At 43.2% G+C, this 143,460-nt stretch overlaps 9 protein-coding genes across 14 annotated transcripts; 5 read left to right on the forward strand and 4 right to left on the reverse strand.

The window, feature by feature from the left end:
- Positions 1 to 2,228: 2,228 nt before the first annotated feature.
- Positions 2,229 to 3,458, forward strand: LOC106606397 (5-hydroxytryptamine receptor 3A). The gene is made up of 3 exons (XM_014202563.2): positions 2,229 to 2,342; positions 2,655 to 2,865; positions 3,093 to 3,458. Exons 1-3 carry the CDS (start codon positions 2,229 to 2,231, stop codon positions 3,344 to 3,346), a joined length of 579 nt encoding a protein of 192 aa, XP_014058038.2. The 3' UTR covers positions 3,347 to 3,458.
- A 10,714-nt stretch (positions 3,459 to 14,172) lies between these two features.
- On the forward strand, positions 14,173 to 24,103 carry LOC106606390 (zinc-activated ligand-gated ion channel). The gene is made up of 10 exons (XM_014202552.2): positions 14,173 to 14,315; positions 14,420 to 14,491; positions 15,577 to 15,812; positions 17,569 to 17,613; positions 17,704 to 17,810; positions 18,013 to 18,182; positions 21,750 to 21,871; positions 22,318 to 22,528; positions 22,756 to 22,905; positions 23,328 to 24,103. Exons 1-10 carry the CDS (start codon positions 14,192 to 14,194, stop codon positions 23,567 to 23,569), a joined length of 1,479 nt encoding a protein of 492 aa, XP_014058027.2. The 5' UTR covers positions 14,173 to 14,191; the 3' UTR covers positions 23,570 to 24,103.
- On the reverse strand, positions 23,704 to 45,301 carry LOC106606389 (exocyst complex component 7). 2 transcript variants are annotated; one of them, XM_014202549.2, is made up of 19 exons: positions 45,218 to 45,301; positions 44,796 to 44,861; positions 44,266 to 44,450; positions 41,414 to 41,519; positions 40,516 to 40,723; positions 39,249 to 39,794; positions 38,741 to 38,887; positions 36,721 to 36,863; positions 35,989 to 36,141; positions 33,608 to 33,706; positions 33,283 to 33,342; positions 32,877 to 33,012; positions 32,675 to 32,758; positions 30,911 to 31,031; positions 28,748 to 28,843; positions 27,435 to 27,498; positions 27,244 to 27,285; positions 24,715 to 24,848; positions 23,704 to 24,056 (listed from the first exon to the last, which is right to left on the reverse strand). In XM_014202549.2, exons 1-19 carry the CDS (start codon positions 45,275 to 45,277, stop codon positions 23,954 to 23,956), a joined length of 2,553 nt encoding a protein of 850 aa, XP_014058024.2. In that variant the 5' UTR covers positions 45,278 to 45,301; the 3' UTR covers positions 23,704 to 23,953. The 2 variants fall into 2 exon arrangements, with proteins under 2 accessions (XP_014058024.2, XP_045575768.1); XM_045719812.1 differs by lacking the exon at positions 28,748 to 28,843.
- Positions 45,302 to 45,540: 239 nt separating this feature from the next.
- On the reverse strand, positions 45,541 to 50,066 carry LOC106606391 (Golgi apparatus membrane protein TVP23 homolog B). Of its 2 annotated transcripts, XM_014202554.2 has the most exons (8): positions 49,818 to 50,066; positions 49,570 to 49,690; positions 49,068 to 49,153; positions 48,759 to 48,903; positions 48,424 to 48,513; positions 46,458 to 46,583; positions 46,135 to 46,263; positions 45,541 to 45,914 (listed from the first exon to the last, which is right to left on the reverse strand). In XM_014202554.2, the coding sequence occupies exons 2-8, from the start codon at positions 49,579 to 49,581 to the stop codon at positions 45,891 to 45,893; spliced, it is 612 nt and encodes a 203-aa protein (XP_014058029.2). In that variant the 5' UTR covers positions 49,582 to 49,690; positions 49,818 to 50,066; the 3' UTR covers positions 45,541 to 45,890. The 2 variants fall into 2 exon arrangements, with proteins under 2 accessions (XP_014058029.2, XP_014058028.2); XM_014202553.2 differs by having other exon boundaries at positions 49,570 to 50,028.
- A 775-nt stretch (positions 50,067 to 50,841) lies between these two features.
- On the forward strand, positions 50,842 to 52,630 carry LOC106606392 (protein amnionless-like). Its single transcript, XM_014202555.2, has one exon. It carries the CDS (start codon positions 50,889 to 50,891, stop codon positions 52,323 to 52,325), a length of 1,437 nt encoding a protein of 478 aa, XP_014058030.1. The 5' UTR covers positions 50,842 to 50,888; the 3' UTR covers positions 52,326 to 52,630.
- LOC106606393 (tripartite motif-containing protein 16) lies at positions 52,393 to 60,842 on the reverse strand. 2 transcript variants are annotated; one of them, XM_045719815.1, is made up of 7 exons: positions 60,097 to 60,842; positions 58,507 to 60,033; positions 56,745 to 56,840; positions 56,205 to 56,438; positions 54,626 to 54,797; positions 54,229 to 54,318; positions 52,393 to 53,968 (listed from the first exon to the last, which is right to left on the reverse strand). In XM_045719815.1, the coding sequence occupies exons 1-7, from the start codon at positions 60,205 to 60,207 to the stop codon at positions 53,343 to 53,345; spliced, it is 2,856 nt and encodes a 951-aa protein (XP_045575771.1). In that variant the 5' UTR covers positions 60,208 to 60,842; the 3' UTR covers positions 52,393 to 53,342. The 2 variants fall into 2 exon arrangements, with proteins under 2 accessions (XP_045575771.1, XP_014058031.2); XM_014202556.2 differs by having other exon boundaries at positions 58,507 to 60,839.
- Positions 60,843 to 66,437: 5,595 nt separating this feature from the next.
- On the reverse strand, positions 66,438 to 89,751 carry LOC106606395 (Usher syndrome type-1G protein homolog). Of its 2 annotated transcripts, none has more exons than XM_014202560.2 (3): positions 89,407 to 89,751; positions 70,870 to 71,323; positions 66,438 to 67,977 (listed from the first exon to the last, which is right to left on the reverse strand). In XM_014202560.2, exons 1-3 carry the CDS (start codon positions 89,568 to 89,570, stop codon positions 67,144 to 67,146), a joined length of 1,452 nt encoding a protein of 483 aa, XP_014058035.1. In that variant the 5' UTR covers positions 89,571 to 89,751; the 3' UTR covers positions 66,438 to 67,143. The 2 variants fall into 2 exon arrangements, with proteins under 2 accessions (XP_014058035.1, XP_045575772.1); XM_045719816.1 differs by lacking the exon at positions 89,407 to 89,751 and adding an exon at positions 86,271 to 86,352.
- Positions 89,752 to 90,706: 955 nt separating this feature from the next.
- Positions 90,707 to 97,146, forward strand: LOC106606394 (proton channel OTOP2). Of its 2 annotated transcripts, XM_014202559.2 has the most exons (7): positions 90,707 to 90,771; positions 93,699 to 94,105; positions 94,455 to 94,591; positions 94,716 to 94,774; positions 95,022 to 95,149; positions 95,418 to 96,289; positions 96,715 to 97,146. In XM_014202559.2, exons 2-7 carry the CDS (start codon positions 93,703 to 93,705, stop codon positions 96,883 to 96,885), a joined length of 1,770 nt encoding a protein of 589 aa, XP_014058034.1. In that variant the 5' UTR covers positions 90,707 to 90,771; positions 93,699 to 93,702; the 3' UTR covers positions 96,886 to 97,146. The 2 variants fall into 2 exon arrangements, with proteins under 2 accessions (XP_014058034.1, XP_014058032.1); XM_014202557.2 differs by lacking the exon at positions 90,707 to 90,771 and having other exon boundaries at positions 91,631 to 94,105.
- Positions 97,147 to 130,814: 33,668 nt separating this feature from the next.
- Positions 130,815 to 137,525, forward strand: LOC123743392 (proton channel OTOP2-like). Its single transcript, XM_045719817.1, has 6 exons — positions 130,815 to 131,427; positions 132,363 to 132,499; positions 132,625 to 132,683; positions 132,908 to 133,035; positions 133,331 to 134,202; positions 134,934 to 137,525. Exons 1-6 carry the CDS (start codon positions 130,971 to 130,973, stop codon positions 135,102 to 135,104), a joined length of 1,824 nt encoding a protein of 607 aa, XP_045575773.1. The 5' UTR covers positions 130,815 to 130,970; the 3' UTR covers positions 135,105 to 137,525.
- Positions 137,526 to 143,460: the final 5,935 nt, after the last annotated feature.

Below are 143,460 nucleotides of genomic sequence, written 5' to 3' on the forward strand. Positions count from 1 at the left end.
AAAACAATAACACATATAATGATTAAAAGACAAGACAAAATTATAAACCACCATAAATACATTCATTTATATTGACATCCTAAAAAAGTGGCACTATTCACTGCCCTTCTCCCTAACCTTAAAAATCAACCATATTCATTTCACACTAAAACAATCTATTAATTGCACATCATACCGATCCTTCAAATAAATACACCTGACCAGCAGTAGGGGCCACAAGGGGCAGTGGAGTGGTTTCTCTTACTTAGACAACCTTGTCCAAATGAAACATTTTGCCTGCTTTTCAAAGCAATTTTTACTTTTTATTTGCTTGAGAGAAGGCTATTCCACAGACAAATGCCTGTATGGAAAAACGTGCTCCTCACAGTATTGTTTACTATTGTGATTTTACAAGACATAACACTAGTTCTGGTATTGTAGCTGTGTTGGTTATAGACCATATCAATGTGGTTTTTCATGTAACCTGGGGCACGATCATTTAAGATGTCAAACGTGATTAAGTTTAAGTTGGTCCACTCTGGACTCCAAAGGCAACAAGCCCACCTCCCAGAACTCCTGTACCCCTATGTGGGTCCTAGGGGGGACATTCAGCATATACTTGATAACATTATTTTGCATGACCTGCATTCTCTTTTTCAGCTTTTTTGATAACCCACTATACCAAGCAGAGCAGGCATAAATGACACTGAATCAAATGTTGAGACAAGCAGTTTCTTAACTTTAATGTTAAAATATCTAGTGTTACAATATAAAAATGTCAGTTTGTTTGCTGCTAAAATTCTTTCTAAAATGGCAATCAGGTCTCCAGAAAGGGATTGATCTAGGGACACATCAAGATAAGATATACTTGTTTGAGATTCAACCTCCTTGCCTGCACAGTTTACCATTATCTTATCAGCCCTAAGCAATCTACTAAGCAATGTAGCGTCAATTTGTTGTCAGACAACCAATCTCTAACAAAATGCAATTCCTTACTCAGGGTCTCCTCTATGTAACCTGTATCCTTCCCTGATACCAGTATGGCTGAATCATCAGCATAAAGCAGGAGTTTACACTTAACTGTATCTGGCATATCATTAACGTATATAAGAAATAAGAGAGGCCCTAAAATTGATCCCTGCGGTACTCCACAGGATATTTCTTTGGCCTCTGACAGAACATCACCAACATTACACACTTGTGTTCTGTTGGTCAGATAGGTGGATAAGTCAAGTATCAGTGGAATGAGCTGTTCTAAAGCTAGATTGGAGTTCATAAAGAAGTTTATGCCCCAGAAGGTATCCCTCAAGTTGATTAAAAACTAATCTCTCAACAACTTTGGAAGGTGGTGAGGATTGACACAGGCCCTTTGTTTTACTGCTCTTCTTGTAGAGTGGAACCACCTGGGCTGTTTTGAGATCCTTGGGAAATGTACCACTACTAATAGAAAGGTTTACAGTATGCGTTATCATTTTAGCAGTGACACAAGCACTATCCTTTATGAATCTTGCAGGAAGGTTATCCAGCCCAGTTGCTTTGTTTGTCGTGATTAAGCATAGTAGATTGGAAACTTTGTCCTCTGCTACCATGCACAGCTCAAACAAATCAAATAATTTGCTCATTAGTGGGCTGGACACAGTGAATATAATGGTTCACAAAAATGTTGGATGGGATCAGTCCTTGGATTTTTGCTGTTTTTTCTCGGTTTCCGGAAGAAAAAATATATAATTTGTAAATTATAATACTAACCTTGGACAATCTTTACTGCAAGTTATCTCCCAAATGAAATGCCTGCCATAATTAATCAAACAGCTTCTTAGGGCCATGATTGACAGCTGGTATTTATTGATATTTATGACCTTAGAACTTGATACCAGAGCCACTGTAAGAATGAACCTATCAGTGATGTTGTTTCACCAAAGTGGCTCCCACAGAAATATTAGTTAGGCTACTACCACTGGAGTAGGGTTTAAAATCTTGACTACTTTACTCAAAATCATTTCTCATTTCAAATATTTTTTTTTATGTGATGGTCTTTCCATCCATTTAGGTTTTCCTCATCCTCTCCTGAGAACCAAGATAAAACCGAACCAAGAGCAAAAAATCATGGAATGAACTGAACCAAATATGTTGTGAATCGTTACACCCCTAATGCCTGTTGATATAAAACATTTTTTTTTGTTATAAACTATGGTATGATCTTTGAGTGAGAGAACTAGTATCAAATATCTGCTTTTCCAGGATGTGGCATGTTCCTGAACTTTGGGAAAGTGAGCAAAACTAACGCAAACCGCGGGGACTGGCTAACCGAGGCAGTGGAACTCAACGCTAAAGGAGGCAGAGATGATCGCAACTATCTATGGGTTAGTGAGTGCTCTTGGTGATTTCAGCTGTATTGTTTTTATGAGGGACATGTAAAGACAATTTACTTTTTCTATTTTATAAGGCGAAGCTTGAACAACAATTACACTCAAAAAAGACAATACGCTTGAATCAACATTAGCATAGCTAGATGTACACAACCGATGGTGAAGGATGTGGACTCATGGACATTAGATTTCTGAAAACCTCTGACAAAGTCTGATTTTGAAGTGTAATGCTCTTCCCTTTCAATGTCAAACAAACGTTTAGATGCAAAAACTCTTTCTCTCTTGCCTACCCATCTGTCTTCACAGGTGTCACTGAAAATGCGGTCCGAAAACCCGTTTTTGTCCCTGGTCCTGCCCAGTATACTGATCATTGTGGCTGATGTGGTGAGCTTCACCCTGCCGCTGGGAGGGGGCGAGCGTATCTCATTCAAGGTTACACTGGTTCTCAGCTTCATCATGTTCCTCATCATCCTCAACGACCTACTGCCTGGAGGAGGCCAGTGCAGCCCCATCATCCGTGAGTGTCCTGTTTAAACAGGGTTAAACAGTTACATCACAACAAAACACAACAGCCTAGAGTATCAATAAAACATTACATCATACAAGACATTACATTACTCGATAACTACAAATGTACAATATAAAATCCACCACACCACAACATGACAATGTGTGTGTTTGTGTGTATAGAGTGCATCCATATAACACTCAAAATGTCTCTCTCTCTCTCGTTGTTCTCCATAGGAAAGCACTTCTGTTTCTGTTTGGTCATCCTGGTGTTGAGCACGTTGCAGTCTATGGTGCTCACACGTCTGGCTAAGTGTGGTACTCTCTGGCCCTGCAGCCTCTCCAAGTCCAAAGACTCACTGCTTAAAGACACAGACAATGAAGAGGGTAAACTTTTTCATTCTTCTGTCATCTCAGTTATCCACAGAGCAAAATATATTTTCATGGTTTCCAAAGACATTAACAAAACATCCTTATACAACCATGTATAACCTGACCATGATGTGATAATGACATTATTGTAACCAGTTTCACTGGGTACCCCATAAATTACTTTCATCACCATAAACTAGTCAAGTTGTATTTTGATGCACAACCTTTTAATTCTTACCCTTTAGCTGCAGTTAAAGCATGCAGTTGACGTCTTTCCCAGCATATTTTCTTGTTACCATCATTTGTCTTGCGTGTACGCTGGTCTGGCCAGCTACTACATTTGATCTTTAATCTGTCACTGAAAACTATGTCATGAATGGTTTAAATGAAGGGTGTGCCAAGTACTCGGACAAAACGAATATCGTAACGGATATGGAAACTTCCAAATGCAATAATGATACGAGTCTTTTTTGTAATTACCTGTGATCTGAAAATGTTCAGCTGCCAGCACGCATCTCTCTGTCACAAATAGTGTGAAGCGTTGTAAATAGCCTAACTAAATTGTCTGTAAAGAAACGTGCGGGGTATAGGTTAAGGCTGCTGTCACAATTGGATTAGAACAAGCGCATCTCTCCTCTCTCCCTCCCTCACTTCCTGACTGTCATTCCCCGGCACCAGTCACACATATGCCGGGTTCACGTGCTAATCGATACTAGGAAATTCTGAAAATTCCGACTTCCTAACTTGTTGTAGTTGTACACCACGGGAGGTTGGTGGCACCTTAATTGGTGAGGACAGGCTCATGGTAATGGCTGGAGCAGAATGAATGGAATGGTATCAAATACATGGTTTCCATTCCATTAGCTCTGTTCCGGCCATTATCATGAGCCGTCCTCCTGTCAGCAGCCTCCTGTGTTATACACCTACCTAGAGAAGAACCTTTTAACCACTTTCAGGAACAAGTGTTCTGTCAACAATGCCACTAAATCATGTAGGAACTCTAAACAAGGCACAGCAACCCTGGCTATTGGCGCCGTAAAGACAACATCAGCTGCTATAGAATCACACAGGATCACAGATACATTATCAGTGTGTTTCCGGCCCAGAATGGCGTCAAACTTTAACCATAACATTCAACACCGGCAGACATTTGATACTGGCAGTTTAACAAGTCACCAACAGATATGAGTTTAATATTATTCATCTTAAATTCCACACTAAATCCTGTGCATTTTTAGCTGTCGGGATAGTTTCTTAGCTTTGAACAATGCGTGAATGAGTGAAGGAACATACAGATGCATTGTGAGATGTACTCTGAGTGACAGCGCAGTAATTTGCTATTGAGGTATGTTCTTTAGCTGCATTTAAAGCATCGGTTTTCCGATCACGAATAAACCCGATTACAAGAATCAACTGTGATAAAACGGATACGATTACAAATAGTTTTTACAAAAATGTCTTCATTTTTTATCGCTTTAGTGTTATATTTAAGCAATAAGGCCTGAGGGGATGTGGTATACTGTATTGCCAATATATGATGGCTAAGGGCTGTTCTTAAGCACGACACAACACAGAGTGCCTTGATACAGCCCTTACCCGTGGTATATTGGGCATATACCACAAACCCCAGAGGGGCCTTTTTGCTATTATAAAACTGGTTACCAACAAAATTAGTGCAGTAAAAATGTATGTTTTGTCATACCCGTGGTATACGGTCTGATATACCACGCCTGTCAGCCAATCCGTATTCAGGGCTCGAACCAACTATTTTATAATAACTTATAATTTTTTTCCTCTCTCTTACTTTGTCTAGTATTCAAATCTGATATTACAAATCTGAAAGCCTCAGAGGAAAAGAAGATGAATACAGCCCTCCAGAAGGTGGTGAAGTTTCTCAACAAAATGGCTGCACAAGACCAGACAAAAGTGAGACGCCATCGCTTTGCCAACAAAGTGGACTTGATCTGTTTCTGTATCTATCTCACTGTCCTCATTGTTTACGCAGTCGTCATTTTATATTTCTCCTTTGGTTCTCGATGTGAGATCAACCATTTAGAATTCTGGGAATATTAAATTCTTTATTTGCTTTTAACAAAAAATATTTAAAGAAATGGTGGTCATAAAGAATGATAGAGAAAGCATTTCTATCGTTCCCATTATGGCGTCTGTGAGCGCACGGGCAGTGCCATTGAGGCAATCTCCATTTTGAAGTAGTCCATTTTCTTCTTCTACTATTTCTATGAGTTGGTAAACAAACTGAAAGGGTGCATACTGCTACATGTAGTGTGTACAGCTATAAAGTTAAGGTTGGTGATTTACTGCCACATGCAGTTATGGAATATTTGCTCACAATAATTAATTGGCTGATCCCTACTGATGACCCGAATGGAATCATGTGATCCTTCCTTCAAAATGGTTAATATCCCATGGTGCTGCCAATGCTAATACAGGCTTTTGGAGACTAGAGGTCTCTATCATTCTCTATGGTTTGGTCGTCACAAATTTTGCAAGAACTAGCAAAAAGCTACCTTTTGAGTTTCTGTGTGGAAATAAATGTATTTGTGTATTCTTCACTAGAGCTTTAAATTTCAACATGTTTAAAAATAGATAGTCATATGTGGAATAATGCATTTAGCTATTAGAATTCTAATGAATAAATGTAATGGGGACTGAAGCGCTATAATCCCCCAGAATAGAACCTTAGAACTCTAATGTAATGGGGACTGTAGTGCTATAATCCCCCAGAATAGAACCTTAGAACTCTAATGAATACATGTAAAGTGGACTGTAGCTGTAGTATTAGTAGTGTGGAAACAAATGAACAGTGTGTTATTTCCTATAGAGGCAGTGTGAAGGCCTTATATTATCTCCTAACTAAGCAGGTTCTCAACCTCAGGCTGAGATCTCAAATAGTCTCACGATCATCTCTTCCACCTGCGCTGGGCTGTATTTGTGGTATCTCTCAGGGTGTTTGGAGAAATAAGCATGGTCACATCTGTGTAAAGTACAGGTAGATGACCATAATAAAGGAATATCACTGTACCAGCGTTCTGTATGAAATTCTTACTGCACATCACTATTGAACAGTGCTGAATTTAAAATATACTTGACGTACAGTGCCTTGGAAAAGTATTCATCCCCCTATGTGTTTTTCCTATTTTGTTCCATTACAACCTGTATTTAAATACATTTTTATTTGGATTTCATGTAATGGACATACACAAAATAGTCCAAATTGGTGAAGTTAAATGAACAAAATAACATGTTTCAAAAAATTCAAAAAAATAAAGAACGGAAATGGCTATGAAGCCCCTAAATAAGATCTGGTGCAACCAATTACCTTCAGAAGTCACATAATTAGTTAAATAAAGTCCACCTGTGTGCAATCTAAGTGTCACATGATCTCAGTATATATACACCTGTTCTGAAAGGCCCCAGAGTCTGCAACACCACTAAGCAAGGGGCACCACCAAGCAAGCGGAACCATGAAGACCAAGGAGCTCTCCAAACAGGTCAGGGACAAAGTTCTGGAGAAGTACAGATCAGGGTTGGGTTATAAAAAAATATCTGAAACTTTGAACATCCCAAGGAGCACCATTAAATCCATTATTAAAAAATTGAAAGAATATGACACCACAACAAACCTGCCAAAAGAGGGCCGCCCACCAAAACACACAAACCAGGCAAGGAGGGCATTAATCAGAGAGGCAACAAAGAGACCAAAGATAACCCTGAAGGAGCTGCAAAGCTCCACAGCGGAGATTGGAGTATCTGTCCACAGGACCACTTTAAGCCGTACACTCCACAGAGCTGGGCTTTACGGAAGAGTGGCCAGAAAAAAGCCATTGCTTCAAGAAGAAAATAAGCAAACACGTTTGTTGTTCGCCAAAAGGCATGTGGGAGACTCCCCAAACATATGGAAGAAGGTACTCTGGTCAGATGAGACTAAAACTGAGCTTTTTGGCCATCAAGGAAAACGCTATGTCTGGCGCTAATCCAACACCTCCCATGACCCTGAGAACACCATCCCCAAAGTGAATTATGGTGGTGGCAGCAACATGCTGTGGGGATGTTTTTCATCGGCAGGGACTGAGAAACTGGTCAGAATTGAAGGAATGATGGATGGTGCTAAATACAGGGAAATTCTTGAGGGAAACCTGTTACAGTCTTCCAGAGATTTGAGACTGGGACGGAGGTTCACCTTCCAGCAGGACAATGACCCTAAGCATACTGCTAAAGCAACACTCGAGTGGTTTAAGGGGAAACATTTAAATGTCTTGGAATGGCCTAGTCAAAGGCCAGATCTCAATCCAATTGAGAATCTGTGGTATGACTTAAAGATTGCTGTACACCAGCGGAAGCCATCCAACTTGAAGGAGCTGGAGCAGTTTTGCCTTGGAAGAATGGGCAAAAATCCCAGTGGCTAGATGTGCTAAGCTGATAGCAACATACCCCAAGAGACTTGCAGCTGTAATTGCTGCAAATGGTGGCTCTACAAAGTATTGACTTTGGGGGGAGGGGTGAATAGTTATGCACGCTCAAGTTTTCTGGGTTTTTTGTCATATTTCTTGTTTGTTTCACAATAAAAAATATTTTGATCTTGAAGGTGGTAGGCATGTTGTGTAAATCAAATGATACAAACCCCCCAAAAATCCATTTTAATTCCAGGTTGTGAGGCAACAAAATCAGAAAAATGCCACGGGGGGGTGAATACTTTTGCAAACCACTGTAAATATCGAAACATACATGGTACACCTCAGAGTTTCAGCTACAGTATTTGAAACATATCATTTATCCAACCACTATGGAAGTATTTCTACAACTTCAATTTTAAATGCAATGGGCAAATTGAAAATCAATATCAGGTTTGCAATTCCTTTTCAGTCCGTGGGGTGTACATTTTGTTATTTTGATTTCCTAGTCAAAACGGAGTGAAAAAACTGAAAACGAGAGCCTTACTTACACCCATCGAGCCACTTCCTATGGAAGGATCGATTGGTTTCAGGGAGATGACAAAGACATCTACACGTAAATACATTACATTCCTTACCCAAACAGGCAGTGGTTCGTGAGCAAAGTATTATTATTATTTCGAGGGTAGTTTCAAATGTACAATAAGTTTGACTCTTTGTCTCTCCCTCTCTTTATCTACCCCTCCCTCTCCATATGTGTACCAAGCCGTCATATCTTGTCAGTTCACTAGGGACCTTTGTTTCATGTAAGTGTGTATGTGTATTCTGTGTTATTATTTAGTTAGTAAATAAATAATTAAATCAATTTGTGTAGTAGTGAATAATCAACTTCTTCCGTGGTGCCCCAAATTCCTAATGAGTTGTTACATGATTCATTTAATTGGGTAACAATTAAACACAGTTAGTTGATTCGATAAATAACAGTCATCACATTAATGCAAGTCCCATCACCCCTCATCCTAAATTTTGCTCACTCTTGTTCAACAGCACTTTGATTAAATCGATTTAATGTTTCAATTTGCGTCAAGTGTTGTTTTAATCCACTACATGGCAGTAATGTTCTACCATTGTAACCTAAATAAATTGTCATGACACTGTCTCACTGGGTATTTACTAATGTGAAAGGTTTGCTGCAACTTTGCATGATTATGGCAGTAGAGTGATAAAGATTCATAGCCCAAGGCCCAAACCGACAGGCACAAACAACAAACAGATGACTGGGTGCACTTACACACAAAAGTCTTGGACGATGTAGGCGTGCGGTGTCAAAGCCTGACAAATCTTGTCAATACAATATAGAAAAAGCCAAACAGATCCTCTATCTGCCCCAAAATGTTTTTTGAAGCTCATTAAAGAAGGGTGTGTGGTCAATGGTGAGAGCTTATGGTGAGGCAGGAAAAGCCTGACCCTGGTGCGTGTGTTTGTATGTGTGTTCATTTCTGGACTGATATAATGGATATAAATTCCATTAAAGAAATGCACTAGAAAATAAATATAATCGCTTCAAACCACACATTTCATTATATTATTGCACTTCAGTGGTAGTTGTATTGCTGTTTTAAGGCTCCTATAGTAGACATACTGCCTAGTAGCCAATGTAACTTGTAGAATGTGCAACTCAATGCATTCAATCCTGACTTTTTGTTTTCAGAGCATCTCCACAAACAACAGACAAGGAGCCAGAGATCATCAGACACCTGTGGATAATTGAAGTACCAAAAAAGCCAGTAGATGTCATACTGACAAGAGATTTTTTTTAAGTATAAAGTACAAGTCATATTATATACTGAACAAAAAAAAAAACGCAACATGCAACAATTTGACTGAGTTACAGTTCATATAAGGAAATCTGTCAATTGAAATAAATGCATTAGGCCATAATCTATGGATTTCACATGACTGGGCAGAGGCACAGCCATGGGTGGACCTGGGAGGACATAGGCCCACCCACTTGGGAGCCAGGCCCAGACAATCAGAAAGAGTTTTTCCCCACAAAAGGGCTTTATTACAGACAGAAATACTCCTCAGTTTCATCAGCTGTCAAGGTGGCTGGTCTCAGACGATCCCGCAGGTGAAGAAGCCGGATGTGGAGGTCCTGGGCGGACGTGGTCTGCGGTTGTGAGGCCGGTTGGACATACTGCCAAATTCTCTAAAATGACGTTGGACACGGCTTATGGTAGATAAATTAACATTATATTCTCTGGCAAGAGCTCTGCTGGACATTCCTGCAGTCAGCATGCCAATTGTACGCTCCCTCAAATCTTGAGACATCTGTGGCATTGTGTTGTGTAACAAAACTGCACATTTTAGAGTGGCCTTTTATTGTCCCCAGCACAAGGTGCACCTGTGTAATGATCGTGCTGTTTAATCATCTTCTTGACTTGACACACCTGTCAGGTGGATGGTTTAACTTGGCAAAGGAGAAATGCTCACTAACAGGAAGGTAAACAAATTTGTGCAGAAAATTTGCAAGAAATATGTTTTTTGTGCCTATGGAAAATTTCTGGGATCTTTTATTTCAGCTCACGAAACATGGGACCAACACTTTACATGTAGCATTTAGATTTTTGTTTCGTGTAGCTGTATCTCTACTAGAACATGTGTTAAATGTAGTGGTAGTACAAGGAACCTATACTCTCAAGAAGTGAGAAATACAACCGTAAAATGGCTAAACAGAATCTACAATATGCAATACTATATACATTGCACCAGGGGATGTCTGACTCTTTGCACACTCACTGGACTCTACCCACACACTCACTGCATCACACACTACATACACTCACACACATAACATGCACACAAAGTGATGTACTGCGTACGGTCTGGGGCCAAGCTTCCTGCCATCCAGGACCTCTATACCAGGCAGTGTCAGAGGAAGGCCCTAAAAATTGCCAAAGACTCCAGCCACCGTAGTCATAGACTGTTCTCTCTGCTACCGCACGGCAAGCGGTACCGGAGCGCAAATTCTAGGTCCAAAACGCTCCTTAACGGCTTCTACCCCCAAGCCATAAGACTGCTGAACAGCTAATCAAATGGCTACCCGGACTATTTACATTGACCCCCCCCCATTTTTTTTTACACTGCTGCTACTCACTGTTTATTATCTATGCATAGTAACTTTACCCCATGTATATAGCCTCCTTATTGTTATTTTATTGTTGCCCTTTTATTTTATTTTTTTCTATTGTTAATTTTCTTACTTTTTAACTGCATTGTTGGGTAGGGCATTTCACTGCAAAGTCTACACCTGTTGTATTCGGGCATATGTGACAAATACAATTTGATTGATTGTCTAGAAAACAACTAGAGTAAAGGGTAACCATGGGCTCCCAAGTGGGGCAGCGGTCTAAAGCACTGCATCTCAGTGCAAGAGGCGTCACTACAGTTCCTGGTTCGAATCCAGGCTGTATCACATCTGGCCATGATTGGGAGTCCCATAGGGCGGCAGGGGTAGGCTGTCATTGTAAATAATGATTTGTTCTTAACTGACTTGCCTAGTTAAATAAAACAATTTAAATGAACACGTGCGTTCTGTTTGCTATGTTGCATAACGGTTTGTACCGAACGACACGTTTTCCAATGCTGTTGTACGTTCTTGAACAGACTTTTTGGTATGTTTGCTCCCGTTTGGTGGGTGCGGCAAAATGTGAATTAAAGCAATGAGTGACATATTTAAAGGGCAGTGGCCATGCTGACAGCGTTCCCCAACCCAACCCCTCCCATATACGTTTTTTTACTGATCGTTCAGTACAGCACCGTTTCCATTCAATTGAACGTTCCAGAACGTAAAAACCTACTGACCACAGCCCTGGTTTCCCTGACACAGATTAAGCCTAGTCATAGACAAAAAAGCACTTTCAATAAATCATCTCCATTGAGCTTGATTTTTAGTCTAGGACTCAATCTGTGTACATTAGCAGCAACAGAAATATGACACCGAGTAGGTGTAGGTAGGTACAGAGCCATAGTGGGGCAAACTATTCTCCAACTTGGCACTAAAATTATCATGACATTCATTATTTCGTTTTATTGTGGCCATGGAACATTTGGGTCAGCATAGCACCCACCAAAATTGTAATGTCAAACACCCTACGAGAGCTTTTAAACCCAGTCTCTACGTTCAGCGGTATATACTTTTAACATTAGGATATCCTATGGGAGCAGCAAGAACCTTTTAGCACTGAGAATATGGCTCCATTTCACAACCAGGGGCAAATTAGCGAGATTTACTACATTGAAATTAGGACTGGGATTGGTGTGTTTTACTTCTTTTTTTTTTACTCTTGAGCCAAAAAACGACTGGAAAATGGGCTTTATGCTCACGTTACATTTTCAAACAGCTAACCCCATACAAGTGTGAGTTGTTACCTTTCAGTAGAGGTGGTAGTACATTACTGCCATCTAGTGAAGGAAGAATTGTACAATAGGGGTATTCTATTATTAATGTGTTCCTGGTGATCGGAGCCTTCCACCGTCTGGGCCCCCCACCACTGCTCCTACTCTGAAATACACTACAATTCAGCCATATTTGAGACTTGACCCAGGATTAGGGCCATGCTTTTTGGCAGCTTTTTTCGAAGCGGTAACAACAATAACATAAAACTCAGTAAAAAAATTAAAATGATTAATGGTCCCTTTCCTAAATTAGCCTTGGATGGAGATAGGGATTTGGACTTGTGCTTTTACTTATTTCTCCTTACTGATCAATGATTATAACGGTGATTCTGATACAACCATTAATTCATACTTTGTGCCCCTGGCCTGAGAGGATGGAAGTTCAATATGTAGCTAATGTACTGTAATAGGCTAACGTTAACTAGCGGCACATCGTTGCCCATGAAAGGAAGTTAGGCTAGCGAGCAAGCATTTTAGCCAGGTAGCCTAAGACAACAAAAACGAAAAGCGTTTACTGTATGACAGAGTCATGAAAGACAGGAGTATGGCATTGGCGTTTCTCTACAACCCTAGCTCCCCAACCCTAATTCTAACCTTTACCCTAAACCCCCTAGAAACAGCATTTGATCTCGTGGGGACAACAAAATGTCCCCAGTTGGTCAAATTTTTGTTTGTTTACTATTCATGTATAGTTAGACACGTTCACACACACACACAAACAAATCAGTACTGGACAGCCACATAATTTTACCTCGCTACAGGTAGCTGATTTTGGTAGTTACCTGTATATGTAAGTCGCTCTGGATAAGAGCGTCTGCTAAATGACGTAAATGTAAAATGTAAATATAATTAAGCTACAGAATAAGTAGTACATGATGGTAAAATTAAAATAAAACTGTGTGTGTGTGTATCTGAATAAGTCATCTTTTAAAAGTGGCACATTTGGATGTCTGCCTGTTTATATAAGCCTCAGTTATTGGTAGGACCAGACCGACATAACTCAGGAATAAAATGTGTCTGTTACTAGTAATGGTAATGGATAAAAAGAAAATGCTTCAGCCACTAAAATCAGCGTTGGTCAGGGTGAAAGCCTGTCAACAACTACATAAACACTCTCCTGACTTCTGTTGATAACTTCACCCATGTAAGATATCTGCATGCATTTCTCGACAAATAGTATTTTTCAAAAATATCGTGCTTATTATAAATTCCTCCTGAGGTGTGTAGAGATAAATACATCATGGGCCGGTTTCCCGGACACAGATGAAGCTATTACTGTGGAGAACTTGTGTCTGGGAAACTGCCTCCATGAGTTATCCTGCCATGTTTACAGACTAGAGATGGCATGGTATATCCTCTTCTCTATGGCTCTCAAACACACAGTAATGGAACATTTCTGATGAAACGCAGAACATCAGCACACCATATCATCCATGACCCATCTACTGTGGTCATGGTAGAGGTGCAGTGTACATGTGGACCCCCATAGTACATCTGGTCAACAGAAAAGTCTGTAATAGATTCAGTTGTTCCTGATGCTTTCATCAGAGGAAGGACCACCATGCTAACCCTTCTGATGCTATACATAAACATCAGAGTTACTCTCTAATTTAAACTGTGGGTAGATGCATATGTCGAGACAATTAGTCCACAACCAGCTGTCAAAACAAGCTGCTTTATGAACCACTAGTGAGGAGATAGCAACCTTTCTCCATTACCCAGAGAGAAAACAGCACCAGTGAAACCACAATGCTTTGTCTTTTTTCAAATAAACCAACTCAATCCCTTTTGTATTATTGTCTGTATGAAGTCTGTATGCTCAACAATATGATAACAGCCTACGGTCCTATTGAAGTCCAGTGAAACATAGAGCCAACTATAGGGTTTAGAGGCAGGTGGAGGTGCAGTATATCCGCTTCTGACCAGTCACAGTAATTAGTAATTACCTGTGTGTTGTGGTTGTTGTTTACACAAGATGGTGAAATGAATCCGGGGAGGTTCATTTAAAAACTCATTATTTGGGGATTATAGCCAAGCACATCCTGTACAATATCGAATATCATATTCACATGTAGACAGTTTGTGGGGGTGTGCATGTTCTCGTGGAAGACTTCTGTGACCAAATGTTCCAGAGCAGCCTTTATAAGGGTCATCCCAGGTGTGGCATTGACTAGAGAGGACATGAGAAGGCAAGTAGTGATCACTAAACAGCTAAAAGGTAGGTTTTCAGTCCTTCTTCTAACAGTTTCATTGGAGGAAACTCGTCATCATTTCTACTAAGACTGTGCAACAATGTCCAACTGACCATGTACTTTGTGACAGGAGGATGTGCAGGGATGAGACCCATGGACCACAGCATGCTGAAATGTCTCTTCTCTCTACTCTTGCTAACAGGTAAGACATTGGGCTCCATTTTACTCCTCTTAAACAGGCACAAATTACACTAGAAGAATGTAGTCTTTATCGTTCCTATTAGCAGATTTTAAGTAAACATTGCGAAACAAGCATTTCAAACGGTTATCACAAGCTGAAATATTCAAAACATGTTTTAAACTGCCTCGTCCCATTTTGACGCACTGTTTGGGCTTCGTGCGAAAAATGCAGCACATTGCCTTTCAAACAGATTATCTTACTAAAGTCATGAAAACAATTAAAAATAAAATATTCAAATACATTTCAGTGTATTGAAGCTGTATAACATTTTGCACTAAAAGCTGGCCACGTAGTATGTTGTTTGATCTAAACCTGGTACTCTTATCTCTAGGCTATTATCACTCCACTATAACTGATTTAGAGTACCAGGTTTAGATCACTTTTCACACCTATTGAGTCACTAATATGAAGCCATCAGAAATACTCTAAATGGGGAGATGGGAAACTACATTTGATTCGTATTAACACCCATTGTGTACAATGTCCATGCGTTGTCAATGGCCCGCACAGTGCATTCTGGGTAAATCTGGGACAAGGAGTGCACTCCTTCAATGAGCGAATGGGAGTCAATTGGGCACCAGCTCAAAAACCCAACATGAGCATGAATTACATGAAGGAAAAAAAAGCACATTAGAAATATCTTCAGAGATATTTAACTTGTTTATCTAGTTTTTGATTTGAGACATTACGTACGTTTAAAGAAAAATAAACAGGTTATGAGTCTAGGAACTAACTTTCTACAAGGGATTTCGGGACGATTAGTTTAACCGCGTGACACAGCATCTGACAACGTGAACGCGATTGTCTAATGGGCGGAGCGTTATAGGTTCCTCCATTCACTGACCAATGAGATTCCTATCTCCTCATTTCTTAAAGTATTTCTGCTACCATGAAGCAAGACAACAACCTTATCCGATTGAATTTAGATTACGTGTTTTATTTATTGTACCGTGGTTAAAATATTGGAAGACATCATTGGTTCCTAGAAAAGCACTATATAAATCAAATGTATTATTCTGAAATGATATAACTGTCTCTGGTTCCAGTGTCTGCAGCAGACCCTCCATCCAATGCAGCCATTTTAGCCAGTGAAATGACTCCAGGCAATGCATCCAATACAGCCAGTGCAGGCCAAGCAGCCAATACAGCCACAACATCCTGTACAACACGTCGATGTCTGGCCAGCATGCTGATTGCGAAAGAAGCTCTGAGTCAGCCACAGTCTCCATCATGCATCTCAAAAATCAGTGTGCCGTTAATAGTGTATGAAACTCTGTCTGTCGTAAGTCACTTTCTGTTCCTTTTAATTGAGTTTTGTACAATGTGATGCGTTTCAGAGATGTGCCTACACATGCACACCGTACTTGCTACAAAGTTACAAAAAGCTAAACCAACAACCACACAAACCGAAATTGGATACATTGTAAACGCAGGTACAACGGGGAAATACTTCGCTAGCTAGCATTGATTTGTTTTTGCAGGCATCTTCTTTATGACAGCTATGCTGTCAAATCCTCCCACGTTTCTAGTTTGACCAGCTGTTTTCAGCAACTGGTATTTTTGAATTAGGTTCCCATATTGGCATATTTGCTAGCAACACACTATCTAGCTAGCTTCTAGCCTTGTGTTTGATATGCAATGCAATATCCTCGTAATGAACAGTGTCGAGCGTCCTGACGGGAAGGCAACATTTTTAGCTATGCCAGGCAAAATCAGGCATGATCAGCTCATTGTTATGGATGTATCCAAATTAATGTCAATAGAAAAAAGCTTAAACACAAATGCAGATACTTTGTTATTCTGACTGTGTTAGCCATAGCTTGTTGGCTAACTAGCAAGAAACGGACAAAAAACACGTAAAGTAATTAAGTAAAAATACTTTGAAGTACTACTTAAGTCGGGTTTTTTTTCTATTTTTGAAAACTTCACTACATTCATACAGAAAATAATAATAATACAATATATACTTTTTACTCCATACATTTTCCTTGACACCCAAAAGTACTCTTTATATGTTGAATGCTTAGCAGGACAGGAAAATGGTCCAATTCACTCATCAAAAGAACACATCCCTACTGCCTCTGATCTGGAGGACTCACTAAACACAAATGCTTCGTTTGTAAATTATGTCTTAGTGTTGGAGTGTACCCCTGGCTGCCCATCCATTTTAAAAACAAGACATTGGTGCCATCTGCATTGCTTAATATAAGGAATGTATTTATATATTTATACTTTCACATTTGATACTTAAGTATATTTTAGCAATTACATTTACTTTTGATACTTATTTAGAACCAAATACTTTTAGACTTTTACTCAAGTAGTATTTTACTGGGTGACTTTTACTTGAGTAAAAGTATAGTATACAAGTAAAGTATACCTTAATAGAAAGTTACTCAAGTATGACAATTGAGTACTTTTTCCACCACTGCAAAAACGTCGGCAGCGAGCACAAATAGAACGAACAACTTGGTCGTGTCCATAAATATCTAACTAATCGAACGAACGACTGGGTCTCTAGCAACAAAAAGACGTGAATGTATGAATTATCTTTATAAAAAGGAAAATATATATTTTTTTATTTCTAGCAGTAAATGTGTGCTTTAGTATTTTCTTTGGCAACTGTGGGATAAGCGCCTCAGTTCTGTACATTACCATGGAAAAATAAACTGCAAAGGGACTTGACTCCGCGTTGTCCATTATTTCCAAGGTAATCATCTTCTCTAATATAGTGGCGGTCCGCAAACCAACGTTAAAGGTGCATGCCGCCACCTACTGTGCTGGAGTGTGAGGTCAATCAGTTTACAACATTTCTAAATCATCCTACCTAACTTAGTACTTCTGTGAAAAAAGAGCCCTACTAACTTCTAATAGACCATCCCCAAAATCCCTTCCAAACCCCCCCAACCCCAATGACCCTACACTTCCATCTTTCCCTCTCTTCAACATACTTACAACAATATAACACATGCTCCACTGTTTCTTTCCAAGGTAATGTACAGAACGTTGGCATTTATCCCTTATTATCTTCTAAATAGGACACAAAAGATCTCCGCTTCGAGAGTCAGCTGCAAGTCATGTTGGTAAGTACACATTAAACAAAATCCAGAGACATTCAAGTAAATGTGACATTTTGTAATACCACTCATTATGATTATGATTGTAAACTACAGTCTTGGGAAGACCCTGATTTATCATGGAACACATCAGTCTATCATCATCATATGGTGGTCCTGCCTGTCAGCAAAATCTGGACTCCTGAACTCCATGTGACTAATGGGTGAGTCCACTTACAACAGAATACAATAACCTACCAGTAAGTTATGTTTCATTTATTCTCGATTCCTTCTTGATCTTCTAAAGAGTGAGTAAAACATCTACAGAAATCAAATAGAGATACAGTACTTGGAGTGGCCAAATGTTTAGGTGTGACAGTTCAGTAGATCAATCCTCCGTCTGTTCTCAACTTCTCATGTCTAAAGAGTGCAAACAACGATAAAGCACAGCAACAAGGATTTGCTGGTGCACAGCAACGGGACTATAGAGCACATGGTCATCATGAACACTGTGGTGGGCTGTGAGGTCAATCTGTACAATTACCCCTTCGCTTCAGATTTCTGCCCCATCGCCATCAATGTATGGGCACTTAAAGGTAAGTGCATCATTTCAAGCCTCATTCTGTCTGCTAAACAGCTATTGCGCACTATTACTTACGAAAGATCTTATTAAAAACAAGATGTTACCAAAAACAACTAAAACATATTTTTTAATCTGTATAGCTTACTGCAATTCCGTATATGATGCAATTCAGTTTGTCATCTTTGGAGTTTTATATGCTCCCTGACTGTCTTCCCTACCAATGATGTACAGTGCCTTCAGAAAGTATTCATACCCCTTGACTTATTCCACATTTTGTTGTTACAGCCTGAATTCAAAATGGATTAAATATATTGTTTCTCTCTCACCCATCTACACACAATACCCCATAGTGAGAAAGTCTTTAGAAATGTTTGCATATTTATAAAAAATTAAATACAGAAATCGAATTTACATCATTATTCACACCCCTTTCCTATGACACTACAAATTGAGCTCAGGTGCATCCAACTTCCTTTGATCATCCTTGAGATGTCACTATCCACCTGTTTATGTAAGGTCCCATAGTTGACAGTGCATGTCAGAGCAGAAACTATACCATAAAGTCCTAGGAACTGTCCGTAGATCTCCGGGAATTGTGGTGAGGCATATATCTGGGGAAGGGTATAAAACAATTTCTAGAGTGTTGAAAGTTTCCAAGAGCACAGTGGTCAACATCATTGGGAAATAAAAAAAAATATGGAACTACCCAGACTCTGCCTAGAGCTGGCTGTCAAATCAAACTGAGAAACCGGGCAACAAGGACCTTGGTCAGGGAGGTAACCAAGAACCCAATGACCACTCTGACAGAACTACAGAGTTTCTTGGCTGAGATGGGAGAACCTGCCAGAAGGACAACAGTCTCTACAGCACTTCACCACTCCACCAATCTGGGCTTTATAGGAGAGTGGCCAGACGGAAGCCACTCCTGAGAAAAAGGCGCATGACAGCACGTCTGGAGTTTGAAAAAAGGCACATGAAAGACTCAAGAGCATAAGGCAAAAATATTCTGTGGTCTGATGAGACAAAAATTGAACTCTTTGGCCTGAATGCAAACCACTGTCTGGAGAAACGCCATCCCTACCCTGTTGAGCAGCAGGGATTGAGAGACTGGTAAGGATAGAGAGAACATTGAATGGAGCCAAATACATCCTTAATGAGCACCTGCTTTAGAGTGCAAACAACGTTAGACTGGGGGTGAATACTTACAGCCAAAGCAACGATGGAATGGCTTCAGAACAAGAATGTGAAAGTCCCTGAGTGGCCCAGTCAAAGCCCAGACTTGAATCTCATTGAAAAAAACGTAAATTGCTGTTCATCATCGCTCCCCATCTAACTTGAAAATCTGCAGGGAAAAATGCGAGAAAACCCCCAAAATTCAGATGTGCAACACATTTATTTTTTTGAATAAATCAAGGGGTATATAAAACCCTGGATTGCCAATGCTATGTATTGGCAATTGAGAGGCTTTAAAGCCACTCCCCAGTAGGAGCAGTGCTCCATAGGAATTAATGTAATTCTACAGTATTTAAATTAAATGTTTCAAGGACAAAATGACATGTATTTAAGTATTGTTTTGTTGTTGTGGTGACAGTAACATTAGTGATCTCAAAGTATACTTTAAAACTCCCCTAAAGTCGATGTCCACGACCCCGTGGAAATCTAATTAGCATAATAATCCCCATAATCTGTCAATTTAAGATAGATATGTTTTTCGCATGAAATGCGTTTCAATCCACTGCGCCTGCCGAAGTCGCCCTTCCGCATCTGCGATGAAACATGCCAGAGCTAGGGCAGTGTTTATCAGACCATGAGACATCCCGAAAATCGGTCTTCTCACAAAAATGTCTGTAGCGTTCATATGGTTTGGCCTACAAACTATTAAGATGAGACTCTCAGGAACATGACGGTTCTCTCCGTTTTGCTCTATGACCCCCACAACAGTCACAGGACTGGTCTGAAGTCAGTACAGCCGATATGCCAACTTCTGTCTGTAGCATCCGAACAGTTTGGGCTACACACTATGACCCTTCTATGGAAAGGTGAGTCTCTCAAGAACACCCACAAGCCTAGTTTAAAAGTAAAAAAAAAAATGTATGCAAGAATATATGGAGATAGTATTTAACCCCTTATTTTAGGCACTAAACTGTGTATCCATGTATGAAGCTGTTATTCAATGTGTTTCTATGGAGTCTGTAAAATAATAAAATGTGACAAAAACAAATGTAGACATTAATAAATGCTTCCCAAAAAAATACAATGGTGGGGGGTGCCAAGATGGAGGCACAGTGGTTCAACACAGCGCCCCCCATCAGTCATCTACTGTACAGTATATATACATCATTGTACCTGACACTCCGTCCCTTCCAGGCTTGTGGTAACAGAGGTGTGTTTGGGCCGGTGTAGCATGCTGCAGACCCAATTGGCCTTTTGGGCTGGACACAGTGAATATTAGGGGTGTAATGGTTCAAACATTTTGATTTGGTTAAGTCCTTGATTTTTGGCTCAATTTTCAGGAGGGGAAAAAATTGCCATTATTCCATCCTTTGTAAATGATAATAACGATGGACAATCTTTAATGTAGGCCTAAGTTATCTCCCAATTTAAATAAGGTAAATTAATAAGTTAAGCACGAATAAGAATTATATAAACAACATAACAAATGCAAGCTTTTATGTGTTGTATAGTTCAAGTCAGAGTGAAAGACAGATACTGGGGTAAATGGTTTTAGCAGTATTGCATGATGATAGACATGAGAACTGGGGGTGTTATAAAAGCGCACCCGGTGGAAGACAAACTATGTTCTGAGCGGTATGAAACACGATGAGAGGAGTCAGTGTTTTATTAGTGTGTATGCTGAACGCAAGAACACTCTAGAAATCTTCCATATTCTTATTATTTGATTACTCCTGTAAGCTTTAGCCTAGCCTTAAGGGGGAAGTTCATGATTTTACAACTTTGATGTTAGATGGTTCCTCACCCTGAAAGTAGTCTATGGGCCTGGAGAAACATTAACCCATGGTTCAGTTCTCTCTGAACAACAACTACTAACTTTAGCCACCGCTAACAAAAACAATCAATGGGAGTGATCGGGGCAATTGTCAACATTTCATGGCCAAATCAACTCCATATTTAGTTTGATGTTACTTAATGGTGATTTGGACACAATATTATTTTTTATTGCATTTTGCAAATAATGTGGCACTTCTCTTTGAGACCCCATGCTAACAAACAAAGGATAGGGCTACCAGAATGAATCAAAAAGCTTCTTATGAATAAAAAAGTGAGGTTGTTACACCAAAGTGGCTCTGAGATATGTGTTACAGTAGGCTGCTACCACCACTGAAGTATTATAGATTTCTTTTGATTATTTCAAAAACCAAAAAATTTAGTTTTTTTATTTATGTGATCATTTTTCCATCCTCTTCTGAGAACCAAAATGAAACCAAAACGAGTCATATCAAGAAATGAACCGAACAAAAAATGTAAATCTTTACACCCCTGAAACAACAGATTTTTAGAGTGTGAACCTACGGTATGATCTTTGAATGACTGAACTAGTATCAAATATCTGCCTTTCCAGGATGTGGCATGTTCCTGAACTTTGGGGCTGTGAGCACAACTAGTGCAAACCGTGGGGACTGGCTAACCGAGGACGTGAAACTCGATGCTAAAGGAGGCAGAGATGATCGCAACTATCTATGGGTTAGTGAGTGCTCCGGGTAAATTCAGTAGTTTATGTGGGACATGTAAAGATACTTTACTCTTCCTATTTTTAAGGGCAGAGCTTAAATGTTGTTTACACAGAAAAAATACAATACATTTTTATTTAAGTGTATCTGATGTTTTCATAAGTAGTGTTCTGTTGAGATAAATACACATCCCAGGCTATGTATTGCAACACTGCAAATTTGCAGTGCGTTTCTTTTCCCATTAATTGGGGTTAAGGCATAGTTGGATCTACACAACCGATGGTGAAGGATGTGGACTCATTGACATAAGGCTTTTTTTGATTTCTGAAAACATCTGACAAAGTCTGATTTTGGAATGTAATGCGCTTCCCTTTCAATTTTAAACAAATGCTATACGTTTAGATGCAAGAAATCGAAAAACAAATTATTTCAGTCTGGCCTACCCATCTGTCTTCACAGGTGTCGCTGAAAATGCGGTCCGAAAACCCGTTTTTGTCCCTGGTTCTGCCCAGTATACTGATCATTGTGGCTGATGTGGTGAGCTTCGCCCTGCCGCTGGGAGGGGGCGAGCGTATCTCATTCAAGGTTACACTGGTTCTCAGCTTCATCATGTTCCTCATCATCCTCAACGACCTACTGCCTGGAGGAGGCCAGTGCAGCCCCATCATCCGTGAGTGTCCTGTTTAAACAGGGTTAAACAGTTACATCACAACAAAACACAACAGCCTAGATTATCAATAAAACATTACATCATACAAGACATTACATTACTCGATAACTACAAATGTACAATATAAAATCCACCACACCACAACATGACAATGTGTGTGTTTGTGTGTATAGAGTGCATCCATATAACACTCAAAATGTCTCTCTCTCTCTCATTGTTCTCCATAGGAAAGCACTTCTGTTTCTGTTTGGTCATCCTGGTGTTGAGCACGTTGCAGTCTATGGTGCTCACACGTCTGGCTAAGTGTGGTACTCTCTGGCCCTGCAGCCTCTCCAAGTCCAAAGACTCACTGCTTAAAGACACAGACAATGAAGAGGGTAAACTTTTTCATTCTTCTGTCATCTCAGTTATCCACAGAGCAAAATATATTTTCATGGTTTCCAAAGACATTAACAAAACATCCTTATACAACCATGTATAACCTGACCATGATGTGATAATGACATTATTGTAACCAGTTTCACTGGGTACCCCATAAATTACTTTCATCACCATAAACTAGTCAAGTTGTATTTTGATGCACAACCTTTTAATTCTTACCCTTTCGCTGCAGTTGACGTCTTTCCCAGAAAATGTTCTTGTTACCATCATTTGTCTGGCGTGTACGCTGGTCTGGCCAGCTACTACATTTGATCTTTAATCTGTCATTTTACAAAAAGGTCAATCATTTTTACATCTTTATTTAATCATGTTATATTAATAATAGATTATCCTTTTTTCTCTCATTTACTTTGTCTAGAATCCAAGTCTGATATTAAAGCCTCTGAGGACGAGAACACAGCCCTCCAGAAGGTGGTGAAGTTTCTCAACAAAATGGCTGCACAAGACCAGACAAAAGCTATACACCATCGCTTTGCCAACAAAGTGGACTTGATCTGTTTCTGTATCTATCTCACTGTCCTCATTGTTTACGCAGTCGTCATTTTATATTTCTCCTTTGGTTCTCGATGTGAGATCAACCAATTAGATTTCTGGTCATAAATTCTTTATTCGCTTTTAACAACCATATTTCAATAAATATTGGTGTATTTGGGTCTTCAGAAATTTTGCAAGCACTAACAAAAAGCTATTTTTTTTGAGTCTCTGGATAAAATAAATAGATGTTTATTCTTAAGTAGGGCTTTAACAATATTTATTTAAACATGTTTAGAACTAGCCAGTCATGTGTAATAATACATTTAGCAATTAGGGCTCTAATGAATACATGTAATGGGGACTGTAGTGCTATAATCCCCCAGAATAGAACCTTAGAACTCTAATGAATACATGTAAAGTGGACTGTATTAGTAGTGTGGAAACAAATGAACAGTGTGTTATTTCCTGTGAAGGCCTTATATTATCTCCTAACTAAGCAGGTTCTCAACCTCAGGCTGAGATATCAAATAGTCTCACGATCATCTCCTCCACCTGCGCTGGGCTGTATTTGTGGTATCTCTCAGGGTGTTTGGAGAAATCAGCATGGTCACATCTGTGTAAAGTACAGGTAAATGACCATAATAAAGGAATATCACTGTACCAGCGTTCTGTATGAAATTCTTACTGCACATCACTATTGAACAGTGCTGAATAAAAGAACACGTCTTGTACATAGAGACCAAACATACATGGTACATCCCAGTTTCACCTACACTATTTGAAAAGCATCACTTATTCAACCACCTTATGTGTGCTGAATTCCAAATGGACCCCCTGTTCCCTAGCCACCCTTGCAGATCTAAGAGGATTGGATAGGTAGAGGCAATACGACAACATTTTCACTAGGCCAATCAGAAGGCAAGATTAAGGTATTACCATAATGCTTGTATCCATCCAATTCGCTCAGATCTACAGGAGTGGTTGGAGAGTAGGGGCTAGGAAATAGGGTCTAGTGAATATGGAGTACGAGCTTGAGAATAGGGGCTAGAGAGTAAGAGCAAGGGTATAGTGAGTAAGGGCAAGGGAGTAGGGGCTAGAGAGTAAGAGCTAGGAAATAGTGAGTAAGGGCTAGGGAGTAGGGGATAGTGAATAAGGGCTAGGGAATAGGGGCGAGGGAATAGGGTATAGGGAGTAAGAGCTAGGGAATAGGGGTTGATTCTGAAATTAGCAGCAGTCTCCAGTAATAAGCTCTGTGATATGCCATGACTCCCCTCAGCAGAAAGGCTGTGTAGGCCTTGGACACCATCTCTCTCTGGGCCTGACAGATGGCCTGGCGCTGCTCTCTGTCTGGGATGGCCCACGCCTTCTGAGCCTTATACAGTTCCTCCAGGCCCTCGTTGAAGCTCTGGACAACATAGGTCATAGAAAAAAGATTGTGGACAGCCATGGACTGTCATGTTATCACATACACTGTTATGTAATAGAAAATGCAAACGTTACAATCTTTGGTGTCCATAAATATAGCATGTTACAAATATTATAAATACGAGCCCTAAGCTGACATTCAGATTCAGACACCTTTAATGTCCTCAAAGAGGCAATTAATCTTGCAGCAGTCATAAAATATATAACATCTAAAAATATAAAATAAGCTGATATGTTGGGTTTAAACGTTTGTGATCATTCTATTTGCGAATATGAATAAGGGTTGTGTAGAGATGTCACATGGTACTGATTAGGCCTGGGAATTGCCAGGGACCTCACGATACCATATTATCACGATACTTAGGTGCCAATACGATATGTATTACAATTCTCATGATTCTATATGTATTGCTATTTGATACTGTGATTTTATTGCTATTCGATGTTCCAAACATATTGCTCCCCATATGTCTGCTGCAGAGAGCCATGAGAAAACTAGTTTTGATCAGTCATGGAAATAACAAAAGTGCTGAAAAAAATTGTTTCCCTAATAAATTGGCGCCTTATTTAAAATGAAGATGGAGAACAAGCTATGAAGGAAAAATACTGGAGTTTTGGTGCAGGTACAGCCAACTAGCACAAATATACAGTGGGGGAAAAAAGTATTTGATCTCCTGCTGATTTTGTATGTTTGCCCACTGACAAAGAAATTATCAGTCAAAATTTTTAATGGTAGGTTTATTTGAACAGTGAGAGACAGAATAGCAACAAAAGTATCCATAAAAACGCATGTCAAAAATTGTACAAATTGATTTGCATTTTAATGAGGGAAATAAGTATTTGACCCCCTCTCAATCAGAAAGATTTCTGGCTCCCAGGTGTCTTTTATACAGGTAACGAGCTGAGATTAGGAGCACACTCTTAAAAGGGAGTGCTCCTAACCGCAGCTTGTTACCTGTAAAAAAGACACCTGTCCACAGAAGCAATCAATCAATCAGATTCCAAACTCTCCACCGTGGCCAAGATCAAAGAGCTCTCCAAGGATGTCAGGGACAAGATTGTAGACCTACACAAGGCTGGAATGGGCTACAAGACCATCGCCAAGCAGCTTGGTGAGAAGGTGACAACATTTGGTGCGATTATTCGCAAATGGAAGAAACACAAAAGAACTGTCAATATCCCTCGGCCTGGGGCTCCATGCAAGATCTCACCTCGTGGAGTTGCAATGATCATGAGAACAGTGAGGAATCAGCCCAGAACTACATGGGAGGATCTTGTCAATGATCTCAAGGCAGCTGGGACCATAGTCACCAAGAAAACAATTGGTAACACACTACGCCGTGAAGGACTGAAATCCTGCAGCGCCCGCAAGGTCCCCCTGCTCAAAAATACATATACATGCCCGTCTGAAGTTTGCCAATGAACATCTGAATGATTCAGAGGACAACTGGTGAAAGTGTTGTGGTCAGATGAGACCAAAATGGAGCTCTATGGCATCAACTCAACTCGCCGTGTTTGGAGGAGGAATGCTGCCTATGACCCAAAGAACACCATTCTCCACCGTCAAACATGGAGGTGGAAACATTATGTTTTGGGGGTGTTTTTCTGCTAAGGGGACAGGACAACTTCACCGCATCAAAGGGACGATAGACGGGGCCATATACCGTCAAATCTTGGGTGAGAACCTCCTTCCCTCAGCCAGGGCATTGAAAATGGGTCGTGGATAGGTATTCCAGCATGACAATGACCCAAAACACATGGCCAAGGCAACAAAGGAGTGGCTCAAGAAGAAGCACATTAAGGTCCTGGAGTGGCCTAGCCAGTCTCCAGACCTTAATCCCATAGAAAATCTGTGGCGGGAGCTGAAAGTTCGAGTTGCCAAACGTCAGCCTCAAAACCTTAATGACTTGGAGAAGATCTGCAAAGAGGAGTGGGACAAAATCCCTCCTGAGATGTGTGCAAACCTGGTGGCCAACTACAAGAAACGTCTGACCTCTCTGATTGCCAACAAGGGTTTTGCCACCAAGTACTAAGTCATGTTTTGCAGAGGGGGTCAAATACTTATTTCCCTCATTAAAATGCAAATCATTTTATAACATTTTTGACATGCGTTTTTCTGGATTTTGTTGTTGTTATTCTGTCTCTCACTGTTCAAATAAATCTACCATTCAAATTATAGACTGATCATTTCTTTGTAAGTGGGGCAAACGTACAAAATCAGCAGGGGATCAAATACTCCCCCCCCCCCCACTGTAATATTGCGATATCGTCAAATATAATATCTCAGTATGTATCTGTATCGACCCCCCTCCCCCATCACTAGTACTGAAACAGATCCTTTAGGTACATGGAGGAATCTGGCCTCCTCGTCTTACCTTGAACTTGTCTTTAATCACCTGACAGTCTTTTTCTTTCAACTGAAGCCCGATGGTGATGACATATGAAGAATAGAAAAGGTGTGATTAGGTTTGAATAAAACAACAAGCAAATCCACTTAAGGTAAATAGTGTAATTTGAGAAATATCCTTTTTAATTTAATATACAGTATCAAAACATCTACCCTCACCTTGTCACCTGGCTTAAAGGTGGGCAGATTATTTTCAGTCAGGCACTCGGTCACCTTCAACCAACTGCAACACACAAGCAGCACACATTTACTGCACAGATTAGTAATGTTCAGTAGCATAATCATTCATTGGACTGCCCACAAGTCTGGAACCAACAAGCCTGAACAGCTTATACCCCCCAAGCCATAAGACTGCTAAATAGTTAACCAATAGGTAAAGGACCATCTGCATTGGCCCTTTTTGCATGAACTCTTTTGACTTATAGGATACACTGCTGTTACTGTTTATTCTCTACCTCAATTACATCGTACCCCTGCACATCGATTCGGTACTGGTACCCCGTATATACAGCCAAGTTATCGTTACTCATTGTGGATTTATTCCTTGTGTTATTATTTTCGTATGATTTCTCTCAGCAGTGTTATAAGTAAACAATTCACTGTTCGTCTACACCTGTTGTTTACGAAGCAAGTAACAAATACAATTGTATTTGAGTTGTAGCATAAGATACTTGATTTAATGTAGCATTGTCCCCGTGTGAAGTAATGGTAACGCTTCACTTAAAGCCTGCAGGTATCATGCAGTTATAATGCAGGTATCATGCATTATGATGCAGTTATAATGCAGGTATCATGCATTATGATGCAGTTATAATTCATTATGATGCCGTTATAATGCATTATGATGCAGTTACAATGCATTATGATGCAGTTATAATGCATTATGATGCAGTTATAATGCATTATGATGCAGTTATAATGCATTATGATGCAGTTATAATGCATTATAACACTTGTCATGAGCATGTATGACCACTGTATAATCTATATTATAATATTGTAAACCTAGGCAACAAACATGAGCTGGTAGATTAGTCAACCCACACTGGAGAGGGAGGAATTACATTACATTTCTAAGGGAAAGCAAGTGCCAGGATCTCACAGGAAATATGGGTGTTTTTCAAATATTCCAGAGTTGACAATATTAGCAGCATATCCAGAGACCGAAAAGCTGAACAGATTAATATAATTTTGAGGAGGAAGTTGCATTTAATGATTTACAATGATTCACCGGCTATAAGGGCAGTATGCTAACCGGGTTACCAATCTGTTCCTGTCATCATTCTACTCCTTGTCATGCAAAACATGTTTTATCAATGACAGGGAGTACAAAGAGTGGAATGTTAGCAGAAAAGGCTGTGGATTTCAGGCTAGCAGGAGGCAGCTAGTCTCTTCTAATAATGCATAATGATCAGGACTAATGTTAGATTCCATCACTCCCTTCTTCCTCCTCTGGATTCCTGGTCCCTCACCTGTGCTGGTACGCCCGCTTCTGTTGCTCAATCAGTTCCCCGTACTCAACCTCTGGATCCCTGCCGCTGGTTTTAACCACTTCAAACAGAGATGACCTGCAGGTAGATGTCCCTGTCATAACTAGTCTGCCACCCCTGTGAGCTGTGACAAATTCACTTACAACCCTGAACTAAAGTACATCACTTTGAGTGATCATTATGTTGTGTAGGCCTAGTTAATATCTCAACCTTAGGGATCTCTAATGTCTCAAATAAAGATTTATTATAGACTGTTCTGGAATGCGTTCTGGTAAACTGCATGACCAGGTTCGTATTCATTAGGGCACGCCAAAGAAAAAGTGTTTAAATGTTTTGTCACTGAAAAATAAAATGTCTAATTTCTTAAGTCCAAGTGGTCCCTCCCCTCCCTGTTTGACTGTTTTCTTCCATTTGTTGCCTAATGAACATGACCCTTGTAATGGGAATTTTAATGTTTGTGCTTTTCTTGTTTCTTGTTCTATTCATCTGCTGTACTATAAACCAATTTTTGTGTTCATGCAAGTGGCTGACTGTACAAATCACCTATCAGTAGCTGCAATTTGGCAGTACGCCCAGATCGTGTTTTGAGAACGAACGACCGTGTTTTGAGAACAAACAAAAAATATCTCAGTTTCAAGGTCTCAGCTTAGAGAGAAAGAAGCCTCGTGAGGTATTGGTCGGTCACATGTTATGAAACAGTATTGGTCGGTCACATGTTATGAAACAGTATTGGTCGGTCACATGTTATGAAACAGTATTGGTCGGTCACATGTTATGAAACAGTATTGGTCGGTCACATGTTATGAAACAGTATTGGTCGGTCACATGTTATAAAACAGTATTGGTCGGTCACATGTTATGAAACAGTATTGGTCGGTCACATGTTATGAAACAGTATTGGTCGGTCACATGAATGAAACAGTATTGGTCGGTCACATGTTATAAAACAGTATTGGTCGGTCACATGTTATGAAACAGTATTGGTCGGTCACATGTTATGAAACAGTATTGGTCGGTCACATGAATGAAACAGTATTGGTCGGTCACATGTTATAAAACAGTATTGGTCGGTCACATGTTATGAAACAGTATTGGTCGGTCACATGTTATGAAACAGTATTGGTCGGTCACATGTTATGAAACAGTATTGGTCGGTCACATGTTATGAAACAGTATTGGTCGGTCACATGTTATAAAACAGTATTGGTCGGTCACATGTTATGAAACAGTATTGGTCGGTCACATGTTATGAAACAGTATTGGTCGGTCACATGTTATGAAACAGTATTGGTCGGTCACATGTTATAAAACAGTATTGGTCGGTCACATGTTATGAAACAGTATTGGTCGGTCACATGTTATGAAACAGTATTGGTCGGTCACATGTTATGAAACAGTATTGGTTGGTCACATGTTATGAAACAGTATTGGTCGGTCGCATGTTATGAAACAGTATTGGTCGGTCACATGTTATAAAACAGTATTGGTCGGTCACATGTTATGAAACAGTATTGGTCGGTCACATGTTATGAAACAGTATTGGTCGGTCACATGTTATGAAACAGTATTGGTCGGTCACATGTTATGAAACAGTATTGGTCGGTCACATGTTATGAAACAGTATTGGTCGGTCACATGTTATGAAACAGTATTGGTCGGTCACATGTTATAAAACAGTATTGGTCGGTCACATGTTATGAAACAGTATTGGTCGGTCACATGTTATGAAACAGTATTGGTCGGTCACATGTTATGAAACAGTATTGGTCGGTCACATGTTATGAAACAGTATTGGTCGGTCACATGAATGAAACAAAACGGTAATGATTAATGAATTATGCTAAATCATGCAAATATAACTTGTCTGTGTATAGTCGTATATAAGACAACTGCTGGGACTGCCCCAGCAGAGCTCCTGACAGACGTTCACTATGGTGCATTGAGTTGGTTGGAACCTCTCCAGCGCGCTGACAATAAACAATGGTTCATTTAAGATTGACTTTGAGTGTCCCTGTGTAAGAATTTTTCCACAACACCCTGTTCATTAATGTGCAAGGCACCTAATGCCAGACTCAAGCAACGGTTCATCCACACTGTGTATTACAGCTAACAAACACTTTGGAAATGTACAAAGAGAGGGCCTACTTCTTCATTGACTTGAGGATGTAGTTGTAGTTGTTGAGGAGGAAGATGGCCCCGAGAGCGTGGTCCTCGTACACCTTGGCCTTACTCTGTAGGTTGTACTGGAGATGCTCCAGCACTTTACCTGGAGAAGGGAAATCATAAACATCAAGTAAAACCACATAGCCACCACATGGGGGCAGTCAAGGTTCCTCATGTAAAACCACATAGCCACCACATGGGGGCAGTCAAGGTTCCTCATTTAAAACCACATAGCCACCACATGGGGGCAGTCAAGGCACTTGAACTAAACACCACCCTGTGGCTGATTCTGACTCACAATCAGGGGTGAAAGCAGATTACATTTTTGCCAGTATGGCACCTCCAGTATCGAATTTACTTTCTTTGGAGCCAAAAGCCAGAAGCCAGCATATTGCCTTAGCTTAAAGGTGTCCGCATGCTTCCCAGCCGAAACAGTTCGGAAGAGTTTGTGCATATATGACAACATTTTGTGATATTTTTCTTAGTTTTGTACTTCGTTAAGGGTTTTTTCAGTTGTTCGGGCACAAACATTTTTTTCTTGAGGCAGGCTGAAGTCGGTAGCTGAAGTCTACGCCCCTTCATCTGTGATTGGTCAACAGTAGGGATTCTTCAGTAAAGTCTTTGTTGTCATTCAATGAGAGACGACTCGTTTTTATGCAAATTTTTTCATTGAGAAACACTGCACCAAACATCTTTGTTAGATGTAAAGTTGCGCAACTAAGGTCTCTGCAAAAAACTTGCAAATTAATGACAGAATTCTTGAGCTATCTTAGATCAATTCTGACTAGAAATTTGGCTTGTCACCTAAAACACAATCAAGAGCATCCTGTCGGGCTGTATCACTGCCTGGTAAGGAAACTGCTCCGCCCACAACCGTAAGGCTCTCCAGAGGGTGCTGCGGTCTGCACAATGCATCACCGGGGGCAAACTACCTGCCCTCCAGGACACCTACACCACCTGATGTCACAGGAAGGCCAAAAAGATCAAGGACAACAACCACCCGAGCCACTGCCTGTTCACACCGCTAACATCCAGAAGGCGAGGTCAGTACAGGTGCATCAAAGCTGGGACCGAGAGACTGAAAAACAGCTTCTATCTCAAGGCCATCACTGTTAAACAACCATAACTAACAGAGTGGCTGCTGCCAACATACAGACTCAAATCTCTTGCCACTTTAATAAATGTAATAAATGTATTTAATAAAGGTATCACTAGTCACTTTAGATAATTCCACTTTAACAATGTCTACATGTCCTACATTACTCATCTCATATGTATATACTGTATTCTATACCATCTACTGCATCTTGCCTATGCCGCATGGCCATCGATCATCATATATTTATATGTACATATTCTTATTCATTCCTTTACATTTGTGTGTATAAGGTAGTCGTTGTGAATTTGTTAGATTACTTGTTAGATATTACTGCATGGTCGGAACAAGAAGCACAAGCATTTCGCTACACTCGCATTAACATCTGCTAATCATGTGTATGTGACCAATAAAATTTGATTTGATTATTTTGAGGAAGTGTAAACTGGCTACGGTGTCTCAAAATGGACAAACCATACTATTGCCACTTTTTTCTAATTTTTCAAGTGAAGGTATGCGAGCCCACTCGACTTCGGCTAGCCGCCAGCTGAACTGAAGCACGCGGACGCATTAAGACCCAACGGTTCAGCGTCTTGCCCTTGTCAAAGGTGTCATTCTGGATATTAGACACAGCCATGTTGAACACTCACAGACATAAGGACTCAGTGCTCTCTGATTGTCATTCCCCTTGGACTCCTGACTGTCTGATGGCTGTTCTTCTGATTCATCTGCATCTGGTGAACAAAACAGTTCCATATCTACACTGCACATCTTATCTCAATGAGGAAAAACCAACCATCTGGTTTTGTAAACGAATACTCAATCTAATAAACAAAGAGAAAGACTCCGTACCAGTGTCGTGTTGAATGTCCACTTGAACACTACTGGACACCTCCATAGTTACTGTGTCACTGTCTACATCATGAGGATAAAGGATGGACCGAACAGCATCTGCAAAGGACAGCAACTGCTGCAGGAAGAGAATGGTCTGGAGACAGTAAGAGAACAATTAACATATTACACATCTTAGGTTAGGTCAGTTCAAATGGGATAAAAAATTAAATATACTACTTCTACATTTAGTGAGAAACTGACATGTGTCTTCTGTCTAGTATCCCATGATACAACAATATAAGGAAACAAACACCCGCTGGAACAAAACACCCTTGTCCTTACTCAGTAAGCACATCAGCATTACTGATTCACTTAATTGAATGGAAACTGATGGACATGAAACATCAGAAAAGAGAGTTGTTACATTGCTGTTGAATTCATGAACCGTTCCATCCTTGGACATACTCTCCCTATCAGGGTTGCTCTGTGAGAGAAAGGGGGAAATGACAGTTTGGGGTTGAGTTTCTCAAAGCTTCCAGATCATTTTACGTCATAGGAATGTATGCAATCACGGCCCAAAAAATTATCTCAGTGCTATGAAGCTTTTGGGAAACTCAGCCAATTGTCTGTCTGATTAAATAATATTATTACAACGATCCAGTCAGAGGTTCCCTTGCTGGATGATGAAATGTTTTATCTTTCAAAGTCCTTCCAACTAAAACAATCTTTGAATGGTTAGAATGTCGTACCTTGACTTGAGCAGAAAAATCCTTCAGTGCTCTGACTGCCAGGGTCTTCATAGATGTAATGAGTTTGGAAAGCTTGGCCAAGGTGCCGCTTGTTGTGCACTGACAGGCAATATGAAACATGACATCACACAGTCAGCCATAATAATACAGTCGTGGCCAAAAGTTTTGAGAATGACACAAATATTCATTTTCACAAAGTCTGCTGCCTCAGTCAGTGTCTTTAGATATTTTTGTCAGATGTTACTGTGGAATACTGAAATATAATTACAATAATTTCATAAGTGTCAAAGGCTTTTATTGACAATTACATGAAGTTGATGCAAAGAGTCTGTAATGCGTGTATATGGGAGGCGAAGTCAAGTGCAGGAGAGCGGAGTACAATAAACAGGCGCACTTTAATACCGGTTACCAAATGACAGCACACAACACAAATAAGTGCCAAAAACACGGTCTAAAACAAAAGTGCAATGCCTGACACTCATCCACGTAACAAATAACATTCACTCACAAATACAACATGGGGAACAGAGGGTTAAATAATAAACAAGTGATTGGTGAGTGAAGTCAGGTGTAATAAGACAAAGACAGAACAAATGGAAAATGAAAAGTGGATCGGCGGTGGCTAGAAAGCCGGTGACGTCGACCGCCGAACGACGCCCGAACAAGGAGAGGGACCGACTTCGGAGAAGTCGTGACAGAGTCAATATTTTCAGTGTTCACCATTCTTTTTCAAGACCACTGCAATCCGCCCTGGCATGCTGTCAATTAACTTCTGGGCCACATCCTGACTGATGGTAGCCCATTCTTGCATAATCAATGCTTGGAGTTTGTCAGAATTTGTGGGGTTTTGTTTGACCACCCGCCTCTTGAGGATTGACCACAAGTTCTCAATGGGATTAAGGTCTGGGGAGTTTCCTGGCCATGGACCCAAAATATCGATGTTTTGTTCCCCGAGCCACTTAAGTTATCACTTTTGCCTTATAGCAAGGTGCTCCATTATGCTGGAAAAGGCATTGTTCGTCACCAAACTGTTCCTGTATGGTTGGGAGAAGTTGCTCTCGGAGGATGTGTTGGTACCATTCTTTATTCATGGCTGTGTTCTTAGGCAAAATTGTGAGTGAGCCCACTCCCTTGGCTGAGAAGCAACCCCACACATGAATGGTCTCAGGATGCTTTACTGTTGGCATGAAACAGGACTGATGCTTTTTTCCGGATGCCCCAAACAATCAGAAAGGGGATTCATCAGAGAAAATGACTTTACCCCAGTCCTCAGCAGTCCAATCCCTGTACCTTTTGCAGAATATCAGTCTGTCCCTGATGTTTTTCCTGGAGGGAAGTGGCTTCTTTGCTGCCCTCCTTGACACCAGGCCATCCTCCAAAAGTCTTCGTCTCACTGTGCGTGCAGATGCACTCACACCTGCCTGCTGCCATTCCTGAGCAAGCTTTGTACTGGTGGTGCCCCGATCCCGCAGCTGAATCAACTTTAGGAGACGTCCTGGCGCTTGCTGGACTTTCTTGGACGCCCTGAAGCCTTCTTCACAACAATTGAACCGCTCTCCTTGAAGTTCTTGATGATCCGATAAATGGTTGATTTAGGTGCAATCTTACTGGCAGCAATATCCTTGCCTGTGAAGCCCTTTTTGTGCAAAGCAATAATGACGGCACGTGTTTCCTTGCATGTAACCATGTTTGACAGAGGAAGAACAATGATTCCAAGCACCACCCTCCTTTTGAAGCTTCCAGTCTGTTATTCGAACTCAATCAGCATGACAGAGTGATCTCCAGCCTTGTCCTCGTCAACACTCACACCTGTGTTAACAAGAGAATCACTGACATGACGTCAGCTGGTCCTTTTGTGGCAGGGCTGAAATGCAGTGGAAATGTTTTTTTTGGGGGGGGGATTCAGTTAATTTGCATGGCAAAGAGGGACTTTGCAATTAATTGCAATTCATCTTATCACTCTTCATAACATTCTGGAGTATATGAAAATTGCCATCACACAAACTGAGGCAGCAGACTTTGTGACAATTAATATTTGTGTCATTCTCAAAACTTTTGGCCACGACTGTACATTTCCCTCAGTATACTGACCCCAATTCCAGACAATTCAGGAACACTGAAATTCCAATTCTCTTCAATGCTTTTCAAGGAGGAAAGTTTGGAATTGGAATTTGGTTAACTTTCTGAATTGACTGGAATTGAAATAGAATTTACCCCAACACTGACCCCCCCTGACCATTACAACCCCTGACCCTGACTCCCCAGACCATGACACCCCCTGACCCCAACCCTGTCCGCCCCAGACCATGACACCCCCCCTAAGCACACAACAATAGAGAGAAAGCTCAACTTTAAACTGTCCTCTCAGGATTATATGGCACCTTTAGTAATGTGTTAAACTCTTTGTCCTCCTCCAGGAGACGGCCCAGGACAGGTAACATGGCGACGAGGGCTGTGTAATCGTGATGTGAACAGGCTCGTCTGACAGAGGACACGATGTTCTCCCCATTCTGGATCAGCTGGTTCAGAGCCACCTGAAGGAAATAAGATTACAATTACAAATTAGAACAACATTATTGTCCACGCAATGTGGACATTTGTCTTCGGCTTCACCACTTAAAAACAGACATTAAACACCCTCATGAGCACATCATTCTCAAGACCATTAAATAAACTCATAAACAAAGTACAAAAGTGCTGCAGTGAAAGATTATGTACATAACACCATGTACACACCCTGTACATAACACCCTGTACATAACACCATGTACATAACATGTACATAATGACATCATTGGTCTAAAACTATAATCATCATCAAGACGTCAACTAGAATCATCAAGATACCTTACAGCCAGGGAGTCCAAATAGATCCACATCACCGCGGTAGTGTAAGATGTAGAACCATGTGTATATATAACCATGATGGTTATACACCTGTAATGATCTCCATTATGAAGAGCTCCTCATATTAAATGTTTGGTCATTTTGTGTATCATCTGGCCACTGTGAAGCCTTATAATAGCCAAAAGCAAATGTCCACATTTGTGTAGACATTGACAATAAAGTTGTAAGACTTAATTCATCACATTTTAATATCCTTCACTTCTGACCTGGATGAGAGTTTCAAAGGTATTGGAGCAGTTCAGAGGGAAGACTTTGGACACCATGGTGTATTCACTCTTGGCCAGGGACAAGAAGGCTGTGATGCAGGCCATGTAGGTTTCAATCTCAATGTCTAATATGCTGTCCCGCCCTAGTGACAAGACAGGAGTGAAAGGGTGAATGCCATGGAAACATCATGAACATTATATATCATCTTTCTATAGTTTAATGAAACCTTTATTTAACCAGGAAGTACCTTGATATAAAGAGTCCTTTATTTAACCAGGAAGTACTTTGATATAAGAAATCTAGGGTAATTTTTTAGGGAAACCTAGATCTATAGCATGCTTAGTAATATGTTCACAAAAAAATGTGCAAACAGAAAAGCATCCCCTGTAACTGTGTCTACAGTGGCTTGGGAAAGTATTCACCCCCTTGGCATTTATCCTACTTTGTTGCCTCACAACCTGGAATTAAAATAGATTTTTTGGGGAGTTTGTATCATTTGATTTATACAACATGCCTACCACTTTGAAGATACAAAATATTTTTTCTTGTGAAACAAACAAGAAATAAGACAAAAAAACTGAAAACTTGAGCATGCATAACTATTCACTCCCCAAAGTCAATACTTTGTAGAGCCACCTTTTGCAGCAATTACAGCTGCAAGTGTCTTGGGGTATGTCTCTATAAGCTTGACTTATCTAGCCACTGGTATTTTTGCCCATTCTTCAAGGCAAAACTGCTCCAGCTCCTTCAAGTTGGATGGGTTCTGCTGGTGTACAGCAATCTTTAAGTCACACCACAGATTCTCAATTGGATTGAGGTCTGGGCTTTGACTAGGCCATTCCAATACATTTAAATGCCTCCCCTTAAATCACTTGAGTGTTGCTTTAGCAGTATGCTTAGGGTCATTGTCCTGCTGGAAGGTGAACTGCCGTCCCAGTCAAATCTCTGGAAGACTGAAACAGGTTTCCCTCAAGAATTTCCCTGTATTTAGAGCCATCCATCATTCCTTCAAATTCTGACCAGTTTCCCAGTCCCTGCCGATGAAAAACATGTAGATGGTGTTCTCTGGTTGATGAGAGGTGTTGGGTTTGTGCCAGACACAGCGTTTTCCTTGATGGCCAAAAAGCAAAATTTTACTCTCATCTGACCAGAGTACCTTCTTCCATATGTTTGGGGAGTCTCCCACATGCCTTTTGGCGAACACCAAACGTGTTTGCTTATTTCTTTTCTTTAAGCAATGGCTTTTTTCTGGCCACTCTTCCGTTAAGCCCAGCTCTGTGGAGTGTACGGCTTAAAGTGGTCCTATGGACAGATACTCCAATCTCCGCTGTGGAGCTTCGCAGCTCCTTCAGGGTTATCTTTGGTCTCTTTGTTGCCTCTCTGATTAATGCCCTCCTTGCCTGGTCCATGAGTTTTGGTGGGTGGCCCTCTCTTGGCAGGTTTGTTGTGGTGCCATATTCTTTCAATTTTTTAATAATGGATTTAATGGTGCTCTGTGGGATGTTCAAAGTTTCGGATATTTTTTTATAACTCAACCCTGATCTGTACTTCTCCACAACTTTGTCCCTGACCTGTTTCGAGAGCTCCTTGGTCTTCATGGTTCCGCTTGCTTGGTGGTGCCCCTTGCTTAGTGGTGTTGCAGACTCTGGGGCCTTTCAGAACCGGTGTATATATACACTGAGATCATGTGACACCTAGATTGCACACAGGTGGACTTTACTTAACTAATTATGTGACTTCTGAAGGTAATTGATTGCACCAGATCTTATTTAGGGGCTTTATAGCAAAGGGGGTGAATACATATTTTCACTTTTCAGTTTTAATTTTTTTTGAGACAATTCTTTTTTTTCATTTCACTTCACCAATTTGGAATATTTTGTGTATGTCCACTACATTAAAATCAATTTAAATTACAGGTTGTAATGCAAAAAAAATTGAAAAACACCAAGGGGGATAAATACTTTTGCAAGGCACTGTATAACCATCATGAAGGTGGTGTGCAAGGTGGACTTTCATTACCTGTTTTTTTGTTCTTCTTGACGGCAGAATCCACACGCTTGCTCTGCAGCACCGGGCAGAGGAGGTTCCTACTCTTGTGGTCCTTCAAACCCTTCATGGAGCAGTCCAACTGATTGGAGCGCACCTTGGCGTAGTGGGCCTTGGGGTCTGTGGAACAATAACAGCAAGACTGATCACCATGAGCACTGATCAATGGAGCAAAGGGTGTTTATGTTGTGCTGTTGGGACGCAGGTTCAAATCCTAGGTCCGCTGTGGCAGAGATAAACCGTGTTATAGATACACGAGCCCTAGAACATAAAGAAACAGATACAACAAACATAATACAATCAAGTGAAGGATAATTGTGCAGGGAGAGGTCAGGGAAACTCCCCAGAGAGGACTTGTGGGAGGGTCTTGGCCCTCACCAAAACGTCAGTTCAGTTACATATATTTAAGAAAGCTAATTGACGCAGATACGCCTCCACCCTCTCAATAGAAGAGATGCCACCTAGGCTGCGTTTAACTTACCAAAGACTGGGCTGGGCTTGGGTCTGAAGTATGGCAGGATGTAGGAGGTGGAAGCTGGGGGATTGGGTTTGCAGGATGGGAAGGTATGGGAGGTGGAGTCTCTAGGCAGAAATGGGATGGACTCCAAAGATGGTTGCCTAATATCGGGAATATTCAGTCTGCTGCATGGCTTCGAGGTGGATACCTTGGTGAAAGAGCTACTGGATTCCAGTTTTCCGAGGGAGTCTAGTGATGAATTCTTGTCTAGTGATGGCTTTCTGTCCAGGGACTGTGTTTTGAATTTACCAATTGACTTCAGGCCGAGCATCTTGGTGAACAAGCTGTTTGCTTTCAGTTTTCCAAGAGAGTCCATTGATGACTTGTTTTCTATTGATGGCTTTCTGCCTAGAGACTGTGTTTTGAGTTTGGAGCAGTAGGACTTCTTGGTGAAAAAGCTGCTGGGCTCCAGTTTTCCCAGAGAGTGGTGGGATGGGTTTCTTTCCAGTGACCGTGTTTTGAATTTGCTGGCAGAGACTCTCCTCTTAGCTGTCAGAGCTGCATCCTCACCTTGATTAACACTGACATCATTAGCATCCTCACCTGGATTAACACTGACATCATTAGCATCCTCACCTGGATTAACACTGGCATCATTAGCATTTGCTGCACTCTGCCTTTAACATCAGGGTTTGGTTCAGTAGGGGCCAGCAATGTAGAACACATATTTGCAACGTCTTATTAGACATGTTTCAAAATAGTACTTTTTTTTCCTTAAAGAACACGACCCAAGAATCCACTGAATTATGTGGTTTAACTTTACACCAGGGTTGGGATCAATTCCATTTAGAAAGTAAATTGCAAATTTCCCTCACTGAAAAGCATTGAAGTGAATTGGAATTTCAGTGTACTTCTGGAATTTACTGGAATTGACCCCAACCCCGGTTTACAACATGGACAACAATGCTGAGAGTAGGGACCTTACCTACAGTATCAGCCAGGTGGAGATGGGCAGTACCACTACCTTACCTACAGTATCAGCCAGGTGGAGATGGGCAGTACCACTACCTTACCTACAGTATCAGCCAGGTGGAGATGGGCAGTACCACTACCTTACCTACAGTATCAGCCAGGTGGAGATGGGCAGTACCACTACCTTACCTACAGTATCAGCCAGGTGGAGATGGGCAGTACCACTACCTTACCTACAGTATCAGCCAGGTGGTGATGGGCTACCACTACCTTACCTACAGTATCAGCCAGGTGGAGATGGGCAGTACCACTACCTTACCTATCAGCCAGGTGGAGATGGAGATGATGTCTTGAAGCCTAGTTTGGGGTATGAGTTGTACCTCCTCCACTCCGCCTGCAGACCCATTCAGTGACTTTTTGGCCAGGACATCCAGGATTTTGACTGTCTGCACTGGCTTGCTGTAGCGCCCCAACAGGACTTGGAACTCGGACTCCAGCTGTGACTTGGCACCCTCTAAACGGCCTCTCTGCAAAAACGTTTAGAGCAGTGTTGGGGTCAATTCCATTTCAAACCCAGTCAATTTAGAAAGTCAACCAAATGTCAGTTCCTATTCCAAATGTTCCTCATTGAAAAGCATTGAAGAGAATTGAAATTAGAATTTCAGGGGACTTCCTGAAATGACTGGAATTGAACCCAACTGTGGTTTAAAGATCTTAGTTTACTACCATACCCCGTTCAAAGGCACTTCAATATTTTTTCTTGCCCTTTACCCTCTGAATGGCACACATACACAATCCATGTCTTGATTGTCTCAAGGCTTAAAAATCCTTCTTTAACCTGTCACCTCCCCCCTTCATCTACACTGATTGAAGTGGATTTAACAAGTGACATCAATAAGGGATGGTAGCTTTCACTTGGATTCACCTGGTCAGTCTATGTCATGGACAGAGCAGGTGTTCATGTTATGTACACTCACTGTGTGCTGTACGTTCAAATCAGAGGATCTAACAGTTATTGGATAGTGACTATATAGTGATTTAATAGCGACCATTTCTTCTAGTAAAATAAGGCATCTTGTGACTAATGAGCACCCTTTCACTGAAGCGAAGCATACTCTATTCTCTTGTCCAACTGTTTGATAGTACTCATACTTCTACAAAGAGAACCTGGCTTGATTGAATTAGATGGCAACAGAAATACATGAAGACAGTGTTACCAGCATATTCAGCTCAGGCCCGTCCGGGTCTTCCTGTTGAAAGTACGCCTCTGCTTTCTTGAGTCGGTGAACACAGGCTAGATAGTCAGAAAGTCTTCCTGTAGGCCTTGGCAAAGAATCACATGTACAAAATGATGTATTTCATTCTAAAATGATCAGTTGATCAGTCATGTATTTGACACAAATATGACTATTCTCCCTGTCCTTCTCCCTTGACCCATACTGAACCTCTATTAACAGAACATCATACTGAACCTCTATTAACAGAACATCATACCAAACATCTACTAACAGAACATCATACCGAACCTCTATTAACAGATCATACCGAACCTCTACTAACAGATCATACCGAACGTCTATTAACAGATCATCATACTGAATGACTACTAACAGATCATCATACTGAACCTCTACTAACAGAACATCATACTGAACCTCTATTAACAGAACATCATACTGAACCTCTACTAACAGAACATCATACTGAACCTCTACTAACAGAACATCATACCGAACAACTACTAACAGAACATCATACCGAACCTCTACTAACAGAACATCATACTGAACCTCTATTAATAACAGAACATCATACTGAACCTCTATTAACAGAACATCATACTGAACCTCTATTAACAGAACATCATACTGAACCTCTATTAACAGAACATCATACTGAACCTCTATTAACAGAACATCATACTGAACCTCTACTAACAGAACATCATACTGAACCTCTATTAACAGAACATCATACTGAACCTCTATTAACAGAACATCATACTGAACCTCTACTAACAGAACATCATACTGAACCTCTATTAACAGAACATCATACTGAACCTCTATTAACAGAACATCATACTGAACCTCTACTAACAGAACATCATACTGAACCTCTATTAACAGAACATCATACTGAACCTCTATTAACAGAACATCATACTGAACCTCTATTAACAGAACATCATACTGAACCTCTACTAACAGAACATCATACCGAACCTCTACTAACAGAACATCATACCGAACCTCTACTAACAGAACATCATACTGAACCTCTATTAACAGAACATCATACTGAACCTCTATTAACAGAATATCATACTGAACCTCTATTAACAGAATATCATACTGAACCTCTATTAATAACAGAACATCATACCGAACCTCTACTAACAGAACATCATACTGAACGACTACTAACAGAACATCATACTGAACGACTACTAACAGAACATCATACTGAACCTCTATTAACAGAACATCATACCGAACATCTACTAACAGAACATCATACTGAACCTCTACTAACAGAACATCATACTGAACCTCTATTAACAGAACATCATACCAAACATCTACTAACAGAACATCATACTGAACCTCTACTAACAGAACATCATACTGAACCTCTATTAATAACAGAACATCATACTGAACCTCTATTAACAGAACATCATACTGAACCTCTATTAACAGAACATCATACCAAACATCTACTAACAGAACATCATACCGAACCTCTATTAACAGATCATACCGAACCTCTACTAACAGATCATACCGAACGTCTATTAACAGATCATCATACTGAATGACTACTAACAGATCATCATACTGAACCTCTACTAACAGATCATCATACTGAACCTCTACTAACAGAACATCATACTGAACCTCTATTAACAGAACATCATACCGAACCTCTACTAACAGAGCATCATACCGAACCTCTATTAATAACAGAACATCATACCGAACCTCTACTAACAGAACATCATACCGAACCTCTACTAACAGAACATCATACTGAACGACTACTAACAGAACATCATACTGAACCTCTATTAACAGAACATCATACTGAACCTCTATTAACAGAACATCATACTGAACCTCTATTAACAGAACATCATACTGAACCTCTACTAACAGAACATCATACTGAACGACTACTAACAGAACATCATACTGAACGACTACTAACAGAACATCATACTGAACCTCTATTAACAGAACATCATACTGAACCTCTACTAACAGAACATCATACCGAACGTCTATTAACAGAACATCATACTGAACCTCTATTAACAGAACATCATACTGAACGACTACTAACAGAACATCATACTGAACCTCTACTAACAGAACATCATACTGAACCTCTACTAACAGAACATCATACTGAACCTCTATTAACAGAACATCATACCGAACCTCTACTAACAGAACATCATACTGAACCTCTATTAACAGAACATCATACTGAACCTCTACTAACAGAACATCATACTGAACCTCTATTAACAGAACATCATACTGAACCTCTACTAACAGAACATCATACTGAACCTCTATTAACAGAACATCATACTGAACCTCTACTAACAGAACATCATACTGAACCTCTACTAACAGAACATCATACTGAACCTCTATTAACAGAACATCATACTGAACCTCTACTAACAGAACATCATACTGAACCTCTATTAACAGAACATCATACTGAACCTCTACTAACAGAACATCATACTGAACCTCTACTAACAGAACATCATACTGAACCTCTATTAACAGATCATACCGAACGTCTATTAACAGAACATCATACTGAACCTAAATTAACAGAACATCAGTAGTACTCTTTTCACTCTCTCGTTTCTTCCCTAAACAAACTGTGCTGGCTTGGATCATTGTCCTTTTCCAGTATAATTCCAGAGACTAAATGTAACCTAACCAGGCCAGTGCAGGCCAACTCCACACAGTATTGTGAATAGGGTATACGAGGTCAAATATGGGGCTTGTGTGTGTGTTTGTGTCATTGTTCTCCCTACTCTCACCCCTGTATGATGACCTTGTCTGTGTCTCGGACGGCTTGGTAATGGCTGATGGCATCATCTAGGTAGAATAATGTCTTCTGCATTGTCCCCTTCAGCTGCAGTAGGTTCTGTGTGCTGTCGTGCATGGGAATGACCGAGTTCTCCAGGTGCTCCAAACGGCCCTCCAACGATGAGAGAATGGACACCTAGGACACCACACCTTGAGCTCCACTGTCTCACGTTAAAGCTTGCATAGAACTGAAGCTATCTTAATAAGACATGGCATTTGAACTCTACTTCATTTGCAATTCAATACATTAACTCACCAATACGTTTTAGCTAATAATATTCTGTAAGAAGTGCAGAAACTCAAGTAGTAGCACATTTGAGGTGTGGTACTCAGTTCCAGTGAGTTCCTGCCTAAGTCAAGCACTGATTTAATTAATATCTGTGACAGTAACGTTAGTTGGACACAAGTCAGGTAGCTAACAGTTAGCCAGCTAGCTTATGTAAGAGGATTCAAGTTTTCTTTGCTTTCAGATTTAGCTTACCATGCCTTTAGTCAGCTGTTCACTTCTTTTGAGGCTGTCGCTAACGAATGTCAGCAGATCTTGATCCTTGAGAAGAAAATGGATTGGTAGCTAGCTAGTTTAATCTAATTTGGCTAACGTTAGCTCTTCCTACAGCAAATATTATTGTCCCATTTAATGAGGCTAAAGTGAGTTCTCATACAAATAGTCAAAACGTTAATAGTAAGTCTACTTACTCCTCTAGCAAGCAATGTCATATAATATCAGGACAGACATGTGAAGGGTTCACTAGCCAATGTGTGGTCTGAATGACACCCTAACCCAGGCGTGTTACTAGCAAGCTACAGCTGCTAACGTTAGTCCTAGTTCATGGATGATAACTTGATTTGCTAACGCTAACGTTAGCTACTGTAACGTTAACTAGCCAGCGAGCCAAACGTTACCCGTTTGAGCTTCTCCTCAATCTTCTCTCTCCACAAATATGTTTCATCTCTCGCAGTCATTCTGCTAACAATTCCCTTCTTAGGTATAACTTTACTATTTTATTGTCAAGCATTTGTAAAACAGTTCACCCCCTGCCAGGTAAATTAGTTAGCCAACTGAAATACAGATTAAAAGGGTTGTTGACGGTTGGTCAAGTGGCTTCTGCTTCTTTGCGCCAAACTTCCAAGGACAAATTCCATTGGCTTGGCTGCATTTAGTGTGGACATTTTTTTGCATGACATTATTACAACTCACTTGACACACACACACTTTAAAAAAAAAATCATTTCACCCAGACATTTTATGTAAATATAACATTTACAAATGTCTTATATTACAATCAGCAGTTATCAATCATTAACTAGGTTGAATTTGAATATTTAGCAGGAAAACAAATTAAATAAACATACAAAGAAACCTAGTAGTATCTTAGTTTTCTACTACAGTTTGTAGGACTCTGTAGGAAACAACCCTGTGCCCTCAGAATAGAGAGATGCCTTCCACCTGTTCAACAGGAATTAAGAAAAATAACAGTAGCCTATGCCTCAGTTAAAGCAAGGCAAGATCCTCTTGATAACATAAAATATTACATTAGCAGAAATGCTAATGTTTCTTCTCTCTGCACATCCACCTCTAGGGTCCCTGTTTGGCCATTGCCTATATAAACAAAACAAACATGAATGTTTAGATGGCAGAAATATCATATAACTATATTATCACAGACAAAAGTAGTCCATGTTGCAACTGAAGCCGATCTCAAATGGGAAATACAATTGTAGTCTAAATGAAAAATGAGTTGGTGTTTATTATCTTCCGAATTGCTACCTATGAGCTGAAATGTCTAATATGATCTGTTTTTAAAATAAGAACTATATACCTGTTTGAAGAACTGGCTGCCAAGGTAGTTGGTTGCCATGCTCCTCAAGTTGGTCTTCCCGCCTACTTTGCAGCGCACATATCCATACAGGTTGGCCCACTGCAAGGCCACACCCATGATCACCACTGCCTGCAAGGGGACATGACATAAAAATGCAATGCGTTGTGATTATTTATGTTTCTTTGAGAACCCAAAACAATGCATGTATCTGTTTAAGTTCAAATCATATAGCTAGCTTCATACTAGGTTTGACATATTAATTATCCAGTAGGAAAATAGAGATGTCTAAATTCAAATGGAGAAAGGAAAGGTACTGAACCCACCAGCCACTTAAACTTGAAGGAGAAGAGAGTACTGAACACAAAGATGACCCAGAGGACTGGACACACAACCAGACCCAGCCAGAAGATCTGTGATTCAGAGTTGGTTGGAACTTTTCTACTGGTTGCCTACAGAGAGAGTTGGGAAAAATAAGCACATGATGATGTTCTACAGAAGTCTTAGTTGTTGCAATTCTTTGAGACGCAGACTCTGTGCTTTGTTTAATTGATTGAACAGTTTGATTTTCTATATACCGTTTTTTGGGGTGGGTGCAATTTTCATAAGCCCTCTTGGATTTCCAAACTCACCTTGTTGTTCATCTGCACTGTTTGTCTTTCACTTGTATTTTGTGGGTGCGAATAAATAAACGAAAACTAAACTAATATACAGGCACAACTACAACTCCACTCAGCCTGTTACCAACCCTTAGTAACCTTCTGGGAGAAAAAAAAATGGTGTTTGACCAGATACAATGCTATTTTACAGTAAAAAAAAAATTGTCTGAGAGAAATTGATAAAAAAGATTGTAGGGGCTGTTTTGTTAGACTTCAGTGCAGCTTTTGACATTATTGATCATAGTCGGCTGCTGGAAAAACGTATGTGTTATGGCTTTACACCCCCTGCTACATTGTGGATAAAGAGTTACTTGTCTAACAGAACAGAGGCTTTAATGGAAGCCTCTCCAACATAATCCAAGTAGAATCAGGAATTCCCCAGGGTAGGTGTTTAGGCCCCTTACTTTTTTCAAACTTTATTAATGACATGCCGCTGGCTTTGAGTAAAGCCAGTGTGTCTATGTAAGAGGATGACTCAACACTATACACTTCAGCTACTACGGCGACTGAAATTACTGCAACACTTAACAAAGAGCTGCAACTAGTTTCAGAATGGGTGGCAAGGAATAACTTGGTCCTAAATATTTCCAAAACTAAAAGCATTGTATTTGGGACAAATCAACCCTTAAACCTCAACTAAATGAATAATGTGGAAATTGACCAAGTTGAGGTGACTAAACTGCTTGCAATAAACCTGGATTGTAAACTGTCATGGTCAAAACATATTGATACAACAGTAGCTAAGATGGGGAGAAGTCTGCCCATAATAAAGTGCTGTTCTGCCTTAACAACACTATCAACAAGGCAGCTCCTACAGGCCTTAGTTTTGTCACACCTGGACTACTGTTCAATAGTGTGGTCAGGTGCCACAACGAGGGACTTTGGAAAATTACAATTGGCTCAGAACAGGGCAGCATGGCTGGCCCTTGGACATACATGGGGAGCTAACATTAATGATATGCATGTAAATCTCTCATGGCTCAAAGTGCGTGAGAGGTTGACTTCATTACTACTTGTTTTTGTAAGAAGTGTTGACGAGCTGAACATACCGATCTTTGTTTAAACTACTAGCACACAGCTCAGACACCCATGCATACACGGAAGAAGAAGAAAAAATGTATGAAATGTATGCATTCACTGTAAGTCGCTCTGTAAGTCGCTCTGGATAAGAGCATCTGCTAAATGACTAAAATGTAAATGTAATGTAAATGTAATACCCCACAAGACATGCCACCAGAGGTCTCTTCACAATCCCCAAGTCCAGAACAGACTATGGGAGGCGCACAGTACTACATAGAGCCATGACTACATGGAACTCTATTCCACAACAGGTAACTCATGCAGGCAGTAGAATCAGACTTATTTTTTTTAAATAGATAAAAATACACCTTATGGAACAGCGGGGACTGTGAAGAGACACACAAATCAACAGACACACGCATACAAGTACTAGCACACACGTATATTGTAATATGCTATTATATATTTTGTATTGTAGATATGTAGTGGTTATATGATGACTGTTTTATCTTTTGTTTTATATGCAAGTGCCTTAATGTGTTTGGACCCCTGGCAGAGTAATGGGGAGCCGTAATAAATACAAATATAGTCATGGACTATAGTGCAACCGTACCGGTCTGGACTCAAACACCCAGTGGCTCTGTCCATCCTCATCCACCTGGTTCCACCACCTGAGGCCCACCATCAACCTGCCAGACACATTCTGAGAAAGAAACACAATGGGATCACTCACCAACTGGACCTATAAAACACACAACTTTGACCCTTTTCACACTACTCTGTCAAGCTGTGCTGTACTAGCCTGGCCTGGTTACACATCCAACATAGTTGCTGGAAACATGTGGGAAAGGGCAATGTGAAAAGAAAATATCCAGGCCAACACAATAGTGTGAAAAGGGTATCACCAAATTGAAGTTGTACCACATCAAACTGTTAGAACCCACCCACCTTGACTGTCCAGAAGTCACATGAAAGGAGGAGGATGATGGTGACCATACAGACGATGAAGCTACTGCTCAGGATTTCACACAGTAGGTAGACTAAGATGGCACTGGTGCGGAAGAAGAGATGGAAGAACGCGGCCAGGGGATGCCTAAAACAAGAGCAGGTTTTGATCACACACGAGAGAGAGTTCACATTTACAGCAAAACAACATCTCTTGTTCTGGTAGGTCAGAATAGCTGATATGGGTTGAAATGAACATATCCGTTTGTTCTGTTACTCCTCATCAATAGTGAATCAACTTCCAAAACGCACTTGATTTCTGATTTCTTCTGTCTGGTGGCGGTGGGGGCATCATCGTCGTCGTCACCAAAGAGTGGAGCATCTGCCTCCTGTGAATCCTTTCAAGAAAGAAATGAGCTGTGAGGCGCATTTTGAGGTGGCTAACACTTAGATAGCTACTACTGTACAGCTAACTAAATGACATGACAGTGAGTGACACACTAATTAGATGGCTCTGGGGTAATTTGTGCATTCTAGCTAAATAGTTCGGGTTTAAAACCTTACAAAGGTTTATCTATTCAAATAATTGCATAAAAACGTAGCTAGCTAAAAGAACAAGTGAAGTTAAGTGAGCAAGCTAGCTAACAGTTAGCTAGTAAGGCTCACTGAAGTAGGGCAACACAAAGTCAGCTATCGTTAGCTAAGAAAAACGCCATGAGAGCAACTTGAACAGTAAAGCGTTACCAGGCATAGTGTCATCAATAATTAAAGACATAAAACAACTTATTTGTTTGAAAATAGTAAGAGATCTCACCAGTCTCATCATCTTTGACACTCACTTCCGGATGACGTGTAGGTAAACAACAAACATGCTTGTATGAAGGACCCCACTCATGGGTGCAGAATACCTTGCCCGATTGCAACTTTGTACAAATCTGAACCAGAGATTTGAAAATCTAATGTGATGTGAAATGGGATATCACTAATTGTATAAATTAATTTATTAATTCATAAAAAATATATTCATGGCGATATCTTTACCTCAACTTGAACATAACTTACTGCTTGTAATTAGACTGATCATTTTCAGGTCTTTCATTTTTAATGGTTTCATTTCATACCCAGCTTGATCATCTGCAAATCGTTTCACCCCCAAGAAAAGGAATCCACCACCAATATGTATAGCGCCCACACGACCCTATATCAGAGGTGCGTTCAATTGTTGCAGAACGGTTAGTTCTGAACAACACGTTTCCCCAAAACGTTCTTGAACAGACTTTGATGTATGTTTGCGCCTATGACCGTAAATATGAAGGTTTGCTTCCATTTGGTGGGTGTGGCTTGAAGCAATGAGTGACGTTTTTAAAGGGCAGTGGCCATGCGGACAGCACAACCTCCTCATATTTTTCAACTAGTCGTTCAGTACAGAAATGTTTCCGTTCAATTCAATACTGAACGCAGCCCAGGGTTTCCCAAACTCGGTCCTATGTGCACATTTTGTTTTTTGCCCTAGCGCTACAAAGCTGATTAAGTTAATCAACGTTTGATGATGAGTTGGTTATTTTAATCAGCTGTGTAGTGCTAGTGAAAAAAACAAAATGTGCACACAGGAAGGACCCAGGACCGAGTTTGGGAAACCCTGCCTTAAATGACTGGTCGCAATCAAGGGAGTATATGGGAACAGAGTTTGACAAATCTTTTTATTTTATTTTTTTAACATAGAATGTTTAGATTTAACACTGATGAGTTCCCAATGACTTTTCTTTATTTCAATTCCACTGCTGGTCACAAGAAACTTCACTATAGTAGCTTTTACTTTTACTGTAGATGCAATTTCTTTTAACACTATACAGTTTTCACCATACAGTTTTTAGGCATAAAGGCTATGAAAAGGTGTAGGCCTAAATCAAATCACTTTTCTTTCATAGAGACATCTACACTGTTATTTTGGGGCATTATTGCTGTGGGTGCAGCAGCAGTTAATCTTTGACCAGCCGGTAAAGATGAGTGTCTACCAGAGCTCATCAACTTCATAATCTGGGAACCTGTGCACTCACTCCCTCATGTGACAGTCACACTGTCAGAGACAAAGGTCACCCCGTAGTCCATCCACTTCTGTCACAAGCATTCAGGATGCCAAAAACACCAGACGTGTTTCTTCTCCTCGGTCTCTGTCTGTTTGGGGCAGCTGACGCCCTGTACAAGCAGTGGATACCCGACACTAACTATGAAAACAAGACCAACTGGGACAAAGGGTCCGTGCCCTGCGGTAACGACATAGTGCAGTTCTCGGCTCAGAGGAAAGTGTCTGTGTACGTGGAGACGGTCCACTCCGTCCAGGAGATGCGGCTACCGGTGGACGGAGAGTTCATCCTTCCCTCGGGGGGCGGCTTCACGGTCAGTAATGGAGGGGACCCCGGTTGCGGGGCGGGTGTCACCGCCCAGTTCAAAGATGCAGAGTCTCTGCAGTGGTTCAACCCAGCGCTGTGGCAGGCGGCAGAGTCTTTAGACGACCTGGAGAAAGGTCGCTTCCTGTTCTCGGTACACGAGGAGAGCGTACCCTGCCAGTATGACAACGTGTTGTTCCGCGCTGGCTCCTCGTTCCGCGTGGACACCACCTCCAACCAGCCCAGTGTCCCTGTCCAGAGTGTGTCCATTCTGGGGAAGAAGTTCAGCAGCAGCTCCGAGTTCACCCATTATCTGGGGTCACACTCTGGCCGGCTGCAGTTCCACGGAACCTCATCCCCCAGCGTCGGGGCTTCTGGCTGCAGTGATGCCTCTGGCTGCGACTGTGGGAACTCTGCGAATCACAACAGGATCTGCGGCACTGTGACATGCGCTCCTATGAGCTGTAAGAAGCCACTGTACCCCACGGGACATTGCTGTGACGTGTGCGGCGCCATCGTCACCATCCAGTATTCCTCAGGCTTCAACTTTGAGTCTTATCGGAATCGACTGCAGCACCTCTTCCTTGGTCTGCCCTCGTACCAATCCATTCAGCTAGGCATGTCTAAGGTGCTCAAATCTCAGTATTTCCTTGGGGTGATCCCACGTGCGGCTGCAGCCGAGATCCAGATCGTGCTCCTGGATGGGGAGTCTGGTCCGGTGGCAGAGGCCCTGGCTCGGGACATATTGAAGGACATCCAAGCCCAAGGCTCAAACCTGGGAATAACCGGGGCTGAGTTCCAGGCCTCTTCTGGGGCCACCAGTGGTGACGGGGCAGGGGACAACGCAGGAGTTGTGGTTGGAGCCGTGTTCGGGGTCCTGATAGTAGTCATTGGTCTTCCCCTCCTGGGTGTCCTCTTCCGCAGAGGCGTCATAAAAATGCCAACCATGCCCACCATCTCCATCCCTTCTCTGAGCAGCTTAAGGAGAAGCCAGGAGGAGATAGGGGACTTCACGGACCACGGCTTTGAAAACCCCATCTTCGACAAGCCCACCATGATGCCCGAAGTACCCGGTATCTATGGGACTGAAGCCGCCAACTCTATCTCCCTGACGCCGTCAGGTGTGCATTTTGTTAATCCCGCGTATGATGAGAACGAGACCTCAATCGATTTCCCTGCCTGAGACTGTGTGTGATGGTATCTGTAAATATTTTGTGCACATTCTTCTGAGAATAATTTCTTACGTGTTGTAATATATCTGAAATGTAAAAATAATGTTTCATGCTTAAATTCAAATGAAGTATTAGGTATTTTAAAAAGTCAACAATGAAAGACACCCCTTGAACTCATCTGGGTAGTTAGTACTCAGCACAATGTCAAATAAACATAGTATGTTTTTGCCAATGAAAGACCAATCATAGCATTTAGCAAGTCAGTCACTTGCTAACCTGTTCCAATAAAAACGGCAGTTAAAAAGTTATTACTCAATCCCTCAGTGTCATGTTTTGTTCTTTATCAAATCAAATGATATTTGTCACATGTGCCGAATACAACAGGTCCAGACCTTACCGTGAAATGCTTACTTACAACAACCAACAATGTAGTTCAAGAAATAGAGTTAAGAAAATATTAACTAAATAAACTAAAGTAAAAAGTCAAATAAAAAGTAACACAATAAAATTACATAACAATAACGAGGCTATATACAGGGGGTACCGAGTCAATGTGCGGAGGCTACAGGTTAGTCGAGGTAATTTTGTACATAGATAATAAACAGCCAGTAGCAGCAGTGTAAAAACAAAGTCCGGGTGGCTATTTGATTAATTGTTCAGCCGTCTTCTAGCTTGGTGGTAGAAGCTGTTAAGGAGCCTTTTGGACCTAGACTTGGCACTCCAGTACCGCTTGCCGTGCGGGAGTAGAGAGAACAGTCTATGAGCTGGGTGACTGGAGTCTGGAGAATTTTTTGGGCCTTCCTCTGACACCGCCTAGTATATAGGTCCTGGATGAGTGCAGACACCCCCTGTAAAGTCCCTGTCTGTTGTCTTGTGATACTTGATGCTGTGTCCTGTTAAATAAGTACAGTATCAGTCACTTAAGGCAACTGCTTATGAATAGAATAGATACTTTATTGTATTTGTGAGAAACAGAAATGTGTACTGGTCCACCTCTCTAACCTAACTACACTACTGCAGTCAAAGTATTATGATTCCAGAGTGACAGGAGCTGATGTTGCCATGGGAGTGATGGGGGTGGCAGGCAGAGTTGAGCTCTTCATTAGTGGGGGGTCCTTAGGACCGACCAATAACACCACATTGTCCTTCTTTGAGAGCCAGACAGTAGGATACAAGGGCTCCATGAACTCAGCCTTGTACCTGTAGAGGAGTGTCATAGCGACGTCAGTCACACCATAGAAAGATAATGAGCCTGAGTCAAAGTCGATGTAGACGCCGATCCTCGTGAACACACTTGTGGCTTCCACGACCGCCTCCATATCAGCATGCCAAGTGGAAAAGCTTCGCCCCTCCCTTCCGAGGCTCCACGAGAAGTCATTTCCTGTGATGCAGCTGCCTCTCTCCACGCCTTTCCGGTCTATGCTCTTGTAGGTGAGTCCCACGTGCACACCCTCCCCACTCAGCTCTGCCTCAAAGTAGTGTCGGCCCAGGTAGAGGCTCTCTGAGGTCATCACCTGGCGCCAGTACTCAAAGCGTTCGGGCGTGTCTGGGTAGCTGTGCTGCCAGGGCGTGGTGTTGGTCACCTTCCTGTCGTCTTCGGTTAGTCTCAGGAACATGTGGACAGTGTCTGGGTCAAAGGTCAGACTGCTGGCATCTGCCAAGTAGACACATTTAATTGAATAAACTTTATTAATCATCAGAGGGGAAAATGGATTTGTCGCCAGCACAGGACACATGCAGGGACAATACAAACACATACATACTTATTCAAAGGCTACCTACGTCGCTATAATACACGTGAAGGTTACACCAAGTCAGGCTATTTCTCAAAAGGGTTAGCTCATTGTGAAGAGCACTAGCTATGCAAATCAAATTAGAAATGTTTGCTAATGCAATAAAAAAAATACATCTTACACTTGAGGAAGTCGTCTCGCGTCTTAGGCTCAGGCAGTGAAAAAGACTTTGACATCTTGGGATGGACCATGGTTGTAATGCCCAGTTTCTCTGTAGGTCAGTGTAGGAGAAAGGGAAGTTACCCTTCAGGTAATACATAGAGTACTCTCTATAATACAATGCATTGGGAAGACTATGGATATTTATCCAACCATCATTTCACTTTTATTTAGCTAAGTCACTGGGAGCATATTCTCTTTTTCAATAACAACTTGGGTTGTTTTCATTATGTCATGAAACAGCATATGTCAACAAAAAAACAAACAAAGGAAAATGAGCAGTTTTTCAGGCTTCTATAGTTTTGTTCTGTTTTGTGCCTAATGAACACAGCCCTGGTTAAAATGTGTACACTCATCACCAGTCCTGCAGATGTCCTTCAGTTTGTCCCTGTAGGTAGCCTTGAGCTGGTCACACAGTTCCTGGGTGGACTCAGTGAGCAGGCAGCTGAAGGAGGCCAGGCGATCTGTGAGGCCGACGTAGAGCCCAGGCAGACAGACATCCACCGCCCCCGTCTTCCACTCTGAGTATTCCTACAATCACCAGCAGGAGGAGCCACTCACAATACTGTCACACTACTAAGACAGCTATACCTGCTTCCCAAATGACACCCTATGCCCTGTATAGTGCACTACTGGTGCTCCATCACAGCATGCAAAGTAGTGTACTATAAAGTAGTGCACTATATGGGAACTAGGGTGACATTTGGGATGCACAATAGGGTCCCGTCCAGAAATAACCCCAAACCTCTACCCCTGAGACATTTCAGATAGGTTAAAGCAATATGGTAGTATTGCTTTCCCTTGAATAGGCTAGGTGGGTTCTTGGCTATACTGTTAATACCTATCAAATCCTTTCAAAATCTAAATGAAGTGTCTATGGTAAGCAGTGGAGGCTGGTGGGAGGAGCTGTAGGAGGACGGGCTAATTCTAATGGCTGGAATGGAATCACTGTAAAGTATCAAACACATCAAACATATGGAAACCCTTAACTTCCATTCCGGTCATTACAATGAGCCCTTCCTCCTATAGCTCCTCCCACCTGTCACTTCCCTCACACTGTGGACACTGTCAACACACTGACTGCCACAATAAACATTGTGGTGACTTAACTGTACATTACAAAATCGCTGACCGAGACGAGTCAAAATTACTGACCAAGACAATATTTAACAGATCATAGGGGAAACTGAGGCAAAGGGTAAGAGGGACATGGGTTCCTATATTAGTCCTCTCAGGATAGGGCTCAAAATGAGGCATTTCCAAACACCGCAGTAGGATGCAGTATATACCATCAACCTATAAAATACATGTACATCTACAGTGCCTTCAGAAACTATTCTCACCCCTTGACTTTTTCCACATTGTGTTGTGTTACAGCCTGAATTTACAATGGATTCAAGATCGATTTTTTTATCACTGGCCTACACACAACACCCCATAATATCAAAGTGGAATTATGTTTTTCTAACTTTTTACAAATTAATTAAACATTTTAAGCTGAAATGTCTTGTCAATAAATATTCAACGCAGTATATACCATCAACCAATAGAATGTAAAAATAAATAAAATACCTCTCACAGTATCATGACACAGGAGACTTGAAGGCAGCAGGTTGATATTGTGCTTTTCAGCAACAACACTAGCTGCATGCGTTCTGTTTCATTTCATGTGTGACACTCACCACGGATTGGGCTCAATTCAATTTAAATTCAGTCGGTTCATTTTCATCAATGCTTTCCTACACATTTCAGTTTAATTCCTGAATTGGCGGAATTGAAATTGAATTAAACCCAACCCTCTCTGGTATACTCTAAAGTTGCCCCGGCCTAGACGCTGATCTTGGGTCAGTTTAGCATTTTCCCCACTAATGGTTAAGGTTGAAGGAGATCCAAGGTCTGTACATAGGATAAGTTTCACCCCAGGCCCCAGTCTCTCACCTGCAGGAAGTCTATGTCCCTCTTGTTCCTGAAGAGTCTCTCCACTCTGGCCAGGGTCTTCTTCAGCTCTTGGCTCTTCTGCTCCAGGTGGGCCTGGATGCCCTCGGCCTGGCTAAGTGCCTGCCTCTGCTCCCCCTCCAGAACCTCCGTGGCCCTCCTCCGGGCCTCTTCTACGGCCCCTTGCAGCAGGTAGAACTGCTGCTCCATCACAGCACGTACCCCTGCCACCGAGCTCTGGGGAGAGAAAGATGGAGGGAATATGTGATTAAGAGAAAGAGGAGGAATGGAGAAGTACTTTGTAAATGTGTATCAGCTGTATGTTTCGAGGTTCATTAAGATCAGAGACGATGTTATAAGTGATAAATGAGCAATAGGCGAACGTGGGGAAAGAATGTATGGAGAGAATGTGTGACATACTTTTTTTTAAAGGAGAGGAGGAGGTGCTTAGTTGTATCAGCTGTGTGTTTAAGGTTCATTAAGGTCAGAGGAAATGGTCAAAGTAATGCGGGTGTAGTAAAAAATTACTTTTCAGTGGCGTACCTCTATGGATGCAGTGTTGCTCTGTAGCTTGCCAATGGCATTCTCTGCCACTGAGACGGTCTTCATAATCTCCCCTTGTTTCTTCTGCAGCTCTGTCTATAGACAATCATTCGCATGCGCGCACACACACACACACACACACACACACACACACACACACACACACACACACACACACACACACACACACACACACACGGCTCTGTTTCTTAAAGAGTACCATGTGATGGGACCAATGCCAGGTTACCAGCACAGCCCATGGGAAATGTATTTGCTTTATTTACTACAGTAGCTTTGAGAGAGGGCAACCTACTGGAACAGAACAATGGGCAGTCTGTACGTATCACATGTCACACAGAATGTTTCTTATCACAGAGAAACGTACTAATTTGCCTGGAGACTCCCTATCCTATGCTCCCTACACCGTGTCCTGGATCACTAGACAATACTGACACTAAAAAGAGGAGTTTTGGACTTCAAAACAACAACATGTGGGTTGTTCCACCAACCCGGTGCCTTTTGAGAAGTGTAACTTGGTATAAAAAAAAGTTTGGTTTTACCAAATTTTAACATTCTGTCAGAAATAACTTAATACAAAACTAGTTTTCCCATCTCAAGAGGTAAAAAAAAAAGACAACAGGAAGTACCTATGAAAGGGGCAATCAGCAGTTGCTGAAGGAATTTTTTTTACCTATAAATTAATTATATGTACCCATTGATTCTTGAAGAATATAACTTAGAAATGTTTCATTAGTTTAGTTCAACTGTCATATCCCATCAGAACCCAAAATATAAGTGTGTTTTACTGCAATGTTTGTAAACAAAGTAAATGTAAACACACTATTTAGCCTCAAAACATGTTTAAAGCTATAATTTTCATATCATTGATGGTCAGTCCTTTCATCCATAGCTCTGTCTATGAATTTGAGAGTGGTTTTATTTCTCCAGGCCCATCCTTCAGCTTTGTACCGAAACAGGGGCGGGGAAAACACTTTATTATTGTTTCAACTGCTGAGTGCCAAATAAGGCAATAGAGTTGAACGTAACCGGGTAGACGATTTCCCCTTGAATAGTTTCACCATATTAAATCGAGAGTTCAGTTCACGTAACAGGGTTGACCTTAAAATGAGGGACCGACATAAAGTAATCATTAATCACATGAAATAAATAATCATCTCCAGACAAGAATTTGTTAACAACATAACCAGGGCTTTACAATGATGCTGAATGTTGGGGTTAAGTGGGTTCAAATCTTCCCAGAAGCCACAGCGGGTGCAAGGAGTGACATGTCACAATTGTGAATTTTGGCACTTTAACAAATCGTTTTTCATATTAATCTGCCGTGGACAGATTCATGTGATTCAACTTTTGCGAGAATTTCCCTTCTGGGTAATCAAGATTATATTCATATTAAAGATTTATTGAATTCTCCATGTGGTCTATATTAAAGGACACGTCATTTAATATAACAAGCTTTTAAAATGTAATATTGGTGCACAATTTCTACTTAAAATATCAAAGGGATGCAAAAGGCAGTGTTTTCGTGGAACGACCCAAAACAACATGTCCATGCCAGAAAAAAGGGATCACTCATACAGTTATCACCCACTGTCTGTGAAATGTGTGTTGTGTGTCTGTATGTAACAGTGGAGGCTGGTGGAGGGAGAAAGGGGAGGACGTGCTCAGCCATTACAAAGAATCCAGTCCTCCCTATTTCTCGCTCCACCAGCCTCCACTGGTAAAATATAAATGTTACCAATACCTGGATCTGTCTTCGAGCCTCCTCTACAGGTACAGTACTGTGCCCCAGATGCCCCTGTCCCTCACACTCGCAGCACACACACACACCGCAGCCGTCCGTCAGGCAGTATAGTTCAAGCGGTAGCCGGTGCTCCTCACAGGTGCGACACTCGATGTCCTGTAAGGGCTCCACCAGTCGGTGATTCTGGAACCTCTGGTTCTCCAGGTGGGGTCTGAGGTGGGCCTCGCAGTATGACACCAGGCAGGTGAGGCAGGACTTCTGGGCCCGGCGCGGGACCTCGATGCAGGAGTCACACAGCACATCTTCTGGGGTGACAGTAAACCCGCTAGAGTTTGTCTGGGGCTGGGTGTTCTTCCCTGGCTTATCGTGCGTTGTTGTTGGGTCCTCTTGTTCCTGGTTCTGAGGCTGGGTGTTCTTCCCTGGCTTATCGTGCGTTGTTGTTGGGTCCTCTTGTTCCTGGTTCTGAGGCTGGGTGTTCTTCCCTGGCTTATCGTGCGTTGTTGTCGGGTCCTCTTGTTCTTGGTTCTGAGGCTGGGTGTTCTTCCCTGGCTTATCGTGCGTTGTTGTCGGGTCCTCTTGTTCCTGGTTCTGAGGCTGGGTGTTCTTCCCTGGCTTATCGTGCGTTGTTGTCGGGTCCTCTTGTTCCTGGTTCTGAGGCTGGGTGTTCTTCCCTGGCTTATCGTGCGTTGTTGTTGGGTCCTCTTGTTCTTGGTTCTGAGGCTGGGTGTTCTTCCCTGGCTTATCGTGCGTTGTTGTCGGGTCCTCTTGTTCCTGGTTCTGAGGCTGGGTGTTCTTCCCTGGCTTATCGTGCGTTGTTGTTGGGTCCTCTTGTTCCTGGTTCTGAGGCTGGGTGTTCTTCCCTGGCTTATCGTGCGTTGTTGTTGGGTCCTCTTGTTCCTGGTTCTGAGGCTGGGTGTTCTTCCCTGGCTTATCGTGCGTTGTTGTTGGGTCCTCTTGTTCCTGGTTCTGAGGCTGGGTGTTCTTCCCTGGCTTATCGTGCGTTGTTGTTGGGTCCTCTTGTTCCTGGTTCTGAGGCTGGGTGTTCTTCCCTGGCTTATCGTGCGTTGTTGTTGGGTCCTCTTGTTCCTGGTTCTGAGGCTGGGTGTTCTTCCCTGGCTTATCGTGCGTTGTTGTTGGGTCCTCTTGTTCCTGGTTCTGAGGCTGGGTGTTCTTCCCTGGCTTATCGTGCGTTGTTGTTGGGTCCTCTTGTTCTTGGTTCTGGGGCTGGGTGTTCTTCCCTGGCTTATCGTGCGTTGTTGTTGGGTCCTCTTGTTCCTGGTTCTGAGGCTGGGTGTTCTTCCCTGGCTTATCGTGCGTTGTTGTTGGGTCCTCTTGTTCCTGGTTCTGAGGCTGGGTGTTCTTCCCTGGCTTGTCGTGCGTTGTTGTCGGGTCCTCTTGTTCCTGGTTCTGAGGCTGGGTGTTCTTCCCTGGCTTATCGTGCGTTGTTGTTGGGTCCTCTTGTTCCTGGTTCTGAGGCTGGGTGTTCTTCCCTGGCTTATCGTGCGTTGTTGTTGGGTCCTCTTGTTCCTGGTTCTGAGGCTGGGTGTTCTTCCCTGGCTTATCGTGCGTTGTTGTTGGGTCCTCTTGTTCCTGGTTTAGGTTCAGGTCCCACATGTTCATCATGGATGTGGTGACATCTTTGCTTCCAGTTGTGGGATGACTCTCTTCTGTATTCTCTTCATTCTTGATGAGGGTCTCCATGTTCTCTTTCTCTGGTTTGTGGATGTCCTGTGTGATGCTGGTGTGCCAAGACACAGTACCTCCCTCACTCTCTCCTCTCTACTTCAGGCTGCAGGGTGTGACTGCTGGGCCTCTGTCAGGGCCTCAACAGGCAGACAGTGCCGATCTTTCCTCACGTCTTAGTCTATCATGACATCCTATACAGGCCTCACTACTCTTATAATTCCTATTCTCTCGCTCAGTAAGTCGCTTTCTCTCTCTCTCTCAAAAACACTTTCTCGCTCTCTGTCTGTTTCTCTCTCACCGTCTCTCACCCTAACTCTCACACACTAAGTGTCTGTCTGTTTCTCTGTAAGTCTCTCCTCTCTAACTCTCTGTCCAGCTCCCTAACTCAAGATAATTTAGTGAGAAGACAAGAACAGAACTGAGGACCGCGCCTTAATAACTTTATCCGTGTGAGTCAGCGGCAGAGGCAGGAGCCTCCTCTTGTTACACTCCTCCCTTCTCTCTCTCTATCTCTCTCCTTTTCTCACTCTCTCCTCCCTCATTCAGTTGGGTTCAGGGAAGGCTGAGTTGGTTTGAGTGGAGAGAAGGGGGAAGTGGGTATTGAGGGCAAGGAATGTGGAGATTTCTGTTTTAACAGGACAAATACAATATAAGCACCCCCAAAATGACTATTATTATGAATCATGAAATCATTCATGTACAGCCACACTCCCTCATAGGACATCCCAGACGTGGCAATTCCAAAGCTGTTATCTAATAATAGCGTTTCATAGAAAAAAAAGAATGTTGTATCAACAAAGATGATCTGGGTCAGCTGAGATGACTGTCTTCTGCAATATAATCTGTGAAAACTGGAATGTCAACATCCTGTAGAAACCTGTATCTCTGAAAAGTTAGCTTTTCAGGAGTCATCACAATGTGTTTGGAATGACTGGTCCTACAGTAAAGTTATTATATATTCACAGTAGATGAAGGAGAATAACTAACAGACTGACATACATTGAGATAAAAGGTTTTTCAGATGCTGTTATGGTTGACATGATCACAGAAGAGTCATCCAATGTCTGGAGATACTGTATCACTACTGTAATGCAAAGTTAAGGAAGTCAAGGAACCACAGTGACCAGGCCTTACCTAGTGTTTCCTTCTGATTAAAGAGAAGGGATGTTTCTAGACAACATTATTTTCCCACCGCACCCTAACTTCCTGCGACTATTTATAACCATACTCCAACTTATCTTACAATAATGTAGTGAGAGACTGAACTGGTTTATTTTGAACAGAATTATTTTTACATTTTGGAAATCTAACACACATTAGTCTTTCATATACATCTCGGGGAGGGGCTAGGTTAAGCCTGACTAATTTGCTCTGTTTCACTTTAGTTAAAATGGAATAATTTAGTTTAGACCCAGACTAGGCTAGATTCAATATAAACAGGAAATGTAAACAGGAAGTAGATTGTCTGGATATAGAGCCATTGTAAACAATGAGAGTAAGTCTGGCATAGAAAAATAATAATAGAACATTGAATGGGAATGTCTGAAGTCAGGTACAATGACCGGTTATGACCAAAAATCCAAGCTCATGTTGTGATCCAGTTAGTTCTAATTTAATGTACACTTGGAAAATGACTCAATAATATCCTTGATTGACAAAACAGTCCTTACCTGCTGTGCACATATTAATCAGTGGGAACGATCTTGGGCCTCTGAGTATCAGTTTACTTAAATGACCCATAACCTCTGACCCCCCCATTGTTTCCCCTATCCCTCTTCCTACATCCCAATTTTCATTTTTTCTGGAAGTGTGCTCTAGTTTATTTCGCTTCAAGGATTTAAAACTGAGGGTTGGCATCATTCATTTTGTGAAAATGCATTTACATGCATGAGGAGTGCACAATTGAACATGTCGGGGGAAAAGACAGAGAATCGGGATGCAGGTTGACGAAGTTAATGAGAATTACTCCCAGGCCTGTTGGGTGCAGGGTGAATTTGCTCCCCCACTAATGGTTAAGGTTAGGATTGTAGTGGGGGTAGCTGATCCTAGACCCTGGAGCGGCCTGCCTCAGTCAGAGTCCTGTCTGTTGCAGCTTCACATACACAATGCAGAGAAGGACATATTAGTATATTTGTTTATTTAAAAACACTGTTTGAGTCTTTTAAAAAATGAGGCATTCAATGTGGACATTGTTTAGGTTTCAAGTGCATCTGATAAAATCAAACACCAAAACCAATGACACATACAATATTATTGGGAAGACTTCGTCACGTGATCAGAACAGAGACATACAGAACATACCATAGACATACAGTGCAGACTGAAGACTACAATGATGGTTAAAGAGGCAATAGAGAACTTTTAGCCTCTTATGGGTGCTCTTCAGACAAAATGGGTCCTTTAATCTAAATGGACAGAAATAGTTTCCAGAAATGACATCATTGTACAGAAAGAGGCACATGTCCCCATAACCATGAGAAAAAGCAGAACATATTACACTCCTAAAACTCAAGACTTGTGTAGTTTCATGAAATGGATTAAAGTAATATCCAGTGTTCCAGGTTTCTACGAAATAGGACCTATAATGAATTACAATATAATGAGTGAATATACTTTTCCTTCCCAAATGTTTTAATTAAATATGTTAAAAAGCAGCTTTTCTGTGTTGGAATGGTGCGGCCGTACCCCAACAAGAAAACGGTGTGGCCATATACTGATCATTAAAAATAGGAATGCTAGTAGACCGCTGATTGGCCAGCTCATCCTGCTTAGGAGGATGACATCATCCTCTATGAGGAAATAGCAAGCATTTTTTAAACGGTCTGTTTGAGGTGGGGTTTTAAGTCTTTTTTTTCTCAAATGTATGCTTTGGCCACAAATACGAGTATAGGATGAGTCAACAACATTATTTGGGTATGAGTTAAACAGAATATGAACTTTTAAAAGTGAGATTTTCAATGGACAGTTACTTTAGCATCATACCAAACAAACATATGTAACCATACAGCTAACCTTCAAGCCAACATTTGACGAATTAGTAACTAAACTTCCATAGTGTAGTGTAACATGGTTAATTATGTGATCAACATGACATGACAATATTGTAAATCAAAACGTCATGGGGGTAGACCTATATGCTGGACATCTACATACTGTATCAGAAAATCATCAGCAAAAATAACTATGACAATGGATTTAACTGTGTGTGACTTTTACCTATGGAAACATTAAATAATCCACTCAGTACGCGTTTAGTTTACCATTCTCACATAGCGTCAACTTTCAATGAAAAAAAGCAATTGGCCTCCTTTATCAGTGAACCAAACTGAAAGTGGTTGACCTGGCATACTGTGGGTAAACAAATGTACTGGTACAAAATGGAACAATGCATAGCAAGCTGAATGACCCGAGCCAAACCAGTCAACGGGTACAAAAAATGCCTTGATAGCAGAGAACTGGTAATGCACAAATAATGGTAATATTGTAGCGAATTGGAGAGGCAGCCTGACTGTGACTCGTAACCATCCTACAAATTTGATACATTATCACCATCAACGTCAACAATGGAAGTATCTATACAAAACTATGGATTTCAGACCTTGGCTGGGATTCTACGCAAGGTGCGTTATAGCACTCACTATACAGCCGACAATGTGCTTTTTAAAGGCATTTTCCCAGAAGTTTGTGGAGATCGCATTCATTGTAAAAGCTGTGTATACAGGCTAAAGAGTAAATTACCTTTAAAAACCTGTTATGGTGCACTGCGCTAAAACGTGTCTTGTACTGAATCCCGGCCTATGTCTAATGGATTATTAAACAAATACAAACAATTGACCATATGCTCATGTATGTAAAAATCCTGTCTTTAACAAATGCACTGACACCAGGAGCACAGTCTCAGGGGATGGTAGTACGGTACTTAACATGACCCATGTACTGACACCAGGAGCACAGTCTCAGGGGATGGTAGTACGGTACTTAACATGCCCCATGTACTGACACCAGGAGCACAGTCTCAGGGGATGGTAGTACGGTACTTAACATGCCCCATGTACTGACACCAGGAGCACAGTCTCAGGGAGCACAGTCTCAGGGGATGGTAGTACGGTACTTAACATGCCCCATGTACTGACACCAGGAGCACAGTCTCAGGGAGCACAGTCTCAGGGGATGGTAGTACGGTACTTAACATGCCCCATGTACTGACACCAGGAGCACAGTCTCAGGGAGCAGTCTCAGGGGATGGTAGTACGGTACTTAACATGCCCCATGTACTGACACCAGGAGCACAGTCTCAGGGAGCACAGTCTCAGGGGATGGTAGTACGGTACTTAACATGCCCCATGTACTGACACCAGGAGCACAGTCTCAGGGAGCACAGTCTCAGGGGATGGTAGTACGGTACTTAACATGCCCCATGTACTGACACCAGGAGCACAGTCTCAGGAGCACAGTCTCAGGGGATGGTAGTACGGTACTTAACATGCCCCATGTACTGACACCAGGAGCACAGTCTCAGGGGCACAGTCCGGGATGGTAGTACGGTACCTAACATGCCCCATGTACTGACACCAGGAGCACAGTCTCAGGGGATGGTAGTACGGTACTTAACATGCCCCATGTACTGACACCAGGAGCACAGTCTCAGGGGATGGTAGTACAGTACCTAACATGCCCCATGTACTGACACCAGGAGCACAGTCTCAGGGGATGGTAGTACGGTACCTAACATGCCCCATGTACTGACACCAGGAGCACAGTCTCAGGGGATGGTAGTACGGTACCTAACATGCCCCATGTACTGACACCAGGAGCACAGTCTCAGGGGATGGTAGTACGGTACTTAACATGCCCCATGTACTGACACCAGGAGCACAGTCTCAGGGAGCAGTCTCAGGGGATGGTAGTACGGTACTTAACATGCACCATGTACTGACACCAGGAGCACAGTCTCAGGGGATGGTAGTACGGTACTTAACATGCCCCATGTACTGACACCAGGAGCACAGTCTCAGGGAGCACAGTCTCAGGGGATGGTAGTACGGTACTTAACATGACCCATGTACTGACACCAGGAGCACAGTCTCAGGAGATGGTAGTACGGTACCTAACATGCCCCATGTACTGACACCAGGAGCACAGTCTCAGGGGATGGTAGTACGGTACTTAACATGCCCCATGTACTGACACCAGGAGCACAGTCTCAGGGAGCAGTCTCAGGGGATGGTAGTACGGTACTTAACATGCACCATGTACTGACACCAGGAGCACAGTCTCAGGGGATGGTAGTACGGTACTTAACATGCCCCATGTACTGACACCAGGAGCACAGTCTCAGGGGATGGTAGTACGGTACCTAACATGCCCCATGTACTGACACCAGGAGCACAGTCTCAGGGGATGGTAGTACGGTACCTAACATGCCCCACAGGGGCCAACGTATTGGGGTCAGACAGAGGTGCTGGAGGGGGTCAGGCCACACCTCCTTGTTCTTCTCTCTGTACACTGTGCCACATGGCATACAAGAACACTGCTGCACATCAACACTGTGTTCTGTGGTTACAGATCCAGGCAGTCTTTGGCTGACTGCGTATGGTGGCGCAATGCTCCAAAAGATGGCATGCCATAGGTCTCTGTCCTTCACGGAAGCAGCAAGGTCCTCTGTAGTTAATTAAAACGGTCAACAGTGTCGTTTAGTTAATTAAACCGGTCAACAGTATCTTTTAGTGCATTAAAACAGTCAACAGTATCTTTTAGTGCATTAAAACAGTCAACAGTATCTTTTAGTTAATTAAAACGGTCAACAGTATTTTTTTAGTGCATTAAAACAGTCAACAGTGTTGTTTAGTTAATTAAAACGGTCAACAGTATTTTTTTAGTGCATTAAAACAGTCAACATTGTTGTTTAGTTAATTAAAAAAGTCAACAGTGTCGTTTAGTTCATTAAAACAGTCAACAGTGTCCTTAAGATCATTAAAACAGTCAACAGTGTTGTTTAGTTAATTAAAATGGTCAACAGTGTCGTTTAGTTCATTAAAACAGTCAACAGTGTTGTTTAGTTAATTAAAATGGTCAACAGTGTCGTTTAGTTCATTAAAATTGGTCAACAGTGCAGTGGACTTCTAGAACTCACTCTAATGAAGCTGCAACGATCCAAAACACCTTTCAGATCTCTTCAGCTCTTCTCCTTCATTTATAAAGTCCATAGAAAGCTCAGGTTTCTGTATTTTACTTGTCTTCTTTTGTTCACTGAGATGTTTATCTTGACAATGTCCTCCTTTCTGCCTAACAGGTCACAGGGTGACCCAGGGAATGAAATGACAACATTTCTCTGAATGTCCTTACATAATCGCACATTCAGACAAGCGTGTCTCTGAATATTGCATACACTACAACAAACCACTATTTATGTTGTAGCTGTAAAGTCTCTGAATATTGCATACACTACAACAAACCCCTATGAGACATTAGCCTGACAAGACTGAGCCATAATGCTCCACTGACCTACCTTTAAGGTAGGAAGAGCATTCTGCTTGACCTATACAGTGTGTCCACCTAGTGGTCTCCAGAAGAATGGCAATGCAATATTTACAGAGAGACAGGAATGAATTCTATGCCGGATTGTTACTATTATCATCAACCAAAGAAAAAACTAGATGCCTACCTTCATAACTATGTGTAGGGGAGAGCAGCGACAATACTAACATGTCCCAGTGAAAAATCCCCACACTACACACTTAGGTTTACTCTGTAGTGTAGGTTTACTCTGTAGGGTAGGTTTACACTGTAGGGTAGGTTTACTCTGTAGGGTAGGTTTACTCTGTAGGGTAGGTTTACACTGTAGGGTAGGTTTACTCTGTAGGGTAGGTTTACTCTGTAGGTGAACATCACAGTAGTAGAGGTATACAGTACCTACAGAGCATCTTCAGATCCAAAAGCGTCAGTCACCATTCACAGCAGGGTGTCCTCGATGTAGTCAGGGTCCTCAAGGGTCTCCAGACGTCTCTTGCAGGCATCCAGAATTTTCTTCCTGGGCCCCAGGGGGATGTGGATGCTCTTGAGGTCCTCGTCCGAGCACAGCAGCAGCGCCTCCAGGTCAATCTTCTCCCGCCTGAAGACGGTGAGGAACTCGCCCATGGTCTGCGCAGCCAAGAACACCTCCAACGGGCTGGTCACGGCCTCGCAGTCATCATCCAGCCCCAGCTCCACCTCGTCCCAGGGAAGCTCCTGGCGGTTCCTTTCCTGGAGGCTGCGGGCACTGCCGATGCTGTCCCCCCCATCGTCCAGGCTGGGCGAACGCCGCAGCCGGCTGCGCAGCCGCACGTTGGCGCTGCCTGCCCGTTCAGTTCCTCCGCTGAGGCTCCCCTCGTCACGCCCACCGATGCCGAACAGGCCGCCACTGATATAGTTGCGTCGGAACACCATGGTTCCCAGACCGGGCCGGTTGAAGAGAGAGTCGTGGCCCGAGTCGGTGCTGACCTCAGAGTATTCCATGTCGGGCCGGTAAGACAAGTCCGGCTCGCTGATGGCACGAGAGATGGCGTCGTCGTTGGCGTCTCCGTGGAATATGTCTCGGAGGTTGCCGCGGCGCCCTGCGCGGTCCCGAGGGCCGACATAGGTTCCCTGTTTAAGGAACATGACATCGTTGCCCAGCTGGAGGCCCGAGAGGGAGCGCACGCTCTTCCTGCCGTCCTCGTAGATCTTGAAGGTCCCGTCCCCTTGCTTCCTCTTCTCCAACCTCTTCTGGATCTTGGTCTTGCCTCGGGTTGTGGCGTGAAGAGTAGCCTGCAGGGACAAAGAGCAACACAGGCTTCAACAACTAATTATACAGGAGCACACATCTCAAATTTAACAGATGACAAATGTTTAATGTTGGAGTGTAATGTCCCTTTCATTTTCAACATGGTGTAGAAAATTATAGACTGCAAATAACTGTCATTGTATCCTCTCCTTTCTCCACTAATGGGAAATGTTGGTGTTCCAACTGTTGTGCATGTGAAATGATACAGCAGCAGACATAACAGATAGGGAGTTTCACATGCACAACAGTTGGAACACCAACATTTCCCATTAGTGGAGAAAGGAGAGGATACAATGACAGTTATTTGCAGTCTATAATTATGTACACCATTAATTAAAGAGACATTACACTCCAACATGAAACATTTGTCATCTGTTAAACTTGAGGTAAGTCCACATCCCAGGTCATTCATTTTATAGATGCAGCTTTGTACTACAATCCTAAATGAAGGGAAAAGAGAAGCACCATATTATTTCCTGATGTGCTGTGTTCATCTTTCCCATGTATTCATTTAGCTTGAGGCATCATATAGCTGGAGCTACACAACCAATGGCGTGGAATGTGCACTCATCTTGACATTGGACTATTTTTATGTTCTGAAAACATCTGACAAACGTTGGTTTTGGAGTGGAATGCCCCTTTAAATAAATATTCAAAAGGCATAAATGGCTGGATGAGGCTGTACTGTACTGCCCTAAGAGTATGGCACACTGTCACACCCTGATCTGTTTCACCTGTCTTGTGCTTGTCTCCACCCCCCTCCAGGGGTCTCCCATTTTCCCCTGTGCATTTATACCTGTGTTTTCGGTTTGTCTGTTGCCAGTTTGTCTTGTCCCGTTAAGTCCTACCAGAGTGTTCCTGTGGTCTAGTATTTCTTAGCCTTCCCAGTTCTGACCTTACTGCCTGTCCTGATCCTGCCTGACTCTGATTTGGGAGAAAATGGGAGACACCTGGAGGGGGGTGGAGACAAGCACAAGACAGGTGAAACAGATGTGGGTGTAACACACTGACAGTGGTGTTTAGGTGGTGCAGCTTGTACTGACCTGAGAGTATGGCACACTGACAGTGGTGGTGTTTAGGTGGTGCAGCTTGTACTGACCTGAGAGTATGGCACACTGACAGTGGTGGTGTTTAGGTGGTGCAGCTTGTACTGACCTGAGAGTATGGCACACTGACAGTGGTGGTGTCTAGGTGGTGCAGCTTGTACTGACCTGAGAGTATGGCACACTGACAGTGGTGGTGTTTAGGTAGTGCAGCTTGTACTGACCTGAGAGTATGGCACACTGACAGTGGTGGTGTTTAGGTGGTGCAGCTTGTACTGACCTGAGAGTATGACACACTGACAGTGGTGGTGTCTAGGTGGTGCAGCTTGTACTGACCTGAGAGTATGGCACACTGACAGTGGTGGTGTCTAGGTGGTGCAGCTTGTACTGACCTGAGATTATGGCACACTGACAGTGGTGGTGTCTAGGTGGTGCAGCTTGTACTGACCTGAGATTATGACACACTGACAGTGGTGGTGTCTAGGTGGTGCAGCTTGTACTGACCTGAGAGTATGACACACTGACAGTGGTGGTGTCTAGGTGGTGCAGCTTGTACTGACCTGAGAGTATGGCACACTGACAGTGGTGTTTAGGTGGTGCAGCTTGTACTGACCTGAGAGTATGGCACACTGACAGTGGTGGTGTCTAGGTGGTGCAGCTTGTACTGACCTGAGAGTATGACACACTGACAGTGGTGGTGTCTAGGTGGTGCAGCTTGTACTGACCTGAGAGTATGGCACACTGACAGTGGTGGTGTCTAGGTGGTGCAGCTTGTACTGACCTGAGAGTATGGCACACTGACAGTGGTGGTGTCTAGGTGGTGCAGCTTGTACTGACCTGAGATTATGGCACACTGACAGTGGTGGTGTCTAGGTGGTGCAGCTTGTACTGACCTGAGATTATGACACACTGACAGTGGTGGTGTCTAGGTGGTGCAGCTTGTACTGACCTGAGATTATGACACACTGACAGTGGTGTTTAGGTGGTGCAGCTTGTACTGACCTGAGAGTATGGCACACTGACAGTGGTGGTGTCTAGGTGGTGCAGCTTGTACTGACCTGAGATTATGACACACTGACAGTGGTGGTGTCTAGGTGGTGCAGCTTGTACTGACCTGAGATTATGACACACTGACAGTGGTGGTGTCTAGGTGGTGCAGCTTGTACTGACCTGAGAGTATGGCACACTGACAGTGGTGGTGTCTAGGTGGTGCAGCTTGTACTGACCTGAGAGTATGGCACACTGACAGTGGTGGTGTCTAGGTGGTGCAGCTTGTACTGACCTGAGAGTATGACACACTGACAGTGGTGGTGTCTAGGTGGTGCAGCTTGTACTGACCTGAGAGTATGACACACTGACAGTGGTGGTGTCTAGGTGGTGCAGCTTGTACTGACCTGAGAGTATGACACACTGACAGTGGTGGTGTCTAGGTGGTGCAGCTTGTACTGACCTGAGATTATGACACACTGACAGTGGTGTTTAGGTGGTGCAGCTTGTACTGACCTGAGAGTATGACACACTGACAGTGGTGTTTAGGTGGTGCAGCTTGTACTGACCTGAGAGTATGGCACACTGACAGTGGTGGTGTCTAGGTGGTGCAGCTTGTACTGACCTGAGAGTATGGCACACTGACAGTGGTGTTTAGGTAGTGCAGCTTGTACTGACCTGAGAGTATGGCACACTGACAGTGGTGGTGTCTAGGTGGTGCAGCTTGTACTGACCTGAGAGTATGGCACACTGACAGTGGTGATGTCTAGGTGGTGCAGCTCGTACTGACCTGAGAGTATGGCACACTGACAGTGGTGGTGTTTAGGTGGTGCAGCTTGTACTGACCTGAGAGTATGGCACACTGACAGTGGTGTTTAGGTGGTGCAGCTTGCGGCTCACTGAGCTGCTTGTGTAGCTGGAGAAGCTCATGGCGTCTGACATGGACTGCTCCGACGCCGCCTCTTTGTGGAACTTGCGCTCCATGCGCTTGTGGTGCTTCCGCTGCAGCTTCACGCACTCCTTAATCCTCCTCTCAGCCTCGCGGAAAGCCCGCTCCTTCAGCTTCCCCACCAGCTTGGGGTTGAGGGCCGACTGCTTGGCGGCGATGGAGTCCAGGTAGCGGACACAGTCCATGTGGCTCTTGGTGGCGGCCATGTCCAGGGGCGTGTGGTAGTCGTTGTCCAGGCACCACACGTTGGCACCGAAGGACACCAGGAAGGACAGGCAGGTGTGGTGGCCGTTGGCGGCCGCCAGGTGGAGAGGTGTGTTCCCCCATATGTCACACTTATCAGGGTTGCCTCTGCAGAACAAGAGGAAGTACAGACATCAGCTGAAAGAAGCAACGGGCATATAGCACACATATGGCATCTATATTAGGAAGTCTTCATCCTATTATGGACCTTGTACACATAGTCCTATGTATTCATCCCAGGTCTATGTAAAACTATTTCAAATACTTAACTGCGCTGGATTTTGATTTTTTCCCCAGAACAAATGGAGTAGTCCCAAATGTGAAAATATCAAGCTATATCTAATGCACCATAAATACGTGCTCTTAGTAAACAAGATACTTTTTTGTTTTCCTCTGACCTGTACTTGAAACATCAATTTTGCTACGATGTCAAGACTGAAAAATCCCTAACTCTTTACAGTGCCAAGACAGAGGTGATGATGCTGTTACAACAAGTCATGCTGTTCTGTTCCAAAGGCATTCAGTAAGTGCTATCTGTGAGTAATGTGAACCAGGAGAAGGATAACCCACTCTCAGATACTCCTAAACATAGCAGGTACCTTGTGAGAAAGCCCATGATGTTTTTTAATCATGATTTCAGCACTGAGATCTCATCCATGGGCTGTTCATCGAATCTTCATAAATCATGTTTAACCTTACATCCCAGTACCCTTTAGCACTGGTAAATCTCAACAACACCAGCAGCAACAACAGCACAGTAAACCAAATCTTAATGACACCAAACAGATGGCAGATACACAAGTTATGAGATGAACAATACCACCGTTTGGACCTGCTGTCATTACGTTTAGAGGATTTCTCTGGCTTCTCCATGCTTTCCATTCCCCTACCATCAGCCTACCATGACCCCATGGGCACCTCAGCCTCCACTAGGACCTACACCTCTACACTACAGTCGGCCTGTAACACAACCACCACTACACTAACCAGTGTCTTGTTTCAGTGGAGGCCCGGGCTGGTCGGGCTGCACCTGACTCCAGAGCGTACTACCGGGGCGTGCATACCTGGTGATGTCATGCTGAATTCCTTCAGTCGAGCAGCATTGGAGCTGAGTTTTCCCAATGTAGGGACAGTACAGATGACTTAACTTCACTAATATTTGTTTAGGGTGGAGGGGCAGATTTGACTTCTAATGTGTTCCAAAAGAAATTGATAACATATCACAACGTGATTTGTATTTCAGTTCTATTCCCAGGAAAAGGGAATTTTTTTACAGGAATTACATGAAAGGTGAAATCCTGTTTACCGCCAGATTGTACTTCAATTTATCCTTTCAGAGGTTTAAATATTAACAGGAAGTTCCTCTTTATTTAAAGGCAGTGTATAAACAGCTGTCAGATTTGGAATGGTTCCGGATGGTGTTACACTAACCCTATTGCTGATCTTAAAGGGGAAGTTCAGGATTTTACAACTTGATGTTAGATGGTTCCTCACCCTGAAAGTAGTCTATGGGCCAGGAGAAACTTTAATCCATGGTTCTTTTTGAAATGTATACATTTTATTTAACCTTTATTTATCCAGGTGAGTCAGTTAAAAACCCTTACACTGGTGGGCATTGGCCTATATGGCTAGGGCTAAATGAAATGTTTTCCTCAGAGGAAATATGGAAAGCATATGCATAATCATGGTAGCAATTAAAAGGGAACCGTTTGGAGATTATGGGACAATTATTAGACTAAAGGTGAGGACACAACAGTTCACCTGACACAAGACTGAATCCACTGTTGATTTAATGTGATTTTTCTTTTTACATTTACAGCACTTTTTACTGCATTTGTTTATAACTAAATCAGAAAATACTCTGGATACATTCAGTAACATGATAAGAATATTCTTTGAAAATGTGGGGTATGTGCAACATAAGAGAAAAGAATGACAAGGGTTTGAGTTAGAGGACTAACTGGTGTTTCCAAGTGGCCACACACCTCTCCAAAGTGTGAACAGTTCCTAAGTCATTTCAATGCACTTCTATGACTCAAAGAGTCTTCACTATAAGGTGTTCTACAGCCAACATGAGAAGCTCAATTCTAAAATATGACATTACAGTGTTAAGGCTTTCACAAGGCAATTCAGAGCAGCAGATCGGAATTATTTTGCACATAGAATGGAGTCATGAGTGCATTTAAATGCGTGGTCCACGGCAAATCTTTGTCCCAATACAACAAACATTATCTCATTCTGTTCAGAACAAACCCGAGGTATAACACCATGTCATCTTGTAACTGTACATCAGTGTTCATAAACGTTGACACTGTATATTACATGAGTTTTATGATATGGAAATGTGAAGTGCACATGTATACAGCCACTGCGTTACCTTATAGGCCCTTATCAGAGTTCAAAGCTGCCTGTAAAGGACTACAAACAAATTCTTATTTACAATGACGGCCTGGCCAGTGACGACTAGGAAGTGCGGTGCAATAAATCAAATAACAAAACATTGAAATCACAGGACAAGACAGACATGACAACACAGAAGGACAGGGACATGTGACAACACAGAAGGACAGGGACATGTGACAACACAGAAGGACAGGGGCATGTGACAACACAGAAGGACAGGGGCATGTGACAAACACAGAAGGACAGGAACATGTGACAAACACAGAAGGACAGGAACATGTGAAAACACAGAAGGACAGGAACTGAGGGGTCACCGTCTAAATCTTATAGGAACTCGGGTCACAGTCTAAATCTACGAATGGAGGGGTCACAGTCTAAATCTTCTAGGAACTGAGGGGTCACAGTCTAAAACTTCTAGGAACTGAGGGGTCAGTCTAAATCTACGAATGGAGGGGTCACAGTCTAAATCTTCTAGGAACTGAGGGGTCACAGTCTAAATCTTCTAGGAACTGAGGGTCACAGTCTAAATCTTCTAGGAACTGAGGGGTCACAGTCTAAATCTTCTAGGAACTGAGGGCTCACAGTCTAAATCTTCTAGGAACTGAGGGCTCACAGTCTAAATCTTCTAGGAACTGAGGGGTCACAGTCTAAATCTTCTAGGAACTGAGGGGTCACAGTCTAAATCTTCTAGGAACTGAGGGGTCAGTCTAAATCTACGAATGGAGGGGTCACAGTCTAAATCTTCTAGGAACTGAGGGCTCACAGTCTAAATCTTCTAGGAACTGAGGGCTCACAGTCTAAATCTTCTAGGAACTGAGGGGTCACAGTCTAAATCTTCTAGGAATTGAGGGCTCACAGTCTAAATCTTCTAGGAATTGAGGGGTCACAGTCTAAATCTTCTAGGAACTAAGGGGTCACAGATGTACACAGAATGATAGAGAACAATGGAACAAATATACTTCATATTGGGTAGGGTTAGCGTCTGGAAGGGTTAGGGTCTGGTAGGTCTAGGTTAGGATCAGGTAGGGTTTTATTCATTTTTTTATTGAACCTTAATTTAACTAGGCAAATCAGTTAAGAACAAATTCTTATTTTACAATGACAGCCTACCCCGGCCAAGCGCCACCCTATGGGACTCCTGATCATGGCCGGTTGTGATACAGCCCGGGATCGAACCAGGGTCTGTAGTAACGCCTCTAGCACTGAGATGCAGTGCCTTAGACCGCTGAACCACTCGGGAGCCCATAAGGGGGTCAGGTTAGGGTCAGATAGGGTTAGGGTGTGGTAGGGTTAGGGTTAGGTAGAGTGTATTCTACTTTTACAGAGAGGTTAGGTATTATTCAGCACTTTTCTATTGCTCGAGGATTCGTTGACAGGCCGATTGATCGAAAAGCGAATGCGTGCTGTTTATCATAATCAGTGAGAGATAGGTACAGTACTCATTTAGTGTAGTAAATGTTTTATAAGCTGAATACCGTGGGAATTCCTAGAACTAGGGTTGTTATCAGTTACTTTATCATCACACTGTCTAAGTAGACCCGCCATTGTGTTACCTTGTGTGCATTTTCCCTGAACAAAATGGTGAGATGATAAAGCCCATCTTGCTTCTCTGGGGATCCCTTGCATGTTGAACTGTAGATGACATCCCCATAGTTAAGCATGGGGAAGATCATCTGTAGTAGTGTCAACCGAGCAGAGGGGTGAAAGAGGTCCTGTTACAACAGGGTCAATCCATTTGAAATCAATCACTTTTTTGACAACACCCCCTTTTGATTTGAATGAAACCTTCCATACATATTAGCCCATTGTAGAAGTGATCAAAAAGTGACTCTTTTGACTTGAATACCAAAACATTCAAGAGATAAAGGTGCTCAAAGTTGACCCATGTTGCAGACCCCACCATACCATGAGACATCATGTCTTCATCACTGGAAAAGATCAACGGTTGAGATAGATATCTTTTAAAAGATTACAAACAGGGTTGTCAAACTATTTGATCATTTCTTGAAAAGAATAATGTTTTTATAAAGTATATCATTTTTAAACCTTAATACATGTTGTGTCTCAACCGATGGAGGCACAACACAGAAACCTCAGATGATGTAAAGTTGAGTCTAAGCTACAACATATGCAAATATAAAAAGAAAAACGGAGTTTACGAGTGTTTTAGATAATTAACGTTAAATTAAATGTAAAAAATATATATATATTTCTCCATCCACTTCCTTCATAATTTCAGCCAATCACTTTTCCTGGCATGTTTTCCATCTGATCCTTTAGATTGCTGCTGCCTATTACTATGATAAATCACATGGCGAGGATGTTTGCTATCAAGCTATTAATGTGCATAATATCTAACAACTGGAGCAAGGCTAGTAGGGCTGACCCCAATTAGTCGATGATCGATTGTTTGGTTGATAGGCTGTTGGCCGACCAAGATTTATTTTAGTCGAGCAGTAGCATATATATATATACTACCACCGTTCAAAAGTTTTGGACACTTAGAAATGTCCTTGTTTTTGAAAGAAAAGCACATTTTTTTGTCCATTAAAATAACATCAAATTGATCAGAAATACAGTGTAGACATTGTTTTAATGTTGTAAATGACTATTGTAGCTGGAAACGGCAGATTTTTATGGAATATCTACATAGGCGTACAGAGGCCCACGATAAGCAACCATCACTCCTGTGTTCCAATGGCACGTTGTGTTAGCTAATCCAAGTTTATCATTTTAAAAGGCTAATTGATCATTAGAAAACCCTTTTGCAATTATGTTAGCACAGATAATTGTTAGCTAGCTAACTCTCTTTCCACAGCTAGCAAAATATTTCTTGCTCATATGATTTGAAAAACGAATCATCAGGAGTAGGCAGCGCCTTAAGTGAGTAAACTGAGATATGACTAAGGAGTTAATCAGGGCAATTTGTCCATAAATAGACAGGTATTTACCTCCATGGTTGCAGGATCTTGTCTATTTTTACAAGTTTTCTATTGAAATTCATTGTGGAGAGCTGTCACAAGCATCGAAAGGATTAGACCAAGGCGCAGCGTGTATAGTGCTCATCTTCATTTATTTTAAGAGAACACTTAAACAAAATAACCAAACGACAAACAGTTCCGTAAGGTACACAGACTATACGGAAAACAACCACCCACAACCACCCTAAGTATGGCTTCCAATCAGAGAAAACGAAAGACACCTGTCTCTGATTGGAAACCATCCTCGGCCAAACATGGAAAACGAAGCATAGAAAATGAAAACTAGAACAAAATCTCCTAGAACCAAAAAACCCAAAACACACAAAACAATCCCCCTGCCACGCCCTGACCATTCTACTATGGCAAATGACCCTTTTCACTGGTCAGGACGTGACAAGAGCTCATTTATATATTTTGTGATATGAATACCAAGTATGTCTACTTCACCGTAAGCCCATTTTAAAGGTAAACTGCAGGGTAATGTAAAAATATTTTTTTTTTATGATACAATACGTAATATTGTACACTTATCATAATTAGGTTTTAGTCCAGAGAGTCCAGAAAAGTTATCTAGATCTTCAATGAGACATTGCAGGGATCTAGCTTGCGGACTTAATATAAAACTTGAGTCATCGGCATACATGGTCACCTTTGTTTTTAAGCCTTGGATTTGTAATGTATGAAAAGGGTTGTATAAATCTAAAGGGATGCTGTCAAAAAGTGGTTGAATTCAAATGGATTTACCTGATATAAAACCCCAAGTCTGTCATTTTCCAGTTTTCTTTAAAAAGCCATTAGAACCTTCACTAACATTAGCCACAGGTAGCTAGATAACAATCAATGGAAGTGATAGGGGCAACTGTGAACTGTTTTTAAAAAAAGGTTCCAGATGACCTTTAAGCAATAATTGAGTTTTCTTCAGTTGACTTTCCAACATAAATGCTTTAACAGACAGGATTTGACCTCAGTCGTAGTATCCCTATATACTGTAGCATTAGTCCTCCAACAGGCTTGATCAATATTTGATGAGCTGCAGGTGCAGCAAGCATTGCACTGGTCACAGAGGCTAAGGATACATTATTGATGGACAAAACTGCAAGGTTTTCACAGACAGCGGAGAAGCTGTGTGCCTGCCACGCTAGTCCCAACCAGAGCCAGGATTAGCACCTTCTCACCAGTCTGACCTTGATTTCTTGTGTGACCGACCCGGGTCTCGTGCGCAACACAACAGTTTTAGCCCAATGAGTTAAAGGCATTAGCTAGGAATGCCAGCAGATTAACACCTCACCTGCCTGATCCTGACCCCCCCCCCACCCGTGAGAACGATCAAACTTCAACCCCAGGTCTGCTAAGCTCCATATGGCTGTCTTGGCCCACTGAGCTAAAACCTAGGTATTAGCTAGGAGAGCCATAGGATTAACCAACTCCTAACTCGCCTGACTTTAATTTCTTCCTGCCCTGATCTGACAATCCACACTCTTAGAAAAAAAGGTTCCAAAAGGGTTCTTCGACTGTCCCCATAGGATAAACCTTTTGGGTTCCATGTCGAACCCTCTGTGGAAAGGGTTTTACATGGAACCCAAAAGGGTTATAATTGGAACCAAAAGGGTTCTACCTGGAATCAAAAGGGGTTCTTCAGAGGGTTCCCCTATGGGGACAGCTGAAGAACCCTTTTTGGTCCTAGATAGCACCTTTTTTTCTCAGAGTGCAGGGTTCAAACACATTACTGTGTTACTTAGCCTTCTGAGCTAAAGCCTCTGCATTAGCTTGGGGAGCCAAATTATTAACATTTCACCTGCCCAACCCTGGTTTCTCACTGTCTAGTGTTACCTACAAGGGTTCAAACTGGGTCTTCGGAATTTATCCGTCTCCTCTCTAGTCTGCCAATTTTAGTGTCTTGTTTTGCATGTGTAGTCTTGTCTGGGACATAAGACAAAGGTGGTCTGGGAAGTCTAAATCTTCTAGGAACTGAGGGGTCACAGTCTAAATATTTTAGGAACTGAGGGTCACAGTCTAAATCTTCTAGGAACTGAGGGGTCAGTCTAAATCTTTTAGGAACTGAGGGGTCACAGTCTAAATCTTTTAGGAACTGAGGGGTCACAGTCTAAATATTTTAGGAACTGAGGGTCACAGTCTAAATCTTCTAGGAACTGAGGGGTCACAGTCTAAATCTTTTAGGAACTGAGGGGTCACAGTCTAAATCTTTTAGGAACTGAGGGGTCACAGTCTAAATCTTCTAGGAACTGAGGGGTCACAGTCTAAATCTTCTAAATCAAATAAAGGGTCAGGTAGGGTTAAAGCCACGTAGGGTTAGGGTTCGGGTCAGGTAGGGTTAGGGTCCGGTAGGGTTAAAGCCACGTAGGGTTAGGGTCAGGTAGGGTTAAAGCCACATAGGGTTAGGGTCAGGTAGGGTTAGGGTCAGGTAGGGCTAGGTTTAGGATCAGGTAGGGTTAGGGTCAGGTTTAGGATCAGGTAGGGTTAGGGTCAGGTAGGGCTAGGTTTAGGATCAGGTAGGGTTAGGGTCAGGTAGGGCTAGGGTCAGGTAGGGTTAGGATCAGGTAGAGCTAGGGTCAGGTAGGGTTAGGATCAGGTAGGGCTAGGGTCAGGTAGGGCTAGGTTTAGGATCAGGTAGGGCTAGGTTTAGGATCAGGTAGGGCTAGGTTTAGGATCAGGTAGGGCTAGGTTTAGGATCAGGTAGGGCTAGGGTCAGGTAAGGTTAGGGTCAGGTAGGGCTAGGGTCAGGTAGGGTTAGGTTTAGGATCAGGTAGGGCTAGGGTCAGGTAAGGTTAGGGTCAGGTAGGGCTAGGGTCAGGTAGGGTTAGGTTTAGGATCAGGTAGGGCTAGGGTCAGGTAGGGCTAGGGTCAGGTAGGGCTAGGGTTAGGATCAGGTAGGGTTAGGGTCAGGTAGGGCTAGGGTCAGGTAGGATTAGGGTCAGGTTGGGCTAGGTTTAGGATCAGGTAGGGTTAGGGTCAGGTAGGGCTAGGGTCAGGTAGGATTAGGGTCAGGTTGGGCTAGGTTTAGGATCAAGTAGGGTTAGGGTCAGGTAGGGCTAGGGTCAGGTAGGGCTAGGTTTAGGATCAGGTAGGGTTAGGGTCAGGTAGGGTTAGGGTCAGGTAGGGTTAGGGTCAGGTAGGGTTATGGTCAGGTAGGATTAGGGTCAGGTAGGATTAGGGTCAGGTAGGATTAGGGTCAGGTAGGATTAGGGTCAGGTAGGATTAGGGTCAGGTAGGATTAGGGTCAGGTAGGGTGAGGATCAGGTAGGATTAGGGTCAGGTAGGGTTATGGTCATTCTGTTCTATTAAGAATATGTATCACAGTTTAACTTTTGAGTTACAAGAGTACTTTTCTTCATTAAATCTTTATTTGTCAAAATGCAAATAAAGATTTTTTTCTCTCATTTTGGATTATCAGCGTCTTTTGGTGCTCCTTTTTTGTCCACTCCTGGTAAATGTTTTGGGGTGCAAATGTATGTGCAAAGGGGACTCAAAGGGTCAAGCGCTTAAAGGACTATGTCACAAATGCCTGGGCCTCTGGGCAGACGAATCTCAAATAAATCTAAATATCAGTGCTATTATATAATATCTGCCAATTACTAGACACTTTATCCAAAGCCACTTACATTCATGCATACATTTTATGTCTGGTCCCAGGAATCAAACCCACCATCATGGCATTGCACACGCCATGCTCTACCAACCGGTCTACAGAGGACCATGCTCTACCAACCGATCTACAGAGGACCATGCTCTACCAACCGATCTACAGAGGACCATGCTCTACCAACTGATCTACAGAGGACCATGCTCTACTAACTGGTCTACAGAGGACCATGCTCTACTAACTGATCTACAGAGGACCATGCTCTACCAACTGATCTACAGAGGACCATGCTCTACCAACTGATCTACAGAGGACCATGCTCTACTAACTGATCTACAGAGGACCACGCTTTACTAACTGATCTACAGAGGACCACGCTCTACTAACTGATCTACAGAGGACCATGCTCTACTAACTGGTCTACAGAGGACCATGCTCTACTAACTGATCTACAGAGGACCATGCTCTACTAACTGATCTACAGAGGACCATGCTCTACTAACTGATCTACAGAGGACCATGCTCTACTAACTGGTCTACAGAAGACCATGCTCTACCAACTGGTCTACAGAGGACCATGCTCTACCAACTGATCTACAGAGGACCATGCTCTACCAACTGGTCTACAGAGGACCATGCTCTACCAACTGGTCTACAGAGGACCATGCTCTACCAACTGGTCTACAGAGGACCATGCTCTACTAACTGAGCTACAGAGGACCATGTTTTACTAACTGAGCTACAGAGGACCATGCTTTACTAACTGATCTACAGAGGACCATGTTTTACTAACTGAGCTACAGAGGACCATGCTTTACTAACTGATCTACAGAGGACCATGTTTTACTAACTGATCTACAGAGGACCATGTTTTACTAACTGAGCTACAGAGGACCATGTTTTACTAACTGATCTACAGAGGACCATGCTTTACTAACTGATCTACAGAGGACCATGTTTTACTAACTGAGCTACAGAGGACCATGTTTTACTATCTGATCTACAGAGGACCATGCTTTACTAACTGATCTACAGAGGACCATGCTTTACTAACTGAGCTACAGAGGACCATGTTTTACTAACTGAGCTACAGAGGACCATGTTTTACTAACTGAGCTACAGAGGACCATGCTCTACCAACTGATCTACAGAGGACCATGCTCTACCAACTGATCTACAGAGGTCCATGCTCTACTAACTGATCTACAGAGGACCATGCTCTACCAACTGATCTACAGAGGACCATGCTCTACCAACTGATCTACAGAGGACCATGCTCTACCAACTGATCTACAGAGGACCATGCTCTACTAACTGATCTACAGAGGACCATGCTCTACTAACTGATCTACAGAGGACCATGCTCTATCAACTGGTCTACAGAGGACCATGCTCTACCAACTGATCTACAGAGGACCATGCTCTACCAACTGGTCTACAGAGGACCATGCTCTACTAACTGATCTACAGAGGACCATGCTCTACTAACTGATCTACAGAGGACCATGCTCTACCAACTGGTCTACAGAGGACCATGCTCTACTAACTGGTCTACAGAGGACCATGCTCTACCAACTGGTCTACAGAGGACCATGCTCTACTAACTGGTCTACAGAGGACCATGCTCTACCAACTGGTCTACAGAGGACCATGCTCTACCAACTGGTCTACAGAGGACCATGCTCTACCAACTGGTCTACAGAGGACCATGCTCTACTAACTGGTCTACAGAGGACCATGCTCTACTAACTGATCTACAGAGGACCATGCTCTACTAACTGGTCTACAGAGGACCATGCTCTACCAACTGGTCTACAGAGGACCATGCTCTACCAACTGGTCTACAGAGGACCATGCTCTACTAACTGATCTACAGAGGACCATGCTATTTGATGATACATAATGGCTATTATGCAATTACAGCTACAGTTGTTAGACATTACATGATTTTACACATCCCTCACTCTTTTCTGGGCACCTTTTACTGCAGGTCATAACCCAATAATAACACATGATAACCCCTGTTCACTTAGAATGGAATGGAATTGAAAAGGGCTCTGGACACTGTCCTCAGTATCCTGACTATGCTTGTTGTTACATCATAGAATGACAGATTGTTGCTCCCTACTGCTACTGTTTCACTATCCACTATAAATCCACTGTACATCCACTATAAATCCACTATAAATCTGCCAGGCCTGTATTTCAGCTGCAAACCCAATAAAGTTGTCAGACATTGAAATGATCTCCCTGGATCTCAAGGGTGCTGCTGTCTAGTAGTCACTGATGTTGTGAGAAACTATGGTGACTATTAAAGTATTTTTAGTACCAAATGTCACGCACACTTTTTCATGGTGTTAGAATTGCTGTTTATCATAATCAGTGAGAGATAGGTACAGTACACATTTAGTGTAGTAAATGTTTTATAAGCTGAATACCGTGGGAATTCCTAGAACTAGGGTTGTTATCAGTTACTTTATCACCACACTGTCTAAGTGGACCCGCCATTGTGTTACCTTGTGTGCATTTACCCTGAACAAAATGGTGGAATGCACAGAGGACTAATGAACCACATCAAACCTAATTGGGCATTTGCTGACAGTATATTTGTGTTCCTGAAATGCACACAAGGCCCACTTAGTCTGTGTGAGAGAACGAGAGATCGGACTATGCCTGGCAAAGCAGACACACTGACAGAGAGAGAGAGAGAGAGAGAGAGAGAGAGAGAGAGAGAGAGAGAGAGAGGACACAGATAGAGAGGGAGAGAGAGAAGACAGAGAGAGAGAAAGAGACAGGGAGAGACAGACAGGGAGAGAGCGAGACAGAGAGAGCGAGATAGACAAAAAATTCAACCAAACACATTTGGCCCTTTCACTGCTTGAATACCTCGGTCCCATGACATTACCCTGGCACACACAGAAAAAACATGATGAACAGCCTCAGTGATTGAACAAAAAGGACACCTGACCTTTTCGGCAATGGGAGCTTATAGCTTATTAAACATCCCTGCAGGGTGGCTGAACGACCTTAAAGGGATCTGTGGGTGGTGGAAGATGGCCTTCCATGGCCCATGCACCACACCCCCTTCTCGTGTTGGCCTTGGCAGTTGCCAGGCCCTCAGTACTAGAGTGTAAAAGTCTAAGACCCCTGCTGTGTTCGGCCTCTCCGGCCTCATGAGGAGAAGCTGCCGGTCCAGCCCTAAATTGCCAGCCCTCCTCAACAGAGCACATGCTAGTTCCCTCCATCATCAGTGTGGTATAGTCTCTGTGCCACTTTGAGTCAGAAGGCTGCCACCCTGCTCTCCAGGTCCATGAGGCCTTGTCCCCCCTCCTGGACAGGCAGCAGACCGCCGGGGGCGTTGAGAACGGTCAATGTATGTCATAGGGAGGATGCCATCAAGTTGTTGATGATCAGCACCCTCCCTCTGTACTTGGTAGAGGAGCCACCTCCACTTCGCCTGGCTTCGACACCACCACTTGTGACACTCCCTCCCAGTTCTTCCTGACCCACCCCTCCAAGCCCAGATACACCCCAAGAATATTGAGCCCTTCACAGACCCACTGCAACCCCCCCTGGAAGCTGCCCTGTCCCTCCATTACCCACATAACAGCGCCTCACTCTTGCCCCAGTTTATCTTAACCGAAGACGCCCCCTCATACACTCTCAAACTAGACCCCGTAGGTCCTGCTCATCCCTAATCATCTCTGAGACGTCATCAGCGTATACTGATACTGCTACACCTGTCCCCAACCCTGTCTGGCACACACACTGCCCACAGCCTCCTGTGTAGCAGGCCCAGAAGTTCCTCAATAGCAAGCGTGCATAGCTGCCCCAATAGAGGACATCCCTGGCAAATGTCCCACCCTACCCAGACTGGTCTACCCAGACTGGCCTACCCAGACTGGCCTACCCAGACTGGCCTACTCAGCCCCCCCCCCCCACCCACCTTCACCCCCACCCACCCACCTTCACCATACATGAAGCCCCAGCATATATTTTAACACAGGCCACAAAATTCTCCCCACAACCAAAAGCAGACAACAAATTGAACAGATATTCATGGTCCATTCTATCAAAGGCTTTCTATGGAAGAAGGTCCAAAGATCACATTCTAAAGCCTTAACAGTATTTTGACGTCCGGATGAAAAGTGTGCCCAAAGTAAACTGCCTGTTACTCAGGCCCAGAAGCTAGGATATGCATATAATTGGTAGATTTGGATATAAAACACTCTAAAGTTAATAAAACTGTTAAAATAATGTATGTGAGTATAACAGAACTGACGAGGAAACCCCGAGGACAAACCATCCCCCCAAAAAAAATTCAGCCTACCTCTGATTTCAATGGCTGGAACTTTTATTATAAGGCGAAACCCTCCCAAATTGCAGTTCCTAGGGCTTCCACGAGATGTCAACAGTCTTTAGAAAGAGTTTCAGGCTGGTTTAACCTCTTGACGTTCGCCTAGGATAGGGGGCGCCACAGCGCATTTTGAAAAAAATTTGTGCCCATTTTAAACGGCCTACTACTCAAACTCAGAAGCTAGGATATGCATATAATTAATACTTGTCGATAGAAAACACATTGAAAACATATTACATTTTGTTATGCTAATGGCGATATGATTTTTGGCTGGATGTCCGTCCCGTATGGCCGCACAGGGGTTAAAGAAAAATTTGCTAGAAATTGTTGTTTTTCTAGGTGGCTCCCATTTTGGTTGTAGTGTTTCCAAGCACGTGAATGAGAGCACGTTCTTTGGTATTTTCCTCCGGTAAAGACAATAACGATTCTCCGTCTTAAATTTGATCGATTATTTACATAGTAGGGTACCTAAGGTTTGATTATAAACGTTGTTTGACTTGTTTGGATAAGTTTATTAGTTAACGTTTGGGATTCATTTTGTATGCATTTTGATGGAGGGAAATCAGTGGATTATTGACTGAAGCGCGCCATCTAAACGGAGTTTTAATGGAAGGACTTTATCGAACAAAAGGACCATTTGTAATGTAACTGTGACCTTTTGGAGTGCCACCAGAAGAAGATCTTCAAAGGTAAGACATATATTATATCGCTATTTCTGACTTTCGTGTCGCAACTGCCTGGTTGAAATATGGGTTTCATGTTTTTGTGTGCGGGGCGCTGTCCTCAGATAATCGCATGGTTTGCTTTCGCCGTAAAGCCTTTTTGAAATATGACACCGCTGGATTAACAAGAAGTTAAGCTTTATTTTGATGTATAACACATATATTTTCAAGAATGTTAAATATTTGAATTGAGTATTTTGGAATTTCGCGCTCTGCAATTTCACCGGATGTTGGCCACGTGGGACGCTACTGTCCAACGTACCCGTAAGAAGTTAACAGACCCAGCAGGTCCCTGATTCTGAACAGATTGTCTGTGATTGAGCATCGTGGTACACAGTACATTTGGTCCTTGTTTACAATAGAGCCCCAGTGGGACTTCAGTCTGTTAGCGAGGACCTTGGCAAAGACCTTATAGTCCCCACAGAACAACGCTAGAGAGAGAGAGAGAGAGAGAGAGAGAGAGAGAGAGAGAGAGAGAGAGAGAGAGAGAGAGAGAGAGAGAGAGAGAGAGAGAGAGAGACCCCCAAACTTTTGCCAATTAACCACTTTGCTAATGGGCTTCTTTCGCTGGACAGGAAGGGAAACCAGGTCAGCCAGAAACACACTGGAGAGAGCTTTGTTAACTGGTGCTTCTCTGATCAATTGTATTAGTATATAATTTTCCCTTTATTTTGGCATACAATATATCTCAGTATTTGTATTATTTCATACAGTCTTTAAAAAAAATCTTTATCAAGGATGCCATAAGTTTTGAACCTGACGTTATCTAAACAGGCTCATTGGCCACTGGTCATTTGCACTGATTGTCCCAAATTAGATGTATTCATTTTCTATCCTGAATAGAAACGCATTATACTTTACACGTTTTTACTGAAAGAAGAAATAGCATGATGATGACATGTGTGATGAGTTGTCCATTGTTGCATCACATAACTCTGACCTGCACAATAACCAGTAAAGGAACATTCTAAATCTAGAATTCTAATCTCACCGTCTGATGTTCTGATGTTTTTTCAAGAAGCAATGTTAAGCTGAGGAGAGGATACAACAACAGCCTTAACTGATCATGGTAGGCTTCCTTTTTTGGCAAACATTTATGTTGCTAGGATATGATTAGAGTATTATGACACTTTTATGCTTAATTGAAAAACAGTGACATAATAACTAAGCAGTAGCTTGCTCATTGGTTAATCTATAGTTGGAGCCAGTAGTTCCTCCACAAAGAAAGTAGGGCGAGGCCAAATCAATCAATGCACATCATCACGTCAACAAAACATTTTTTTGATCCAATGTGATATTTTTGGGGGGTATTTGGAAGTTTTATTGACAGATATAGAATATGAGATGAGTGATACAGCAGTTGTCATAGGCGTCGTAAGGATCGGACCAAGGCGCAGCGGGTAAAGTGCTCATCTTCTTAATTTATTAAAGTAACGTGAACACTTAAACAAACCGACGAAACAGTTCCGTAAGGCACACAGGCTATACAGAAAATAACCACCCACAAAACACAAGTGAAAACAAACCCCACTAAATATGGCCTCCAATTAGAGACAACGACAACCAGCTGCCTCTAATTGGAGGTCATTGCCAAAAACCCAACATAGAAATAGAAAAATAGATATACACATAGAAATAGAAAATATAGAACATAAACAAAAAACACCGAAACAAACACCCCCTGCCACGCCCTGACCAAACTACAATGACAAATAACCCATTTTACTGGTCAGGATGTGACAGTAGTGTACAGAGTGACTGGTAGAACGGGGGATTGAACCGCTGCCTCAGGGCACTGCTAGGGGCCCTATGTGACTTTAAATGGCACAAAGTCTGGAACAATCTAACCTACTCAGTTAATAGTCTATCAATGGAAAGGTTCATGATTAAACTGGTCTACCCAGCTAGGCTATATCCTCGTGGCTGACCCTAGCTGTGCCAGTCAATATATGTCTGGGGGTATTTGGGGAAAAGGAGAAGGCAATTTTTGTTCTAACCAAATGAACAATAGATATATTATTTTCTATTCTATTCTATTCTATGATATTCTGTTCCATGATATTCTATTCCGTGATATTCTATTCTATTCTGTTCTATTATATGATATTCTATTCTATGATATTATATTCTATGATATTCTATGATATTCTATGATATTCTATTATATGATATTCTATTCTATTCTATGGTATTCCAAAACACAGAAAATATATACTGTCCAATAAATCTACAGGAAATATTCACAGTCGGTAGGCCTCTCTACAGTATACACTATTAGTCTGGTCAGTGTGGTGGTGGTATTGGTGACCTTTTACTTGTTTACCCTGAGCCAAAACAGTTCATTCCTATGGAACAAACATACATGACTTCAATAAATCCTCACTGACCACCACCTAGGCATTATGGGTGTGGCTAACCTGCCACAGACAAAGAACAAACTAAAGACCAGTAGACTACTGTTACTTTATTTATCCTGCATCCTGAATCAGTCAGTAGGCTACTGTTACTTTATTCATCCTGCATCCTGAATCAGTCAGTAGGCTACTGTTACTATATTTACCCTGCATCCTGAATCAGTCAGTAGGCTACTGTTACTTCATTTATCCTGCATCCTGAATCAGTCAGTAGGCTACTGTTACTTTATTTATCCTGCATCCTGAATCAGTCAGTAGGCTACTGTTACTTTATTTATCCTGCATCCTGAATCAGTCAGTAGGCTACTGTTACTTTATTTATCCTGCATCCTGAATCAGTCAGTAGGCTAATGTTACTTTATTCATCCTGCATCCTGAATCAGTCAGTAGGCTACTGTTACTATATTTACCCTGCATCCTGAATCAGTCAGTAGGCTACTGTTACTTCATTTATCCTGCATCCTGAATCAGTCAGTAGGCTACTGTTACTTTATTTATCCTGCATCCTGAATCAGTCAGTAGGCTACTGTTACTTTATTTATCCTGCATCCTGAATCAGTCAGTAGGCTAATGTTACTTTATTTATCCTGCATCCTGAATCAGTCAGTAGGCTACTGTTACTTTATTTATCCTGAATCAGTCAGTAGGCTACTGTTACTTTATTTATCCTGCATCCTGAATCAGTCAGTAGGCTAATGTTACTTTATTTATCCTGCATCCTGAATCAGTCAGTAGGCTACTGTTACTTTATTTATCCTGCATCCTGAATCAGTCAGTAGGCTACTGTTACTTTATTCACCCTGAATCAGTCAGTAGGCCACTGTTACTTTATTTATCCTGCATCCTGAATCAGTCAGTAGGCTACTGTTACTTTATTTATCCTGCATCCTGAATCAGTCAGTAGGCTACTGTTACTTTATTTACCCTGCATCCTGAATCAGTCAGTAGGCTAATGTTACTTTATTTATCCTGCATCCTGAATCAGTCAGTAGGCTACTGTTACTTTATTTATCCTGCATCCTGAATCAGTCAGTAGGCTACTGTTACTTTATTTATCCTGCATCCTGAATCAGTCAGTAGGCTACTGTTACTTTATTTATCCTGCATCCTGAATCAGTCAGTAGGCTATGCTCTCCTCTTTCATGTGTTATTATGGCACACCCCTCTAGCACTACTGGTGCTGCACCTTGCTACTGAACTTACTAGCCCTACCTAATGTTACATACCTTTAATACTAGCCCTACCTAATGTTACAGACCTGACCTAATTATACAGACCTGACCTAATGTTACAGACCTGACCTAATGTTACAGACCTTTAATACTAGCCCTACCTAATGTTACAGACCTGACCTAATTATACAGACCTTACCTAACGCTACAGATCTTACTAGACCGGACCTAATTCCTACAGAGGTGTTGCGTTCCCTAGGAGAATATACATAAACTACACAGAGCACTGCATGAGGGGGTAGGCTAGCTAGTATAGGTTGGCTATAGAGTAACTATTTAACACAGGGGGAACTTTACCTATCGTATCTATCCATGATAAGAGTGCGCATCAATACTTCAATGTCTACCAAACACAATATTATTAACCACACGAGATATGGACACTGTATCTATCCTTAGTTACTGCACGAGTTGAGCAAAAGGAATACAACATTCCACACGTGACGAAAAGTACATTTTCAGTTCTTAAAAGCCTACTTACCCTCTGCCCACGATAAGTCGCAGAGCCTCCAAGTTGCCATGATAAGCGGCCCATAACGTCGGTGTCATGCCATCTTCATCCGGCGCGTTCAAGTCCTTCCGCGTAGCCTCTTTCAGCAGGTCCAGGTAGCCATCCCGGGCCGCCTTGTGATACCTGTCATTCATGGTATCAACGGGCCCTCGACTCCATTGCTCTCGGTCGTCATCTACCCATCTCTCGGTCTAAATGGCAGGCACCACAGGCTAGAGTTCCACTGCCAGCATCCGCCTGTGTTTCATTGTAAGCAAGCGCCGTGCCTCTGGTCCGGAATGTTATTGTGGCGTATGTCGTTGCAGTGACGGCCGCGCGAGCCGAGAGGGAACGCGCATTTGGTATCCAGGGGCTGTCGCGGCAGGGCTGTTGTTAGGTTGTCTGATCCACAGTAATATCATTGTTCTGGTCTACATGATGTGCACAAAATGCACGGAGCCTAATATAAATGTGAATGAATATAGAAAAATAAAGAAAAAAGCTTGGAATACATAGGCCTTCTTTAAAAATAACTTCAAGTTCAATATTCATATTCTACACATGCAGCCTATACACTCTTAGAAAAAGGGTTCCAAAAGGGTTCTTTGGATGTCGCCATGGCAGAGCCCTTTTTGTGTCCTGGTAGAACAATTTTGGGTTCCAGGTAGAACCCTTTTTGGTTCCATGTAGAACCCTCTGTGGAAAAACCAAAAAGGGTTCTTCGAAGGGTTTTCCTATTGGGACAGCCAAAGTACCATTTGGTGTTCTAGATAGTGCTTAGGATTGTAGGTATTAATTTCCAATAGCCATTTAGAGTCCGTTGAAATGTTGATTCATGCATAGAACGACATAACATTTGATATGCTTTTAAACGTTTCATACGCCATTATAAATGTAATGTAATGTAATGTAATGTAATGTAATAAAGGCTCATACACGCTTATAAGAAGTTATACCTCATTATAACAGCAGTCTGCCAGTGTTACTGAACAGACCATCATATCCACTGACTCATCATTAAAGGTGTGATGGTATGATTTAAGTTTTGATGAGCACATCACAATATGATGAGCCATGTTGTGACAGTGATATACTAAAATGTTAAACGGTGTCTTTCTAAGCAGAAGCTTGTTATACGTCCACATGAGTGTTCTTTTGATAAATAATTAAAAACACTCCCTATGTGTGGACATATAACAGAGCATGTTGTTTCTCATAAATGTTTGACATTTATGACTGTCTGTACATTGGTGTTGTTGTCTGTAAATCAGGCTGTGGTTGGGGACGGCTATAAAAGCCATGAGGGACACTGCTCTCCCAGGCACTCTGAACCTGATCACACACACCTCCCACAAGGTAAGCAGCTGCTCAGGCATCCTCATATTGATCATCAATGTATTGATTTATAGGTATAAGATTGACTGAGTGAACTTAATCCTGAGTCTAATTAACTCCGATTTTTATGTTGTTCATAGAACTCAAAAACATGCTTTATCAAATCAAATTGTATTTGATACGAAAGGTGTAGACCTTACAGTGAAATGCTTACTTACAAGACCTTAACCAACAATGCAGTTTTGAGAATACCTAAAAAAAATATTTTTTTAAAAAGTAACAAATAATTAAAGAGCAGCAGTAAAATAACAATAGCAAGGCTATATACAGGGGGTACCAGTACAGAGTCCATGTGCGGGGGCACCGGTTAGTCGAGGTAATTGAGGTAATATGCACATGTAGGTAGAGTTATTAAAGTGACTATGCATAGATAATAACAGAGAGTAGCAACAGCATAAAAGGGGGGCAATGCAAATAGTCTGGGTAGCCATTTGATTAGATGTTCAGGAGTCTTATGTCTTATGGCTTAGGGCCTTCCTCTGACACCGCCTGGTGTAGAGGTCCTGGATGGCAGGAAGCTTGGCCCCAGTGATGTACTGGGCCGTATGCACTACCCTCTGTAGTGCCTTGTGGTCGGAGGCCGAGCAGTTGCCATACCAGGCAGTGATGCAACCCGTCAGGATGCTCTCGATGGTGCAGCTGTAGAACCTTTTGAGGATCTGAAGACCCATGCCAAATCTTTTCAGTCTCCTGAGGGTGAATAGGTTTTGTTGTGCCCTCTTCACGACTGTCTTGGTGTGTTTGGACCATGTTAGTTTGTTGGTGATGTGGACACCAAGGAACTTGAAGGTCTCGACCTGCTCCAATAGAGCCCCGTCGATGAGAATGGGGGCGTGCTCTGTCCTCCTTTTCCTGTAGTTCACAATCAACTCCTTTTTCTTGGTTATTTGTTTTTCATTTGTGTGTACTTAAATGAAGTAACTCAGTAACTCATTATGTCTGACTCTCTTATTGACCTGTTAGATAAATAATCCAGTCATGTTCAGGAAACCAAGTGCTTTTGATAAACTGAGCAAATAATACTGGGCACTGCAGCCTTTTCTCACCATTAATGTGTTTACCAGACTGCCACTCTAATGCGTTTGTATTTTAGATGGTGTGGATGGCTGTAATCAATTCATAGAATGTCAAACTGACCAATTGGAACCCCATTCATAAGCATCCAATTAAATTGATACTATCACAAGTAACCTAGTAGTCTGAGTCCCACTCTCTTTACCTAACATGCTATTCCTTGCCACTCATTGTCATTGCCAAAGAGACTGGCCTTTACACAATCTCAACGTTCGCTGGATTTATGGTGGAGTTGCTCATTGGTTGTCGGAAATAACATTCATATTTTCCATGACAACATGTGGTGCCTCGGAAATAGAAATAGAATTTATAACAAAGTCAAAACCAACATTTAGCTGTTAGCTAGGCAAGTTGTTGTATTTTGACATTTTGTGGTTGGAATTGCAGTATGTATTTAGTGTGAGAATTTAGACTTCAGCTAGCAACTTTGAACATAGTGTTTTAGTCTGGACAAATAAAAAACGGTTGCTATACCAACGTGTTCTGTGGAGTTCCCATATTTGCATAACCGTTGTGATTGGAGGATAGCTGTGAGGTTGATTGAATCAGGATCAAATCCTCTGAATCAGGATCAAATCCTCTCATTAATGATAGAAGGTTCATATTTGAAGTTGGAAGAAAGGCCAGTCTCTTTTGCACATGACATGGAGTACAAGGAGTGGATTAGCTAAAGAGACTGGTACCCACAAAATCCATAAAATGTTACATTTTCCACAACAATGTATATGCTAATACAGCCATCAATGCATTATAATAAGTACACCCAACTAATTACAGTTTCATCTTAAAAGTACAGAGAACTAGGCTATATCAAGTCCTGTCAACACATTGTAAAAAAAGGTATAGTGATAAATAAATACAAATACTATTTCAACTGGACTTTTATCAGCATTTACAGTTGGGCTGATTAAAAATAAATGTTTATGTACTGCAAAGTGGATATAACAACTACACCGTCATATATTTCATTACATTGGCTAGGTTATTGTTAGATTGTAAAAAAACTTGCCGCTGCGAGACAGTTTGTCAGTGCTGCAACACAGGCATTTTGAAAAATCACTTTTGAACCAGCACACCTGTACGGTGTGTAATGGTTAATATATTATGAGGAAATTCGGGGATCCAGTAAGGTATTTCCAGTGTACATTATGTTAGCCTGTGATTCACTGTGTATTCAGACCTCAGTTTTGGTATTGGGGAGTAGCCTACTGTTGTTCTAAGGAACAGTCAGGGCTGCTGTAGAAACAGTCTAATTGGACAGAAACTGAATATCTACTATTTTTTATAAAAAATAATAAGTTGGTTTCCAGGAAACAAAACATACCTGACCTCATGTAGATAAAATACCAATGTGTGTTAGTAAATATGAACTGTGAGGATTTCTTTGTTAATTTCAATTTAATCAAACACTGGCATTGACCCAAATCAAGCAAGATAAACTCATATTCGTTGAAGCATGGTGGACTGGCACTGCTTCTGATGATAAACAGGGAAATGATAAGAAACCATTATATTGTCATATCACTGACAGGGTTGACATTGCTGATGAAATGAGGTTAGGAGATTGGTTACGGGTAGGAGGGACCTCCTTATACAGGCAGAGCCTTTGAGTGGACGGTTAGGTGTTCACACAACTCTGATCAGTACAGACATACTTTCTGAACTCATTAGATCTTCTACCTTTGGATAGGATATGACATTTTGAACAGAGCGAGCTTGGATTGTAACAAATCACAAACAAACTGTGGACTAGACCTTTACAGAATGAGAAACATCATGCACTTGACCTTTGGCTTCTTTTCATGCCAATCCAGCAAGATGACGGCTAAAGCTGAGATGGAAGCTGAGGAGGGCTACATATCCCCCCCGCCCACCCTCCCTTCCACCCCGTGTTCCATCCACTTGGGAGTCCAGGCGGGCAGTATGAGGAGGGGGAGCGACGTCCTCTCAACCAGCAGGGGCACGGTGAGGGAGAGGGGCCGTAACCGCAGCTGGCTACTCTCTAGCATCATCACGGTCAACGTCCTGATCCTAGGTATTGCTCTGGTCAGTGGCAGTGTCTTCAACAACGTCAAGATCAACGCCATCAATCTGCAGATCTTCCTCATCGTCCTCGTCATCCTCACCACTGCCTGGATGCTGTACTACACCATCTACACATCCAGGGAAGATCATGCTGTGCTCTACAAGGATAGCCATGCCGGGCCTGTGTGGCTCAGGGGTAAGAGAAGACACATGCTTTTCTGATCTTCTGGGTCTACAGCTGCTAAATTCCAGAAACTTTTCCAAAGTTCCCAGTTGTTTGTTTTTCCTAGCCCTGGAAATCTGTGAAGTTTGTGGAATTTTGCAACCTTACTCTGTAGGATTCACTGTCTGGTAATACCATTGGACATGAATAATCTCTCTTTGGATTGGGGAAGAGTTCTATTCTAATAGGATATCATTTACTATACCTAGACAACATTTTACATTCACCCATTGTCTTGAATGAGTGTGATTATTGAATAAGTGTGAGTGATTGAATGAGTGTGATTATTTCTAATTGGATTTCATTGTGTTTTTTTCTCTAGGTGGACTGGTGCTGTTTGGCATATGCAGTCTGATTATGGACGTGTTTAAGATTGCTAACTACGTAGGCTACCTGCACTGTGACTCTGCTGTGAAGATAGCATTCCCTGTCGTACAAGCTGTATTCATACTTGTCCAGGTAAGAACACAAGTTCTGACATCTCAAATGGAGCTTCCATTAGGTGATATAACATTAAGGAAACCACTGAGGGATTTGGCTGGTGGAAAAATGCAAGTATAGGTGATCATTGTATCTTTTTCAGACATACTTCCTCTGGCTCCACGCTAAAGACTGTGTACAACTACAACGGAACATAACTCGGTGAGGGTAACTAACTGCTACTGTATAACTGATGATTGATTTATTTATTGATGTTGTAAATTGATGTTTGATTGATGGTTGGACATTTAACATTGCCAGTTGATCTTAAATTTCGCTTGGGAAACATGAAGTCCACTCTATTCTATTAAATTCTGTTCTGTTCTCTTCTATTCTATTCTTACATAATGAAATAGTATTTAAAAATAGAAAGTATTCTATTCTGAACTCCTGTGTTTCCCTCTTGAAGCTGTGGGCTGATGTTGACTCTGTCTACCAATCTGATGTTGTGGATGGCAGCAGTAACAGAGGAGTCCCTACATCAGACTGTTGTTCCACCAGAGGACGGCAACAGCACACATTCCTATGACATCAGAGGTAGTGAATATTGTGTTGTCAAATATTCTCTCTAGAAAATCTAATGAAAAATGGTTGTTGTCAATTCCATTTCAATTCCGTATGTAAACTGAAATGGGAATTCCTTGTTTAAATGAAGGATCAATAAAATAAAATACATTTTGAGTTTACTTTCTGAAATTACTGAATTGAAATAGAACTGCCCCTGACTATGAAATACAACCAACCAACATAACAGAAAATCACCTCACAAGTCAAACAATAAAGCTCATCTTTCATTTTATTTCAGCCCCTGGCGGATACAGCAGCTGTAACTGCAGCCACTCTGCTTGTGCTGTCTTAGAGAAAGCCTATTACTACCTGTACCCCTTCAACATCGAGTACAGCCTGTTTGCCTCGGCCATGGCCTACGTCATGTGGAAGAACGTGGGCCGCCTGGTAGACGAGCACAACCACCACTCACTCCATTTCCGCTTGAAGGACGTGCTGGTGGGGCCTGCGGTCGGGCTGGTCATGCTGGTGGCGGGCCTGGGAACCTTTGTCATCTACAAGGTGGACGTGGAGAAGGGGGACCCAGGGAAACGTGACACGGTGCTGATGATACACTACGTGATGAACACAGTGGCTGTGACGCTCATGTCCGTCTCGACCGTGGCTGGTTGCGGCATCTACCGGCTGGACCAGAGGGACCACGTGTCGGGGAAGAACCCAACACGGAGCCTGGATGTAGGCTTGCTGATCGGCGCCTCATTTGGACAGTTCACCATCTGTTATTTCACCATCGTGGCTGTGGTGGCAACGGGGGCCGAGGGCCACCTCAACGCTCTCAACCTGGCTGTCTCCCTGCTCACTGTGATCCAGCTCTGCCTGCAGAACATCTTCATCATCGAGGGCCTGCATCGCGAGCCCTTCCACGAAGACATGCACCAGGCCTCCGTATTCACAAACCCATACGTCCTTCAAGCCCAAGCACATAGAGACATACACAACCTCCCAGGGACATTCATGGAGACCAAGTCGTCCCCGGCCCTCACAGTTCACAGTATGCATGTTGCTCCTTCTGCTCCTTCTGGCTCCCCCCTGCCTCAACGCCATAGGCTGACATGGAAGAGGAGAGCCCTGAAGGAGATCTGTGCATTTCTGCTGCTCTGCAACATCCTTGTGAGTAGCCTACTGCGTACCCACCACTGTCCTTTTCAAAATGGCTCTTTTAAAGGGCTTGTTAACCTAGGGTATTGTCCTTTCATACAAAACAATTTTTATTAAGTTTGGATGAAACGCCCTACTCACAGGGCACTCACTGGTTGAATCAACGGTGTTTCAATGAAATTACATTGAACCAACATGGAATAGACGTTGAATTGACGTCTGTGCCCAGTGGGTAGGTACAGTACTTCGAAAATTAACGGAAACTACTGAACCATCCCTTTAAATTCACTTTTTTCCATGTTTTCCTAACTTGCTCATGAGCCAAAGGGCTCCCTAGGATTTGTGCAGTACAATACATCATATTAGAGTATGATTGTAACTAGTATGTTTAAGTTGAAAGATTGTACTGAATATCTTGACTCTGTTTCCAATGACAGCTCTGGATCATGCCGGCGTTTGGCGCCCGCCCTCAGTTTGACAACACGATTGGAGCAGAGTTCTACGAGTTCACCATGTGGGCGGCTGTTGTGAATATCGGACTCCCCTTCGGAATCTTTTACCGTATGCACTCAGTCGCCAGCCTCTTTGAGGTCTTCCTAACCTCCTAAGCAGGCAAATTACAGAAACAATTCTGAAAATGTATAAAGATCTGTTTTATTGTTATACTTTGTTCTGTCCTGAGCATGCACTCAAACATATATAAAGGATATAAAGAATAACATTATGTAATACAATTTCATTTTGAATGAAATATGTCAATATCAGTGAGCTATTAAACTGTATCTAGTAAACTGTATAAATAGTTGTATATTAAATTATAATTGATGATGACTTTGTAATAAATTGCACATACATTTACGTAAAACTTTTCTGGGATATGAGTCATTCTTCTTTGTGGCACACTGTAATACAACACAGACCAATCACTGGCACTGCTTATTTTTACTATCTCATGAGTTTACAACAACTGTCTTACCTATAACACAACATATAACGTTTTATCACCTCATTGATTACAAACATGGTTAAAACTATCATTTTAATCTGATGGATGGCAAGTTTTTACATCCATAGACCAGTCTATGGATGCATATTTCTCCACCCCCGTCCCTCAAGTGTTTAGCAAAGCAAGTGGGGGAACGAGCGCGTTGTTGTTGTTTGAATCCCAGGTTGCCAGTTTGTAACAATCCCAGGTTGTAACTACCCTAGTAAAACTGACTATCCAACCAATCCTCGACTTCGGCGATGTCATCTACAAAATAGCTTCCAATACTCTACTCAGCAAACTGGATGCAGTCTATCACAGTGCCATCCGTTGTGTTACCAAAGCGCCTTATACCACCCACCACTGTGACCTGTACGCTCTCGTTGGCTGGCCCTCGCTACATATTCGTCGCCAGACCCACTGGCTCCAGGTCATCTGTAAGTCTATGCTAGGTAAAGCTCCGCCTTATCTCAGCTCACTGGTCACGATAACAACACCCACCCGTAGCACGCACTCCAGCAGGTATATCTCGGTGGTCATCCCCAAAGCCAACACCTCCTTTGGCCGCCTTTCCTTACAGTTCTCTGCTGCCAGTGACTGGAATGAATTGCAAAAATCGCTGAAGCTGGAGACTTACATTTCCCTCACTAACTTTAAACATCAGCTATCTGAGCAGCTAACCGATCGCTGCAGCTGTACATAGTCCATCTGTAAATAGCCCACCCAATCTACCTACCTTATCCCCAAATTGTTTTTAATTACTTTGCTGCTCTTTTGCACACCAGTATCACTACTTACACACCATCATCTGCTCATCATCATCTGCTCATCTATCACTCCAGTGTTAATCTGTGAAACCTTGAAACTATGCAAGACATACAAATAAACTAATAAACAAAACAACAAACCGTGACGAAGAGGTGCAACATACACTTACTCCAAAAATAATCTCCCACAACTCCTAGTGGGAGAAACAACAACTTAAATATGATCCCCAATTAGAGACAACGATGACCAGCTGCCTCTAATTGGAGATCATCCCATAAAACCCCAACATAGAAATACAACAACTAGAACCCCACATAGAAATACATAAACTAGACAAAACCCCAACATAGAAAAAGAAACTAGAACCAACATAGACATAAATAAACTAGACAAAACCCTCTGTCACGCCCTGACCTACTCTACCATAGAAAATTAAAAGCTTTCTATGGTCAGGACGTGACACATACACCCCCCCCAAAGGTGCGGACTCCGAACGCACAACCCCAAACAACAAAAAAAAACAGGGAGGGTTAGGGTGGGTGTCTAATGTCGGTGGCGGCTCTGGTGCAGGACGAAGAACCTTCACATCCCGCGGATCCTCCTGCATCGGAGGCGGTTCTGGCTTATCCGCCAGCATAGGAGGTGGCTCCAGTTCGGGGCGTAGCCCCCGCTCTGCCAGCTGATCCCTCCGCTTTCGTGTCACCGGACCGTGGATCATCGCCGGAGGCTCCGGACTGCGGGCCGCCGCCGGAGGCTCCGGACTGCGGGACGTCGCCGGAGGCTCCGGACTGCGGGCCGTCTCAGGAGGTTCCGGACTGCGGGCCGTCTCAGGAGGTTCCGGACTGCGGGCCGTCTCAGGAGGTTCCGGACTGCGGGCCGTCTCAGGAGGTTCTGGACTGTTGGCCGTCGCCGGAAGCTCTGGACTGGGAACTGTCGCCGGAAGCTCTGGACTGGGAACTGTCGCCGGAAGCTCTGGACTGGGAATGCGCACTGGAGGCCTGATGCGTGGGGCTGGCACAGTTGGCGCCAGACTGGTAACACGCACCTCAGGGCGAGTGCGGGGAGCAGGAACAGGACACCCCGGACTGGGCAGGCGCACTGGAGGCCTGATGCATGGGGCTGGCACAGGTGGCGCCAGGCTGGTAACACGCACCTCAGGGTGAGTGCGGGGAGCAGGAACAGGACACACCGGACTGGAGAGACTCACTGAAGGCCTAGTGCGTGGAGCCGGGACAGGTGGCCCCAGACTGGTGACACGCACTTCAGGGCGAGTGCGAGGAGCAGGCACAGGGCGTACTGGGGTGTGGAGGCGCACTGGAGGTCTGGAGCGTAGGGCTGGCACAATCCGTCCTGGCTGGATGCTCACTTTAGCCCGGCAAGTGCGGGGCGCTGGCACAGGACGCACTGGGCTGTGAATGCGCACTGGAGACACCGTGCGTATCACCGCAAAACATGGTGCCTGACAGGTCACACGCTCCCTCAAGCGAGTGCGTGGAGGAGACACAGGACGTACCAGACTGGGGAGGTGCACTGAAGGCCAGATGCGTGAAACTGGTACATATGACACCGGACTGGTGTCACACTCCTCAGCACGCCCGCTCTGCAGCGCTCTCAATGCTAACACCTCTCTCCGGAATCTTGCGTCGAGTTCCTCACTCGTCTCCCTGACTGGCTCTGGTTCACCACTCAGCTCTCCACGGTAAGCACGAGGAGTTGACTCAGGTCCCAAACCTGAACCCACCAAACTCCCCGTGTGCCTCCCCCCAAAAATTATTTTGGAGCTGCCTCTCGGGCTTCCGTCATTGCCGTGCTAGTTCCTCGTATTGTCGCCGTTCCTCTCTCGCTGTCTCCGCCTGCTTGCCTTGATGGTATAACGGCTCGTAATATCGCCGTTCTGCTCTCGCTGCTTCAATCTCCTCCTTAGGACGGCGATACTCCCCGGGCCTTGTCCAGGGTCCTGCCCCATCCAGGATTTCCTCCCAGGTCCAGTCCTCCTGACCACGCTGCTTGGTCTGTTGGTGGTGGGAGATTCTGTCATGTCTGTCTGATGATGAAGGAGCGGACCAAAGCGCAGCGAGTGTATCGTTTCATATTTTATTTAAACCATGAAACTATGCAAGACATACAAATAAACTAATAAACAAAACAACAAACCGTGACGAAGAGGTGCAACATACTCTTACTCAAAAAATAATCTCCCACAACTCCTAGTGGGAGAAACAACAACTTAAATATGATCCCCAATTAGAGACAATGATGACCAGCTGCCTCTAATTGGAGATCATCCCATAAAACCCCAACATAGAAATACAACAACTAGAACCCCACATAGAAATACATAAACTAGACAAAACCCCAACATAGAAAAAAGAAACTAGAACCAACATAGACATAAATAAACTAGACAAAGCCCTCTGTCACGCCCTGACCTACTCTACCATAAAAAATAAAAGCTTTCTATGGTCAGGACGTGACACATACCTCCTCATGCCATTTGCACACACTGTATATAGACTTTTTTTTCTCTATTGTGTTATTGACTGTATGCTTGTTAATTCCATGTGTAATTCTCTGTGTTGTTACTGTCGCACTGCTTTGCTTTATCTTGGCCAGGTCACAGTTGTAAATGAGAACTAGTTCTCAACTAGCTTACCTGGTTAAATAAAGGTGAAATATATTTTTTTAAATATATAATATTATGTACAGTACACCCAAAACAATATTTAACCAGTGTTCTCTTCTCTGTATTATCAAAGGTATTCTGGTCTGGCTTCCTCTTTCTGTTCTGCCTACTCCAGATTCCACTGTGTTACAGTGGAATAGCTCAACTAGCCTGGTCCCAGATCTGTTTGGGTTATACAGCTCAACTAGCCTGGTCCCAGATCTATTTGGGTTATATAGCTCAACTAGCCTGGTCCCAGATCTGTTATATAGCTCAACTAGCCTGGTCCCAGATCTGTTTGGGTTATACAGCTCAACTAGCCTGGTCCCAGATCTATTTGGGTTATATAGCTCAACTAGCCTGGTCCCAGATCTGTTTGGTATACAGCTCAACTAGCCTGGTCCCAGATCTGTTTGTATAAGCTCAACTAGCCTGGTCCCAGATCTGTTTGGGTTATACAGCTCAACTAGCCTGGTCCCAGATCTGTTATATAGCTCAACTAGCCTGGTCCCAGATCTGTTTGGGTTATACAGCTCAACTAGCCTGGTCCCAGATCTATTTGGGTTATATAGCTCAACTAGCCTGGTCCCAGATCTGTTTGGGTTATACAGCTCAACTAGCCTGGTCCCAGATCTGTTTGGGTTATACAGCTCAACTAGCCTGGTCCCAGATCTGTTTGGGTTATACAGCTCAACTAGCCTGGTCCCAGATCTGTTATATAGCTCAACTAGCCTGGTCCCAGATCTGTTTGGGTTATACAGCTCAACTAGCCTGGTCCCAGATCTGTTTGGGTTATATAGCTCAACTAGCCTGGTCCCAGATCTATTTGGGTTATATAGCTCAACTAGCCTGGTCCCAGATCTGTTTGGGTTATACAGCTCAACTACCCTGGTCCCAGATCTGTTTGGGTTATATAGCTCAACTAGCCTGGTCCCTGATCTATTTGGGTTATATAGCTCAACTAGCCTGGTCCCAGATCTGTTTGGGTTATACAGCTCAACTAGCCTGGTCCCAGATCTATTTGGGTTATATAGCTCAACTAGCCTGGTCCCAGATCTGTTTGGGTTATACAGCTCAACTAGCCTGGTCCCAGATCTGTTTGGGTTATATAGCTCAACTAGCCTGGTCCCAGATCTGTTATATAGCTCAACTAGCCTGGTCCCAGATCTGTTTGGGTTATACAGCTCAACTAGCCTGGTCCCAGATCTATTTGGGTTATATAGCTCAACTAGCCTGGTCCCAGATCTGTTATATAGCTCAACTAGCCTGGTCCCAGATCTATTTGGGTTATATAGCTCAACTAGCCTGGTCCCAGATCTGTTGCTAGCCTGGTCCCAGATCGTTATACAGCTCAACTAGCCTGGTCCCAGATCTGTTTGGGTTATATAGCTCAACTAGCCTGGTCCCAGATCTGTTATATAGCTCAACTAGCCTGGTCCCAGATCTGTTTGGGTTATACAGCTCAACTAGCCTGGTCCCAGATCTATTTGGGTTATATAGCTCAACTAGCCTGGTCCCAGATCTATTTGGGTTATATAGCTCAACTAGCCTGGTCCCAGATCTGTTTGGGTTATATAGCTCAACTAGCCTGGTCCCTGATCTATTTGGGTTATATAGCTCAACTAGCCTGGTCCCAGATTTGTTTGGGTTATACAGCTCAACTAGCCTGGTCCCAGATCTATTTGGGTTATATAGCTCAACTAGCCTGGTCCCAGATCTGTTTGGGTTATACAGCTCAACTACCCTGGTCCCAGATCTGTTTGGGTTATATAGCTCAACTAGCCTGGTCCCTGATCTATTTGGGTTATATAGCTCAACTAGCCTGGTCCCAGATCTGTTTGGGTTATACAGCTCAACTAGCCTGGTCCCAGATCTATTTGGGTTATATAGCTCAACTAGCCTGGTCCCAGATCTGTTTGGGTTATACAGCTCAACTAGCCTGGTCCCAGATCTGTTTGGGTTATACAGCTCAACTAGCCTGGTCCCAGATCTGTTTGGGTTATACAGCTCAACTAGCCTGGTCCCAGATCTATTTGGGTTATATAGCTCAACTAGCCTGGTCCCAGATCTGTTTGGGTTATATAGCTCAACTAGCCTGGTCCCTGATCTATTTGGGTTATATAGCTCAACTAGCCTGGTCCCAGATCTGTTTGGGTTATACAGCTCAACTAGCCTGGTCCCAGATCTGTTTGGGTTATATAGCTCAACTAGCCTGGTCCCAGATCTGTTTGGGTTATATAGCTCAACTAGCCTGGTCCCAGATTTGTTTGGGTTATACAGCTCATCTAGCCTGGTCCCAGATGGCGAATCGCATCTCTGCATGTCTGGCAGACATATCAGTGTGGATGACGGATCACCACCTCAAGCTGAACCTCGGCAAGATGGAGCTGCTCTTCCTCCCGGGGAAGGACTGCCCGTTCCATGATCTCGCCATCACGGTTGACAACTCCATTGTGTCCTCCTCCCAGAGTGCTAAGAACCTTGGCGTGACCCTGGACAACACCCTGTCGTTCTCCACTAACATCAAGGCGGTGACCCGATCCTGTAGGTTCATGCTCTACAACATTAGCAGAGTACGACCCTGCCTCACACAGGAAGCGGCGCAGGTCCTAATCCAGACACTTGTCATCTCCCGTCTGGATTACTGCAACTCGCTGTTGGCAGGGCTCCCTGCCTGTGCCATTAAACCCCTACAACTCATCCAGAACGCCGCAGCCCGTCTGGTGTTCAACCTTCCCAAGTTCTCTCACGTCACCCCGCTCCTCCACTCTCTCCACTGGCTTCCAGTTGAAGCTCGCATCCGCTACAAGACCATGGTGCTTGCCTACGGAGCCGTGAGGGGAACGGCACCTCCGTACCTTCAGGCTCTGATCAGTCCCTACACCCAAACAAGGGCACTGCGCTCATCCACCTCTGGCCTGCTGGCCCCCTACCTCTGAGGAAGCACAGTTCCCGCTCAGCCCAGTCAAAACTGTTCGCTGCTCTGGCACCCCTATGGTGGAACAAGCTCCCTCACGACGCCAGGACAGCGGAGTCAATCACCACCTTCTGGAGACACCTGAAACCCCACCTCTTTAAGTAATACCTGGGATAGGATAAAGTAATCCTTCTACCCCCCCCCCCCTAAAAGATTTAGATGCACTATCGTAAAGTGGTTGTTCCACTGGATCAATTTGTAAGTCGCTCTGGATAAGAGCGTCTGCTAAATGACTTAAATGTAAATGTAAATGTAAGATCTTGTCAAAGTTAGTGGCAAAGCGGCAGATAGACAATTCACACAGCTTTGCCAAGTTGGCAAGACAGCACAAACAGATCTTTGACCAGGCTATCTTTGACTGAACATCACATCCTCCTGAAACGACCTGCATTAGTTCCTCTTCTCAACTCTCTGCACCAGACAACAACCTGCATTAGTTCCTCTTCTCAACTATCTGCACCAGACGACAACCTGCATTAGTTCCTCTTCTCAACTCTCTGCACCAGACGACAACCTCCATTAGTTCCTCTTCTCAACTCTCTGCACCAGACAAAAACCTGGATTAGTTCCTCTTCTCAACACTCTGCACCAGACAACAACCTGCATTAGTTCCTCTTCTCAACTCTCTGCACCAGACAACAACCTGCATTAGTTCATCTTCTCAACTCTCTGCACCAGACAACAACCTGCATTAGTTCCTCTTCTCAACTCTATGCACCAGACGACAACCTGCATTAGTTCCTCTTCTCAACTCTCTGCACCAGACGACAACCTGCATTAGTTCCTCTTCTCAACTCTCTGCACCAGACAACAACCTGCATTAGTTCCTCTTCTCAACTCTCTTCACCAGACAACAACCTGCATTAGTTCCTCTTCTCAACTCTCTGCACCAGACAACAACCTGCATTAGTTCCTCTTCTCAACTCTCTGCACCAGACAACAACCTCCATTAGTTCCTCTTCTCAACTCTCTGCACCAGATAACAACCTGGCATTAGTTCCTCTTCTCAACTCTCTGCACCAGACAACAACCTCCATTAGTTCCTCTTCTCAACTCTCTGCACCAGACAACAACCTGCATTAGTTCCTCTTCTCAACTCTCTGCACCAGACAACAACATGCATTAGTTCCTCTTCTCAACTCTCTGCACCAGACAACAACCTGCATTAGTACCTCTTCTCAACTATCTGCACCAGACAACAACCTGCATTAGTACCTCTTCTCAACTATCTGCACCAGACAACAACCTGCATTAGTTCCTCTTCTCAACTCTCTGCACCAGACAACAACCTGCATTAGTTCCTCTTCTCAACTATCTGCACCAGACAAAATGTGTATAGTTGTGTTGATATCAGTGATATGTATTTTCAAGTTTCACTTGGGCTCCCACTTGGGCTCCCGAGTGGCCCAGCGGTCTGAGGCACTGATTCTCAGTGCTAGAGGCGTCACCCTGGTTCGAATCCAGGCTGTATCACGGGCCGTGATTGCAAGTCCCATAGAGCGGTGCACAATTGGCCCAGCATCGTCCAGGTTTTGCTGGTGTAGGCTGTCATTGTAAATAAGAATTTGTTCTTAACTGACTTTCCTAGTTAAATAAAGGTTAAATAAAAAATGTATTAAAAAAATGTAATGTCACGTGCACATGTATAGTGAAATGCCTTTCTTGCAAGCTCCAAACCAAACAATGCAGTAATCAATACCAATGTAGCACAAGAAATAACAAGGTAGAACAAAAACACATGAAAATAAGAAATAAGAATAACACGAGAAAGTAAGATACTATGTTCAGGGTCAGTTCCAATACCATATTTCCAATGTGCAGGGATACTGGAGTGATAGAGGTAGATATGTATAGACGTAAGGTGACTAGGCATCAGGATGTATGAGAAACACAGTAGCAGCAGCATATATTAGTATTGGATGTGAGTGTGTAGAGTTAGTATAAATGTGTGTGCATGTTATGTGTGTGTTTGAATGTCAGTGTGGGTAGTCCTGTGAGTGTGCATAGAGACAGTCACCCTTAGAGGGGACTAAGCACACCCCCCTGTGGAGCCCCCATGTTGAGGGTCAGCGTGGCGGAGGGGATGTTGATAACCCTCACCATCCTTGGGTCGACCCGTGAGGAAGTCCTGGATCCAGTTGCAGATGGAGGTGTTCAATCCCAGGATCCTAAGCTTGGTGACGAGCTTGGAGGAGACAATGGTGTTGAACGCTGAGTTGTCAATGAGCAGCATTCTCACAAAGGTATTCTTATCTAGGTGGGTGAGGGCAGTGTGGAGTGCAATTGAGATTGCATCATCTGTGGATCTGTTGGGACGGTATGCAAATTGGAGTGGGTCTAGGGCAGTGGTCACCAACCTTTTCTGAGTCAAGATCACTTTCTGAGTCAAAATGCAGGCTGAGATCTACCGCTGAGATTTTTTTAATTAATATGTGTTAAAAAAAACAAGCCTATGCAAAATTAACCCTTTAAAAACTGTTCTGTAACAATGAGGTTTGTGTAGTAGGCTATAGGTCCAATATCACTGCATATTGGCTATGTTTGAATTGCTCTGCCAATGCTGTTCTTTTCAGATCATTTAGAAATTATATTTTAAAAATATATAAAATAAATGTATATGATCACACTGGTGTTGGATTCTGGGTTAAACTTGGAACATTGTTATACTAGAGACATGATAGATCAGAAGTAATACAATAGTATCCGAGGGGTGATAGAGAATGGTTTTTACATCAGAAGAGACTTGTTTTTACATCAGAAGAGACTGGTTTTTACATCAGAAGAGAGTTGTTTTTACATCAGAAGAGACTGGTTTTTACATGAGAAGAGACTGGTTTTTACATCAGAAGTTAATGATTATCTGAAGAAGAGCCAGATGGCTTTGGAGTGTGCTGGGTGGACGGGAGGAAGTCACAGGAGTGCTATAGGGGATACGGGTGGAGAGCTTTGGATTGGGCATCAAGGGGGTTGAGGTCAGGTCAGGTCACCTTAAGGGAGACAGAGTAATATATACAGTGGGGGAAAAAAGTATTTGATCCCCTGCTGATTTTGTACATTTGCCAACTTACAAAGAAATGATCAGTCTATAATTTTAATAGTAGGTTTATTTGAACAGTGAGAGACAGAATAACAACAACAAAAATCCAGAAAAACGCATGTCAAAAATGTTATGAAATGATTTGCATTTTAATGAGGGAAATAAGTATTTGACCCCTCTGCAAAACATGACTTAGTACTTGGTGGCAAAACCCTTGTTGGCAATCACAGAGGTCAGACGTTTCTTGTAGTTGGCCACCAGGTTTGCACACATCTCAGGAGGGATTTTGTCCCAGTCCTCTTTGCAGATCTTCTCCAAGTCATTAAGGTTTTGAGGCTGACGTTTGGCAATTCGAACCTTCAGCTCCCTCCACAGATTTTCTATGGGATTAAGGTCTGGAGACTGGCTAAGCCACTCCAGGACCTTAACGTGCTTCTTCTTGAGCCACTCCTTTGTTGCCTTGGCCGTGTGTTTTGGGTCATTGTCATGCTGGAATACCCATCCACGACCCATTTTCAATGCCCTGGCTGAGGGAAGGAGGTTCTCACCCAAGATTTGACGGTACATGGCCCCGTCCATCGTCCCTTTGATGCGGTGACGTTGTCCTGTCCCCTTAGCAGAAAAACACCCCCAAAGCATAATGTTTCCACCTCCATGTTTGACGGTGGAGATGGTGTTCTTGGGGTCATAGGCAGCATTCCTCCTCCTCCAAACACGGCGAGTTGAGTTGATGTCAAAGAGCTCCATTTTGGTCTCATCTGACCACAACACTTTCACCAGTTGTCCTGTGAGTCATTCAAATGTTCATTGGCAAACTTCAGATGTGCATGTATATGTATTCTTGAGCAGGGGGACCTTGCGGGCGCTGCAGGATTTCAGTCCTTCACGGCGTAGTGTGTTACCAATTGTTTTCTTGGTGACTATGGTCCCAGCTGCCTTGAGATCATTGACAAGGTCCTCCCGTGTAGTTCTGGGCTGATTCCTCACCGTTCTCATGATCATTGCAACTCCACGAGGTGAGATCTTGCATGGAGCCCCAGGCCGAGGGATATTGACAGTTATTTTGTGTTTCTTCCATTTGCCAATAATCGCACCAAATGTCACCTTCTCACCAAGCTGCTTGGCGATGGTCTTGTAGCCCATTCCAGCCTTGTGTAGGTCTATGATCTTGTCCCTGACATCCTTGGAGAGCTCTTTGGTCTTGGCCATGGTGGAGAGTTTGGAATCTGATTGATTGATTGCTTCTGTGGACAGGTGTATTTTTTACAGGTAACAAGCTGCGGTTAGGAGCACTCCCTTTAAGAGTGTGCTCCTAATTTCAGCTCATTACCTGTATAAAAGACACCTGGGAGCCAGAAATATTTCTGATTGAGAGGGGGTCAAATACTTATTTCCCTCATTAAAATGCTAATCAATTTATAACATTTTTGACATGTATTTTTGTTGTTATTCTGTCTCTCACTGTTCAAATAAACCTACCATTAAAATTATAGACTGATCCTTTCTTTGTCAGTGGGCAAACGTACAAAATCAGCAGGGGATCAAATACTTTTTTCCCCCACTGTGTATATATATAAATATATATATACACATACACATGTTTCCACCACAAGCATATACACACATACACATGTTTCCACCACAAGCATATATATATATACACACATACACATGTTTCCACCACAAGCATATATATATATATATATATATATATATATATATATATAATACACATACACACACACTGCTCAAAAAAATAAAGGGAACACTTAAACAACACATCCTAGATCTGAATGAAAGAAATAATCTTATTAAATACATTTTTCTTTACATAGTTGAATGTGCTGACAACAAAATCACAAAAATAATCAATGGAAATCCAATTTATCAACCCATGGAGGTCTGGATTAGGAGTCACACTCAAAGTTAAAGTGGAAAACCACACTACAGGCTGATCCAACTTTGATGTAATGTCCTTAAAACAAGTCAAAATGAGGCTCAGTAGTGTGTGTGGCCTCCACGTGCCTGTATGACCTCCCTACAACGCCTGGGCATGCTCCTGATGAGGTGACGGATGGTCTCCTGAGGGATCTCCTCCCAGACCTGGACTAAAGCATCCGCCAACTCCTGGACAGTCTGTGGTGGAACTTGGCGTTGGTGGATGGAGCGAGACATGATGTCCCAGATGTGCTCAATTGGATTCAGGTCTGGGGAACGGGCGGGCCAGTCCATAGCATCAATGCCTTCCTCTTGCAGGAACTGCTGACACACTCCAGCCACATGAGGTCTAGCATTGTCTTGCTTTAGGAGGAGCCCAGGGCCAACCGCACCAGCATATGGTCTCACAAGAGGTCTGAGGTTCTCATCTCGGTACCTAATGGCAGTCAGGCTTCCTCTGGCGAGCACATGGAGGCCCCCCAAAGAAATGCCACCCCACGACTGACCCACCGCCAAACCGGTCATGCTGGAGGATGTTGCAGGCAGCAGAACGTTCTCCATGGCGCCTCCAGACTCTGTCACGTCTGTCACGTGCTCAGTGTGAACCTGCTTTCATCTGTGAAGAGCACAGGGCGCCAGTGGCGAATTTGCCAATCTTGGTGCTCTCTGGCAAATGCCAAACGTCCTGCACGGTGTTGGGCTGTAAGCACAACCCCCACCTGTGGACGTCGGGCCCTCATACCACCCTCATGGAGTCTGTTTCTGACCGTTTGAGCAGACACATGCACATTTGTGGCCTGCTGGAGGTCATTTTTCAGGGCTCTGGCAGTGCTTCTCCTGCTCCTCCTTGCACAAAGGCGGAGGTAGCAGTCCTGCTGCTGGGTTGTTGCCCTCCTACGGCCTCCTCCACGTCTCCTGATGTACTGGCCTGTCTCCTGGTAGCGCCTCCATGCTCTGGACACTACGCTGACAGACACAGCAAACCTTCTTGCCACAGCTCGCATTGATGTGCCATCCTGGATGAGCTGCATTACCTGAGCCACTTGTGTGGGTTGTAGACTCCGTCTCATGCTACCACTAGAGTGAAAGCACCACCAGCATTCAAAAGTGACCAAAACATCAGCCAGGAAGCATAGGAACTGAGAAGTGGTCTGTGGTCCCCACCTGCAGAACCACTCCTTTATTGGGGGTGTCTTGCTAATTGCCTATAATTTCCACCTGTTGTCTATACCATTTGCATAACAGCATGTGAAATGTATTGTCAGTCAGTGTTGCTTCCTAAGTGGACAGTTTGATTTCACAGAAGTGTGATTTACTTGGAGTTACATTGTGTTGTTTAAGTGTTCCCTTTATTTTTTTGAGCAGTATACATACATACATACATACATGTGGTGGAAACATGTGTTGTCTGAATGCAGCTGTATTGACCCTCTGGGCAAAATAAACTTGGTTAAGCTTTCATAATGTCCGTTAGAACCTAACACTGGTAATAGACCATTTGTTGGATTACTTGTGAGGCACAACTAGGAGAACATTGCTTCTTTTTTTAACTGGACTGATGGCCTGCAGTCTTCCAGCTGATAGTGAAACTGGGCCTGAGGTGCCTGGCCAGCTTGATATTCCCAGGTTCTGAACCATTGGGTGCTGGTAAAGGAATTGAGTCCTGGTCTGCTTAGACTCTCCTCTTTCAAACGGTCACAGTTTTTGGCCTCTATTGTCTCTAGATCCTGATAGGCTCATTGCGCCTCTCCTGTGAGATAGTTGGCTAGAAGAGCTGACCACGTCATCCAGTCCCATAATGCTGTCTGCCACTCTCTCAAATGTCACGAGATAGGCCTCTGGGTCATCATCATCAGTCATCTTAGGGAGGGTCTCTCTGGCCTTACTGGCAGGTGAGGGAAGAGGGACCAGACCCTCAGCTGCTCCAACAGGCCCCACTTGAGCTTCCAGGGAACCCATTTGTTGTATGAGGCCGGCCATGCCTTCTACCATGGTATTGGAGGTCTGTTGGTTGACTCCATGAAGATTTATCCCAGCATGTTTTCCAACTCCAGGGTTGGACATGGTTTCACTCTAGCGCAAAAGCAAAAAGAAAGGGGGAAAAAAAGTTGTTGGGAAGGATTGGGTGTGCTCGACTACACAAGCAGCAATGAGTAAACACACAACAACAGAGTTCAAGTTTCACATGGTTTTAGCTTTCAGTGTCTCTGACGTTGTAGTCCACAAGCCGATCAGGCAAGAGGGTGGTTAGATGGCGGCCACCTGTAGTCTCTCGTGGTGGTGTTTGATGCCAATCCATATATCGCCATTCCAGACATTAAATATGAGCCATCCTCCGCTCAGCAGCCCCCACTACTGAGAACACACCCTGGAATACTGTCTGGCCCCTTCTGAAGACTCTGTAAACAGCGAGAATGAGAGAGTTGAAAGCAGCATTCCAGGGCCAACTACTTCCCCAGAGTCAGATGAACTCTTGGATACCATGTCCAGTGATTTTAACAGAAAGAGAGATTATTAAAGTCCAGTGGTTTTAACAAAGAGAGATTATCAGTTTCCAGTGATTTTCAGGGAAAAAACGAAAACTGTGAACTCTGGAAAGGTTTCTGGAATTTAGCAGCTGTAGACCCAGAAGATCAGAAAAGCATGTTTCTTCTCTTACCCCTGAGCCAAACAGGCCCGGCATGGCTATCCTTGTAGAGCACAGCTTGATCTTCCCTGGATATATGAGAGAGAATGAGAGAGAATGAGAGAGAATGAGAGAGAATGAGAGAGAGCACGCAAGTTAGAGTTTAAGTGGGAGCGTAGGCCCACTGTGGCTTCCTAACTGCTCCCCTTGAGTGAGGTCCAGCTTGCACTCTTGTGCCAGCCAGTTGATTAGGGAATGCCTTACAGGTGTGCTGATTAGTAATCCTGCACAGCTGTGTTGGGTGAGCAGAGTTTTGGCGCTGTCTTTGGCTGGCCTGGTGCTGGAGGTAGTGAAGCCTTCCACAGTGCGGAACTGAGTGCTGCTGTCCACTGTGCTGCAGCCAGTGTCCCTGTCCATGGTACTGAAGTGAGTGCACCTGTCTACTATGCTGAGGTGGGTGGCTCTGTCCATGGTGCTGCACTGGGAGTCCTTCAGCCACACCTATGCCCATGCCTCTCACGGTGCCACAGGACCCTCAAGCATAGTACGGTGTTGTTATTGTCGAAACGTGCATGAAATGCATTGAGTTTGTCTGGAAGAGAGGCATCATTGGGTAGAACATGGCTGAGTCTTCCTTTGTAATTTGTAATGGACTGCAGTCCCTGCCAAATGCGGTGGGCATCGGAGCTTATGTAGTATGATTCCACCTTATACCTATATTTTTATTTTGTTTGTTAGCCCTGTGTGCTGTATCCCTGTCCTTTAGCATAGCACCAAGCTCAGAGTTAATACAAGGCTTCTGATTGGGGAAGCAGCAAACCTTCACAATGGGGACAGTGTCGCAGATGCATTTCCTTATGAAGCCGGTGACGGAGGAGCTCGTCGATGTTGTCGGCAGAGTATCTGAACATATTTCAATCAGTGCAAACAAAGCAGTCCTGTAGCATAATCTCTGATTCTGATGACCATTTCTCAACGGTGCGAGTCACAGGTACTTCCTGTTTGAGCTTCTGCTTGAAAACAAGAAGCAGGAGTACGGAGTAATGATCTGATTTGACGAATGGCGGACAAGGAAGGGCCTTGTATGCTTGCTAGTTGGTAGAGTAACAGTGGTCTAGTAGATGTGTTGATGGAAGTTGGGCATAATGTGTCATAGTGACGCTGAATTAAAATCAGCGGCGACAAGGAAGGCAGCCTCCGGATGTACGTTTTCCTGCTTGTTTATAGCCTAGTACAGTTCGTTAAGTGCCAGCTTGTTATATTTCCTGTCCTGAGGTGGAATGTTTACAACAGTCATGATAACAGCTGAAAACTCCTTCAGGAGGTGGAAGTGTCGGCATTTGACCATCAGGTATTCCAAGACAGGTGAGCAATGGGTCGAGACTACCCCTGCACATGAGTCAGCACATCATTTTTTGTTGATGAAGAGGCAAACCCCTCCCCCTCTCGATTTCCCAGACTCTACTGTCTTATATGCTCGTTGAATGGATAGTACATCGAGTTGGATAGTCATGGCATGTATCTTGTCCGAAAGCCATGTTTCAGAAAAGCAGTGAATATTTCAGTATCAAGAGTCCCGTTGGTACATCTTATTATCAAGTGACTGTACAATGGGCAATAAAATGGAGGGAAGAGGTGTTCGGTTTTACCTTCACCTTGATCTCGTCAGGAATCCCCCTCTCATGCCTCTGTAGCGCTGGTGTTTGTTTTGGGTTGGAATTACAGAAAGAGCCCAGGGCAGATGAGTCTAAGTCGAAGTTAAAGTTGAAGCCAGAATTGGGGTAAGTAGCAGATCTGATGTTCAGATGTTCTTGTCGGTTATAACAGATGATAGTGGATACATTTCGTGAAAATAAAGTAAGATAAATGCCAAAAGAAACACATAATAGCAGAGTTGGGTCGGAGTTCACAAAACAGCAGCAACAGCGCCATCTTTACTATCACTATGACACGTTATGCCCAACTTCCATCAACACATCTCCTAGACCACTGTTACTCTACCAACTAGCAAGCATACAAGGCCCTTCCTTGTCCTATTCCCAAGAAAGCTAAGGTAACTGAGCTAAATGACTACTGCCCTGTAGCACTCACTTCCGTCATCATGAAGTGCTTTGAGAGACTAGTCAAGGACCATATGAGCTCCACCCTACCTGACACCCTAGACCCACTCCAATTTGTTTATTGACCCAATAGGTCCACAGACGACGCAATCACCACCACACTGCACACTGCCCTAACCCATCTGGACAAGAGGAATACCTATGTAAGAAGGCTGTTCATCGATTACAGCTCAGCATTTAACACCATAGTACCCTCCGAACTCGTCATTAAGCGAGAGACCCTGGGTCTCGACCCCGCCCTGTGCAACTGGGTCCTGGACTTCCTGACGGGCCGCCCCCAGGTGGTGAGGGTAGGTAACAACATCTCACCCCCGCTGATCCTCAACACTGGGGCCCCACAAGGGTGTGTTCTCAGCCCTCTCCTGTACTCCCTGTTCACCCACGACTGCATGGCCATGCACGCCTCCAACTCAATCATCAAGTTTGCAGACGACACTACAGTGGTAGGCTTGATTACCAACAATGACAAGACGTCCTATAGGGAGGAGGTGAGGGCCCTCGGAGTGTGGTGTCAGGAAAATAACCTCACACTCAATGTCAACAAAACAAAAGAGATGATCATGGACTTCAGGAAACAGCAGAGGGAGCAGCCCCCTATCTACATTGACGGGACAGTGGTGGAGAGGGGGGAGAGTTTTAAGTTCCTCGCTTACATATCACGGACAAACTGAAATGGTCCACCCACACAGACAGTGTGGTGAAGAAGGCGCAGCAGCGCCTCTTCAACCTCAGGAGGCTGAAGAATTTGGCTTGTCACCAAAAACACTCACAAACCTTTACAGATGCACAATCGAGAGCATCCTGTCGGGCTGTACGTATCACCGCCTGGCACGGCAGCTGCTCCACCCACAACCGGAAGGCTCTCCAGAGGGTAGTGAGGTCTGCACAACGCATCACCGGGGGCAAACTACCTGCCCTCCAGGACACCTACACCACCCGATGTCACAGGAAGGACAAAAAGATCATCAAGGACAGCAACCACCCGAGCCACTGCCTGTTCACCCCGCTAACATCCAGAAGGCGAGGTCAGTACAGGTGCATCAACGCTGGGACCAAGAGACTGAAAAACAGCTTCTATCTCAAGGCCATCACTGTTAAACAGCCATCACTAACATTGAGTGGCTTCTGCCAACATACTGACTCAACTCAAGCCACTTTAATAATGGGAAAATTGATGTAATCAATTTATCACTAGCCACTTTATATTATTTATATTATATAATGTTTACATAACCTACATTATTCATCTCATATGTATATACTGTATGCTATACCATCTACTGCTTCTTGCCATCTTGATGTAATTAATTGTATCACTAGCCACTTTAAACAATGCCACTTTATGTGATGTTTTCATACCCTACATTACTCATCTCATATGTATATACTGTACTCCATACCATCTACTGCATCTTGCCTATGCTGTTCGGCCATCACTCATTTATATATTTTTATGTACATATTCGTATTAATTCCTTTACACTTGTGTGTACAAGGTAGTTGTTGTGGAATTGTTAGGTTATATTACTTGTTAGATATTACTGCATGGTCGGAACTAGAAGCACAAGCATTTCGCTACACTCGCGTTAACACCTGCTAACCATGTGAATGTGACAAATACATTTGATTTGATTTATTCCAGAAGCCACCCATAAGGCTATGTGAGATTGTGAAATATCTATGTGCTATTATTAACAGCAACCATTGAGGTGATTCCCATGTTTTTCACCTCTCCAGTCATGTTTCGTCAGTGATTACTTCAAGGAAGGGAGGACTTGCACATCATACTTGCACATCATCATCTGCACATCTATCACTCCAGTGTTAACTTGCTAAATTGTAATTACTTCGCTACTATGGCCTATTTATTGCCTTACCTCCTCACGCCATTTGCACACACTGTATATAGACTTTCTTTTTTTATATTGTGTTATTGACTGTACGCTTGTTTATTCCATGTGTAACTCTGTGTTGTTGTTTGTGTCGCACTGCTTTGCTTTATCTTGGCCAGGTCGCAGCTGTAAATGAGAATTTGTTCTCAGCTGGCTTACCTGGTTAAATAAAGGTGGAATAACATAAAGGAGGATGCACTTTAAGGAACATGAATGGGGCATATGGTTAGACAGCACTGCCATCTATGGTCCAAATGAAGAACAGAAAAAAGAAAGTACAACTAAGCTCTGGATCAGAAAATGATTCTTATGGTCCTTTCAAATGCAGTATGACCTTAATGAAATAAAGGAATTAAAAGGCTTTACCGGTTTCTTTTATGAAACATTTATAATATAGTATTATACAGCATAATTCAAGAAAAAATAACTACTTTAAACATCAAGCACAGTATTTACAGTCGACAATGCTGATTGCAGAATGATATGCAGACAAATATAACAATGTACATGTAAGATATAGCCACTGACTTTTACACAGTAACATAAAGTCAGTTTGGATATTTATTTATTTCAGTCTGGAACAGACAATAGTGTCCTTTTCAAGTTCCTGAAGAGATACAATCTCTTGTCACATTGCCACTTTACAAAGAACATAGCAGTAAGGTCTCATTGGAGGAGTGCAATTTCCCAACATGACACGTTCTCACTTTAATGTGTCAATTAAATACAATTAATGTTAAATAGCAATGCCATCCGAGAATATTTTAGGCTGCTGTCTAAAAGTGTCATTTTGATGTCTCTGCAACATGTTATAATAACTTTCATGAATAAGCAACAGTAAACAATTTGTAAGTATACTATAAAAATGATGGGTTCAACAAGGGTTCTTCTAAGATCCTCAAAGTTCTTTGAAGAACCCTATAGGAGGTGTGGTTCATCGAGGAACCTCCTCTTGCAGGATCCTGACTGCCTAACTGAAACATTTGGGTTTGAATGTGAAAAAACAGCAGGTGCAGGCACTTCACTGAAACAATTAAAGATCTCAATTTGTCCCTTGTGTGATCTAAATTGATATTGTTTTAAATGTTTTCTTTTTTATTTAACCTTTATTTAACTAAGCAAGTCAGTTAAGAACAAATTCTAATTTACAATGACGGCCTACCAAAAGGCAAAAGGCCTCCTGCGGGGACGAGGGCTGGGATTAAAAATTCAAAATAAAATAGAAATACAGGACAAAACACACATCACAACAAGAGAGACACCACAACACTATATAAAGAGAGACATAAGACATAAGACATAACAATACATCACGCAAAGCAGCCACAACTGTCAGTAAGAGCGTCCATGATTGAGTCTTTGAATGAAGAGATGGAGATAAATTGGTCCAGTTTGAGTGTTTGTTGCAGCTCGTTCCTGTCGCCAGCTGCAGCGAACTGAAAAGGGATGTGGGATGTGTGTGCTTTGGGGACCTATAACAGAATGTGACTGGCAGAACGGGTGTTGTATGTGGAGGATGAGGGCTGCAGTAGATATCTCAGATAGGGGGGGAGTGAGGCCTAAGAGGGTTTTATAAATAAGCATCAACCAGTGGGTCTTCAAATCAAATCAAAGTTTATTTGTCACATGCGCGGAATACAACAGGTGTAGACCTTACAGTGAAATGCTTACTTACAGGCTCTAAGCAACAGTGCAATGAAAAACATTTAAAAAAGGTAATAGTAAAGGAATAAAAACAACAGTAAAAAGACAGTGAAAAACAGTAGCGAGGCTATAACAGCAGTGAGGCTACATACAGGCACCGGTTAGTCGGGCTGATTGAGGTAGTATGTACATGTAGATATGGTTAAAGTGACTATGCATATATGATTAACAGAGAGTAGCAGTAGCGTAAAAGAGAGGTTGGCGGGTGGTGGATGGCTGGACACAATGCAGATAGCCTGGTTAGCCAATGTGCGGGGGCACTGGTTGGTCGGGCCAATTGAAGTAGTATGTACATGAATGTATAGTTAAAGTGACTATGCATATATGATAAACAGAGAGTAGCAGCAGCGTAAAAGAGGCGTTGGGGCCTTCCTCTGACACCGACTGGTGTAGAGGTCTGGAAGGCAGGAAGCTTAGCCCCAGTGATGTACTGGGCCGTACACACTACCGTCTGTAGTGCCATGCGGTCGGAGGCCGAGCAGTTGCCGTACCAGGCAGTGATGCAACCAGTCAGGATGCTCTCGATTTTGCAGCTGTAGAACCTTTTGAGGATCTGAGGACCCATGCCAAATCTTTTTAGTGCAACAGGTATACAGAGATGACCAGTTTACAGAGGAGTATAGAGTGCAATGATGTGTCCTATATGGAGCATTGGTGGCAAATCTGATGGCCGAATGGTACAGAACATCTAGCCGCTCGAGAGCACCCTTATCTGCCGATCTATAAATTATGTCTCCGTAATCTAGCATGGGTAGGATGGTCATCTGAATCAGGGTTAGTTTGGCAGCTGGGGTGAAAGAGGAGCGATTATGATAGAAGAAACCATGTCTAGCCTGCAGCTTTGATATGTGCTGAGAGAAGGACAGTGTACCATCTAGCCATACTCCCAAGTACTTGTATGAGGTGACTACCTCAAGCTCTAAATCCTCAGAGATAGTTTGACTGTTTGTCACGACTACTGCCGAGAGTGGTTCCTCTCCCTGTTCGGGTGGCGCTCGGCGGTCGTCGTCACCGGCCTACTAGCTGCCATCGATCCCTTTTTCGTCTTTCTGTTAGTTATGTCTTTATGAGTTACACCTGTTTCCCATTAGTAATTCGTTTTATTATTTAAGCCCGCCTCTCCACCTGTTCTGTGTGCGGGCTTGTTACGTGTCGTCACTTTGTATGTTTGTGGTACATGTATTTTGGACTTCGGGGTTATTGTTTCGCCCTGTTGTGTTTGGACATATTTCCTTGGTTTTCAGTACTTATTAAATTACATATTGTACCAAACATTTTCCTGCTTCCTGCGCCTGACTCCACACCCACGAAGCCCAAAGTGTTACAGAAGCACGCACCATAGAAATGGAGTCAGCAGAAGCAGCCACCACCCCACTACCATCGATGGAGGAACGGGTCCTCCATCACACCACCGTTCTCCATCAGATTGGGTCAGCCATGTACCAGATGATGGAGAGAATGGATCGATGGGAGAGGAGTGGTCTCCTCCCTTCACCTCCGGTTCACCCGACAACCTCACCTCCTCCACTCCCTTCCCCGTCTGGATCTGGGGCACTACGTCTTACGCCTCCGAGGGAGTACGATGGAGCAGCGGCAAGGTGCCAGGGATTCCTATTACAACTTGAATTATACCTGGCGACCGTGAGGCTGACTCCCTCGGGGGAGGAGAGCGTGAGCCTCCTCATCTCCTGCTTGACGGGCCGAGCATTGGAGTGGGCCAACGCTGTGTGGAATGGACCCGATTCCGCACGAAAACAACTACCCTGAGTTCACCCGCCGTTTCAGGGCCGTCTTCGATCATCCCCAGGAAGGAAGAGCGGCGGGTGAACGACTGTTTCACCTTAGGCAGGAGATGAGGAGCGCGCAAGATTTTGCCCTAGAATTCCGGACTTTGGCGGCTGGAGCTGGGTGGAACGACAGGGCCCTAATAGATCACTACCGGTGTAGCCTCAAGGAGGACGTCCGCAGGGAGCTAGCGTGTCGGGACACTACACTCTCCCTAGATGAACTGATCGACATGTCTATACGACTGGACAATCTGCTGGCTGCCCGCGGGCATTCAGAGAGGGTCCTGTCAGTTCCAGCTCCTAGCCTGCCTGCACCCATTCCTATGGAGCTCGGGGGAACTGCGTCAAGGGGAACTGGAGGAGGGCGCCCCTCCTGCACCAATTGTGGTCGACGAGGACACATGGCCGACCGGTGCTGGGGGGGGGTCCCTCTGGGAGTCGAGAGGGCAGGCAGAACACTCCTCGTTCATCCCAGGTGAGTCAGCACCACACTCACCCAGAATCTTCTGTTGGTCACGTGTTTGTTTTAATTTTTTTCCTTGATTTTGCTCCCTTTTCCCAGCATAAGGCGCTAGTCGATTCAGGCGCTGGGAATTTTATGGATAGCAGACTAGCCCTTAAGTTGGGAATTCCGCTGGTACCGTTAGATTCCCCTTTCCCCGTGCACTCCTTAGATAGCCGACCATTAGGGTCAGGGCTGATCAGGGAGACCACGGTGCCACTGGACTTGGTAACGCAGGGGAGTCATAAGGAACAAATTAGTTTCTTTATTATCGACTCGCCTGCGTTTCCAGTGGTGCTGGGGGTGCCCTGGTTAGCTAGTCACAATCCTAAGATTTTGTGGAAACAGGGGATTCTCCAGGGATGGTCAGAGGAGTGTTCAGGTAGATGTCTAGATGTTTCCATCGGTGCCACGTCGGTGGAGAGTTCAGACCAGGTTTCCACTGTGCGCATTCCCCCTGAGTATGCCGATTTTGCTCTCGCCTTCTGTAAAAAGAAGGCGACTAAATTACCACCTCATCGACCGGGGGATTGTGCGATAGACCTCCAGGATAACGCTGCGCTTCCTAAGAGTCACGTGTACCCATTGTCCCAGGAGGAGACGTTGGCTATGGAGACATATGTCACGGAATCTCTGGGACAGGGGTACATTCACCCTCCATTTCACCTGTCTTCTCGAGTTTCTTTTTCGTGAAGAAAAAGGGGGGAGGTTTGTGTCCGTGCATTGATTATAGAGGTCTCAATTCTATCACAGTGGGGTTCAGTTACCCGCTACCTCTCATTGCTACCGCAGTGGAATCATTTAACGGAGCGTGTTTTTTCACGAAACTGGATCTCAGGAGCGCTTATAATCTGGTGCGTATTCGGAAGGGAGACGAGTGGAAAACCGCATTTAGTACCACATCGGGCCACTATGAGTACCTCGTCATGCCGTATGGGTTGAAGAATGCTCCAGCCTTCTTTCAATCTTTTGTGGATGAGATTCCCTGCACAGGCAGGGAGTGATTGTGTATATCGATGATATCCTTATTTACTCCTCCAAACGCGCCGAGCATGTGTCTCTAGTGCGAAAAGTACTTGGTAGACGGCTGAGAAATGTGAGTTCTTCAAAAAAGCCGTTTCCTTCCTGGGTTATCGCATTTCTACCTCAGGGATGGTGATGGAGTGTGATCATGTTAATGCCGTGCATAATTGGCCGACTCCCACCACGGTGAAGGTGGTGCAGCGGTGTTTGGGTTTTGCCAATTACTACCGGAGGTTTATTGGGGGTTTTGGCCAAGTTGCGGCTCCCGTTACCTCACTTTTGAAGGGGGGACCGGTGCGTTTGCGGTGGTCGGCTGAAGCGGACAGAGCCTTCAACCAGTTGAAGGCGCTGTTCACTGATGCGCCCGTGTTGGCGCACCCGTACCCCTCTTTGCCGTTCATAGTGGAAGTGGATGCATCCGAGGCTGGGGTGGGTGCCGTTCTATCACAGCGCTCGGGTGCGCCACCGAAACTCCGCCCCTGCGCTTTCTTTTCTAAGAAGGTCAGTCCGGTGGAGCGTAACTTTGATGTGGGGGACCGTGAGTTGTTAGCTGTGGCTAAAGCTCTGACTGTGTGGAGACATTGGCTTGAGGGAGCTAGACACCCTTTTCTCATCTGGACTGACCACCGGAACCTGGAGTATATCCGGGAAGCCCGGAGACTGAATCCGCGTCAGGCAAGGTGGGCCATGTTTTTCACCCGATTTCAGTTCAGGATGTCATATAGACCAGGCTCTATGAACACTAAGGCTGACGTGCTGTCCCGCCTCTATGACACTGAGGATAGGCCCATCGATCCTACTCCCATCCTTCCAGCCTCTAAGCTGGTAGCACCAGTAGTATGGGAGGTGGACGCGGACATTGAGTGGGTGTTGCAAATGGAGCCTGCACCTTCAAATTGTCCTACCGGTCGTAAATACGTTCCGCTTGGTGTTCGTGATCGATTGATTCGATGGGCTCATACGCTACCTTCGTCGGGTCATCCTGGGGTGGCGAGGACAGTGCAAGGCCTTAGGGGGAAGTACTGGTGGCCCACCTTGGCTAAGGACGTGAGGTTTTATGTCTCTTCCTGTTCGGTATGCGCCCAGAGCAAGGCTCCTAGGCACCTTCCTAGAGGGAAGTTACAACCCCTCCCCGTTCCACAACGGCCGTGGTCTCACCTGTCGGTGGACTTTCTTACCGATCTTCCCCCGTCTCAGGGGAATACCACGGTTCTGGTAGTTGTGGATCGGTTTTCTAAGTCCTGCCGTCTCCTCCCGTTGCCCGGTCTCCCTATGGCCCTACAGACTGTGGAGGCTCTATTCACCCATGTCTTCCGGCATTACGGGGTGCCGGAGGACATCGTCTCTGATCGGGGTCCCCAGTTCACGTCCCATGTATGGAGGGCGTTTATGGAGCGTCTGGGGGTCTCGGTTAGCTTGACCTCCGGTTATCACCCCGAGCGCAATGGGCAGGTGGAGAGAGGGAACCAGGAGGTGGGTAGGTTTCTGCGGTCGTACTGCCAGGATCGGCCAGGTGAGTGGTCGAGGTATTTACCCTGGGCTGAGGTGGCGCAAAATTCACTCCTCCACTCATCCACTAACATGTCGCCTTTCCAGTGTGTGTTAGGCTACCAGCCGGTCCTGGCACCAAGGCATCAGAGTCAGACTGAGGCTCCTGCGGTGGAGGATTGGGTACAGCGCTCCAAGGACACCTGGAGAGCTGTGGAGGCATCCCTTAAAAAGCAGGAGAAAGGCAAAAGAGGAGCGCTGACCGTCACCGCAGTGAAGCTCCCATATTCGCACCGGGAGACAGGGTCTGGCTCTCGGCCCGAAACCTGCCCCTCCGCTTGCCCTGCCGGAAGCTGGTTCCGCAGCGTGTAGGGCCCTTCAAAGTCCTGAGGAGAATAAACGAGGTGGGTTATAGATTAAAACTCCCTTCTTATTATCGTATTAACCCCTCGTTTCATGTGTCTCTCCTCAGGCCGGTGGTAGCTGGTCCCCTACAAGACGGTGAGGTGCCGGAGGTCCCTCCGCCTCCTCTGGACATCGAGGGGGGCCTGGCATATACAGTACGCTCCATTCTGGACTCAAGACGCTGGGTGGGGGGCCTGCAGTACCTCGTGGACTGGGAGGGGTACGGTCCGGAGGAGAGGTGCTGTGTCCCGGTGGGGGACATACTGGATCCATCATTGTTAGTTGATTTCCATCGCCTCCATCCGAATCGCCCTGCGCCTCGTCCTCCGGGTCGACTTCGAGGCCGATGTCGGCGCGCTGCAGGAGCCGCGCGTCTGGGGGGGGGGGTACTGTCACGACTACTGCCGAGGGCGGTTCCTCTCCCTGTTCGGGTGGCGCTCGGCGGTCGTCGTCACCGGCCTACTAGCTGCCATTGATCCCTTTTTCGTTTTTCTGTTAGTTATGTCTTTATGAGTTACACCTGTTTCCCATTAGTAATTTGTTTCATTATTTAAGCCCGCCTCTCCACCTGTTCTGTGTGCAGACTTGTTACGTGTCGTCACTTTGTATGTTTTGTGGTACATGTATTTTGGACTTCGGGGTTATTGTTTCGCCCTGTTGTGTTTGGACATATTTCCTCGGTTTTCAGTACTTATTAAATTACATATTGTCCCAAACATTTTCCTGCTTCCTGTGCCTGACTCCACACCCACGAAGCCCAAAGTGTTACACTGTTGCTGGGTGTTATCGGCCACTATCAGCACCGGCCAGTACCCTAAATGCCCTAAGCTCTCTCCTGGCCCCTTACACTAAGTCTGAATTTGTCCTGCTAGGTGACCTACACTGGGACATGCTTAACCCACCTGACCAGGTGCTAAAGTAATGGGACTCCCTAAATCTTTCTCAGATTATTACCAATCCCACAAGATATGACTCCAAACACCCAGAAAAGGCTACTCTCCTTGATGTTATCCTCACAAATAATCCTGATAGGTATCAGTCTGATGTTTTGTGTAATGACATTAGTGATCACTATTTTACAGCCTGTGTTTGTTTATTTATTTATTTATTTAACCTTTATTTAACCAGGTAGGCAAGTTGAGAACAAGTTCTCATTTACAATTGCGACCTGGCCAAGATAAAGCAAAGCAGTTCGACAACATACAAAAACACAGAGTTACACATGGAGTAAAACAACATACAATCAATGATACAGTAGACAAAAATAAGACTATATACAATGTGAGCAAATGATGTGGGATAAGGGAGGTAAAGGCAAAAAGGCCATGGTGGCAAAGTAAATAAAGTACAGCAAGTAAAACACTGGAATGGTAGATTTATAATTTGAAGAAAGTTCAAAGTTAAAATATAAATAATATGGTGCAAAGGAGCAAAATAATAAATAAAATAAATAAATACAGTAGGGGAAGAGGTAGTAGTTTGGGCTAAATTATAGATGGGCTATGTACAGGTGCAGTGATCTGGGAGCTGCTCTGACAGCTGGTGCTTAAATCTAGTGAGGGAGATAAGTGTTTCCAGTTTCAGAGATTTTTGTAGTTCGTTCCAGTCATTGGCAGCAGAGAACTGGAAGGAGAGACGACCAAAGGAGGAGTTGGCTTTAGGGGTGACCAGAGAGATATACCTGCTGGAGCGCGTGCTACAGGTGGGTGCTGCTATGGTGACCAGTGAGCGGAGATAAGGGGGGACTTTACCTAGTAGGGTCTTGTAGATGACCTGGAGCCAATGTGTTTGGCGACGATTATGAAGCGAAGGCCAGCCAACGAGAGCATACAGGTCGCAGTGGTGGGTAGTATATGGGGCTTTGGTGACAAAACGGATGGCACTGTGATAGACTGCATCCAGCTTGTTGAGTAGGGTATTGGAGGCTATTTTGTGAATGACATCGCCGAAGTCGAGGATTGGTAGGATGGTCAGTTTTACGAGGGTATGTTTGGCAGCATGAGTGAAGGATGCTTTGTTGCGAAATAGGAAGCCAATTCTAGATTTAACTTTGGATTGGAGATGATTGATGTGAGTCTGGAAGGAGAGTTTACAGTCTAACCAGACACCTAGGTATTTGTAGTTGTCCACAAATTCTAAGTCAGAACCGTCCAGAGAAGTGATGCTGGACAGGCGGGCAGGTACAGGCAGCGATCGGTTGAAGAGCATGCATTTAGTTTTACTTGTATTTAGGAGCAGTTGGAGACCACGGAAGGAGAGTTCTATGGCATTGAAGCTCGTCTGGAGGGTTGTTAACCTCTTATGGCTAGGGGGCAGTATTTTCACGGCTGGATAAAAAACGTACCCGATTTAATCTGGTTACTAATCCTACCCAGTAACTAGAATATGCATATACTTACTATATATGGATAGAAAACACCCTAAAGTTTCTAAAACTGTTTGAATGGTGTCTGTGAGTATAACAGAACTCAAATGGCAGGTCAAAACCTGAGAGATTCCTTTACAGGAAGTGGCCTGTCTGACCATTTCTGGAACTTCTTTGCCATCTCTATCTTTTACAAAGGATCTCTGCTCTAACGTGACACTTCCTACGTCGTCCATGGGCGCTCAGAGCCCGGGAAAAACCTGAATGTCGTCATCCCAGCCCCAGGCTGAAACACATTATCGCCTTTCTCAAGTGGCCGATCAAGGGACTCTGGGCTTATGCGCGTGACCTGGCCGCCCCCGTCTTTGTGATTTTTTCCTCTGTTTGCCGAAAAGGAGATTCCCGGTCGGAATATTATCGCTTTTCTACGAGAAAAATGGCATAAAAATTGATTTTAAACAGCGGTTGACATGCTTCGAAGTACGGTAATGGAATATTTAGCATTTTTTTGTCACGAATTGCGCCATGCGCACGACCCTTATTTACCATTTCGGATAGTGTCTGGGACGCACGAACAAAACGCCGCTATTCGGATATAACGATGGATTATTTTGGACCAAACCAACATTTGTTACTGAAGTGGCAGTCCTGGGAGTGCATTCTGACGAAGACAACAAAAGGTAATCAAACTTTTATAATAGTAAATCTGATATTGGTGAGTGCTAAACTTGCCGGGTGTCTAAATAGCTAGCCCGTGATGGCTGGGCTATGTACTTAGAATATTGCAAAATGTGCTTTCACCAAAAAGCTATTTTAAAATCGGACATATCGAGTGCATAGAGGAGTTCTGTATCTATAATTCTTAAAATAATTGTTATGCTTTTTGTGAACGTTTATCGTGAGTAATTTAGTCAAATATTAGCAAATTCCTCCGGAAGTTTGCGGGGGGTATGCTAGTTCTGAACGTCACATGCTAATGTAAAAAGCTGTTTTTTGATATAAATATGAACTTCATTGAACAAAACATGCATGTATTGTATAACATAATGTCCTAGGTGTGTCATCTGATGAAGATCATCAAAGGTTAGTGCTGCATTTAGCTGTCTTCTGGGTTTTTGTGACATTATATGCTAGCTTGAAAAATGGGTGTCTGATTATTTCTGGCTTGGTACTCTGCTGACATAATCTAATGTTTTGCTTTCGCTGTAAAGCCTTTTTGAAATCGGACAGTGTGGTTAGATAAAGGAGAGTCTTGTCTTTAAAATGCTGTGAAATAGTCATATGTTTGAAAAATTGAAGTTTTTGTATTTTTGAGGAATTTGTAATTCGCACCACGCCTGTCATTGGATATTGGATCAGGTGTTCCGCTAGCGGAACGTCTAGATGTAAGAGTTAACACAGTGTCCAAAGAAGGGCCAGAAGTATACAGAATGGTGTCGTCTGTGTAGAGGTGGATCAGAGATTCACCAGCAGCAAGAGCGACATCATTGATGTATACAGAGAAAAGAGTTGGCCCAAGAATTGAACCCTGTGGTACCCCCATAGAGACTGCCAGAGGTCCGGACAGCAGGCCCTCCGATTTGACACACTGAACTCTATCAGGGAAGTAGTTGGTGAACCAGGCGACGCAATCGTTTGAGAAACCAAGGCTACTGAGTCTGCCGATGAGGATGTGGTGATTAACAGAGTCAAAAGCTTTGGCCAGGTCAATGAATACGGCAGCACAGTATTGTTTCTTATCGATGGCGGTTACGATGTCGTTTAGGACCTTGAGCGTGGCTGAGGTGCACCCATGACCAGCTCTGAAACCAGATTGCATAGCGGAGAGGGTGCGGTGGGATTCGAAATGGTCGGTAATCTGTTTGTTGACTTGGCTTTCGAAGACCTTAGAAAGGCAGGGTAGGATGGATATAGGTCTGTAGCAATTTGGGTCAAGAGTGTCACCTCCTTTGAAGAGGGGGATGACAGCAGCTGCTTTCCAATCTATGGGAATCTCAGACGACACGAAAGAGAGGTTGAACAGGCTAGTAATAGGGGTTGCAATAATTTCGGCAGATAATTTTAGAAAGAAAGGGTCCAGATTGTCAAGCCCAGCTGATTTGTAGGGGTCCAGATTTTGCAGCTCTTTCAGAACATCAGCTGAATGGATTTGGGAGAAGGAGAAATGGGGGAGGCTTGGGTGAGTAGCTGTGGGGGGTGCAGTGCTGTTGAATGCAGTAGGGGTAGTTAGGTGGAAAGCATGGCCAGCCGTAGAAAAATGCTTATTGAAATTCTCAATTATAGTGGGCTTATCGGTGGTGACAGAGTTTCCTATCCTCAGTGCAGTGGGCAGTTGGGAGGAGGTGTTCTTATTCTCCATGGACTTTACAGTGTCCCAGAACTTTTTAGAGTTTGAGTTGCAGGAAGCAAATTTCTGTTTGAAAAAGCTAGCCTTGGCGTTTCTAACTGCCTGTGTGTATTGGTTTGTAACTTCTCTGAAAAGTTGCATATCGCGGGGGCAGTTCGATGCTAATGCAGAACGCCACAGGATATTTTTGCGTTGGTTAAGGGCAGTCAGGTCTGGGGAGAACCAAGGGCTATATATGTTCCTGGTTCTAAATTTCTTGAAAGGGGCATGCTTATTTAAGATGGTGAGGAAGGCATTTAAAAAAAATAACCAGGCATCCGCTACTGACGGGATGAGGTCAATATCCTTCCAGGATACCAGGGCCAGGTCGATTAGAAAGGCTTGCTCGTTGAAATGTTTCAGGGAGCGTTTGACAGTGATGAGTGGAGGTCGTTTGACCGCTGAACCATTACGGGTGCAGGCAATGAGGCAGTGATCACTGAGATCTTGGTTGAAAACAGCAGAGGTGTATTTAGAGGGCACGTTGGTTAGGATGATATCTATGAGGGTGCCAGTGTTTGCGGCTTTGGGGTTGTACCTGGTGGGTTCATTAATAATTTGTGTGAGATTGAGGGCATCAAGCTTGGATTGTAGGATGGCTGGGGTGTTAAGCATGTCCCAGTTTAGGTCACCTAGTAGCACGAGCTCTGAAGATAGATGGGGGGCAATCAGTTCACATATGGTGTCCAGAGCACAGCTAGGGGCCGAGGGGGGTCTATAGCAGGTGGCGACGGTGAGAGACTTGTTTTTGGAGAGGTGGATTTTTAAAAGTAGAAGTTCAAATTGTTTGGGTACAGACCTGGATAGCAGGACAGAGCTCTGCAGGCTATCTCTGCAGTAGATTGCAACACCGCCCCCTTTGGTCGTTCTATCTTGTCTGAAAACATTGTAGTTAGGGATGAAGATTTCAGAGTTTTTGGTGGACTTCCTAAGCCAAGATTCAGACACAGCTAGGACATCCGGGTTGGCAGAGTGTGCTAAAGCAATGAATAAAACAAACTTAGGGAGGAGGCTTCTAATGTTAACATGCATGAAACCAAGGCTATTATGGTTACAGAAGTCATCAAAAGAGAGCGCCTGGGGAGTAGGAGTGGAGCCAGGCACTGCAGGGCCTGGATTCACCTCTACATCCCCAGAGGAGCAGAGAAGAATGAGTATGAGGGTACGGCTAAAAGCTATAAGAATTGGTCGTCTGTGACGTCCAGAATAGAGAGAAAAAGGAGCAGGTTTCTGGGGGCGATAAAATAGCTTCAAGGTATAATGTACAGACAAAGGTATGGTGGGATGTAAATACAGAGGAGGTAAACCTAGGCATTTAGTGATGATGAGAGCGATATTGTCTCTAGAAACATCATTGAAACCAGAAGATGTCATAGCATGTGTGGGTGGAGGAACTGAGAGGTTGGATAAGGTATAATGAGCAGGGCTAGAGGCTCTACAGTGAAATAAGCCAATAAACACTAACCAGAACAGCAATGGACATTGCATATTGACATTGAGGAGAGGCATGCTTAGCCGAGTGATCAAAGGGTCCAGTGAGATTCAGACAGCTAGCCGGACCATAGGTAGCAAGCTGGTGGAAGATGGAGGGAGGTCTGTTTTTAGCCACCTCGTGCGTTTCCGTCTGTGGGTTAGTGGGGTTCCGTGTGGAAGGGGGGACCAGTCCAAGTTGGCAAAATAGTTAGTTATAGTGGCCCAAGAAAAGTGTCCGATAGACCTATTCAGATAGCAGCCGATAAGACAGCTAACGATTAACGATTAGTGGGCCGCAGATGGGCGATCAGGTTACGTTGCGACGGAGGGGCCAGTTGGATAACTCCCTCGGGCAGATAACGTCGGTGGTCCAGTCGTGAAGGCCCGATGGGGCTCCGCATCGGCATTAAAGCGGGTCAGGATAGGTGATTGTAGCCCAGGAGACACTTCAGCTGGCTAGCTCAGGAAAAGCCCCAAGTGGCTAACGGAACTCTTCAGCTGGCTAGCTCCGGAATAATGTGTGTTAATTCCGGGACCGATGTTGCCAATAGTCACTCAGGTAGCAGCTAGTTAGCTGCAAGATCCAGGTGTAAATGTCCAGAGCCTGCGGTAGAAATCGGGGAAAGGAGAGAGAATAGGTCCGGTGTGCTCTGGTCTGAGTCGCGCTGTACAAAAACTGGCGATAGCTTTTCGAGCTAATGGATAGCTGAGGACAGCTAACCGTGGCTAGCTGAACTCCAACGTTAGCCAGTGAAAATGGCTAACCTCTGGCTAGCTTCTGTTGTGGATTTCGGATTTGAGGTAAATAATACTTTCTTTTTTAAATTGGTGAGGCGGGTTGCAGCAGAGTGCTTTGAGGTTGAGTTTTAGAAGAAAAAATGTAAAAAGATAATGCGAAGAAAAATATGTAAATATATATATATATACACGGGACACGACAAGAGGAGGGTAAAGGATGTCTGAACTGCTACGCCATCTTGGATAGAATTGCAACGGCTGCTCAGTGAAACAACCTGTCCTGATTTGTCATAGACGCTTGCTAAAAAACTTTAATGAGCAAGTCTTCCTTCATGACCTGGCCTCTGTAAATTGGTATAGAATCTGCTTGATCTCCTCTGTAGAAGATGCTTGGACCTTCTTTTTTGATATTTTCAGTGGTATCGTTAACAAATATGCGCCCATAAAGAAAATTAAAATTAAAAACAGGTTCAGCCCCTGGTTCGACCGTGATCTGGTAGTTACTCCACCTCATTTGGCAAATCGCTTGGCACACACATCCTCAGGATGACTGGCTCTCGTTCAGGCAAATTAGAAATAAGTCCAGTCAGGCTATCCGGAAGGCCAAAGTTAGTTACTTTAAGGAGCAGTTTTCTCTCTGTGGGTCTAACCCCAAGAAGTTCTGGAAAATGGTTAAAGACCTGGAGAATAAACCCTCCTCCTCACAGCTGCCCATGTCCCTTAATGTTGATGTGGTTGTTACTGACAAGGAGCACATGGCTGAGCTCTTTATTCACCACTTCATTCCTTTTAAGATGATACCATCTATCTTTTCATGTGTGCAAATCTTTCTAAAACAGAAAATGGACACAATTCAATGAATATCAATCAACAAGGAGGTAAGAATATGTAGGCTGTAAGAACATGTTGAAGGCTAGCTGTATTGGCTGAAGATGACTGAACTGCTCACTTTTTATTTATTTGTTTTATTTAACTAGTCAAGTCAGTTAAGAACCAATTCTTATTTACAATGACGGCCTACCCCGGCCAAACCTGGACGACACTGGGCCAATTGTGCGCCACCCTATGGGACTCCCATTCACAGACAGATGTGACAGCCTGGATTCAAACCAGGGACTGTAGTTACACCTCTTGCACTGAGATGCAATGCCTTAGACCACTGCACCACTCAGGAGCATTCATTTAACGGGTGTGGCCGTGCCTCGTAAAAACTTGATCTGACGTCTCTAAACAAGTTATGTAATTTATAGGGATAATCAAAGTGGTCAGCTGATTTGCCTAAGGTGTCTGTCTTAGATTTCCTGTCAACCTCAGGGCCATTCAGAGTCATAAAGAAAGGGGGTGAACAGATGAGCTATTGTCCCTAGTGGCCTTTATGGCCCCATCATATAATGAAGCCAACATTCCAGCTCTGTTAAACCACTCCAGGACAGGAAGGGTGATGCTGGTTCCTGTGTTAATGTGTAATTGTAAATTACCCCCCATTGTGGTCTATCGTTCGTATCCCTCGTGGTCTATCGTTACAGCAGGAGCATGATGGGCGTGCACTGCTTCTGATGATAAACAATGTCATATCACTGATGGGGTTGACATTGATGATGAAATGAGGTTAGAAGCTGGGTTACGGGAAGGAGGGCCCTCCTTATACAGGCAGAGCCTTTGAGTGGACGGTTAGGTGTTCACACAACTCTGATGAGTACAGACATACTTTCTGAACTCATTAGATCTTCTCCCTTTGGATAGGATATGACATTTTGAACAGAGCGAGCTTGGATTGTAACAAATCACAAACAAACTGTGGACTAGACCTTTACAGAATGAGAAACATCATGCACTTGACCTTTGGCTTCTTTTCATGCCAATCCAGCAAGATGACGGCTAAAGCTGAGATGGAAGCTGAGGAGGGCTACATATCCCCCCCGCCCACCCTCCCTTCCACCCCGTGTTCCATCCACTTGGGAGTCCAGGCGGGCAGTATGAGGAGGGGGAGCGACGTCCTCTCAACCAGCAGGGGCATGGTGAGGGAGAGGGGCCGTAACCGCAGCTGGCTACTCTCTAGCATCATCACGGTCAACGTCCTGATCCTAGGTATTGCTCTGGTCAGTGGCAGTGTCTTCAACAACGTCAAGATCAACGCCATCAATCTGCAGATCTTCCTCATCGTCCTCGTCATCCTCACCACTGCCTGGATGCTGTACTACACCATCTACACATCCAGGGAAGATCATGCTGTGCTCTACAAGGATAGCCATGCCGGGCCTGTGTGGCTCAGGGGTAAGAGAAGACACATGCTTTTCTGATCTTCTGGGTCTACAGCTGCTAAATTCCAGAAACTTTTCCAAAGTTCACAGTTTTAGTTTTTTCCCTGAAAATCACTGGCCATTAATAATCTCTCTCTGTTAAAACCACTGGACTTTAATAATCTCTCTTTTTGTTAAAATCACTGGACATGGTATCCAAGAGTTCATCTGACTCTGGGGAAGTAGTTGGCCCTGGAATGCTGCTTTCAACTCTCTCTCTCTCTCGCTCTCGCTCTCGCTCTCGCTCTCTACTGCACCTGCTGTCTCGAACTCTGAATGTTCGGCTATGAAAAGCTAACTGACATTTACTCCTGAGGAGCTGACCTGTTGCGCCCTCTACAACCACTGCGATTATTATTTGACCCTGCTGGTCATCTATGAACGTTTGAACATGTTGAAGAACAATCTAGCATTCATGGCCATGTTCTGTTATAATCTCCACCCGGCACAGCCAGAAGAGGACTGGCCAGCCCTCAGAGCCTGGTTCCACTCCAGATTTCTTCCTAGGTTCCTGCCTTTCTAGGGAGTTTTTCCTAGCTACCGTGCTTCTGCATCTGCATTGCTTGCTGTTTGGGGTTTTAGACTGGGTTTCTGTTCAGCACTTTGTGACATCTGCTGATGTAAAATGGGATTTATAAATACATGTGATTGATTGAAGTAGATAACGGGCCTCATTGCCAACATGCCAGAGTATCCATTTAATAATATTTCTTTCTGTTAAAATCACTGGACATGAATAATCTCTTTGGATTGGGGAAGAGTTCTATTCTAATAGGATATCATTTACTATACCTAGACAACATTTTACATTCACCCATTGTCTTGAATGAGTGTGATTATTGAATAAGTGTGAGTGATTGAATGAGTGTGATTATTTCTAATTGGATTTCATTGTGTTTTTTTCGCTAGGTGGACTAGTGCTGTTTGGCATATGCAGTCTGATTATGGACGTGTTTAAGATTGCTAACTACGTAGGCTACCTGCACTGTGACTCTGCTGTGAAGATAGCATTCCCTGTCGTACAAGCTGTATTCATACTTGTCCAGGTAAGAACACAAGTTCTGACATCTCAAATGGAGCTTCCAATAGGTGATATAACATTAAGGAAACCACTGAGGGATTTGGTTGGTGGGAAAAATGCAAGTATAGGTGATCATTGTATCTTTTTCAGACATACTTCCTCTGGCTCCACGCTAAAGACTGTGTACAACTACAACGGAACATAACTCGGTGAGGGTAACTAACTGCTACTGTATAACTGAATTTATTATATATTATATATGTATAACTGATTTAATTATGTAAATTGATGGTTGGACATTTAACATTCCCCTTGGGAAGCATAAAGTCTATTCTATTATATTCTGTTATATTCTATTCTATTCTTACATAATGAAATAGTATTTAAAAATAGAAAGTATTCTATTCTGAACTCCTGTGTTTCCCTCTTGAAGCTGTGGGCTGATGTTGACTCTGTCTACCAATCTGATGTTGTGGATGGCAGCAGTAACAGAGGAGTCCCTACACCAGACTGTTGTTCCACCAGAGGACGGCAACAGCACACATTCCGATGACATCAGAGGTGGAGAATATTGTGTTGTCAAATCTTCTCTCTAGCCAATCTAAATAAAATACTCCAGGGTTGGGGTCAATTCCATTTCAATTCAGTATGTAAACTGAAATGAGAATTCCTTGTTTAAATTAAGGTTCACAAAAATAAAATAAATAGAAATGTACAGTTTACTTTCTGAATTTACTGAATTGAAATAGAATTGCCCCCAACCATGAAATACTGTAAGAACAAAACAAACAAACCAACATAACAAAACATCACCTCACAAGTCAAACAATAAAGTTCATCTTTCATTTTATTTCAGCCCCTGGTGGATACAGCAGCTGTAACTGCAGCCACTCTGCCTGTGCCATCTTAGAGAAAGCCTATTACTACCTGTACCCCTTCAACATCGAGTACAGCCTGTTTGCCTCGGCCATGGCCTACGTCATGTGGAAGAACGTGGGCCGCCTGGTAGATGAGCACAACCACCGATCGCTCCATTTCCGCTTGAAGGACGTGCTGGTGGGGCCTGCGGTCGGGCTGGTCATGCTGGGGGCGGGCCTGGGAACCTTCGTCATCTACGAGGTGGACGTGGAGAAGGGGGACCCGGGGAAACGTGACACGGCGCTGATGATACACTACGTGATGAACACGGTGGCTGTGACGCTCATGTCCGTCTCGACCGTGGCTGGTTGCGGCATCTACCGGCTGGATCAGAGGGACCACGTGTCGGGGAAGAACCCCACACGGAGCCTGGATGTAGGCTTGCTGATCGGCGCCTCAATCGGACAGTTCACCATCTGTTATTTCACCATTGTGGCTGTGGTGGCAACGGGGGCCGAGGGCCACCTCAACGCTCTCAACCTGGCTGTCTCCCTGCTCACTGTGATCCAGCTCTGCCTGCAGAACATCTTCATCATCGAGGGCCTGCATCGCGAGCCCTTCCACGAAGACATGCACCAGGCCTCCGTATTCACAAACCCATACGTCCTTCAAGCCCAAGCACATAGAGACATACACAACCTCCCAGGGACATTCATGGAGACCAAGTCGTCCCCGGCCCTCACAGTTCACAGTATGCATGTTGCTCCTTCTGCTCCTTCTGGCTCCCCCCTGCCTCAACGCCATAGGCTGACATGGAAGAGGAGAGCCCTGAAGGAGATCTGTGCATTTCTGCTGCTCTGCAACATCCTTGTGAGTAGCCTACTGCGTTTTTAGTTTTTATTAAGTTTGGATAAACTAGGGCCTCCTGAGTGGCGCAGTGGTCTAAGTCACTGCATCACAGTGCTAGTTGTGCCACTAGAGATCCTGGTTTGTGTCCAGGTTCTGTGGCAGCTGGCCGCGACCAGGAGACCCATGGGGTGGCGCACAATTGGGCCAGCGTCGTCTGGGTTTGGCCGGCAGGGATGTTCTTGTCCCATCGCGCACTAGCGACTCCTGTGGCGGCCGGGCGCAATGCACGCTGACACGGTCGCCAGGTGTACGGTGTTTCCTCCGACACATTGGTGCGGCTGGCTTCCGGGTTAAGCGGGCGTTTTGTCAAGAGGCAGTGTGGCTTGGCTGGGTTGTGTTTTGGAGGATGCACATGATCTCAACCTTCGCCTCTCCCGAGTCCGTATGGGAGTTGCAGCGATGGGACAAGACTGTAAATGCCAATTGGATACCAAGAAATTGGGGAGAAATAGATAAACTTAGATTAAACTTTAGATAAAACTTCAACACCCTAGGTACGTCGAAAATAAGATGAATCTGCTAAATCATCATTTAAAGTTAAAAAAAATATATGTTTTCATAACTTGCTCATGAGCCAAACGGGGTTACTGGTTATTTGTGCAGTACAATACATCATAGTAGAGTATGATCGTAACTAGTATGTTTAAGTTGAAAGTTTGGACTGAACATCTTGACTCTGTTTCCAATGACAGCTCTGGATCATGCCGGCGTTTGGCGCCCGCCCTCAGTTTGACAACACGATTGGAGCAGAGTTCTACGAGTTCACCATGTGGGCGGCTGTTGTGAATATCGGACTCCCCTTCGGAATCTTTTACCGTATGCACTCAGTCGCCAGCCTCTTTGAGGTCTTCCTAACCTCCTAAGCTGGAAAATTACAGAAACAATTCTGAACAATTTTTTGTATAATATTTTTTATTAAATATTATTATAAAATATATTTTATTCCCACAACAAATACAAACGTATACATATGAACAACCATTTACAGACGCACACAAACAACAGCTACATCTCCTCTGCTCAGACCTGCATGCTCACATGCCCATCCCTAGAACAACAGCTACATCTCCTCTGCTCAGACCTGCATGCTCACATGCCCATCCCTAGAACAACAGCTACATCTCCTCTGCTCAGACCTGCATGCTCACATGCCCATCCCTAGAACAACAATGTCATCTCATCTGCCCAGACCTGCATGCTCACATGCCCATCCCTAGAACAACAGCTACATCTCCTCTGCTCAGACCTGCATGCTCACATGCCCATCCCTAGAACAACAGCTACATCTCCTCTGTCCAGACCTGCATGCTCACATGCCCATCCCTAGAACAACAGCTACATCTCCTCTGTCCAGACCTGCATGCTCACATGCCCATCCCTAGAACAACAGCTACATCTCCTCTGCCCAGACCTGCATGCTCACATGCCCATCCCTAGAACAACAGCTACATCTCCTCTGCTCAGACCTGCATGCTCACATGCCCATCCCTAGAACAACAGCTACATCTCCTCTGCCCAGACCTGCATGCTCACATGCCCATCCCTAGTGCCTGCATTATTGTTTGCCACTTAGCCTTAAATTGTACCAATTTGTTTTTCTCGGAAGCCCATGCTATTTAGACATTTCAATAATAAATCATTAGATGTTTCCATTGTGTTAGTGATGGCGGGTTGATTTCCAAGTTTTTAGTATACATATTTTCAAGATGAATGATAAGAAGAGAATCATCCAGCCCATTAGGTATCTCACTACCCTCCCATATGCCATGTCTTGAAATGTCCAGACAGAGGGATTAAAAGTAAGTTTACATTGTAATGCTTCTGACAGCCAATTTTCTAGCTCTCTCCATAACTTTTGGACTTTATAGCATTCCCAGAAAGCATGGATTATTGAGTTATTATTAATGTTACACTTCAGACATGACTCTGCCATTGTGCTGAATAATTTTTTTATTCTGTCTCTTGTATCAAAAATATCTATACGTTAATTTATACTGGATTAAGCGTAATTTCGTTAGCTATGCTCCAACTTTCCCTCCTTCTTGTGTCAACATCAATTATTTTTAAGTCTTGGTTCCAATAGCTTATATATTTTTCTAAGAGATAGTCAGTTGGATATGCTCTCTGCAAGGTTTTGTATATCTTTCCAATCATATGAACATCATTTTCTGACTCAAATTTGTTTTAAATAAGGTTGCTCTGATGTCCAAATGATTTCAAATTGAAATTTTGTTATATGTAACTTAAGTTGCATGTATTTGAAAATATCTACATTGGTCAGTACAAACTTACTTTTAAATTATGTCATTTATTTCCTGTTATCAAGTCATTTACAGTTTCAATGCCTTTAGTTTTCCATGTGTACCAATTTATCAGTGAATTCTGAAAAGCTATCCAAGGATTGTTCCATAAGGTTGTGTTTTTAGGGAGTGGTGTTGGTTCTTGTAGAATATGTTACATTTTCTTCCATATTGTTATATTGTTCGTATCTATGAAGTTGTTCATGTTCTTAGCTTTATCCTTTGAACATAAACATGTAAAAAGATTCTGAGGATGAATGCGCATCTTCAATATTTACCCATTGTTCATCTTTAGTGTATTTAACTATATGTCGCAAGTAAAAGCCTTGCATAGCGAGTTGATACAATTCCAAGTCTGGAAGGTTAAAACCACCCTCAAATTTAGGAAGATGTCAAACTTTCCTTTCTATTCTATTTATTTTATTTGCCCATAAAGTCTGTAATGACCGAGTATACTTTTTGTATTATTATTATTCGCCACGGTAATTGGTATTACTGAAAATAAATACAAAAACTTTGGGAGCCATGCCATTCTGAAGAGGTTTATTCTACCTGTAAGATTTATGGGAAGATTGTTCCATTTAATTAGATTAGCTTTCATATTGTTGAGTAATGGAATAAAGTTATCTTTATACATTTGTTGTTTGTTGTCACTTATTAAGCATCCTAAGTAAAAACCTGACGTCTACTTAAAGGATTGCTGTAGGTCATGAGTTATTATTTTCCTATTGCCATTATTTCTGTTTTTCCCAGATGTTTTTGAGATTTTAAAGTATTCTGAAAATATTTTTAGGAAACGGGGCATTGAGTTTTTAATATTGGTATTATAACCTTTGTTATTATTTTATTATCACAATTTATTAAACTTCTGGGGTTTTAATTAGCAGGGGACTCTTCAGATTTTCCATTCCAGGTGAAGCTGTTTGAGAGAATGCCAAGAGTGTGCAAAGCTGTCATCAAGGCAAAGGGTGGCTATTTGAAGAATCTCGAATATAAAATATATTTTGATTTGTTTAACACTTTTTTGGTTACTACATGATTCCATATGTGTTATTTCATTGTTTTGATGTCTTAACTATTATTCCACAATGTAGAAAATAGTAAAAATAAAGAATAACCCTTGAATGAGTAGATGTTCTAAAACTTTTGACCGGTAATGTATGTGTTGTCATTTGTGGTAAATAAGTGAGCTACTTTGTTCATAAATATTGAATAGAAGTCTATGGTGCTTTTCTTCACACAAATATTTGAACAGTATCTAATATTTCTTCTTGGGTGATGTCTGTTTGTAGTGATTATTGTTTGTCTGCTGATAACAGCTTCAGGGTTGTTGAGTCTATAGGCTATAGGATCCGTCTAACTTTTGTTTAATTTGGATTTATTTACATAGAAGCTTTTACATTTGTAATGAATTGTGTTGTTGTTTCTATTTGCCACATTTGTATCTTTATCTTTTAAAATGATAACTGGTTTAGCGTGTACTCATTTTGTGAGAGCGGCGACATATTTACCAGGTTTATTTACCATTAAGTAACATGCTTTATTTGAGTTTATCCTGTAGTTATTGGCTCTCTTTGTAACGCCCTGGCCATAGAGAGGGGTTTTTGTTCTTTATTTTGGTTAGGCCAGGGTGTTACATTGGGTGGGCGTTCTATGTTCATTTTTCTATATTTTTGTATTTCTTTGTTTTGGGCCGTGTGTGGCTCCCAATCAGGCACAGCTGTAGTTCGTTGTTGCTGATTGGGAGTCACACATAAGTAGCCTGGTTTTCCTTTAGGTTTTTGTGGGTGATTGTTTCTGTTTAGAGTTTTTCCTGACAGGACTGTTTGGCTGTCATTTTTGTTTATTTTTGTAAAGTGTTCTCTTTTCATTAAAATTCTAATGATGAACACATCCTCCGCTGCACCTTGGTCTAATTCTGACGACGGCCGTTACACTCTTCAAAAGTAAAAGATTGTATTCCTGTACATTAGGGGAATGATAATGAATGGTCTTTTCTTCTTTACCTTGTAAAGGTTTTTTTAAAGGACTTTCTAAGATACTGATTTATTTTTGTTTCATTTGAATTTCTAAATCAGATGTAACTTTTGCAGAGTATGAGATGATCATTCCCCTAATGTACGCCTTCAAGGCATCCCACATTCTCTATCCTCTATGTCTATATTTCTAATGATAAAGGTTTAGATTTTTATTTACATATTTAATACATTTCTGGTCCAGAAGATATACTCTGTTCATTCTCCAAATTCTGTCGCTAAGTGTATTTTCTATTGGTGTTATTATGCATGATACCGGTGAATGATCCGATATTCACTGTATCATGAATTTTTGAATCCAGTAAATAGTTGAGTGCATTTTTTGGAGAGAAAAAAAATGTTGTCAATTATTGAATAGCTTTTCTTACTTTGAGGAAAAAAAGGAATAGTCTTTTATAGTTGGGAATAACAATCTCCAGGTGTAAATCATTTGAAGATATAAAAATCTTCAGCCTCTTTGGAGGTTCTCTAAATGTTGCTTTTTTATTACTTTATCTGTCAATCTTATCGAATGTATGATTTAGGTCACCTGATAAAATAATAGTTCTTATCTGGTTTTGATCTAAACAAAAATATGAACGCAAAATGCAACAATTTCGACGATTTTACTGAGTTACAGTTCATATAAAGAAATCTGTCAATTGAAATATATTAATTTGGCCCTAATCTATGGATTTCACATGACTGGGCAGGGGCACCCACTGGGGAGCCAAGCCCAACCAATCAGAATGAGTTTTTCCCCACAAAAAGCTTTATTACAGACAGAACTACTCCTGTTTCATTCATCATCAAATGGTATGTAAATGGTAAATGGTATGTGGCCTTGGCAGAAACAGCTTCATATGAAAGATTGATTTATAAAATGAATGGTAAACTCATTACCTTTTCTGACATCTGGGGACATTTTCTCTCAGAGATAGAAAGTGAAAACAATATGTAATGACCTGATGGACTGCAGACATACATAGACGACTGGTAGGGGTAGGGATTTATTTTATTATTATTATTATTTATTTTTTCCTTTTTTCCTTTTGTTCTAATAGTTGTTATGGGGGAGTGGGGGTTGTGGGTGAAAAATGAAAAGTTTTGTTCCTTTTCTATCATTGTGCATGCGGTGCGTTTGGGGAGCATTCACGCCCCCTGACTTTTTCTGCATTTTGTTGCATTGGAGCCTTGTTCTAGAATGGGTTAGGTTGTTTTTGATTTGGTCCATCTTGGAGTGGGGCTGTGGCGTGGCTGGGTGCGGGAGGGAGTCTGGGTGCTTTCCGTGTGCTCTGTATATTCATGTCTGTCAAGTTATTGTTTAATGCCAAATGTCATTAAATTGTGTTGTAGTTATATCTGTCACGTCCTGACCAGTAGAGGGAGTATTTGTATTGTAGTTTGGTCAGGACGTGGCAGAAGGGTATTTGTTTCTTATGGTTCGGGTTGTGTGTGTTATTAAAGGGGTGTTATATTTATGTGTTCCGGGGTTTCAGTGTATGTTCTGGTTCTGGTTTTCTGGTTTGTCTATTTCTTTGTTTTCTGTGTGGCTCCCGATCAGGAACAGCTGTACGTCGTTGTTCCTGATTGGGAGTCATATATTAGGAGCTTGTTTTTACCTGGGGTTTTTGTGGGTAGTTGATTTTGCACTGCTTATTGTTAGCTTGCGAAACTGTTATCTGTCGTTCTTTGTTTTGTTGTTTTTCCGTGTTCTCTTTACTTAATAAATATAAAGATGAGCATTCACATTCCCGCTGCGTTTTGGTCATCGCTACACAACGACACCCGTGACAATATCGTAAAAGGAAACAATAAAAACTCTATTAATAAAAAAAGATGTTCCTACCATGGATCATTTAGCTATTTGATTAAGAATAAAAAAATATATATGTTTAACAAATATTTAAAAAATGATTTGATAAAATATTGAATTTGGCCTTTTGTTACGGGTGTGTACGGGAGGCGAAGTCAGGTGCAGGAGAGCAGAGTGTAGTAACAGGCACACTTTTTATTCCGGTCCAAAATGAAAGCACATAAGTACATAAACATGCCCAAAACACGGAACATGAACAAAAGTATGGCGCGTGACAAATACCCACATAACATAAAACAATTTCACACAAAGACATGGAGGGGAACAGAGGGCTAAATACATGCAGTGTGATTAGGGAATGAAAACCAGGTTGTATGAAACAAGACAAAACAAATGGAAATATAAAAAATGGTGACGTCGATCGCAGAACGCCGCCCGAACATGGAGAGGAGCCGACTTCGGCGGAAGTCGTGACACCTTTACTACTTTAATAGCCTATCAAAACACATTGAAAAAGACAGTCAAAAAATGGATCATAAGGAATAAGGTTTTGATATGTCTGTCCTATGTCTAGGACATACGTATAAGAAACCTCAGGAAATATTTGTATGTTTTTTGAAAACATATTTAATAATGTTTTGGGGTAGGAACAAAACTACCTCCATACTTCCATTCATTTTTTTAAACCGGTTACCTTCAGACGATTCCAGTGACACTTGTGGGGGTCGTAGTTGTGAGAGTCTCATCTTTCCATAGAGTGGTCATATTAGTTTGAAGACCAATTTTCAGGATGTCTCATGGTCTGCCACCTTTCAGATGCGGCGGATTGAGAAGCAGTATTTGTGTTACATAACTCAGCTAACCTGGTCCCAGATCAGTTTGTGTCTTGCCAAGTTGACAGTGTTTGTGTTGTCGTGCCAAGTAGGCAATGTTTGTGCTGTCTTGACAAATTTAGTGGCAGATAGACAATTCACACAGCCTTGCCAAGTTGGCAAGACAGCACAAACAAGATCTGGGACCAGGCTAGAACTGAACATCACATCCTCCTGAAACGACCTCCATTAGTTCCTCTTCTCAACTCTCTGCACCAGACAACAACCTCCATTAGTTCCTCTTCTCAACTATCTGCACCAGACAACAACCTCCATTAGTTCCTCTTCTCAACTCTCTGCACCAGACAACAACCTGCATTAGTTCCTCTTCTCAACTCTCTGCACCAGACAACAACCTCCATTAGTTCCTCTTATCAACTCTCTGCACCAGACAAAATGTGTATAGTTGTGCTGATATAGGTGATGTTTTGTGACACTACAATGTATTTCCCCAGCTCGATATCAGAAAATTCTATATGACATCTTATGGTCCCTTCAAATGCAATATGATTGTAATGTCTATCAACTATGACAAGCCACCGGGGTCTGACAACTTGGATGAGAAATGACAGAATAATAGCAGACGATATTGCCACTCCTATTTGCCATTCCTTCAATCTAAGCCTACTAGAAAGTGTGTGGGCTCAGGCCAGGAGGGAAGCAAAAGTAATTCTGCTACCCAAGAATAGTAAAGCCCCCTGTACTGGCTCAAATAGCCGACCAATCAGCCTGTTACCAACCCTTAGTAAACTTTAGGGAGGCACGCTTAAAGGGAAGAACGTTCAACAAGCACGGCACTTACACAAATGACTGATGATTGGCGGAGAGAAATTGATGATACAAAGATTGTGGGAGCTGTTTTGTTAGACTTCAGTGTGGCTTTTGACATTATCGATCATAGTCTACTGCTGGAAAAACATATGTGTTATGGCTTTACACCTCCTACTATATTGTGGATAAAGAGTTACTTGTCAAACAGAATACAGAGGATGTTTTTTAATGGAAGCCTCTCCAACATAATCTAGGTAGAATCAGGAATTCCCCAGGTCAGCTGTCTCGGCCCTTTACTTTTTTCAATCTTTACTAATGACATACCACTAGCTTTTTAGTAAAGCCAGTGTGTCTGTGTATGCGGATAACTCAACACTACACACGTCAGCTACTACAGTGAGTGAAATCACTGCAACACTTAACAAAGAGCAGCAGTTAGTTTCAGAATGGGTGGCAAGGAATAAGTTAGTTCTAAATATTTTAAAAACTAAAAGCATTGTATTTGGGACAAATCATTCACTAAACCCTAAACCTCAACTAAATCTTACAATAAATAATGTGGAAATTAGGCAAGTTGGCCAACTGTCATGGTCAAAACATACAACAGTAGCTAAGATGGGGAGAAGTCTGTCCATAATAAAGCGCTGCTCTGCCTTTTTAACAACACTATCAACAAGGCAGGTCCCACAGGCCCTAGTTTTGTCGCACCTGGACTACTGTTCAGTCGTGTGGTCAGGTGCCACAAAGAGGTTACTCTGAAAACTACAATTGTCTCAGAACAGGGCAGCACGGCTGGCCCTTAAATGTACAGGAAGAGCTAACATTAATAATATGCATGTGATTCTGTCATGGCGGCTCAAAGTGGAGGAGAGATTGACTTCATCACTACTTGTTTTTGTAAGAAGTGTTGACAAGCTGAATGCACCGAGGTGTCTGTTTAAACTACTAGCACACAGCTCAGACACCTATGCATACCCCACAAGACAAGCCACCATAGGCCTCTTCACAATCCTCAAGTCCAGAACAGACTATGGGAGGCACACAGTATTATGTAGAGCCATGACTACATGGAACTCTATTCCACATCAGGTAACTGATGTAAGGAGTAGAATCAGATTTAAAAAGCAGGTAAAAATACACCTAATGGAAGAGCGGGGACTGTGAAGAGACACACACAAAGGTACAGACACACGCTTACACATACACATGATAAGACACGCACTCTACACACAAGTACATATGGATTTTGTATTGTAAATATGTGGTAGAGGCCTGAGGGAACACACTTAATATGTTGTGAAAAGTGTTATGAAATGTAATGTCATGAAATATTGAAAATGTTATATAACTGCCTTAATGTTGCTAGACCCCAGGAATTGTAACTGCTGCCTTGGCAGGAACTAATGGGATCCTTAATAAAAACAAATACTAATGAAATAAAAGAA

The sequence above is a fragment of the Salmo salar genome, chromosome ssa06, assembly GCF_905237065.1.
Source record: "Salmo salar chromosome ssa06, Ssal_v3.1, whole genome shotgun sequence".
Lineage (NCBI taxonomy): Eukaryota > Metazoa > Chordata > Actinopteri > Salmoniformes > Salmonidae > Salmo > Salmo salar.

Bases quoted from the DNA above. Each gene is read 5' to 3' on its own strand.
- LOC106606397 (XM_014202563.2), top strand. From the start codon at position 2,229: ATGTTCCTGAACTTTGGGAAAGTGAGCAAAACTAACGCAAACCGCGGG. The intron at 2,343-2,654 runs GTTAGTGAGTGC...CTGTCTTCACAG, and splicing joins ATGATCGCAACTATCTATGG to GTGTCACTGAAAATGCGGTC. The intron at 2,866-3,092 runs GTGAGTGTCCTG...TGTTCTCCATAG, and splicing joins CCAGTGCAGCCCCATCATCC to GAAAGCACTTCTGTTTCTGT.
- LOC106606390 (XM_014202552.2), top strand. From the start codon at position 14,192: ATGTTCTCGTGGAAGACTTCTGTGACCAAATGTTCCAGAGCAGCCTTT. The intron at 21,872-22,317 runs GTTAGTGAGTGC...CTGTCTTCACAG, and splicing joins ATGATCGCAACTATCTATGG to GTGTCGCTGAAAATGCGGTC. The intron at 22,906-23,327 runs GTAAACTTTTTC...TACTTTGTCTAG, and splicing joins AGACACAGACAATGAAGAGG to AATCCAAGTCTGATATTAAA.
- LOC106606389 (XM_014202549.2), bottom strand. From the start codon at position 45,277: ATGACTGCGAGAGATGAAACATATTTGTGGAGAGAGAAGATTGAGGAG. The intron at 41,520-44,265 runs GTGAGAGTAGGG...TTCTTTGCCAAG, and splicing joins GACAAGGTCATCATACAGGG to GCCTACAGGAAGACTTTCTG. The intron at 40,724-41,413 runs GTAACACTGTCT...ACGTTTTTGCAG, and splicing joins GGCCTGAGCTGAATATGCTG to AGAGGCCGTTTAGAGGGTGC.
- LOC106606391 (XM_014202554.2), bottom strand. The intron at 46,264-46,457 runs GTGGGTTCAGTA...GTCCCCTTGCAG, and splicing joins CCTTCAAGTTTAAGTGGCTG to GCAGTGGTGATCATGGGTGT. The intron at 45,915-46,134 runs GTATATAGTTCT...TTGTTTATATAG, and splicing joins GCAGCCAGTTCTTCAAACAG to GCAATGGCCAAACAGGGACC.
- LOC106606392 (XM_014202555.2), top strand. From the start codon at position 50,889: ATGCCAAAAACACCAGACGTGTTTCTTCTCCTCGGTCTCTGTCTGTTT.
- LOC106606393 (XM_014202556.2), bottom strand. From the start codon at position 60,207: ATGGAGACCCTCATCAAGAATGAAGAGAATACAGAAGAGAGTCATCCC. The intron at 56,439-56,744 runs GTACGCCACTGA...TTCTCTCCCCAG, and splicing joins GCAACACTGCATCCATAGAG to AGCTCGGTGGCAGGGGTACG. The intron at 54,319-54,625 runs GTGATGAGTGTA...ACTGACCTACAG, and splicing joins GAAGGACATCTGCAGGACTG to AGAAACTGGGCATTACAACC.
- LOC106606395 (XM_014202560.2), bottom strand. From the start codon at position 89,570: ATGAATGACAGGTATCACAAGGCGGCCCGGGATGGCTACCTGGACCTG. The intron at 71,324-89,406 runs GTAAGTAGGCTT...CTTGTTCTGCAG, and splicing joins CGACTTATCGTGGGCAGAGG to AGGCAACCCTGATAAGTGTG. The intron at 67,978-70,869 runs GTCAGTACAAGC...TTGTCCCTGCAG, and splicing joins TCAGTGTGCCATACTCTCAG to GCTACTCTTCACGCCACAAC.
- LOC106606394 (XM_014202557.2), top strand. From the start codon at position 93,649: ATGAGAAACATCATGCACTTGACCTTTGGCTTCTTTTCATGCCAATCC. The intron at 94,106-94,454 runs GTAAGAGAAGAC...TTTTTTCTCTAG, and splicing joins CGGGCCTGTGTGGCTCAGGG to GTGGACTGGTGCTGTTTGGC. The intron at 95,150-95,417 runs GTAGTGAATATT...ATTTTATTTCAG, and splicing joins ACATTCCTATGACATCAGAG to CCCCTGGCGGATACAGCAGC.
- LOC123743392 (XM_045719817.1), top strand. From the start codon at position 130,971: ATGAGAAACATCATGCACTTGACCTTTGGCTTCTTTTCATGCCAATCC. The intron at 132,684-132,907 runs GTGAGGGTAACT...TCCCTCTTGAAG, and splicing joins CTACAACGGAACATAACTCG to CTGTGGGCTGATGTTGACTC. The intron at 134,203-134,933 runs GTGAGTAGCCTA...TTCCAATGACAG, and splicing joins TGCTGCTCTGCAACATCCTT to CTCTGGATCATGCCGGCGTT.